This window comes from Phacochoerus africanus, chromosome 10 (assembly GCF_016906955.1).
Source record: "Phacochoerus africanus isolate WHEZ1 chromosome 10, ROS_Pafr_v1, whole genome shotgun sequence".
Lineage (NCBI taxonomy): Eukaryota > Metazoa > Chordata > Mammalia > Artiodactyla > Suidae > Phacochoerus > Phacochoerus africanus.
In genome coordinates, this window is record NC_062553.1 from 108,196,491 (window position 1) to 108,340,669 (window position 144,179).

At 37.6% G+C, this 144,179-nt stretch overlaps 1 protein-coding gene across 2 annotated transcripts; it reads right to left on the reverse strand.

Moving 5' to 3' along the window:
• Positions 1-231: 231 nt before the first annotated feature.
• On the reverse strand, positions 232-79,151 carry UGT8 (UDP glycosyltransferase 8). Of its 2 annotated transcripts, none has more exons than XM_047799276.1 (6): positions 78,601-79,151; positions 50,818-51,641; positions 10,753-10,895; positions 9,229-9,305; positions 7,524-7,743; positions 232-2,864 (listed from the first exon to the last, which is right to left on the reverse strand). In XM_047799276.1, the coding sequence occupies exons 2-6, from the start codon at positions 51,637-51,639 to the stop codon at positions 2,501-2,503; spliced, it is 1,626 nt and encodes a 541-aa protein (XP_047655232.1). In that variant the 5' UTR covers positions 51,640-51,641; positions 78,601-79,151; the 3' UTR covers positions 232-2,500. The 2 variants fall into 2 exon arrangements, with proteins under 2 accessions (XP_047655232.1, XP_047655233.1); XM_047799277.1 differs by lacking the exon at positions 78,601-79,151 and adding an exon at positions 78,305-78,358 and having other exon boundaries at positions 1,923-2,864.
• Positions 79,152-144,179: the final 65,028 nt, after the last annotated feature.

Sequence of the window (144,179 nt, forward strand, 5' to 3'; positions counted from 1 at the left end):
CTTAGCTTCAACTTCAATTACAAACTACTGTTCTTACCCAAACATTAATTCCCTCCAATCCCAGACATGCAAATTCTGTCTCCATGTCTATGTGGAGGGAGATTACAAGTTATGGCTCTAGAGGAAAAATGATTGATGTTTCAATTCTTATTTGCATTTGACATAATGGTGAGCAGCTATATGTATATTTGCAGAGGTTCTTTTTAAAAAATAAAGGAATAAATACCTTCTTGAAAACTTTACTTTATTAGAGAATCTAGCCCAAGTGTGGAAAATTTAAAATCACTCTATTTACCAAAACTGGCTAACAATAAGCTTACTGGAAAACGAAACAAAACAAAAAAACCAACAATGCTCAGTAAATACCTACACTTAACATTCTTAATTGTGGGACAATTTTATGATCCATGTTGATGTGCTTATAAGGTAAACCCCTCTGTTTAATATAATAAAAAAAAAATTCTCACATCACACACTATTTTCACACTCATATACACGTATAAAATTTGGGAGACCTGTCTCAGAAACATGTTTAGAATGGATATACATAATACTGTGAAATAAAATCTGAATAAAAATTTTATTCCAACAACATTTCTCTATTTTTTTAAATCATGTTTATTAAGATTTTATCACAATGGAGATTAACTTAACGCGTAATCATCCAGTGAGCGCCTACTGTCAACGTCATCCAATTCCAAAAGAGCAAAATCGACTCATTCATACACTCTAAGTCCTATGACCATCCCACCATTCATTGCCTGTTCTTTTTTCCCTTTTAACGGCAATATTATAAGATTGTGAAAAGGTATAACTAATAGGCTTATATGTGTAATACCATTTCTTCAAGTATTGAGAGAGCAATATATTTGCCTGCCTTGTACCTTAGAAAACTACTTGTGACGTTATTTCTAAGTACAGGAGAGTGGCTCCTGGTGGGACTGTGATGAAGTTGTATGTCATAGTGTATGACAGGATTTACAGCATTCTAGAATTTTCATAACTCTTCCCACATTAGTGAGTATCATTAGGTAAATGTTGTATTTTTCTACTCTCAGCTGTCTGACATAAGATTTCAAACTACGAATAAATAAAGCATACACTCAATGTGTGTAGTGCAAATGCTCGGTAAACAGAATGACATAGAATAAACTCAGAGTTGCCAACGAGCGAATGGTGCAGGTGGGAGGTCCTGATTTTATGATGCCTGTGACTGGCGCCCCTATTCTCAAATGAATACTGTTGCTGTCCCATGGCAGCCACAACGAAGAGCCTGCTGAGGAGGGAAGTGGGAACTCATTTTCACAAACAAGAGGTCCAATTTATCTGCCACTTCTGTATATCATGTAAAGTCTGACTTGTTAACCAGCTCTCGAACTTCTCAGACAAAGCAGGTACCAATACAGAGACCTTCGAATGTTCCAATCCAAAGAACTAAACTTTGGCACCTATGCAAGAGATGGTGTGATCCAGACAACAAAATGGGATGAAGAAGGTGATTTTGTAAAGTTAAAACTTTGGAAATATCCCACGTGAACATTCAAAAATTACATTTTAGAAAAGCCATCACACACAGTTCCACAGATGTTCTAATAATGGCTCTGTTTAAAGATACCACTTAAGCAGTTCTCTTCGGTATTCTGAACAAATATCAGAGCTTTGTTGCTCTGTCTTAATTATACATTGAACATAATGTTATTCATTAAGAGGAAATAGGGGGGAAAACTCTAAAATTCTCCCAGAGGCAAATTATTGGTAGGGTAAAATGTGACAACCAATCTATATATTTACTTAATGGTATGTCTTCCCCCGCCCCCAGAAGTGTCCACAGTCTGTAAGAAAAGGAAAATAAAAACAAAACAGGCCAAAACCAAAAAAATCCCTAAAATACAAAAACTAGTGCCATTTATCTTTTCATTTTCTTCCTCTGCATTCAGTTTTGAGGGAGAAGTTTTCTTTCATGGTGATGTTCTGAGTTCCCATATATTAAATTCTAGAAGAGAAACATTTGGGTCCTAACTGTCTTTCTATTTCATTCCTGAACGTGCTGTATCTTTGACAAATATAACAAGAATCCAGCTAAAATTCTTTTAATTAGAAAACACACACACACACATAACACACACATACACGCACACGTACACACACAAACAAATCTTTTTAAGAGAAAAGAAACCCTTCTTTATCTGGAACACACATATATCAAGATTTAAAACTAAGGTCTGACATGGTCACTTAATTGATTTAAATAATTAAGGCTTCTACAAGGTTCAGTGCCAAAAATCTCCACATCAGTATTCAAATAAAATACCTTTTTTTTGCATTTTAGGTTTGTGCTTTTTACAGCCATCTTAATTCCACAGAATTTCATTAGTAAGATCAGATAAGGGAGTGTTAGAATTATTTACTGATGTTTTCCTTTTAGTAGTTGTTAGCCTAAATTATAGCAATAAAAATTCAATGACTGAACAGATTGGTGACTATCAGGTGGGCTGTTGGCTCATTTCACCTTCTTTTCATGTTTAATATGGCCATTTCTTTTATACTTGCCATTGAGGATTCCATTAGGGTAATGTCCATTAACTGTGCTATGCTTATTTCTAGACCACAAACTTTTGATTTTTCTGTAGATAAATTTTGTCACCCAGGACAAGAGGAAGTAAAACAAGGCAGCACCAAGCAGAAGCACAAAGGCAATATCCAGTAAAAAATACTGACAGAATGAGATTTGATGGACAGCGGCACGGAGGTGATGGGCTCCATCGTGACGGAGAATATAATCGATCCAATAGACAGTCCGATTGACAGGGTGACCAGGTTGATCCTTGTGGATTTCTGAAAGCTTCTGAGCCCTCTGACGGTAGCTATGGAGTGGAGGCAAGACACAGAATGGTCATGTAGCTACAAGGTTCAGGATCCTGACTCCCTAAATTTAAGAATGCAGGAAGTAATAAAAAGAGCTCTCCTTTATTAAGTACCTAGTATGTGCCAGACACTGTGGTAAATGCCTTCAACATCTTGCCTTATGTTATCACAGTAAACAGAATTTTAAACAGATGAGGAAAATGAAAATCAGAGAGACCAAGGGACCTCGCTATGACTCCAAATTTGAGATTCAGATTCAAGTGTTTCTGACTCCAAATCCCATGCTCTCCCATGCCTCATAGACACATGTAATCCCTCTCTTTACATGCTTATAAATACTATTAATCAGTGAGTCTCAGCCAGGAAGAGGAGCACATTTATTAGCTTCTAAGAGAGAGAGAGATGGAGAAAAAAAATGCAAAATTTTGTCTCAACACGTTTTTCTTTGTGCAGTGACATTTCATTTTGTTCTGATTTAAAATACCACTGGGGGATAGTGTGAGAGTACTGTGATTTATTAGACAGATGAAAAGGAGTTGAGAAACTCTATGAAGCCATATGTGACATGACATGCAGTAGAGATACATATATGTGTATGTATATAGGTATGTATAAAGAAAATGCTCTCCTAGGTGATTGATAAAAATCAGCTAAAGAGGATCATCACAAAAAGTGGTAATATATATATACATTTTAACATATGTAACTGCACATTTGCAGGCACATTTGTTTGACACATGGCCAAAGCCCCTTTGAGCATGAATTCTTGATTAGAGTTTGTATTGCTCAAATATAAGAAATCATTTCCACCTGGAAGGATCACAAAATACACCACGTGGCCCTTGAACTGTGCCTTAGACAGGAACCAAAGATGGGACATGTGAACACTCGACAGGCAAAGAGAAGGGTGTGAATTAAAGAATAAAAGTGGGAGGGCAAGAGTATGCCCAGAACAAATTCATGTGGAAAGAGTACAGTACAGGGGTGTTTGGTTCTAAGTCAGACTGAAGATATGTCTCGCTCATGGGTGTTCAGAGTGACAAGCTGTGTAGCCCGGCTCTTAAATCCAAAGACCACTAGATCAGACAGACTGGAGATTAAACCAGAGCTTTAGGGAGAGGATTAAAAAAGGGAAGAGACGGATGGTGCAAAGATCATTCAAAAGACCACACCAATGGCCATAATTTTCTCACTCCCAGAGGCCAGGATCTTTCTACTAAGCCATACTGTCTACCATGTATTGAAAAGTTTGTGAGAAAACCACAGATCACTGTAAAGATGTTGTTAACTATTATTATCTTTGTTTTCTTTTCTTTCTTTTTTTTTTTGTCTTTTTGCCTTTTTCTGGGGCCGCTCCCAAGGCATATGGAGGTTCCTAGGCCAGGGATCCAATCAGAGCTGCAGCTGCCAGCCTATACCACAGCCACAGCAGCACGTGATCCAAGCTGTGTCTGTGACCTACACCACAGCTCACAGCAACGCTGGAGCCTTAACCCACTGAGCAAGGCCAGGGACCGAACCGGCAACCTCATGGTTCCTAGTCGGATTCATTAACCACTGTGCCACGATGGAACTCCCAATTGTTTTCTTTTAAGTACATTTTTTTTTTTCTTTTTAGGGTTGCACCTGTGGCATGTAGCAGTCCCAGTCTAGGGGTCGAATTGGAGCTGCAGCTGCTGACCTCTGCCACAGCCACTGCAACACTGTATGCGAACCACATCTATGACCTAACACCTCAGCTTGTGGTAACACTGGATCCTTAACCCACTGAGCAAGGCCAGGGATCAAACCCGCATCCTCAAGGATACTAGTCAGGTTCTTAACCCACTAAGCCACAACGGGAACTCTATAAGGGAAAAGCACATTTTCTCAGTCATCCTAGCCTTACAAAAAAATTACTGTTATATAATAAATCCAGATATTTTAAAAGCGTAAAGCCTCACCCAAATATTAAGAGGCCATCCTCACCTTGCTCTGTAATCTATCATTATTTCTAATTGATGGCAAAAGCTAAGTTAGAAAGTTTTGCATACTCTGTTTTGTGAGAAACTTGTTACAGGGTATTTAAGGGCATCTTTAAAATACAGAGATGAAACTTGGTATCTTTGAAAGTAAAATTTAACCTTCCGTTTCAACATAGAAGAAGGAAGATAAAAACAATTTTGGTCCTCGGTTACCTTAATGTGTCATGAGACTGTGCTCCATTCTCTAGAGATGATTAGGCAGACAGGATGTGACAAGGATTCTCCTGTGGGGACACAGGTTTCTGGTGCCATGGGATAACTCATTGCCTCCTATGAAACTCCATCAGGTTCACTGGTCCAGAGCCAGTCCTCACCTGCCTCAGCTTCCATGAGCATGGAGTAAAGACTCATCAGTCAGACCCTTACTCCTACCTGGGAGCAGACTCATAATGCTGGCTGCTTACCAACCAACCCAGTTTTTGAAGACTCTTCCTTCCACAGGTAGCAAGTCTATGGGTCACCTGGGAAGGAATACTGGGGATTTCACTGATAGACTTGTTTAAATGGGGTGGGGCAGTCCCCATGCTAGAAGGGGTCTCAAATTTAATGTTAAGTGACATCGTCCTCCCAGCATTGTTTTCTTCACAATGTAAAATTTCTTCCAGTAGGAACATAAAGGTTGGGGGGTGAGGGAACAATGTGATTAAAATGGTCACTAAGGCCATTTCTAAAATATTCTTTTGAATGTCTTAATTAAGACTCCTTTTAATTAAAAAAAAAATCTTGCAAGGGGCTACTGTGACTTGCACATTTTATTTTACAAAGGGGTATCTTCTATTTATAAGTTAATAACCACAGGCTGGATATGTGCTAAGTCCATAAAGATTAACTATCCATCTTTCTCTACAACTTGCTTTAATAAAATTTCCAGATTCAAAATAATTCTTTCCAAAGAACAAAAACAATAGCTTTCATTAAATAAACCCTAACTAGTCTAGTAAGCGAAGAAGATTGGTTTAAGCTTAAAAAAAAAAAAAAAGTAATACTTTAGCAATATTGGTTACTTAGTTTAAACAGAATATCTTGGATATAATATTAGTGAATCAATCAGTCTTTTTAATAATTATTGTATGCTAAATACAGAACATTGTCATATATTTGAAACAAAGATAAATGACTTTCGTTTACATAAAATTACTTTCAGCAAAGAACACACTACCCAAATCACTGTCATTTGACAATGAATAAGACATCTTCCTACTCTGAATGTACAAAAGCCTTTGCTTAAATATTTAAGCTTTTCAAGGGCTATATGCAAATAACTATTTACCTCATATATGCACACTTTGTGGAAGGATATAAATTTATTTACTGCATAAAATAAAAACTATTTTGAAGTCAAGCACGTATTTTTACTTGAAGATTGTATGGCTGGGATTAAATTACAATGTGACCCAAAACTGTAGCCTGGTCTGACTTGGCCTCTTTCATACCTTACAGAACACAGCCAGTCTGATTTTGTGTGGATAACCCAGCCTTTTGATTTTCTGTGTTAACAGACCCAATTTCAGCAGCTCTGCCACTATCCCTCCACAAACTCCACTTGAGGTCTGCATTTTACAAATTTTCCTTAAAAAGCCTATACAACACACACCATTTTCTATAAGAACATCATATTTTGAAAAATTCCAGACTTGTAAAAGAAAAGCTACAGAACACAGACGAAGGGATTCCAAACTCAGGCACCTCAGATAATAGAACATACCGCTCCAAGTGCCAAGAGTTTGACCAAGGCACTGGGTCCTTTAGGGAGTCAGTGTGTGAAGGCCATCTCTGAGCCCACACAAGGCAGCATGATGAGCATCTGTGTGTTTGGATCCAGCTTTTTACATAAAAGCTCTATCTTTTTATATGAAAGAAATTTTCTTATTGTTGGCTGTTTCTTAGAATATGGCAGTATTTTGCAATCCAGGGTCATGCTATAAACTCTGGGTATAAGCAGAAACAGCTCACACTCTTCCAGACCTTAACGTCACTGAAATGCAAGATCAATTAAATATCACATAGAAATGGAGAAACTGCTGCTTTGTTTTAAAACTACACAGGCAACTCTCTGCCGTTTGAGGACCAGGTGTGAACTGGGTTAACTCAAGACACAGCAAGCATTTAAGAAAAAGTAAAATAAAGGTTCTGATTCGTGGTAGACCGAGTCAATAAATCTTGGCATTTCAGTGACTCCCTGAGCCAGGAAAACCCAGCACCAGGCAGTTCCAGGAGCACCAGCATCGGAATCAGACAATCCTGGCTCAAATTCCTACTCCCTACGGGCAAATTACTTATACTCTCTGAGTTTCAAGTGCCTCATATCCATCATATGAATAAGGAAAGCAGTGATAGATAGTTTTATGAGCATTAAAATGAATTAAGAACACAAAAATTGAGCCACTGAAGGGCCACAATGGTTCCCCTGGTAGTTTCCTCCTCAGCTTGGCAAATCTTGGTAGATGATTATTCAACATAATATGGCTCACCAAATGATGGCTATTTTTATTTTGCCAATGATGGAAACATGGGAAGGCATTATGCACAGGAACCTAAAGGCTGTTTTTCAACAAACTGCTGGCAATAACCAGCTACTGACAATATGCTGTGGCATATGTATTTCATCTGCATTAATAGTCATTGAAACCTTACCTGGGATTATTGATAACTTTCACTAGTGCTTCATATACCTCTCCTTCAGTAACTGTCTTCCACTCTAGCAGGATCCCCATGCCTTTTGCCTGTACCCGGGTCATAGTATCGTAATGGTCTCCAAAGAGTGGGATGCCCACTACAGGGACACCATGATACATAGTCTCGAAAATACTATTCAAACCACCATGGCTCAGGAAGGCTTTAATATTTGAATGCCCTAAAGAAGGATGAAAAAAGAAAACAATTTACAATAATTGTATATTACTCTAGGAAGAGATTTTCCAGACATGTCTTAAAAGTTGGCATTACCATAAACACAAATTTCAGACAGAAGATTTTCAAGGCATCTTTTAACTGAGTCCTGCTCTAATACCAATGACAATGTTGTTATATACATAATTATGATTTGTATCTATCAATTACATTTTTTTTAATTTTTTAAATTTTTTTGCTTTTAGGGTCATACCCGTGGCACATGGAAGTTCTCAGGCTAGAGGAAGAATTGCAGCTGCTGCTGCTGGCCTACACCACAGCCACAGCAATGCCAGATGCGAGCTGTGTCTGTGACCTACACCACGGCTCTTGGCGACACTGGATCCCTGACCCATTGAGTGAGGCCAGGGATTGAACCTGCATCCTCATGGATACTAGTTGGGTTCATTTCCACTGAGCAACAACAGGAACTCCTAAAAACATTTTTAAGTAGCTAGTATTTATAGCTTTTAGCAGTGTTTTCCCACCTTCTCTCAAAACATAAATACCAATAGATATTCAAAATATCAACTGCATTCAAATAATTAATAGGATGTCAATGAAGCAAGACATGACCAAAAATATCAGGGTGCAAGCACATTCTACTAAACACAGACACCCACTTTTTGGCTACCACAAGCATTTATCTATATTAAAGTCAAACACACTTTGTAAAAAAACATATATAAAAAATGTGGGGCTGGACTCCAGATGTCCACGGATGATTTCTGTGCTTATCCAAGGAGGAACACTGTCTAGGGCTCAGTATTTACACATTCAAGTCATGTCAGCATCCGTGCTTTACAACCTTATGGTCCAATTTTACATGCTAGGCATACAAGCAAGTAGGAATAGACAGTTATAAGAACTAGTTATAAGAGATGGGATATCATGTTAACATCTAGTTGTCATAAAAGAGACAAATTAATCACAATTAATGAGGTATTGAAAAATCCAGATCTTGTGAGCAGAAAGTCTTGCATAAAAAGTTTAAGACAAAGAAACACTGAAGTCAGGAAGGATGCTATACTGCCAAGAGGAATTACAGCTGGCAAAACCACAAATGTTTAAAATAAACACATGTCAAGTAAAAAATAAACTGTGTGTGTGAACAGGGGTCTCAATGGGGCTCCAGGACGCTTCCACCCCAACATCAAGTGGGCTGGCCAGTCCTTGTCCCTCGTCCTGACCCACAAGTGGCTTCTCAACTCAGCTCTAGGAAGGGATCAGCTCTCGCAGTAGTAGATTTCAAACTTTCGTCTCAGCAACAGCAGGATCCTTTTTCTTTGAACAAAGCCTCACCACCACCGAGCCCAGCTCAACACACTAGTTAACATAATGACTCTCTCATAAATGATGCATGCATTGGACAAGCCACTCAAGTGTAAAACCCACATTTACACAATTAAAATCTAAAAGCCAAGTAAGCGCTCACATGTCACTGACTTACCGAGCAAGTCATTTTGCGGTAACCATTCTATGAGCTTGGTATTGTTCCCCAGATTCTTTGGTTTGGTTCCAGAAAACCTGAAATATACACCAGACAATGAATCATCCCCCAAATCAAACATTACTCCTGGTATGAACTCACCGGTTCAATTTTTAGATTTAAAATCCACATTATGTGATCTTTTGTTGACAAGAGGGAAGCCATGCTTTAGTACCAACAAAAATTTCAGTTTCTTTGTCACATGTTCATTGTTTGAGGGATAAATCAGAAACCCTTTGGTGTTCCCGATGTGGCACAGTGGAAACGAACGTGACTCATATCCATGAGGATGTGGGTTTGATCCCTGGTTAAAGATCCGGTGTTGCTGTGAGCTGTGGTGTAGGTTGCAGACGGGGCTCAGATCCTGCATTGCTGTGAGTGTGGCATAGGATGGCAGGTACAGCTCCAATTTGACCCCTAGCGTGGGAACTTCCATATGCCACTGGAATAAAACAGGTGTCCGTTTCATAGCTCAGCCAGGAGGAGCACATGGGTGCTAATCTTCGCACAGTTGTTACAAAGGAAAAGCGTATTACTCAGAGCCTACTTGCCCTGCTTTGAGGCTCTGAGGCTGATCTTGTTCATGGCTGTATCTCTGGAGCCCAATGGCGGGGGGAGGAACTAAATAAAAACACATTAAGTAAGTGTTTGGGTCTCAGTTTCAGACACTGGGTTAGAAATTCCAGAGACAGACACATGTTGGCAGGGCCACCCCAAAGGAAGCAGAGTCTTGACCAGCATCAACTGGCAAGTTACTGTATTTTTAAAGGCCTGGTCTCTTGGATAAAGGAAACCGAAAGCATTTATAGACAAAGTGGGAGCCCAAAAGGTTCGAAGAAATATGTTACCTATGTAATCATTCATCTATCATTTTTTAACTCATTCTAACACAGATTTGAAGGAGTATACAGGAATGCATGCAATTACACAATTATTTATTTATTTTTGTTTTTTAGGGCTGCATCTGTGGCATATGGAAGTTCCCAGGCTAGGGGTCGAATCGGAGCTGCACCTGCTGGTCTACGCCACAGCCACAGCAATGCAGGATCCAAGCTGTGTCTGGAACCTATACCACAGGTCACAGCAACATCCACTCAGCAAGGCCAGGGATCAAACCCGCATCCTCATGGATGCTATTTGGCTTCATTTCCACTACACCACAATGGGAACTCCTACACAGTTTTTAAATGATAATAAATAACAGAAAGGTAAATGAGGGTAACATAAATATGCACCCAACACAAGAATATATCATTGTGCATTTTATCTTCTTTCTCTGCTGTATGCTGGATGTCTCCTTCCCCATCACGGAGTACTAGAAATTAATCCCAAGATTTCAATACACTAAGAAACAAAATGAAAGATCAGAGGCATCCTGCTAATCTTGCCAGGGGATCAGTGTGCTGTGCCTTACTCAGACTTGCAGGCTAAGCAGGAGGACGTGGAAAATCAGCAGTGAAGGAGCAACACATATTATTATCTCACCTCCAAATCACTTTTTGGGGCAGTCTCCCCAGAGCTCCGGCCAGTTTGCTAGCAATGTCTTCTGATAGATACTTGACACCAGCTCCAAAAGATACCAGGACAAAGCCATGTTCATTAGCACCATTGACCCACCTTTGCAGATCCTGTAAATCAGAATGCGGCAGTTAAGTCAATGAAAGAGTCACTGAGTTCATAATCAGTGTCATCATAGCCCAGTTTTTAAAAAGTCTTTAGATAATTTTCGTAAACAGTTGCAAAGTAAAGAGGATATAGTATTTTTCTTTAAATAACTGCTTTTCTTTTAAATATATTACCTAACGATGCTAACTAAAAAAAGGAGGACAGAGGGTTAAAAAAAAAAAAAAAAAAAGACCCGAAACTCATGTTTAAAACATGGTCAGAGATAAATCTGTACGAAAATACACAAACATTAACGACCACCCTACACCCACCCAGGGAGGTTTTTATTTTAGGATTGATTTTTATCTTGGTCTAAGCTTGAGAATTTTCATCTCTGAAGAGCATATTGTATAATATGACTGAGAAGGAGAAGGAATTAGCTAATAGTTCCAAAGAGCCACAGACCTAACAAGTTTTATGATTTTTCTAATTATTGCTTCAACTCACAGAGAACAGAAATCATACCTACTGTATGGTAAGTAAGGCATCCAGGGGTTCTGGAAATCTCTGAGCAGTTTGGGAAAACACTAAATTCTCAGACATGTCATCTATAGCTAACAGATGCAGGGCCAGCGGGACCATAGCAGATCTGATGGGACAACTCTCAAATTGCAGGAATTATTCATTTCATAGGGGGACACATTAACACATTTTGCTAGTATTGTCAATTTGTTCTGAAGATGAAAGCAACCTGTTTTAAGGATACCACCCCCTTGCTCTATTTTATTCTGTAGGCACCACCTCTTTGTTATGGTAAGTTATCCCTGTGAATACGTCTTTGTCAAAGACACTTAGCTTCAATTTCCTACATGAAAATTAATAAAGCCACAGTACTCGGAAGAACATATAATCCATTGTAAGGAAAACAAACACACTGTCCACCAGCAACACCTATGCCATAATACAGTCCTAAAAACAGGGACAGACCCACTTTGTATTTATCCTGTGCAGAGTGAGCTGTCACAGTAATATCTCACCAACCCGGTCTCATTCAGGAGGAAGAAGTTACTACGATGACTGTGTCACCCATGCTCTTTGCATTTCATACCACTTTCTGGCATAACCTGATTTGCAGCTGGGAGGTAACACACAGTAAGAAGTGTCATCACCATAGCATCACCATGTAGCTCACTACTAAGTATTGATATGGAACGCTGGGCTGCTGTGTCTTTCTTTGCTTTGCTTTCTTTCCCTTTTCTTTTCTTTTTATCGCTTACTGAGATCTGTGACAACTGGCTCTATCACACTTACTCTTAGCAGGGAAGTGGGGTCCACATTTTATGCCTCAAATGAATTAGTGAATAGTGTCATTATATGACCAAGAGAGATGATGGAAATAAGGTACGCCCTCTAGCTGCTTCGTGAGTAAAAGAGCTATAATTATCTGGGAGGGAAGAAAACCTTATCAAAACACCTCGTTTTTTCAGGAAACCCTGTTTATGAATACAGAGAAGAAATAAAGAATATATCAATTATGGATTAAAGCTTTGAACTTATATTCTACTGCATTCACCACATTTACTATGTTTACATTTAAAGGTGTAATTTGCAGATTCAAAAGTAAGAAACAAAGCACACTGATATAAATTTTTTCATTTTACATATAGTCTCAAGTCAGATATACCTAGAACGAATATAAATGCTGCACAGTAGAATGACCTGAATATATATGGTGTTTTCTCGCTATGGTTTGTCTTCAAGTAAATTATTATCTACTATTCTCTAAATAGAGATAATGCTTTCAGGGTCAACGCCATTTATAGAATGTTTACACTCAGAAATACTAAGCCTTATGGGAATAACATTATTTAAATTTTGTTTCCCAAGGACTTAAAAAGTCTTTGAGTTTCAACTGACTCAACTGACTCTACGTATAAATGTAGAAATATAATACTTCTTTAGTTGTTTGTTCTTTGTTTTGCGTGATACAAAATGAAATCCATAAACCTATACCTCCAGCTTTTTTCCTACCATAGTCAGTAACCACAATATGAATATATTCAATAGAGTTGTTATTGAGCTATAAGGGAGGAGAGGCAATTTACTTTTCATGGTTCCCCTCAGGGAAAGTACCTAGCATTTTTAGAAGGTGATACTCCATTTGGCCCCCAAGTGATATCACAACTGCTCTGTCCTGAGCTGGAGGCAGAAGAGGGGAGTGAGAGGTCCGAGTAGAGACAGTGAGGGATGGGGGGCACCTAGCTCCTGGATGTAACCCCCTCCCATAATCTTCAATCTGCAGCCTAAATTCGGAAAATGTTTCATGTGACCAGTGTTTGTTGGGAACATGGACAGGGTTGGTTTTGAAGTGAGGATGATATAGGGACCTTCAGGTCACCTAAGGAGATGCAGGAGCCAGAAGCCATGGGAGTCTAGAATTTGCTCCACTCTTGGTGAAGACTTTAGAACTCGAACTTCATGGAAAGTGTGCTTAGCTCTCCAAAGGGCTGGGAGTAATTTTATATAGTTTCATTTCTTTAATTTCTAACCTTCATCCAGAATTTTTATTTATTTATTTTTTTTGGGGGGGAAGAAAAGAATAAGACTGGGATCCATATTTACATTTAACCAGCTGGCCAGCCTTCTCAACACTACTGAATATTTCATCCTGTCATTTATCTGAAATGCCACCCTCTCAATTTCTAAATCCCATTCTGTTTCACTGATCTATCCATCCATGCTTGTGTCAAAGAGTTTTATTTATTGGTATTTTAAAATACAATTTTAATATTTGCAGTGTGAGATTTCTCATTACTTTTCATTTAAGGATTGCTCTTTTAATACATCAACTGCCATTTATTAGTGCTACCACTTCTTAGGTATATGATGGCTATTTGTGCATATATGTACAGAATAATATGTCATTTCACCACATGAGTTTAGAAACTGCATTCAGTCCTTCACATTTAACTGCATGCCTGCTGCTCCACTAGGTGGCATGGCAGGCACAGAGTACAGATATCTGTGCCTGGCAGTGTCTCCCCCCGCCCCCCTCCGGCTCTCAGACATCAGCCTGGGCCCAAACCCAAAGCCTGTCTCTACGGTTCTTTCCTGCTCACTGTCTAGGGGAAGAACTCTGTCATTTCTACAATGTAAAATAAATGCAAAATCATCACCATATTGGATCAAACACTGAGCAGAAAAGCAGCGACTGTCACAGGTGCTTCTCTCACTACGTTATCTGAGTAATTCCTTATCTATGCAATTAAAATAATAACCAATTTAGACACTTACCTATACTTTGCTCTAATTTCATATACACAGCTTTTGAAAAGACCACCTCACAATAAAAATAATCATTTTATCTTCTTGAAGCATTAAATAGGGAAAGCGTTTTAAAGCCCTTTGTGGAAAAAGGGACCATAATAAAGAAATGTGGATAATACCTGTGTTATAATCAAATGCTTCATATTATCACATTTGCCTCTTTTTTACAATTGTGACGTGGTACCCATGATATGTTTTCTGGTACTGCCAGATTTCTTTCCCTAGAGTAATCATACATCAAATGCCTTGACTTGGTTGCAGGAAGAATAAGGCAGTGCCAAGTGTACTGTCTTCCCCACCACCAAGAACACCCCATGGAGCACCGTTCAGGACTGGCAGGGTGAAGCAGCCTGGCTCTGCGAGACGGCAGGTACCAATGGAACAGGAATGAAGAGATGCAATGAATGAGTTAGACCGGGGAATGAGATGAGGAATGAAGGAGTTAGACCGGGGAAGGAAATGCCCCAAAGTGTAAAACCTTCCGTAACTTTAGGTAATATGTTAACATGGTTAAAGTTGAAAAATGGAAGCCAGTGCAAAAATATTCAAAGAAGGAGTGGTAAGCAGGATCTTGAGACTTTTAGAGAAGATAATCATTGGGTGACTCCGTTCTTCTACACTTATCGCCCTATTCAAAAACAAACAGAAATGTCTTAATTATAGCCAATGTAAAACACAACCCAATTTTAGAAATGTAAAGGTAGATTTTTAAAAGATAACCACTTCAGAACCAATGAAAGGATACCTAACTAAAGTTGGATGGTACAGGCCCACCTCTGTCCTGTCTAGGCTTCATTCTAAAGACGTGAGAATCTGGATAGACGGCTTGGGAACTCTTTAACAGCTTTGAGCCTGGGGACGGAGTGGGCTGCAGAGTTTGCACCAGATCTGTCCTGACGGCAGCCTATGACCCAAACCTACTCCTTTCTCCCCCTAAAAAAGGGGCCTTGAGAGGGGGCCAGCCCAGTGGAGAAACCAATAACACTGCATCCTTTGTCAGTCCCATCCATTCTGAAGCAAAGAATGCCTGGACTGTGAGAGAATCCTACACAGAAATGATGATGGGAGAAGGGAGGGTGGGTGTTGGGAACTCTTTTCTTGTTCCCAACACCAACATCAATAGGCCTCTTTTCCCATTTTAAAGAGCCTGATACAAAGACTGTTCCGATTGGGTCAGGTGGGCTGCACAGAACTGAAATATTCATTCTGCCAAATCCACTAGGTAAGATAATAATGAACATGCTGTTATAAAATGTTTTAAAAACACTGAGGGACATCAAACATGATCTTTGACTGCTGCTGAGATAGGTAATCAAGACTTAGCAAACAAATAATAGCAAAAAAATACCATTGAAAATACAAAAGTTACTATTCAAAATGAAAACAAAATGTACCAGCCACTATTTTCACTGAGTTAACTGGCAAAGGATTTTGTTTAAACCCCATTTCCACAATTTTCTGCATGATCCCCATCAAGCCACCTACTCTCTCTGAGGTGCAGCTTTCTCTCCTCTCAAAATGCTCAAAATAACTTCACAGGGATGTTGGGAAGATTCGATGAGATCAAATATTTAAAAGCGATGTGTCATATAACAATTAGGCTGTTATTTTCCCTGGGCAGGAAGTCTAATAAGCTATGAACAAATGATGAACTGAAATGACGGCCATGTTGAGAAAAGGAAAGAAAAAAAAAAGAGTCATTTCTGTACCAAGATATTTTCTCTAAATTATACATACTTTGTTTGCCATGTTTTTGAATCTGCAGAATAAAGCTGGATAAAACCAACACATAAATGAGAGGCAATAAAAAAATGTTTACCATGTAGGAGGAAATCTAGTTGTCAGTTTTTTAGAATATTCAAGTGATTTCTAAGATTATCCAAAGGGGTTAACTACAACGAACCTGAAAAAGCAATAGAGTGATCAATGTCAAGATGGTTCTATTAAAAGACAACAGAAAACATTTCTCATCAACACGGTGAACATTCAGGAGACTGAAATAAGTACCAAGAGAAGGTGTATTCATTTCCACTGAGATTCTGTAGTATCTTTTTTCTTTCTCATAAGGCTTTTAATTTTGGCTGTTACAATTACAATTAAAAGAAGTAAGCAAAATTTGAAACCCTGATTTGACTTTGAAGGGAGTTAAATGTTCAAGGTTCTTAAGACCTTCAAGAAACTGCACACAGTCAGGATGTCCCAGGATATAACCATGGCAAGGTATGGAGGCGCTATGGAAAGTAACCACTGGGAGTGAAAAGATGAAAACTCTCACCAGGAAAAAAAAAAAAAAATCAATCCAAAAAATGACATCTAGATCTTTCTTATGTTCCAAAAGGAAATTAAGAATCCAGAGGTCTGGGGAGAATGAGAGAGAGGTGACCATGCCAATTTGTAACAGACAAAGAGAATGGGGGTGTGGAGGGGAGGGTAAAAGATGCAGAAAGAGGAGGCTTATGTATTCTTTGCACATGTGAGTGTAGTGTACAGAACTGCATCCTGGAACATTCTTTCTGAAACAATCTGCTGTCAACTATATGTTCCAAGTTCTTCTGGGGTGGAGGGGGGGGGAAGCCATGGCTATCAAACGCCAGTTTATCAAATAGTGTCCCAGCAAGTCAGGTGGGTTTCAGAGTCCATTCATTTTTTCAGCACACACTCTTAAGCACCTGCCATGGACCATACCTGGTATTGTTTTAGGCACTTGAGACATATCAAAGGCTATAGTTATGAACAAAAATTCCTGTCCTCAGAGTTGACATTCTTAACAATGTGGCTATAACCTAACTTTCCACACTTACTTCCCATCGAGTTTCCACACCTTATCTACTCTTCATTCCTCAAACACAGCCTGCCCCTGGGTGCCTGACATTTCCTCCTCACATCACAACTATTTATCGAATTCTGACTCAGTGCTGCTGAGAACACGAGGAAGGTGTGGGTGTTGTAAGAACCAACGACTTAATGAAGGGTTAGGAGAGGCTAGCATGATTTTCTGGTTTCTGGCTTGGAATAATTCTATAATTACTCAAAAGAAGACACACAGAAGGAAAAGCAGGTCTGAAGGGGGATGAAAAAGAGTTTATAATTGAACATAATAAATTTGAGACTTCTATTTCATATCCAAGTGGAACTACCTAGAAAGCAGTGGGGAAATAGGACACTTGGGAGGGAAAACTGGGCTGCAGATATAGCTCTGTTGAGCTCTCAACTAAATCAAGGGGAAACACATGAGTGTCACGGATCCTAAGGGGCACTTTATTGAATCTTTCTCTCAAAGGGAATACAGTCTTGAAGTTACTGCAATTCTTAAGAAGAAGCGAGAAAAAAAGCGATTCTGGATCTCGAATATCTAACAGGTTGTTACCTTTCTGCTCACAGCACTACTTAGAATGGGTCAGCTAGTCCAGGAAGTTGGAGTGCAGAGAACCCCACTGTACCTGCCTGCACTTCTAGCCTAGAGAACCCCACAAAATCAAATGGGTACTGTACTCAATCAAGGTCTTTCGGGGAGGGTCCAAAGCAAACCAAAGCCACAAAATAACCATTAGTCTGATTCCAGAATGAGTCCTACTTAATCTGATGTTTCTGATTCTGTGGTGTCCCATGCTAGGCTCTCCAGACCCCCTTCAAGCTGAGCAGGAGGAAGAGGCTGAGCTTAACTTTGGCGTTAACTCGCTGAATTCAGCACTGAAAAGACGACGACTTCCTGAAAAGCCAAACTAGCACCTGGTCTAAAAGAAGGTAAAACGAAACAAAATAAGGAAGTTCGAGAAAAGGAGTCCATATCAGTATTTCTTCTTAGAATAATTTTCCATTGAGAAACTCCTGTTTCAGGTATTTCCACAAATCCCTGTTGTAGCACAAAACATAGCTTAATACTACAAAGAAATGGGCACAGTAGTTCACTGACAAGCGTGTTTTTGCTTTATGTCTGAATTAAGATGCCTTTGATTAAAATGAAAGTCAAGAGCAAAAAGTAACTAGAAAAAACCACCCAGAGACTGAGTATTCATTATTTACCTGGGCAAGAGAAGGATGGAATCATTTTATTCCTTTTACAGTCTCATTTTATTATTAATCCTATTTGCTCTTCAAAGTATTAACAAACCTTAACTGTCTCAAAATCAAAAATTCTAGATAATCTACTAATTTTTATTTTTTAAATTTAAATTTCCCTCCATCAATTTCAGTATCTGATCAACATATTTAATAGCAAATTATTTTTTTAAAAAAACTAAATACAGGGAGTGTATTTGGTAAAAATAACATAAGAAAATATAAATTATTAATCCTATGTGAAAATGATAGCAAATGACAAGGAAGTATATTGTGCGGCAGACTGTATTTTCCCAACAAAAATTCAAGCATTAATTCCAGTCTTGCTTATGCTTTCAGAACCTTGATATTCCCTCTCATAATGGGGCTGTGTCCAAACCCCTTGAACCCTGGCGGGACTGTGACTTTCCTGATCGATAGGTACAGTAGCAGTAATGCTATGTGACATTCAAGGCTAGGTCATAAAAATGGAACATGCGCTCTTGTTGCCCAATCACCACATATGAGCAAAACCACACCTCATGGAGAGGCTACTAGCAGGTGTTCTGACTAACAGCCGCACCTATGGCCTCAGCTACCACCCAACATCAACGGCCAAACATGAGTCCAGTTTCTAGTTCCCAAGTTGTCCAGCTGAGGCTACAGACAATGTGAAGCATGGGAAGTCTTTCCTGATGAGCCCTGCCTGAAATCCTGACCTACAGAGTCTGTGGGACAAATCAAAGGTTGTTCAAATGTCATTAAGGTTGTCATTATAGCCCAAGTAACTGGAGTATCTCAATGGATCTTCACTTGGTTAGTTTATCAAGAGTTACATATGGATTTTTAAAAAGGGCTAAGAGATACATGAACTCCCTAGCATAGCATTATTTTTTTTTCTCTCAGAAAAGACTGGGAGAATAGGAAATAGCTAATGGTCACTGAATACCTACTCTGCGACTTTCAGCCCCTCTAAATTGTCTCTTCTAAGAAAATAAGATAATGAATAAGAGCGAGGCCCAATAATACAAAAGAACCTAATTCTGAGCCTTGGACCTATGATCTTCATCAATACTGCAATAGAGAAAAACACAATATTTACCTGGTAGTTTTCCAAAATAATTCTGATAGCTATGTTTCCTTTTGATGTATATTGACTGAACATATTTATAGTTCAATTAAATAAAATGTCAAAAAATTCCTTGGCAACTAAAGAATTCCTTCACAAATCAAAGAAAATCTCCCTTTTTTGATATCATAATACTGGCATTGGTGTTTCTAGATTATACACCTATAAAAAGAAGGACAGTAAATGCAAAAATTGGCTAAAACTAGTCTAATTATAGACTATCTGGAAGTTTATCACTTCCAGGGTAAATCATTCAATTAGAGCCTTCCCGTTCAAAGACAGTATCAGAGCAAACCTGTGTCATTTCTCCCAAATGCCTAAAGAAATACATATTGGAAGCTAGACAAAGACCAAAATATGCAATAAGACCATATCTCCTATGACCTTATGGGTATTTCCATTGACTCTTGTGTCATTCCATGCTGAACATGAATGGTGGACATGGACAGGAAGAAGGCAGGAGAAGAAGGCTTTGGTTTACTTTTGCTGTCAGCATAGGGTAAGTGACTACATAAACTAGAAAACCAGGAACTGATCCACCTGGTCCCCTTCTTCTCATTCTCTTTTTAGATAATCTATTTTTGAAACTATCTAGGAAGTCTGGACGCTTCCTATGCAAAAAAGCCAATGGCCCAGGAGAGTGTGGCAATGGTACACTGATCCCGGGATAAGTAGATGAGTCATCTCAGGGAAAGCATTTTTACCTGGGGTGGAAACATGCAGAGCCAAAGTAATGTGCCTGCTAGACTGTGTAATCTCCCATGCACTGCCCTATACAGACGATTTACAAAACAAATCCTACTCTCTGCTTGGATAGAGAGCAGGAAGATCAGAGTAAGATAAAAATCCTAGCTGGAGCCAGCAAAGGCTACACAAATGAAGGCTAACCATCAGAGAGCCATATAGGGCTGTTCTGCCTCTCACTCTCCCTTCAGGCACTGCTCTGACAGGAGCCCTCCCTCACCATGTTCATACTCTCATTTCAATTCTGTGGAACTAAAAAATTTATCTGTTCTTCTAATTCACCAATATCATGACTTCCTTCCATTAATACAGTGAACCACTGTGCTCCTAGAGAAGCCTGCAGTGGAAGTCTATCTTTGAACATGCAATCTCAAATTTCCTTTTTTACTAATTCTTTTTTTTTTTTTAATCCTAAGGCCTGGGCCCTCGCAAAAGTTTACTGCCCAGTTTGAACCAGTATATTTTAAAAGTCTTATTCAAGTACTCTCTATTCAATGCTTGAGTTTTCAATTTCTCTTAACTATCCATGAGAAAAATCTTATAATTTTCATTGACAAGGCAAAGCCAATCTGTTTCTCACTTCTTACACTGAATCATACTAGGTCATTCCATATTCTTTTAGCTTACCCCATCCCTGCCCACACTGGTGACTGGGTTCACTGTGTGCCTCCTGTATCATGGTACTTCCATCTATCCTCAAGGTCAGAACAAGCGCTACTTTCTACATCAATCTTTGATCTTGCCAAATTTAAGAATTTATTTATTTTTTCTCTTTAATAGTACTTTGTATCGCTCTTGCAGTAGTGTCCACATTTGAACTTGTTATAAAATTATGTACATACATATGTCATCTCCTTTAGTGTACTATAAATTCCTTGAATACCAAAGCGCCCACAATTCATTTACACTCAATAAACAGTCACCGAATATACATCTATCTGATGGATTACATTAAATTTTCATTATTGTTTTGCTAAATCAAACCCATGCAAATATCCATCAACTTATAAATGAGTTCTTTCTAAAGGTTCATTTGTAAACCTTTTGCTATGTGCATTTTCACAAAATATTATTGTTAATATGTGGTAATTTAGGATAACTGAAGTTGACTTCAGTACTTCAGGGATATTATGGATAAATAATTAATTTAAAAGACATCTGGCAGGTGCCTTAAGAACCTAGCTGTGATGCATAACATTGTTCTAATGGGAACTTTGGGACAACAAATTCACATTCTCTGCTCCCATTCTGGGCATTAGTGACTGATGGACTGGTTGTATCTGCTTTAAAAAAAAAAATCACCCCTCTGCATATCTTTAATATCTTTAAAAATAAGCATCTTAAAGAGTTTATGAATCGGAAACATGTTTGTAACAGGAGACAGGAAAGAACCCCACCCATATCAGAGCATTCCAGCAAGAGAAAACCAGCCAGCACTTGTTTTTAATCTTGAAGATGTCTTAAATTTCACATAAAATGAAAGATATGAGACTTGTTTTTAATTATAAAAGAGAAACATGGCTAAAGAGATCAGCTTAAGTAATACTTCTTAGACAAGGGTTCTTTAAGTATTCTCAATTGAGGAAAAATAGAAAGAATAAAAATTTGCCAAAACTTTCTAAATCAAATCATTCACACATTTTCCTGATATATGCAATTTATTTCACTATAAGGCGCCAAAGGAAAATCTGTATGATGATCCTCCACTAGAATGAAACATTGGAAAAACGGATAAACAAATTTCCCCTTAAATTAATAGCTACAAGGAAGTTTGCTGGCAAAGATTTCAAATATCTCGCCTCATTCTGAAAATGTAAGTCTAAGACTGGATAAACCGAGATCAAAAATCTAGAAGAAATACTGAGTAAAGCAGAGATCAGATTTTTTCATGATGGATCAAGTAAATCAAGTAAGGAGCTTTTGAAGAGAAGTTGAGTCAGCACATGTACAGGAGAAAAAATCCTTTCTATAGACAAGCAAGAAATGGACATGGTAAGTTAAAGAGGAGGTGCCAGAGGGGTCAAAGGTTAAAACAAACAAACCAACCAACCTCCCTGATTTTGAGTTTATCCTGGATTCCCTTTACCTGATAGGTGATTCTGACAAACTGAATAACCCTCAAAATAGATTAAAAACCAACAACCCAAAAGTCAAAAACACCAAGAAAGAAATAACTTTTATGGAATTAGAAATTGCAGTCACAATATTAGACTAAGTATTTCATAAAAATATAAGAATGCACATATATTAAAGTAAAAACGGACAAATTAGCTTTAATATATTTGTATGTGATTGCTTATACAGACAGCTTCAAAGCATAAAATCCTATGAAAAGTAGCTCATAGATAAAAGAAATGTGGATGTGGGGAAATTACCCAACAATGTTATTTTTTACTGTAACCTGCTCCAGGAGGAGAACATGACACAGATGAGGTGATCGGAAAAGGGCTTGAGGCTGGCCAACTGCCAGTCATTTTGAAACAATGTAACTGTAAAGGCAACAGATGTGACCACACAGCTGGAATCCCAGCAAAGAATTTAGCACCTGGGAAGAGAGGAATCAGTGATCCCTACACACACATCACATCAGGTCCTCAGGGCAAATGCAGAATATCCAGCTCACCTTGGGAAAAATCTCTGAATACCAATGCAGTGTGGTAACAAAAAACAAAACCCCAAAACCCACTGGTCCAAAACACTGCTTCTTTTAATTAACAGTTCACATACCGTTTTAAGTCAGTGTTTACTGAATTTAAACAATCACGTGAAAATCTATACTTCTCAAAGTGAGCAAACACCCAGGTGTAGGAGGAAAGGCACATTCCATAAAACCATAAAATAAATACAACTTCCTGGAATGTTAACTTTAATCCATGATGTTAAAATTCTTTTTTAATAATAAAGCAAATGAAGGTATAAGATTGTAGGAGAGACTGCTAGTTCCCTAGCAATAGTTATTTTCTTTACTTCCTTAGTAACAATTCCCAGCTTTTAGCTGGCTATATTGCAGCCTTCACTTAAGACATTTTCTAGCCTTAGCTGAAGCTGAGCATGAACAGGGGAGCAGCCAATCCTCTGGACAATGAAATGTAGGCAGAAGTAAGCAAGCCTTCTAATGGCTGGAACACAGCAGACATCTTGAACCCGAGGACCAGAGCTGCACTCCAGGATGGCAGAACTGAGGGCTGGATCCCTGCTGACTTCCCCAAGTTGCCACCCCCTGAACTGCCAATCTTAGAAGCTCCTTTTTGTGACACAAAAACAAATTTCCATTGTGTATGACTATTTATTTGTTTTCTGTTATTTGTGTTAAAACATAATTCCCAAGTGATGCAGTTATGAAGAAGAATGCAAAATGGGAGACTTCAAATCAATGTCCCTGCTTATGGTTGACTATGCATGGCTTTCCCAGTACTACCCACATGAAAAAATTCACTGCTCTGTGGTGTAGGTTTGAGGGGTACCTCAATGCAAATTATTAACACAATGCTAATTTATGGATCATGGGGTTGCTTTAAAACTAGAATACTCGACAGATACTATACTATCAATCTCTAGTACACTGGTGACCAGGACTTGCACCTGAAATTCCAACATCATGCCAGCATCGCAGAGTTCGAAGAAGGGCTAAAACCCATGTCCTCCTAATTTATTTTACAACCAAAGAGATTGAAGAAAGATATAAACCAACAGGAGGAAATCAGAAACAGAGCTAGAACTGAGTTCCAGTCCTAAGTCCAGTGCCCTCGATTATAAAACTGTAGTATGACCACATATTCTATGAGACAACGCAAACACTATTTCAAATTTCTCAGAAGTATAATGTTATGTAAATTGAAGGTACCAATCCACGTAACCCATAAAGAATTTTTTGTTTTTCACTCACTCAATAAAAAGACACTATGTTGTAGTCTATCCTCCAAGACTACATTTTACCTACCCCCCCACCCCCCCGTACCAGGCAGGTAGTGAAAAACAGTGACATTCATAAAAAACAAAACAAAACCGAAACCCCCACTAATTCTGCTACTAGTAAACACTTGGCATTTCTTATTTTCTCTTTTAATTATTTTCTCTCCTTTAATTTTTTTTTTTTTTTTGCTTTAGTGCATATGTATTAATCCACCTGAAGCACAGTCAATGGAGAAATAGGTATTTCATTTTTGACATATCATGGTTTTCAGGAGCTTTCAATAGAATATTAAAAAGAATGCCTAGGAGTTCCCACTGTGGCACAGTGGGTTAAGAATCCAACTGCAATGGCTTGGGTGGCTGTTGAGACAGAGGGCCTGGTGCAGTGGGTTAAAGGATTTGACATTGCTACAGCAGCAGTGTAAATTGCAGCTGCAGCTCAGATTTAATCCCTGGTAGCTCTGAAACTTCCATGGTGAGGCCATTTAAAAAAAAATAGAAGAAAAAAGAAAAAGAATGCCTAAGTTAAGCAGAGTGGTTCCCTTTCTATAACTCTGTATTATGCTTAAAGTCTTTGTTTCCATCTAAGGCACTAACAGAAAAGCTACCAGTGAATTGATGCATCCAAGGGAGAGGAGATTTGCTGAGTACCTACTGTGTATATGCCAAATTGCTCAGCACTACCAGAAGGAAACTAAGTTTGAATGACTTATTCATTTGTGAAACAGTACCGTACTCTCCAATACTGCCACCAAAAAGCTGTTTAAAGGTCAAGTAATATTAATCTCACCTGGGAAAATGTGAACATTTTTTCTAAGCCCCACAAGTACCATTTTAAAAATACCCAAAGAATACCACGAAACACATAACTACTTCTCCCTGGTACCATATGGCTCAGGACACCCTCCTCCTGACCCCCACCCCCACCAAGGATTTTCGTGTCCAACTGTCTCACCTGAAGTTAGATGTCACCGACCTTACTTAGGTGCTTTATCATTCACCAGTAGTGTGTAACTATTAAAATTTACAGTTTTTAGGCATGAGAGAATTCATGCCTTGTCACCTCTCTGTCCTCTTAAGCTGTCTCCTAGAGAACCTAGACATGGAAATCAGATGAAGTTAAGAAGCATGGTAAATGCAGGCAATAGCACTGGAGGAAGGAAAAAGGAAGCTAAGGCCCAAGGAAAGAGCCAAAAGAGTTTAGTAACTCTACACAAAATGAAAGTGTATTACTCTGTTATTTAAATAGTATAAAAGTATCAATAATATAAATCCTGCAAAATACCCACGATTCATGCAAAAACTTCCATAATGTTCTACAAAACTTTGCTTGAGATATTGAATCCAGAAATGATTGACGGACTCCATTCCCCACAAAAAGACTGAATTTTGCTTTATTAAAACTAAGAAACATTAACCCTCAATATATTTCATATATTTGAAACAAGAGAATTCAAAATTTAGAAAAGTCACCATATGATCCAGCAATCCCACTCCTGGGCATATATCAGGACAAAACTATAACGCAAAAAAACCACTGCAGCAATATTCAAAACAGCCAAGACATGGAAACAACGTAAATGTCCATCAACAGATGAATAGATTAAGACATATCCATATAAACAATGGAATACTACTCAGCCATAAAAGAGAACGAAATAATGCCATGCAGCAGCATGGCTGCAACTAAATGAAGTAAGTCAGAAAGAGAAAGATAAATATCATAAGATATCACTTGCACGTGGAATCTAAAACACGGCATAAAACAGAAACAGACTCACAGGCAGAGAGAACAGACTTGAGGTTACCAAGGGGGAGGGAGGAGAGGAGAGGGAATGGGATGGACAGGGAGTTGGGGGTTAGTAGATGCAAACCCTTACATTTAGAATGGATAAGCCATGATGTTCCACTGTATAGCACAGGCAACTATGTCCAGTCTCCTGAGACAGACCATGATGGAAAATAATATTTTAAAAAGGATATATATATATATATCTCACATATTTATTTATGACTGAGTCACTTTGCTGTACAGCAGAATTTGGCACATCATAAATCAATTATACTTTAATGTTTTAAAAAAGTCAATAAATTAAGAGAGGAACAGGTTGACCCAGGATTGTTTAGAAAGTAAAACTTCTTGGCCACACTGACCTTAAATTTTGTTACTCTTACTACCTATAATCTATCTAAAATAAAAAAATAAAATAAAATAAACTTTAAAGTTTCGTTTCCGGTATTTCTTTTCTGTCCTCCTGAACACAAGTGCCTAATGGTTTAAAAGCTGCTTTTGATGCCACTACTGCCATCGCCTTGCATCCAGAATTGTTTTTATAACTTAATGTTTAAACAAAAAAGTCAGAGAGTATGTGACTGTGCATCTTAAGTCCTGGGCCCTGCTTTTTCACAGTTTTTATCTTGGACCTTAAGCCAAAATTATGCAAACTAAAACACCATTAAAATAGCAAGCTAAACAACAAATTTTTTTTTCTGTTTTTCTTTCAAGCACCCTCCCCCCAAATGATTTCTCATGGGGTAGGAGGAATCTTTTAAGGGGCAGCTGTTTCTAATTCTGTTCTGATTAAACAGAGATCACATCTTATCTCTGAGGGACACAGATAAAAATACACAAAAGCACCATTTTTGCATCAAAAAAGAATTTCTCTAAATGCAAGAGGAAAATGGTGTTTTTAGACAATTAATTCCACCCTATTTATTTTTTTCTCTAAGTTATCCTTTCATGGGGCCTTAAAACAACATATTTTTTTGGGGGGAGTAAGCACATTTTTCTCTTACACCAACAGAAAGTCAAACAGCAAGTTTAAATCCTGTTGTTTACAAACTAAAATAACTACGAGAGAGAAAAAGAAATAAATAAAATGATGCTTTATTTACTGAATTGTTAAGTGCTAGTTTATTCAGCTGCCCATAATGGGTGATTCATTATACGGCTGCTCATTCAAGTGAAAATAGAGAAGTGGATTCAGGAAGCAAAATATTCATAGCCCAATAGATTAGTTAAAAGAACAGGTTTATCTAAAGAATCTCCCTGAAAGAACACACCAATAAAATTCTACCTAAAAGGATTATAACAGTATGTTCATCTTGCTATAAGCTAATAGCTATTGATTACTGCACGCCTAATATATGCTCGGCCTGGCATTACATAGGGCATCTTCCTCACTCTACTACCCTAAACAGCAAGGTATCACTATACAGATGAAAAACCCACAGGCTCAAAGCCCCAATATCTTAACAATATAAATGGCTTAAGAAAAACCCACCAAGGTTAATAGAAGTTGAAAAAAAGCTCATGACCTTTCTGTCAGCCATTAGTGAATCTGACCTCAGAATTCTACTAAATACATGAGGGTCATATTAATATTAACAGTGTTTTTTTGTGTGGTTTTTTTTTTTTTTTGGTCTTTTGTCCTTTTAGGGACACACTCGCAGCATATGGAGGTTCCCAGACTAGGGGTCTAATCAGAGCTGTAGCTGCCGGCCACAGCCACAACCACAGCAGCACGGGATCCGAGCCACATTTGTGACCCACACCACAGCCCATGGTAACGCTAGATCCTTAACTCACTGATCGAGGTCAGGGATCGAACCCGCATCCTCAAGGATACTAGTCGGGGTGTTAATCACTGAGCCACGATAGGAACTCCATGTTAACAGCTTTTAGCAAGAGAAGACCATTACTCAGCATAAAGGTAAAACGAACTCCCATATATAACACCTTATAAGACATAATGAGCCCATTTCCTCATCTTACTGATGTGTATTTCTTTTCTTTCAACAAAAATTTCCATACACTCAAAACCCATTATATTTATTTTAACATTTCAAATTCACATTTCAAATTATCAGTCATGTTGTAAAATCTTTCAGTACACAGATGAAAAATCATGACTATAAAATTTCCCTTTTTTGGTCAAACTGCAAATGAAGATGAGAAGACTAATTTAGGCAAATTAAATTAAATTAAGGCAATTTTTCTAAAAATCTAATAAAATCCCAAGCATGTAAGGGTGGCTCAACATTCAAAAATGAAATAGGAGTTCCTGCTGTGGCTCAGTGGGTTAAGAACCCAACATAGTGTCTGTCTATGAGGATGCAGGTTTGATCCCTGGCCTTGCTCAGTGGGTTAAGGATCCAGTGTTGCCATGAGCTGAGGTGCAGGTCACAGATGTGACTCGGAGCTGGCATGCTGTGGATGTGGTGTAGGCTGGCAGCTGCAGTTCAGAATTGACCCCCAGCCCTCCAGTCTGGGAACTTCCATATGCCACAGATGTGCCCATAAAAAGAAAAAAAAATGTAAAAAAAAATGAAATAATCTATCACACATCATAGATTTCACATAAAATAGGAGAAAAATCACATGCTCATATCAATATGTACAGTAAAAGCATTTGACAAAATCTCATACCTATTCATGATAAAAAATCTTAGTAAATTTAAAAATAGAGAAGTATCTTCTCAACTTGAATATCTACAAAAAACATACAGCTAACATCATACTTAATCGTAAGAAACTAGAAGCTTTCCAACCAAAATCAGGAAAACAATGCAAGGGTGTTTCCTCTCACCACTTCTTTTCAACATTGTATGGGAATGCAGAGTTCCCACTGTGGCACAAAGGAAATAAACCTGACTATTACCCATGAGTATGTAGGTTCGATCCCTAGCCTCACTCAGTGGGTTAAGGATCTAGCATTGCCATGAGCTGTGGTGTAGGTCACAGATGTGGCTTGGATCCCTTGTGGATGTGGTGTAGGCTGTCAGCTGTAGCTCTGATTCAATTCCTAGCCTCAGAACTTCCATATGCCTTGGGTGTGGCCTTAAAAAGAAAAAAAAAAAATGTATGGGAATGCAATGCAATAAGGAGGAAATTAAAAAATACGGATTGGGAAAGAAGAAATAAAATTGCCTTTATTCATAGATGACATGATGATTAGAAAATCCCAAAGAATCAACCAAAAAACTCCTGTAACTGAGAAGTGATTATATCAAGGTTTCAGGATACAAGGTTAATATATAAAAGCCAATCAATTTCCCATATGCCAGCCATGAACAAGTGAAATTTGAAATTAAAAATAGATATTATTTAAATTAATATCTCCAAAATTGAAATGTTTAGGTATAAATTTTATAAAAATAGGTACAAGGTCTATATGAGAAAATGGGTACCACTCTGATGAATGAAATCAAAGAACTAAATAGAGAGATACTGCATGTTCATGGAAAGGAAGACTCAATATTGTTAGGATGTTAGTTCTTCCCAACTTGATCTATAGATACAGTGCAATCCTATCAAAACCCCAGCAAGTTATCTTATGAATATCAACAAACTGATTCTCAAGTTTATATAAATAGGTAAAAGACCCAGAATAGCCAACATAATATTAGAAGAGGAACAAAACTGGAGAACTACCTTCTAACTTCAAGACTTACTTACCTCCTAACTTCAAGATAGTAATCAAGACATTATGTGGGAGTTCCCTGGTGGCCTAGCAGTTAAGGACTTGGCCTTGTTACTGCTGTGGCTCAGGTTACTGCTGTGGCTCAGGTTTGATCCCTGGCCTGGCAACTTCTGCATGCCAAGGCCATGGCGAAAGACAGACAGACAGACAGACAGACAGACAGAAAGAAAGAAAGAAAGAAAGGCAGACAGATACATTATCATATTAGTAAAAGAATAGACAAAAAGTCAATGTGACAAAAGAAAAGAGCCAAAAATAAACCCACGAACAGCTCTTTGCCAAAGGAGCAAAGGTAGTCTCTTCAACAAATGGTGAAGCAATTGGAAGCCCACAAACAAAAACATGGATCAAGACACAGACTTTACACCACTCACAAAAATTAATTCAAAATGGATCACAAACCTAAATGCAAAGCACAAAAATGTACAACTCCCAGAAGATAACATAGGAGAAAACCCAGATGACTTTGGGTGTATTGACAACTTTTTAGAAACAACAACAAAGGTCTGATCCATGAAAGAAAGAATAGATAAGCCGGACTTCATTAAAATTGAAATCTTCTGCTCTATGAAAAATAATTTCAAGAGAATAAGAAGACAAGCTGCTACAATTTAAGAGAAGAATACAAGACACATCCCATAAAGGACCATTATCCAAAACAGACAAAGACTGCTTAAAACTCAATTTAAAAATGGGACAGATACCTGAACAGACAACTCATGAAAGACGCTATACACATGGCAAAGAAGCATACAAAAAGGTGCTCCATGTTATATGTCGTCAGGGAAACAGAAATTGAAACAATGAGATACCATGGCGTACCTATCAGAATGGCCAAAATTCAGACACTGACAGTACTGACAAGGACGTGGAACAATAGGAACACTTACTCATTCTTTGCTGGGGAGAATGAAAATTGGTACAGCTAGAAGACAATTTGGCAGTTTCTTATAAAACCAAAAATATTCTGACTATATGATCTAGCAATTGCACTCCTTGGTATCTATCCAAAGGAGCTGAAAACATAACCACATGAAAACCTGAATACAGGTATCTACAGAAGTTTAATCGTAATCCCTAAAGGAAGCAACCAAGCTGTCCTTCAATAGGCAAGTGGATAAACAAAGTGTAGCACATCCAGACAATGGAATCTTATTCAGCACTAAAAAGACGGGAGCTGTCAAGCCACGAAAAGACATATAAGAACCTTAAATGCACATTCTCAGGTGGAAGAAGCCAACCAGAAAAGGCTATATACCACACGATCCAACTATATGCTATTTTGGAAAGGATAAATTTACAGAGAAAAATAAAAACAGATCAGTGGTTATTGCTAGGAATTGGTATGAGGGATAGGAATAGGTGAAGTGCATAGGATTTTAGGGCAGTGAAACTATTCTGTATGATACTACAGTGATAGATATAGGTCATAAACATTTGCCAAGTCACAGAACGTGCAACACCAAAAGAAAGCCCTAAGGTAAATTATGAGCTGTGTGTGATTCTTACTTGTCAATGTAGATTCATCAATTGTTACAAATGTACTACTCTGATAGGGGGTGCTGATAATAGGAGAGCAAGAAATTTATGGGAAATGTCGGTTTTGCTGTGAACCTAAAACTGCTCTTAAAATTTGTCTTTAAAAAATTTAATAATTTTTTTCTCCAGCCTCCTCTCTTATTTTCCCATCAAATTACCTCAATTGTTAATCTGTCATTTTATGAATCACTAATACTGTGAAAACACTTGGGGTCTTAACCTCATTGTAACACCTGTCATATAAATGTATATGAATAAAGCTGTATCTAACATTCTAGCATCCACTGATGTTTGCTGACACCACAGTCTTTCTTTTTTTTTTTCCTTTTTTTCTTTTTAACTGGCATTGTATTATGAAGAATTTCTAGACCAAACATTTTTAAAAAGACATAGCTTTCTCATCACTCATATGAATTGGAATCTATGACTGGATCATTGAAAACACTCACTAGATGAAAATTTAATATAATCCAAATTCAAATACTGCTTTGTTTATGGTAGTAGAAACAAAGTGAGATTGAGCAAAGTGGGACAGATTTCTTACTTAGTTGGAAGAAAGGGAAGGAATGAACTAAAAATGATGCTGTATTTTAAAGTAACCTTATCATCTATGAAGACAGCAATGCCACCAACAGCAGGGCTTTTTGCAGGGTTCCTTTTTCAGCAATGGATTATCAGTTGACAAAGTTTCAATGAAAATTTTTAATTCAAACTTCATCCTTAGCTCTCTTAAAGACTATTAATTTTAGTTTTTAAATTTTGATTGTGCCCACGATGTTTTTGAACAGAGTGACAGTCAAAAATCTAGCAGAGAGTTCCTGTTGTGGCTCAGCAGTAACAAACCCTAATGAACCTGACTAGTATCCTTGAGGACTTGGGTTCGATCCCTGGCCCTACTCAGTGGGTTAAGAATCTGGCGTTGCCTTGACCTGTGGTGTAGGTCAGATGTGTCTTGGATCTGCCATAGATCGGCAGCTGTGGCTGTGGTATAGACCAGGAGCTGTGGCTCCAATTTGACCCCCTGGCCTAGGAATTCCATGTGCCGTGGATGCGGCTCTTAAAAAAAAAAAAAAAAAAAAAAGTCTAGCAGAATTGCTCCACAGAGATTACTGTAAAATTGACAACAGTGATTAAAATACCATAAAACTCAGGACTTCAGTTGTTTTTTTTTTTTGTCTTTTTGCCATTTTCTTGGGCCGCTCTCGCGGCACATGGAGGTTCCCAGGCTAGGGGTTGAATCGGAGCTATAGCCACCAGCCTATGCCAAAGCCACAGCAACGCAGGATCCGAGCCGCGTCTGCAACCTACACCACAGCTCAGGGCAACGCCGGATCGTTAACCCACTGAGCAAGGCCAGGGATAGAACCCGCAACCTCATGGTTCCTAGTCAGGTTCGTTAACCACTGCGCCATGACGGGAACTCCAGGACTTCAGTTTTAAGATGAGAATATCCTGTGTCCTTTTGGTGGTATTTTCCAAGATACATTATTCTTGAAAAATGCCCTGTGGGAAGCTCCCAGGCCAGGGATCAAACCCATATCACAGCAGTGATAATGCTGGATCCCTGACCTGTTGTACCACCAGGGAACTACCTAGGATACATCTTTGAATTAAATAAAGTTCAGCAATATATACCCCTGGGACATAATATTTTTTTTAACTTTAATCCTATTTTTAAAAAACATTTATTTTGCATGGCAGCTAGCAGTTACTGGAGTCAATAGCTATAGATGTATTCATCCTGAAGAATATCACAGATGAAGGAACCTGAGGAGTTTCTCATCCAAGGAAAATTCTTAGAAACTTTTCTAATATCTCTTTCAAGGAAAATTACCAACCTATGAGATCAAAACAGTGAAAATTCAAAGTGCAGTAAATGTCACAGGAAAGTAAAGTCAACAATGTGTTTCATGCAGCCAATAAGGCATTTGTCTTCTCCTTCCAGTTCAGTGCTTACCTGTGATCCCCTTTTCCTCCCACCAGCTCGGTTTCTGGGAGACAACGCTAGGCAACCAAGGGAAAGTACTTGCAATCTGTGCCAGGGACTTACAATTTATTATGTTTATTTTTACAACAGAACTATCGTTTCTATTTCATGGATGAAAAGTTGAGCTTCAGAGACTTGCCCAATAACCTAGGATGAGGAATAGTGAAACCGTGAATAAAACACAGGTCTGGCCTTAAAGCCTGTGTCCATTCCAGGACCAGGTGGCCTCCTCAGGTGAGTTCCAACAACGATGGCTTCCAAAAGCACTGGTACTTGGATCTTATGGGAAGAGTCAAGGGAAAGAAGACAAAGCAAAGAGGCAGAGATTACAGGACACAGATTCTTCATTCCATATTAACTAAGCCCAAAGAGGCTGCCTTTCCTGACACCACTTCCTGAGCACACGATCACAATCCCACTTTTGCCTCAACTGTGCACCTAGGCACAATGGGGGTGTGAAAGTCCTTGCTCAGCAAGAGCGCTGGGACATCAGAATGTCCATAAGGTCAGGCCTGAGGATGACAGCTCTTCCAGTTCCTTTGATGGAAGGCATGGCTAACACACCACTTGGCCATGGCATTTAGAATAACATCTAACCCTCAACAAATATTTGCTGACAGCATTGATGAATGAATTGATAGGAGTAAATGGAGTCAATAAAGAGGGTGGCAGAGAGCCAGAGGCTGCTGTCCTTTACTTCCACTGGAGGTTTTCTTTCACAAGTGGAACTGGCATTGAAATCACTGCCAGTGGGCTATAAAACTGTAAGATTTTATACATGCAAAAAATTACATGTATGAAAGATTACATGTATGATCCTTTGGAAGTTTAGGGACTACGATGTTTTACTCTCTATCCTCAGCATCTAATGGAGTGTCACGCACAAGGCGGGTGGTCACTAAGTCAATGAGTGAATAAACCAAATATAGGTATAAAGGATTGGGCATTTTTTTTATAAGGATGCAGTAATGTTCTCAGCCAAGATCTCCATCAGATTAGGAAAGTCTGTGAGACTGAGAAATCCTCAGTGAGCTTGGGAGGGAAGCTTAGGAGAATCTTCTGCAGTAAGAGATCTCTAAGAATGGCAGGTGGACCTAAGCATGGATGTGCTGGTGACAGCCAACCTGTCACCAAAAACTTACTGAAAACCAAAAAAAATGATAAAGAGAACTCATCACTTAAACAAGCAGCTGGTGAGAGGGAATACTTCCCAATGAGTAGAGAACAGTTAGCATGCAACAAAGATCAGAATGACCAGCTATACTGGAAAAAATAAAAATCATTATTAAAATATATATATATAAGTATGGAGTTCCCGTCGTGGCGCAGTGGTTAACGAATCCGACTAGGAACCATGAGGTTGCGGGTTCGGTCCCTGCCCTTGCTCAGTGGGTTAACGATCCGGGCGTTGCCGTGAGCTGTGGTGTAGGTTGCAGACGCGGCTCGGATCCTGCGTTGCTGTGGCTCTGGTGTAGGCCGGTGGCTACAGCTCCGATTCAACCCCTAGCCTGGGAACTTCCATATGCCGAGGGAGCAGCCCAAGAAATAGCAACAACAACAACAACAAAAAAGACAAAAGACAAAAAAATAAAAATAAAAAATAAAAAAAATAATATATATATATAAGTACCAAGAAAACTTAAAAAAAAAAGACTTTAAATGTCAGCCACAGTGGTGACAGAAGGAGATCCTTGCTCCCCGTCAAAGGTAATGAGTTTTAAAATTTTAAAATGTGCCTCACATATGGTGGGTGACCTTTGATAATTACTAGGGAAAGGACGGCAGAGGAAGGAAAAAAGGAACAGAAGAAAGGAAGGAGGGACAGACAGATGAATGCTCCCAAATTTACCTAGTCTGAGGTTTCCCTTACTCCTCTTTTGAAGGAATTTTATTTATTTTTTAAAAAAATTTTTGGAGTAGAGTTGATTTACAATGTTGTATTAGTTTCAGGTGTATAGCAAAGTGAATTAGTTACACATATACATACATCCACTCTTTTCACCCATATAGGATTTTATAGAACATTGAGTAGACCTCTCTGTGCTATCCAGTAGGTTCTTGCTCGTTATCTATTTTAAATATAATAGTGTGTATATGTTAGTCCTATCCTCCTAATTTATCCTTCCCCTACCATAGTTTCCCCTTTGATAGCCATAAGTTTGGTTTCAAAATCCATGAATTTGTTTCTGTTTTATAAATAAGTTTTTCTGTATAATTTTTAATTAGTTTTCACATATAAGTGGTATCACATGACATTTCTCTTTCTCTGTTTGATTTAGTTCACTTGATATGATCATCTCTAGGTCCATCCATGATGCTGAAGGAGCTTTAGTTCTGAATTGCCCAGAGGGTCTTATCAAAAGGCAGTGGTCTTACCCAGTAACCAATTCCACAGTACAGATCCAGAACCTAGGGACAGAAAAACTATGGTGGGGGCTCCTGCTGCGGTGCACCGTGTTAAGAATCCAACTGAAGTGGCTTGGAGTGGAGGCACAGATTCAATCCCTGGCCCAGTGCAGTGGGTTAAAGGATCTGGTGTTGCTGCAGCTGTGGTGTAGGTCACAGCCGCACTCAGATTCAATCCTTGGCCCCTGGCAACTTCCATATGCCATGGGTGTGGCCACGAAAAAAAAAAAAAAAAAAAGAAAAAAGAAAAGGAAAGAAAAACTACAATGGACTCTGGAGTAAAACACTCTTAATGGACACTACTTGATATTCTGAGGTTCTAATGTCACTCTATAGGTCCTATATTTTCCTTCATAGCTCCTCCAAATATCAGTTAATGTGATTAGAAGCTTAATATCAATCTCTCCCATCACACTCAAGTTCCTTGAGGGCACAAGCCCACTTTGCCAAATCTTCTGTTCCTAGGAGCTAATACAGTTTCTAGATTTAAGAAAGTGCTCCATGTACGTTTGTTAAATAAGCAAATAAACAAAATTTTCTAAGTGTTATTTTATGGTCTGATCTTAAAGATAAAAGGCATTTTTGGTGTCTGTAAGTGAATAAAGAATGTGTTATATACCATTCTATGTCTTTATCATATATATACATATATGTGTATATATGTATATGTGTGTGTGTATATATATATATATATTTTTTTTTTCTATGGAACAGCTGATTTCAAGAAATCAGGCTGAGTTTTAAAACAATATTTTTCTGGTAGAAGAGATACATGAGGTTACACATTTTAGCCTATAATTCTCAAGGTTAGTTTAGCCCAAGTATTTCATTTTGCAAACAAATAAACTGGGCCTACTTTGACAAAGGACTTCTGGACCCCTTCACCTAAGTACAAATACAAGCTATCTGAAGGCTGCTGTGAATCTGCATCTTCCTGGGTACTCCATTTTGCACGATAGCTAAGGCCTCTTGTTGATGGATGTACTTATAAAAGGTGCCGTGCACACTTCATTCTGTGATTATACAGAGAACATGTAACATAGGCACTTAGTTATGTTTTTGTGTCACTATAACAGAATGATGTCCTCAGGGTCTGCAACACTAAATGACCCAAGACGGCTATGTTCTTTGAGTTACTTATATTCCTCTCATAGCTATTCGGGAAGGGTCTCCTTTTTCTGCCAGGTTATTAAATTGTTCCTTTTCGCTGTTTTCAGCATGCCAACATGAAACATTTATTTGCTATTTTAATCTTCCATAGTCTTAGAAATACAATTACCAAGCTGTTTCAAAGGTATATCATTAGAGTGAATGAACTCTGGGGGCAGAAGCTCTAAGGGTATGTACTGTGAGTCAAGTATATGAATTTTAGTTCCTGGATGTTTTGGCATTTATTTTGGCTTCCCAAATGTCTTTCTGACTTAGATTTTCACTCTTGGTTGCCATCCAGATAAGCAAGACTGCCAGAAAAAGCCTGTTTGTTACTGAAGTTAGTGGGAGAAATGGCACCAAAACTCAGATTATTAGTTCTCCACAAAATGTTCCCTTAAAAATGCAGCTCATCTTCATAAATATTTTTTAAAAATTCATAATGTATAATACAGTTCTCACATAAAGGTTCAATAATCCTTTATATAATGCTATATAATTTATAGATACAAGTATTATTTCAAGAGATCTTCAGTGAACATTTTTGATACAGACAAAAATATTATTACCTCTCTCCTTTTACAAATAAGATAACTGCACATGTAATGTTCAGGTGACAAGCCCCATGATGACAAAGCTAGTAAGTGATGGACATGGGACTCAAATCCCAGAACTCCTCTGCTACTACCAGGACATAGCTTGGATAATATGAATTAGCGGAGCAGAACTAGTCTACAGAGGCTAGCAGCAACAACAACAAACAGCAACAGCAAAAACAACAAAAAACTAAGAAGTATGTACTTGAATTTCAGACAATCATTACTTCAGTACTTCCTCAAATGCCTATTTCTAAACTAGGAGGTGTTTTCAACAAAATCTGTGCCATTTTAATGTCTTCAATGCATTTAAATATTTTCTGCACATCTTAGCTTCTCAACATAGCATCTGTCTGGCTTATTGAATCCTCAAACCGAAAAGTGAATCTACAAGACTGTTAAGCACCTATATTATATCAGCACCATGTCAGGCCCGTAACATTCCTATTACCTCTTAACTAACAATGACTGTGAGATCTGGTGCTATAAAAAGCTAAAACTGCTGCATTACCTCCTTCGTCGAATAAGTTTAAACTAAGTCTTTAAGAGTAAAATTCCCCATGTGAGTAGGTGATAAGAACTGACACAAGGGGCTCTCAGAGTGTGCCCCTCATTCTCTGGAACCATCACAGCTCCTTCCCCTAACCAGTCTAATTATGCTGCCGGTATGGATCCTTCTGACTAATGTCTTATTGTCACCAGACCTCCGATTTCAGTATAAAATATTCACTACTAGAAAGGCAATACGTCACATTGCTATCAGCCGTTAACACAGCACAGGACAAATTTCTTCGTCCTTATCTTCACTACAGCTGACTAGCTGCGTCTGAGGTTTGGAAACAAGGTGGTTTTTAACAAAAGAAGGGGATAAGGGGATTTGGGGGCATGGGGCAGCCTGAGCCAGAGTAAGGTGAACTGAGGGTGCAACCCTGGAGTTCAGATTAGAGTTAAAACAAAGCAAAGGGGAGGAGGGTAGTAGGACGTTTGCGTGCCTTTGGTGGGGGGTGTATGTCAGATGGGGGCGTTGCTGAAAGGAAGCAGAATAAGGAAAGTGAATGAAGAATAGAAAGAGAAAGGCCACATGTAAACTTGACAATTCTGACTAAAGCTGGCCATGATTTAGAGAGATTATAGATTTCTGCAAGGAGATGCTATTGATTATTTCCAGTGAGTTGAAACATCATTTTGTTAAAGACTGCCTACTTTTCATACTCGGCACAAATGCTTATTAATGAAACCACTACTGCGTAAAGATTATTTATTTATGTTTCTCAAACAAAAATGGTATTGTCTCAACTCCACTGGGTACGCTTTGTCCAGTTTGATGTTCTAATTAGCAATTCTTAGCATGACTAAATGCTAAATACACAGCTGTGTGAGGCTTCAGCTGGTAGTAACCAGTAGTGCCTAATACTGACTTTTTTACAGAGAAAAAAAAAAGTACTGAAATACTGGATATATAACTTCTGAGGCCCTATTCAGCTGAAAGAAGTAAAGTTATCAGCATAAGCAATGATTATGTATAATATGTGAATAAAGCTCATAGCTATGTAGAAATTTTCATCTCTGTTGAAAAGCTATTTGGACTAGAAGCAAAATAAGCCTAGCCTAAGTAGCTGGTTTAGTTTAGCTCACACAAATAACATATCACATATAATTTCCATTAAATCATAATAGTTTTTAAAAGACTTTACTACTAAGCAAGTCTAGAGAGATAATCTATATTCAAACATTATAATAGGAAGCCCATATGCTTTAGGAAAAAATGAACTTTTTTGCATTCAACTGAAAATAAGTTGTACATAATAAACCAGTAGATAAATAACTTCACTTTGTAACTTCACTTTAGTCCTTATAATATCTAACACTGCTAAACAGTTTAAAACAATGGAGACTTTTTAAACTCCGTAACAAAAAGGTGAACCAAATTATACTTCAGCATAAATTTCTACTCTTTAAATCGATAAATATTCAGTCAATAAGCCTCACTTAATGTTTTATTTATGAAGCAAGTTACTTAAAACTTAATCGAAATAACTATAAGTTACAAAAAGAAAGAAAATACCTTGTATGGTAAGGCAGTGTTGAAAGAAAACAGGTTTGTGTTTAGTACCTTGGAAGACTAACTGTTATCAACCTTATATGTATTTCTATTCATAACTAAGTCAAGTTTTCATGCATCTAATTTTGGTAGCACAGTGGGCAAATTCCCTCCTTTCCTTACTGTTCCAAGTAATACTCAACTAAGTGCAAGCTTTACCAAAATGAAATCGAACTGCAAAGGCTTTAAGCATTTTCCTATCATTTCAATTTTTGCTTTTAGAAGAAAAATATATTACAAAGTCCATTCACACATTATCATAAAAAGCTAAAAGATAAAATCTTTAAAGTGAAAAGAAACCCCGGGGGGGGGAGAATGCATTTTGTGTATTGTGCAAAATAAAACCAATGATTTGAATTTTAATTAGCTTTTTAAAAAGCAAAAATTATTTCTCTATTTGTACTTATTCCTTATGATCTATCAGAAAATCAAATCTTCACCATATGTAAATTGTAAAATCAACCCTATTCCACAACCATCCTCTGTGAACCTCAACTTTTATGAACTAGGACTTGAAATACAGCTACACACAGGTCTGCTGACTTTGAATCTGTCAACATTAATTTCACCAAAAGTAAAAACGTTTTAAGTTAAGAAGTCTGTATTTCAACGTATGTATGGTGCTCAAAATGTTTTATTTCACACCATCACTGAAGTAGAAGCAACTTTAAAAACCAGTTTAACCCCCATCTCTACTCACCCACTCACAGCTTAGTGATAAAGAAATCAGAGCCCACAGAGAAAGAGTGATCTCCTCAGGACCTAGCTGGAGACTTTAAACATGCTGTTGACCCCTGAACAAACCAGGGCTTGGGGGCACCAACCCTCCCCACAGTCAGTAACCCCAGTATCATTTATAGTCGGCCCTTCTCATCTATGGTTCCTCCACCTCTGTGTATAAGTGGACCCACATGTTTCAAACCCCTGCTGTTCAAGGGTCAACTGTGTATATTTTCCTGGTTCCCAGTGGGTGCTCTTTCAGCTCTTCCTGATGGACGGATGCAGCAGATGCAAGGCTGACTGCTGAGGGTGAGCATGGATTTACAGTTTTTTGTTGCCGTTATCTACTCAGCAATAACTAAAGTTGTCCAATAACCTATGACCACGTGTATATGTTCCCAACTAGTACAGGGAAACACCTGATTCGGCAGCAGTGATAACGGGTGAGCCCTATCTTCCTGAAACACTCATTTTCTGACAGTGTTTCACCTCTCAGGTCAGGACTTCTCAGAGTTCTTGGAGGCTCCTCTTCCTTGACCCAGCCTCTATGCGGTAGAGGGTCCAGGGCTTCCAGCTCTCTGTAGGTAATTTCATTTATTCCCACCACCTTAGTACAGTCTTCTGGAAGATCACTCCAGATTGAGTAATGGTCAGATTACGGTCAATAACCCAGCCCTGACCTTCCTACCAACTCCATCCTCACATGTGCAAAGGTCAATTTAACATTTGCCCTCAGATTCCATGGGTTTCTTAAAATTCATTGTTTCCCAAACTGAAGTATCCATTTTCCCTCAAAAATCAGTTCATCCCCCACACCTTCCTATCCAAGAAATGACCTATTGGTTGTTCAAGCAGGAAACCTGGTTGTTTTCTAAGGATCCTCCCCCTCCCCCCTGAACTCTGCCCCAGTTAATTCTACCTCCCAAGTATACTTGGGGTCATCTCTCTGCTCACCACCTCCACAGCCACTAACCAACCTTTCCTGAGCTACAGCAACGGGGGGGGGGGGTGCACCCATTTGGTCCTCCTGTCTTTTCTTCCCCTCCTGCACACTTTCTCTATAAAGCAAGAAGGGAGATTCTTTCCAAAAGCAAATCCAATCAAGTTTAAACTCATTTAGTGAAACCCAAACCCCTTATAGTGACAGGATCTTTGGCCACCTCTCTAAATCCACCTATGCCATCTGCCCCACCCTCAGACCTTTAGTCTGCAGCCTCACTGATCCTTCTAAGGTGCAAGTGCAAAGTGCAAGTGCCTTTCCTCCTGGGATGAGTATGTCCCTTGCCTGGAAAGCTTCCCTTCCCTTGGCTCTACCTTCTCCTGAGACCCAACCCTGTCACCAGAGAAGACGCCTTGTTTTCTATCACTGCGCCCTGCTGGTTTCCTTCCTGGCACTTCAGCACCAAAATTATGCATCTTATTAACTGCCTACATCTTCATTAGTCATTCCTCCCATTAGACTATGAGCAGCATAAACATGGAATCTATGACTGGCATTTAACATTGTTAGCCCAGGGACATAGTGGGCACTCAATAAGCTTGCACGGAACATGTAACTTCATAGCTATCTATCCTTTTCTAAGAGTCACATCCCCTTGTGTTTTGCAAAACCTTTTCCCTGCCACACACAGGGAAATGTTCTCAAAGGACTTAGCAGTGAAAAAGAAAACGTCAAGCTGGTTCAGCTGTTCCTCACACTGGGCTGCCAATGGTAGGCAGGGAATTTAGTTAACCTCGAGGTTTTAATAATATTTATCAAGCCATTTGAGCTGCTTCTGGGAATTTACAGTGTAAAAACAATTTTATCCCATTTTTGCAAAATCAACTGGGCAAATGTATCAGCTTTTACAACCTGAAATTACATTTAATTCAAAATATATGTATGAAGGCCTATACTTTGCAAAGGGCTGCAGTACTAGGAATGAAAGTGGATGGGATATAAAAGATGACTGAGCTGGGTACCCTGCTCTCAAAGACTTTCTTCCATTACTCTTTCTGAAAAGTCTTCAATTTTAAAGAACCTAGAGATTTTCTTAAAGATTCACGCAAATTAAACCTTTTCAGTTGCTGTTAAAAGGACTTGTATCTAGATCTGATTGAGTGTAAAAAAATTCAATGCAACAGACATTTATAACTAGTGGCTAGAGTTAAAGAAGTAAAAAATCAGGTCAGCTTACTTTGACTGGTTTCTTTTTACTGCATCATATATCTAGGGGAAAAAAAGAGAAGCAAATCGAAGGAAAAAAAAATAATATCCTGAACACAGCATCCCCTCTTGCATTTGAAAACTATTTAATTATCCCCCCAAGCCACCCTGGCAAAAGCCACCCCTGTGAAATAATCTAAGTAAATGACAAGTTAAGAGGCACTCTTCTTTGAAATACACTTTTTTAGGAAAAAAAAGACATGACTCTCTCTGTGTGTCATGCCGTTCATAGCACTTTGCAGAGCAAACACTGTTACAGACTAACTGACTATATTTATACTGAAAATCAAAATTCTTTTTTTTTTTTCTTTTTAGGGCTGCAGCATAGGGAAGTTCCCAGTCTAAGGGTTGAATTGGAGTTACAGCTGCCAGCCTACGCCACAGCCACAGACAGGCCAGATCCAAGCCGCATCTGCAAGCTACACCACAGCTTGGAGCAACGCCAGATCATTAACCTACTGAGTGAGGCCAGGGATCAAACCCACATCTTCATAGATACTATGTTGGGTTCTGAAACCACTGAGCCACAATAGGAACTCCAGAAAATCAAAATTCTTGCATCTTCTACTAAAAGTGATTCCTATCAGAGCAATAAATACTGCTTTACCAAAGTATTCCCTGACAAAAATTCAGAAGAAAATGGTGAAGGTACGTATACCCAGCTCTGGTCTATTCATCGCCCATCTAGTAGCACAATTGTTTTTAATTGTACAGAAGGTCTCTTGGGCTGCAACTGTTTCCTGTTCAAGGTTTAAAGAACTGGTCTTCCATCACAAATACTCAGGGCTCTGGTCTGCATAGGTTTATCAAGTTTATTTTTATTTATTTATTAATTATTATTATTATTATGTCTTTTGTCTTTATAGGTCCACACCCACAGCATATGGAGGTTCCCAGGATAGGGGTCTAATCGGAGTTGTAGCCTCTGGCCTGTGCCACAGCCACAGCCACAGCAACTTGGGATCCAAGCTGTGTCTGTGACCTTCACCACAACTCACGGCAACGCTGGATCCTTAATCCACTGAGCGAGGCCAGGGATCGAACCCACAACCTCATGGTTCCTAGTAGGATTCGTTAATCACTGAGCCATGACAGGAACTCCTATCAAGTTTATTTTGGTGTCCAGTTCTTATCACTGAGTACAGGCATCGTGAGCACCCCTGTCACCACCTCCCCTGGCCTCTGTAAAATGATCTTTCATCTAAACTGTGCTAGGAGGAATTTTCTGTACTCTGTGATTTCAGATGGAATAAGAATACATTCTGGATTTAGAAGAACCTGAAAAATTCTGTCCCGCTACTTAAATGTATTTTTCTCTTTGGCTCTCTGTCCTGTCTTCCTGTTACAAAACTACCCATTACAAAGCAACTCTTGGCCCCAGGGTCTATCAAGTGGGGGACTAGTATCTGGCTTATGTGCATGTTCAGGATTTGCTAAATTCCAAGAGATATGCCTGCAAAGTAAAAAGATAAAGTAGTTACCACAGCATAAAAATACAGTTGACTCGAACAATATGGATTTGACCTACATGGATCCACTTATGCATGGATTTCTTTCAACAGTAAATACTACAGTACTACAGGATCCATGGTTGGTTGAATTCACGAATGAGGAACTGCAGAGAAAGAGGAACAGTATATATGGAACCAATGATAAATCACAAGCAGATTTCTGAGGGTGCAAAGGGTTGACATCAATAACTCCCATGTTATTCAAGGGCCAACTGTATTTTCTGAATAAGCAACGTAATATAAAGACTGGACCCAAAAAACAAACCCTTTCTCATAATATTGATAAACACAAAAAAATGTTTAATGACTAGTGAGCATTTACAGAATGCTATACAGAGTAAAGAACATTCTGCTTGCTATTAGATTTTGGATATAAGATTACATATAAGAACAAAAATAGTTTTAGCATATAACTTGTTAGAATTTTAGAAGCAGGCATTTCTATAATATGACTTTAAGATCATAGGCTGCTTTGATACAAGGCTGGATATTAACCTGAGATAAGAATGTTTTTAGAATGTTATAAAAAAAAAAGGTGGTAGAGATGAAGGAAATGGGGAGACGAGTTAAAGGATATTAGTTCTAAATACCTTACCTATTATTAACATGGCTCTACATGGATGTTCTATTTAGATCTGCTTCCTAAAGCAAGGGTTGATAATTCAGCAGCATTATCATATTTTCACAAAGCAGAATTGTAAGGTAATGAGCTCTCCAGAAACACAATGGAAACTAGTGCTCCTCTAGTTCTTGAAATCTAAATACATGTTTATAGCAAAAAAAAAGACAAAAATAAATAAATAATTTAAAAAAAAAAAAAAGGAGTTCCCGTCGTGGCGCAGTGGTTAACGAATCCGACTAGGAACCATGAGGCTGCGGGTTCGGTCCCTGCCCTTGCTCAGTGGGTTAACGATCCAGCGTTGCCGTGAGCTGTGTTGTAGGTTGCAGACGCGGCTCAGATCCTGCGTTGCTGTGGCTCTGGCATAGGCCAGTGGCTACAGCTCCGATTAGACCCCTAGCCTGGGAACCTCCATATGCCGCAGGAGCGGCCCAAAGAAATAGCAAAAAAAAAGACAAAAATAAATAAATAAATAAATAATAAAAAAATAAAATAAAATAAATACATGTTTACATTTATGGTGGTACAACTTACATTGAAAATAATTTTCTAGAGGAGAACCAAAATCTATAATAAATGAGGAAAAAAATGATTCTCATACAATCTATAATGCATAACGTACTTCAAGTGTACAGTGCACACAGACCGTCTGAATCAAAATCAGTGCTTCTCATAGAGGGGTTAGTCCTTGGAGCAGCATCACCTGGGAACCTGTTACAAATTAGTGGGCCCATCTCATACCTCCTAACTGACCCTAGACTCTGGGTTTTAAAAAGAACGTGGGAGGCTCTGATCTAAACAATATTGCAGCGAGTGAAGGGGTTACACCAAAGCTACAATTTGGGCAGACCACAGAGGTGTAGGAAGAGGTCAGGATAAACGCTGAGGCTGACTGCAAAATCTGCAGTCTAGATCTGAGAGGAAAATCTTACCCTTCCTTTTTTGGTTGTTTTTTTTAGGGTTACTTACTCTAATAATCTGGTTCATCAGACCTGAGTGTGGAGGGAGAAATGGGGTAGAGATTCCCAGCTTATTTGTTTGGAGCTTCCCGTAAGGTCCCTCAGGAATGGGAAGCACAAGAGGAGAACGAACAAGGCTGGAGCCAGAGAAACGGGCGAAGGAGTCCCTGCTCCTCCATTTAAGGGAATGAAAAACCAGATAACATCACTGGGCCTAAAGAAGGCAGCACTCCGCAGTACCCAGAGGCCTCCCTTCATTCTCCTGCTTATAAGACGTACCCATCAGCTTCTGGGAAACAAACATCCCCGAGATGGAAGGAGAAGTATTGAGTGCCAGCCTCTAAAATGAGTAGAGGTGAAGCCACATTCTCTGCATCCTCCCTTTGCCCCTGCAGCCTTTCTTCGACTTGCCATGTGGAAGTCAGCTAGTGAGAGCAATGCAGTAACTACAGCTCATCTTAAATAAAGAGAATTATCACAACAATAATAAGAGCAATAACTTCCAGGTATCGCCATGGCTCTCATCTGCCATCTGCTGAAACCCTGAGCAAGCACTGCCACCCTCATTTTAATGAGGCTGACCCCCTCCCTTGTCCCAAAGAGTGCTATTAAGGCTGAGACTAAAAGCCAGGACCTTTTGGCTGAAAAAGGCCTTGTTTTTCCACTCTGCTACTTTGCCACAGTCTCTGGAAAGCTGTACAAAAAATTCCGTAAACAGAACTATGAAATAGGTAGTTTGTCTCCGGTGCCACTGGTTCTTCTGAAACTCATGCTCACTTCATCCACTCTGTCAAAATACGCACTTAGGAAAGGATCTGACAAACTCATTGACAGTAGTGATTTTGGTTTCAAAACTGAACTGTCTGGCTTGGAAGGAGAGTATTTGTGAAGAATATTCTAAAAATGGATGCCAAAAGCAACTTAATTAGGAAAACTATTATATGTAAAAATGATCAGTTAAAAAATATTTCCCTTGATGAGGCCAATGTTTAATTTATTATCGATATAAGCAATTCTGCAGGGCCTCTTAAACCTTAAATACTTAATAGCCGAGGGAGGATGTGTTTAAAATTCAGATCAGATTCTGTGATTTCAATTATATTCAGGAAACTTGTGTAAGTCTATAATGCTTATGAGCAACTGATAAACTATTTAAAACTATGGTGCTGCTTAGAAAATTACCCTATCAGTGAACTAAACAGTAAGTTATTGATGGTTGCAACAGTGCCTGACTTACTTCCTGGATAGATTCACTTAACCAGGTAATCTGGTTTCTTTCTACAAAATAAAGACAAATTTCATGGTCAACCTAGAAAACGTCTGCAAGAAATACCTGCCACAACATTTCACACTAATGGGTTCCCATATGGAATCTGTCATTGATGCCACATGTCTACCATGTTGTGGTGAACATTTAAGCTAAGAATCAGTAATTAGAATGAAATCACTCATCTCTTCCAAACGTCCTAGTTCTTGATTTTCTGATGTCCTCTATAGCTACCAATACAGGAGAGAAGCCTCATATAGATGAAGATGGCCTAAAAAATCATTTGTGAGTGCTGATATCCAAAATAAGGAACCAATTATAAAAAAAAGATATATTTTGAGTAAATGATACTTATTTTAAAGGGGACATTTTATTTATTGTTTTATTTAATTCTTTTTACAGCCACACCTGTGCCATACAGAAGTTCCCAAGGCTAGGGGTCAAATCCAGGCTGCAGCTGCCAGCCTAACGCCATAGCCGCATCAACACCAGATCCTTCACCCACTAAGCAAGGCCAGAGATTCAATCTGCTCTATAGATAAATGGTCACTATGTCGGGTCCTTAAACCAGTGAGCCACCACAGAAATTCTTAAAAGGGACATTTTAATCAAAATGATACAATGGTTATAATCCTATCTCTAGCTTTATATTGCGGGACAGAACTTATATGCAACATACAATTAAAATGGCCTTAATCTCCACATCTGCTGTCATCCTGGATCAGTCTGTTAGTCCTAAGGACTTTGGTCTCATAATTCAGCCCAGACATGCATTCACTACTGGGGAAGCCAGTTCTCCATTACCATGTGTAATAATAAATAATGGCTTCTGGGTGACTCAGTGAAAACCAAATATCAAAAGCCGCTGTTCTGCTTCCTGGTTTTATTCTTCTTCTCATAATGTGATCTGCTCACAAGTGGGCTAATCTAATGAATGAATCTGTTGCACAATGTCTCTTTTCTCCCCCACAACTTTCTCTGTGTGGAGTTGGGGCAAATAACCAAATGACAAACAGTGAGTATCTCATGACCCTGTCCTTGGTCTTGTGCTCTTTCTTATCTCTGCTTATCTCTTATCTCTACCTTTCCCCAGGACAGTGTTACCCTAAATTAAAAATGTCTTTACAATTGGTGGAATGAAGATGCCCTTCACACACTCGGCCTGGCAAAGAAGTATCTCTGGGGTTCACCAAGTGAGTGCCGTGCCTCCCCAAATCATCTTTAACACAGCAAGGGCTGGCCTGACGTGCACTACGATTCTTGTTCACACGTGTATTTGGAACACAGGAGAGACCACTTAGCTTACCAATTGGGTAAATGTATGATGATCTCCTTTTTTCAATCTCAGTGTCATTAAGTAGCTCTTCTAATTCATGAAAATAACTTAGCCTGGAATGTTTGGTTACTTAACGGCTGAGATGGAATCTGGACATAAATTAGGAATCAATAAATAATGGTTATAATATTAACTTCATTGTTGTACTAGCTGAATCATCTTGTTTTTTTTTGGCAACTATCTCTATTTGCTGCAATTCATTTAATTTTAAACATCTACTGAGTAGCTACCATTTTCCAGGTACTCAGGGTACAAAGATGAGTCAGTAGGTTATCTGCTTTAAGGCATCTACTCCACAGTTCGGGAGAGAGCTGTGTGAAAAAACAATAACCAAGGTACTGTCCGTTGGGGGCAATTGCAGTTCAGGGATATAGAAGCTGAAAAGTGGCAGAGATCAACTGCCTGGCATGGTCAGACCACTTCCAGCCAATGGGAAATCATCTAAAAAGTATCACCTGAAATGTGAATTTTATTAATCAAAAGATTCCCTAAGTAAAGGACTACTTTTAGGTAGTACTATTGTTATTACCCCCTAATAAAACTACTAATAGAACTACTAAAAGCTGCAGTCACCCCCATTAGATATTATTTCATTCACATTTGATACTCGAAGGGCATGATCAAAGAGGGATCTGTTACAGACCTTCCTGGTTGAAATAAACCCTATTTTCTTTCTTTTTTAATTTGTAGCCATGTTCTCCACCACCCTGTAATGACAGGGATAAGCCACTATAAGATGCTGATCCAACATAAACTTCTTCTCCTTAAGCTTCACATCTCTCTCTCTCTCTGTCTTTTTTTTTTTCTTTCCTTTTTTGTCCAGGGATCAGGTCAGAGCTGCTGTTACGACCTACACTGCAGCTGCAGCAAGGCCAGATCAGATCCCGAACCCACTGTGCGGGACTCGGGATCAAACTTGCATCCCTGGGCTCCAGAGACACCAACGATCCATTGTGCCAGAGCAGAAGCTCCAAGCCTCACATCTTAAGGGCCTACTGTAGGCAGCCAGGTAGCAAAGAGTATGATAAGTTAGGCTCATGCATTTTAAAATGAATCTGTTATCAAGACAGACAATTTCTTCATTCTACACCAATACAACACTTCGTAAGCAAAAGCATTTGGATCCTGGCTGATTTCTATCATTAAATCTCAAGAGCGTAAGAAAGGGTTGGAAAGGTGTAATCTGACTCTCATAGTAAGTTCCCACAATCTTTGCAAGATCAAAGATTAGAGAAGTTGTCTCTGCATAGTTTTATATACACTACAAATGTGTGAGTAAAATGAGTGATAAGAGCTGTAGGAATCTTGACAAAATATCTAATTAATAACAAAACAACCCACATTACTCTTGCCTGTGCCTCAAATTCTGTGTGGTCTTGGATAAGATATGCAAATTCTTTTAATGTCCTATGTGTTAAATGAGTGGGTGACTCTGTATTTTGAAGGGGGAAGTGGAGCTGAACTAGTTGCTCTCTAGAGATTTCTTAGGCTCAAACACTATGGAAGCTTCTAAAACATGTCTAAAGACACTTACTCTACCCTTCTGTTCCAGACTGTGAAATGAAATCCCAATACCAAATCATTTCCAGACATCTGGATAACTTAATCCATTCCCAGTGTAAGATATCAAGGCAGTTAACAATTAAGCTGTTATTAGTGAATCATGAGTTCTAAGTGGACACTTGCTGGGCTCTATTATTTTAGTGTCACAACCATGACCTGTAAATAAAACAGGCATTTGAGAAACTCATTAACTTTTAGAACCTGAGTTACAGCTTATTGTATCAGGCAAATCTACTAGAGAAATCCCAATAGGAATGCTTGTGTTCCTAAGCATATAAAACCTCACCAGTGTAAGGAATACACAAAAAATTAAGATACATCCTTCTTCAAAATACTCCCTAATGAAGAGCTTTGTAAATAACACACTGAAATGAAAATGGCCCTTGACTCATAAACTAAAAGACTTTCAGTGGTAATGCACTTACCTAGGTCCAGCTATATAACACAGGGACATGTCACATGGGTATGTATCTGAGTGTGACACCTGTCACAGGAAACGCAATGATTGTAAATAAAAGGTACATTTTCAAAAGAATCATTACAAAAAGCCCAAAGTGTAAAAAAGAACAGGGAAACCTACAAAGCAGGTCAAGACAGAATCGAAATAGAAGTCATGGCAAATCGGAAAATATTTTGAGTCATAACCTTATATGAGGCTCCAAAAACCAACCAAAAGATGCTTTTGAAGTAAAACAAAGTACAGTAGCCCCGCCTTTATAACTAACAATCCAAGACTCCCCAGTAGACAGGTTTTGTGGAAATGTAATTAATTCCATCTTTGAAATGAAATCTCAATGGGGCAAGATTTCTTTAAACAGTCACATTGGCTTCCTAGCTTGATGGGGGGCACTACCTCCTTTTCATCGCTGGACATAAACTTTCTAGTGGTTAGGACTGCTGATAGAAGAACCACTATTCATGCCATTCTCCTTATTTGCATTCACAGGACCTGACCTAGACACAGAGACCTGCGTTTGTACTTTCTGGGAGAGATCAGAAGGAACTCTGCATTTAAAGGAAAGCAAAATCACACTCATTAACACGAACTACCTAACTACATTCTCTTCATGCTACAGTTATAACTGAATCAAAAATCTTCCTCCCAGCCAGTCTACTGACCCCATGGCAGAGTGGCCACTTAGCATTACGAAAACACTCATTCAAAGCAGGAATGCCTTCCAGGGGGTAGGGTACCCATAAATAAAGGGACTTTGGTAGGCTCTGTGTCTTAACAGCTTTTTTTAGAAGAGTGGTTATCCAACAATCTCCAAATCCTATCTCTTCCAAAAATCAAAACTGACAAATCGACATTTATATTTTAAAAAGAGTACCAAGGAGTTCAGCAAACCTTACTTCAGGTAGTGGGCTGGCCGGTTTGGTTAGGATTCCTCCTACATAAACAACATTAGGCAGCGTGGGTCTCGGAAACTCCAGTGCTACATCCGTACACAGCATCCACAGGCTGGACTCGTGGACCAAGTCATACATGGACTTCTCTGGCAGCAGGTTGTACTTCTGCATTATTCTTTCATATCTGGGAAGAACCAGAAAGCTGACCGCTAATCTGGAAATGAGGTAAACGCCGGTATTTTTCATCCTCTGCAGCAGGTTCATGCGGTCTGTGAGCAGTGAGTTAAACTCTGGGACGTAAGCTAACGGGGCAGGAGCACCCACTTCAGCAGGATACCAAAGGCCAGTTGAAAATACAGCATATTTAACCCCTAAAAGATGAGCTATCACAAATCCACACATGTCGTTCGGGTCCACCAGCAGCAGGTCAAACTTCTCCTTTTTCAGGCCCTGAATCAGGGCGCGGTTGCCAACCATCATATCGCAGTTCTTAGTATAGTGATCCAGTATGTCAAACAGTTCGACTGCTGTCAATCTCCCAGAGAAAATATTCCGCATTTTGGACTGCAGGAAAGCATCCGAGGTGGTACTGTTAAAGATCCCTGGGTAGCGCTGGAGGCTGTAATGATGAGATGGCGCGATGTCTCTGCCTTCAGAGAGCAGGAACACTGTGTGGTGGCCCCTCTCGTGCAAGGCTGAGGCTAGTGTCTTGAAAATGTACATATGGCTTTCAAACATAATTGGCGGCACGATGATGATTTTGGCAGCCTTTGCTATCCCAACAGCACTCCACAGGAGCATGAAATACGGAGTGTAAGACTTCATAGCTGAAATGACAACCAGAAAACTACTTACAACGGAGGCAAGCCTTACTGTGCAAAACAATCAGAAGGCCTATTTTCAAAGTTTCCGATGATCCAGCACCTTGTCTAAGGATCACTTTTAAAAATCACCCCGATATTTGTTCTAATTACCTCTTTATTTTTGAGAGAGATTTTTAAAGTATAGAATTGACAGCAAGGAGTTCCCGTCGTGGCGCAGTGGTTAACGAATCCGACTAGGAACCATGAGGTTGCGGGTTCGGTCCCTGCCCCTGCTCAGTGGGTAAACGATCCGGCGTTGCCGTGAGCTGTGGTGTAGGTTGCAGACGCGGCTCGGATCCCGCGTTGCTGTGGCTCTGGCGTAGGCTGGTGGCTGCAGCTCCGATTCGCCCCCTAGCCTGGGAACTTCCATATGCCGTGGGAGCGGCCCAAGAAATAGCAACAACAACAACAACAACAACAACAACAAAAAAGACAAAAGACAAAAAAAAAAAAAAGAATTGACAGCAAAACTGACATAAACAAATACATTTTCAATGCATCAGTTTTGAAACACAAAATTGCATCAATAATGGAATACTCTTTTTCTCTTTTTGGCCACACCCATGGCATGTGGAAATTCCTGGGCTAGGAATAGAACCCGCGCCACAGGAGTGACCCAAGTCACAGCAATGACAATGCTAGATCCTTAACCCGCTGAGTCACAGGGAACTCCCAAATTTTTCTTTAATCTGAAATGAAACTTCTATAAGATTGAATGACAAAAGCCCTCTGTTCTTTGACTGACAGCTACGAGGTATCTATGAAACATTTATCTTTTAATTGAACATCAATGTCAACCCCAGGAAGAAAAGCCAAGACTTTATTTCTAGGTATATCAGTATGTGTCTCTTTTTAAATCATTTTATTATAGCAGTTAAACCCCCAATTATGCCCAAAGCACACCAAAGAAAGGTTATGTTTTAGAAAATAATTATTTCAAGTAGTAGTTCTACAGAAAATACATTTTCCACAGGGGGAGAAATGATCTTTGATGTGACTTTCTCCTTTATGTAAATACCCTTAAGCATCCTGGCATCTCTGTTTATGTAATGTATAGCAATTTGCTGATTCATTTCAGGGTGTTATCTAAAAGAGAAACTTTTAATAGAAAAGCTCAAGAGCATTAAGGGGATCTTAGTAAATGCTTACAAGAGAAGTGACTGATGAGTGACTATGTCCCTGACTATGCTTCCTGTGCAGTCCCTGTAACTCAGGTGCAAACAGCAAGTCAGGTGATGGCTGTATCCTTGATGGCTAACGCTTCTTCTAGCTCTTTTGTGTTAATAAAGTACATTCAGTGGTTAGAGTCATGCTCTATCACTTTTTAGACATAATACTTATGGGAGTCATAGAGTGTGCAAATTCTCCCCACTTACGCAATTTAATTTTTCCTTAGACTCTAAATTACCTCCAAACAGGGAAAGATCTAAACAATAATGACCTGTGAGAATTAGACACTGTTGACTTCAAAGAACAACTCAAAATAGATTTTGCAATCACCAGATCACTATTTTTACTCATTATCATATTAACTATCCTACTTGTACAAATTCCCACTATCTAAATGCAATTCAAACAACTATACCTTCTCAACATTCAAACACTGCAAGCAACCTAAAAAAAGAAAAGAAATCAATAGCAGGCAAATGATGGATTCCTCCAATACCAAGATTAAACTATAAAATACAGTATATTTCTAAGTGCTTCTTTCCCTCTCACTGCAACGATATTTTCAAGCCATTTCTAGATGAGTTGATACTATATCATTAAGAGTAAACAGAAGTTATATGTGTTAAAAAAGCCTACGTTAAATGTTCATTAAATTAATGTGAGAGCTTTAAAAAAGTAATCTGGAGAAAACTGTTTCTATAGCAACAAAGTAAGTTTATTCTATAATTGCAAGGTCAATGAAGGAAAAAAATTAAGTAGCCAATCTTGGAGGAAACTTTCCAGGCCTTTATTCTCCCATTTTGTCTCTTCCATGTGTCTCTGGTACACCTTCCAAGGTCAAGGAGGAAAAAATTAAGAATTTTAAGTAGACATGTTATTAATTGTAAGAATGAGATTTACACAGAAACAGTTATTTCAGCAGAACTGTCCACCGCTGTGATTAATAGAGCCTGTTAGTATTTGCAAGAAGACATACAAACAGGATGATAGCCCGATAGCAGGCAATTGCTCTGCAGACTGTGTTTTGCATTTAGCTGAGCAGGCAGTGAGCACACTCAGTTTGTTCGGCTGCAGTTAAAACTATTCCTTTATCATAAGTCACTAAGAAACAAAACAAAAAATAATAGTAAGGAACAAAATCCTTTCACTTTGTGTCTAATTTTTATTTTTCCTTTTTTTATGTTAACATTTCATTTTGGTAGTTATTGCAAAGTAAAAAGAAATCACACAGAATGACTGTTTAAATATCATTGATTCATACAATATAGCCCCTAATATAACCTTGTAAAAGAATATTTAATGGCATGAAAATATAGTCAGGATTTACTACTGACTAAAAATTAGGTTACTAAATGTAATCATAGCATGTGCCACTTTGGAAAAGATGTCCAGGGATGTATATACATAGGAATGATAAATATCACAGGCAGTTCATTTTTTCTGGATGGTATGAATCATAAGGGATTTTTTTTTTTTTTTTTGGCCACAGCTGCAGCATATGAAAGTTCCCAGGCTAGGAATTAAACCCATGCCACAGTAGCAACCCAAGCCACTGCAGTGACAACAGATCCTTAACCTGCTGTGCCATAAGAGAACTCCATAAGGGATTTTAATTTAACTTTTTCTACATTGACCACATGTTACTCTGCTTTTCATAACAATGATAAGTATTATTTTAAAAAATGCATGATGAAAAAGGATCTCATGCACAGTAATAATGAAGTACATAAAATATTTTAACAATTAAATTTAAAGGATATGTGTTGGCTATACTAAGCATGGTAAGCCTTTCCCTGATGATATACATGGAATTAATACTAAGTGTAGAGAAATACTATATTATTTTAATGGGATACTATATTTTTTAAAAAGTTAATTTTTCCCATATTATAAAAGAGTGAATAATTTCTCTCAAAATCCCACTAAATGGATTTGTTCTGCTTGGAATTTAATCAAATTATACTCATGTTGGTTTGTTAGAATAGGCAAGAAGAGGGAATATACTTTTGAAACAGAAAAGTAATGACTTGGGACAGAAAGGTAAATATTAAAACATATTTTGTAATTAAAGCAATGAGATCCTGTTGTATATAGCACTGGGTACTCTATCTAGTCACTTGTGATGGAGCATGACGGAGGATAATGTGAGAAAAAGAATATATATATAGATATGTGATTAGGTCACTTTGCTGTACAGTAGAAAATTGACAGAACACTGTAAACCAACTATAATGGAAAAAATAAAAATCGTTAAAAAAAAAAAACTTATAGAACTAGCCCAAGAATCTTAATTCAAATCAATGGATCAGAGTAGGTAACCTGTAAGAATTTCTTAAGTAAGTATGAACATATACGAGATGAAGGAAGTATCACAAGTAAATAAGGAAAAGAACAACTTACTCAAAATGAAGTCTTAAACATTGGCTTTATACTTGAGAAACAAAAATCACTAAACTTTTTACCTTAGACACTTTCCCCAAAGTAAATCAGACAGAATAGTGTCAAAAGAATTTTTTTCTAATAAAGCCACTAAAAGTGTTGAGCTTTCAATGATCTCTTCAAAGAGGGAAAAAAAAAATTCTGAGCATGAAGCAAAGGGGGGAAAAATCACTATTACAAATATCATCAGATTTTACTACATAATCATTCAATATTTCTTGACTGTTTAAACATCTGGAGCAGAGGTTTCTAGCATAGGATGCCTCGCTGAACATAAATGTATCTTCTCCTTTCCTCCCAAAGCTCCTTTGGAACTTACAGTGAAGAATATAAAAGGGAATAAATACCTAATATCTCTGAAAACTGACATGAGGAAGTGAGGTATGGTCAAGGCTACAGTCAATGGAGTGGATTTTTGAAAAATAGGAATGGGAATACAACAATAGGAGGAGACTTTCACCCTCCACTCACATCAATGGACAGATCCTCTAAACAGAACATCAATAAGGTGACAGAGATCCTAAATGACCCAATAGAACACTTAGACTTAAATTGACATTTTCAGGACATTACATCCAAAAAAAAAAATTGGCATATACATTCTTCTCAAGTGCACATGGAATATTCTCAAGGATTGATCACATATGGGGCACAAAACTAACCTCAACAAATTCAAGAGTATAGAAATTATTTCAAGTATCTTCTCTGACCACAATAGCATGAAACTAGAAATCAATCATAGGAAAAGAAATGAGAAAAAAACTGATTACATGGAGACTAAACAACATGCCACTAAAAAACCAATGGGTCAATGAGGAAATCGAGAAGGAAATTAAAAAATACCTCAGGACAAATGATAATGAAGACACAACCATTTAAAATATATGGGATTTAAAATATATGGGATGCCACAAAAGCAGTGCTTGGAAGGAAATTCATAGCGATCCATGCCTTCCTCAAAAAAGAAGAAAAATCTCAAAACTGACAACTTAACTCACCACCTAAATGAATAAGAAAAAGAACAAGTAAAACCTGAAGTCAGCAGTGGGAAGGAAATCATAAAGATCAGAGAGGAAATCAATAAAATAGAGATTCAAAAAACAATAGAGAAAAAAATCAATCAAACCAAGAGCTGGTTCTTTGAAAAGGTTAACAAAATTGACAAACCTCTGGCCAGACTCACCAAGAAGAGGAGAGAAAAAACCCAAATAAACACAATAAGAAATGAAAAAGGAGAAATCACAAAAAACCATAAGAGAATACTTTGAACAATTATATGTCAACAAATTTGACAACTTAGAAGAAATGGACAACTTTCTAGAGACTTACAGCCCACCAAAACCGAACCAAGAAGAAATAGATCAACTGAACAGACCGATCACTAGAAATGAAATTGACTACATGCTAAAAACACTCCCTACAAATACAAGTCCAGGACCAGATGACTTCATAGGCGAATTCTACCAAATATACAAATAAGAACTTATACCCATCCTCCTCCTTAAACTTTTCCAAAAGGTTGAAGAAGGAACACTCCCAAAGACATTCTATGACACCACCATTACCTTAATTCCAAAACCAGACAAAGATACCTCCAAAAAAGAAAACAATAGGTCAGTATCTTTGATGAATATAGACACAAAAATTCTCAACAAAATTTTAGCCCAACTGAATCCAACAACAGTAAAAAAGATCATACGCCATTACCAGGTGGGATTCATCCCAGGTTCACAAGGATGGTTCAACATACACAAACCAATCAATGTCATATATCACATTAACAAAAGAAAATTTAAAAAACCCCACATGATCATCTCAATAGATGCAGAAAAAGCATCTGACAAAGTCCAACATCCATTCATGATAAAAACTCTTACCAAAGTGGGTATAGAGGGAACATACCTTAACATAATAAAAACCACCTACAACAAACCCATAGCAAATATAATACTCAATGGAGAAAAGCTGAATGCCTTCCCACTAAAATCTGGAACAAGACAAGGATGCCCACTCTCACCACTGTTATTCAATAGAGTACTGGAAGTCCTAGCCACAGCAATCAGACAAACAAAAGAAATAAAAGGTATCCAAACTGGAAGAGAAGAGGTAAAATTGTCACTGTATGCAGAAAACCCTAAGGACTCAACTCAGAAACTACTCAAACTGACTTACCAATGAATTCAACAAAGTAGCAGGATATAAGATTAACATTCAGAAATCAGTCACATTTCTGTATACTAACAATGAAATATTAGAAAAGGAATACAAAAATACAATACCTTTTAAAATTGTACCCCAAAAATTAAATACTTGGGAATAAAGCTGACAAAGGAGGTGAAAGACTTATATGCTGAGAACTATATAACATTCATCAAGGAAATTAAAGAGGATTCAAAGAAATGGAAAGACATTCCATGCTCCTGGGCTAGAAAAATTAATATTGTAAAAATGGCCTACTACCCAAAGCAATCTACAGATTCAAAGCAATCCCTATCAAATTACCTATGACATTTTCCACAGAACTAGAACAAACATCCAAAATTTTATATGGAACCACAAAAGACCCAGGATTGCCAAAGCAATTCTGAGGAACAAAAACCAAGCAGGAGGTAAAACTCTCCCAGACTTCAGGCAATATTACAAGGCCACAGTCATCAAGACAGTGTGGCAGTGGTACCAAAATAGAGATACAATCCAACGGAACAGAACAGAGAACACAGAAATAAACCTAGACACCTATGGTCAATTAATCTTTGACAAAGGAGGCAAGAATATAAAATGGGAAAAAGACAGTCTTTTCAGCAAGTATTGCTGGGAACCCTGGACAGCCGTATGTAAATGAATGAAACTAGAACACAACCTCACACCATGCACAAAAATAAACTCAAAATGGCTTCAAGACTTAAACATAAAAGACAAGACACCATCAAACTCCTAGAAGAGAACATAGGCAAAACATTCTCTGATATCAACCTTACAAATGTTTTCTCAGGTCAGTCTCCAAAGGCAACAGAAATAAAAGCAAAAATAAATCAATTGGACCTAATCAAACTGACAAGCTTTTGTACAGAAAAGGAAACCATAAAAAAAAGCCAAAAAGACAACTTACAGGATGGGAGAAAATAGTTTCAAATGATGCAACTGACAGGATGGGAGAAAATAATTTCAAATGATGCAACTGACAAGGGCTTAATCTCTAAAACACACAAACAACTTCTACAACTCAACAGCAAAAAAACCAACCACCCAATTGAAAAATAGGCAAAACACCTGAATAGACATTTTTGCAAGGAAGATATACAGATGGCCAACAAGCACATAAAAAAAGTTAAATATCACTGATTATTAGAGAAATGCAAATCAAAACTACTATGAGGTATCACTTTACGCCAGTCAGAATGGCCATCATTAATAAGTCCACAAATAACAAATACTGGAGAGGATGTGGAGAAAAGGGAACCCTCCTGCACTGTTGGTGGGAATGTAAATTCGTACAACCACTATGCAAAACAGTATGGAAGTACCTTTGAACACTAAATAACTACCACATGACCCAACAATCCCACTCTTGGGTGTATTTTCAGACAAAACTTTCCTTGAAAAGGACACATGCACCCACATGATCATTGCAGCACTATTCACAATAGCCAAGACATGGAAACAACCTAAATGTCCATCGACAGATGAATGGATTAAGAAGATGTGGTATATATACATATTGGAATACTACTCAGCCATAAAAACAAACAAAATAATGCCATTTGCCGCAATATGTAGGGAACTAGAGACTCTCATACTAAGTGAAGTAAGTCAGAAAGACAAATAACATATGATATCACTTATATCTGAAATCTAATATAAGGCACAAAGGAACCTTTCCACAGAAAAGAAAATCATGGACTTGGGGAACAGAATCTGGTTGCCACAGAGGAGGGGGAGGGAGTGGGATGGACTGTGAATTTGGGGTCAATAGATGCAAACTATTGCCTTTGCAATGGATAAGCAATGAGATCCTGCTGTATAGCACAGGAACTATGTCTAGTCACTTATGATGGAGCGTGATAATGTGAGAAAATAGAATGTATATATGTATGTGTGACCTTGCTGTATGGGTCACCTTGCTGTACAGGAGAAAATTGACAATACACTGTAAACCAACTATAATGTAAAAAGTAAAAATCATTAAAAAAGTGGGGGCAGCACCTTTGGCCACCATTTGAAAAAATCGTTTTTGGTTTTTTTTTTTTGCTTTTTAGGGCCACACTGGCAGCATATGGAAGTTCCCAGGCTAGGGGTCAAACTTGGAGCTACAGCTGCCAGCCTACACCACTGCCACAGCAGTGCAGGATCTAAGCCACATCCTCAACCTACACCACAGCTCGTGGCAATGCCGGATCCCCAACCCACTAAGCAAGGCTAAGGATCAAACCCTTGTCCTCATGGATACTAGTTGGATTCGTTTCCACTGAGCCATGACGGGAACTCCCTGTTTCTTTTCTATTAGAAGTGAAATTGTTAAGGACTCTGAATTGGAAAGCATACAGGAGAATGAATTATATAGGGGGAAAAAAGGACAAATACATAAACCACAGGAAGGAGCTTAGGTTTTGGAAAACCAACCATCCCAGCATCTCAGCAATTCACAGTCTCTCATTTAATTTAATTTTTTTGTCTTTTTAGGGCCACACCCACAGCATATGGGCTGCATCAGAGCTACAGCTGCTGGCCTATGCCATAGTCACAGCAATGCCAGATCTGAGCCACGTCTGCAACCTACACCACAGCTCACAGCAACACCAGATCCTTAACCCACTGAGTGAGGCCAGGGATCAAACCCGCAACCCCATGGTTCCTAGTCTGATTCGTTTCCTCTGCACCATGACAGGAACTCCCATAGTCTGTCATTTTAAATAAGAATTAATCAAAAGTGTTTTCACATTAAAGGAAAAACGAAACAAGGACTAATGGGAAATTTAAGATTGTGTCTGTATGTGGTGAGTCAGGCTCTTTAGAAAAATGGAGTGAATCATTTAATTCTCAAAGCAGATTATCTAGTTTGGCAAGTGGAATGGGCAAACTTCTCTGTGGTTTTAAGTTTCCTTGTCATTCAGCATTATATGGAGTGCAATAAGAAGAGAGAAATATATTAGTCATAACTGCGTCCACAGGGTGACCTTGGCACTCTATGAAATTCTTTGAGTAAATTCATCTCTCTTCAGGCATCTTCTATAAGTAAAGCCTTAGAATATGCCATCTGGTAAAAGAAAAATAAGTAAAAATAAATCCAGCAAAGTAAAAACTAATTAGGCATCATTACTACTACTTTGAAATAAATGTAAAATTTATTTATTTATAATCTCCAAAAGGGTAGAAACTATAGTAAAAGTTGATAACTTTTATTCCTGTTGTCTAACCATGCAGTGAGTGCTCAATAAAGATTTACTGAATGAATGACTATGATTGTGATTTTGAACCCGAATATGTATGTAGCTGGACCACAGGAACCTCCACTATGGCCTCATTTCTGTCTTTTAATTTTAAGTGAAGAAACTTGTAATTATATCTATTGCCTTACTTCTGAACAAAATCCTAAATCCAAAGTTTTGGCCTGAGGCACTGGAGCTATTTACACATTTGGATTATGGAGATTTCTGGGGTAATGAGTACTGGAGTTGGGAAGCGAAAGTATCAAGTCAAAGTATAGATTTCATTACAGATTTTCCTCAAGTCTAAGGGTCTTTTCTCATCTTATTTATTAACTTCCTACACATCCACAGCACTGTTGTAAATGGCCAAAAAAAAAAAAAAAACTTATTAAACAACAACTAGAAAATGAAAGGACTGGAATTTGTTGGATGCTCTACACAGACATATAAGAGATAACTGTAGGATACATTTTTCTTCTCTTTTCCAGTAACGGAATCATCTACTTTAGCTTGGCTCGTAGCCAAAAAGTCTAAAGATAATTCCCAGCCTCTCTAGGGGCCAGTTTTAACCACGTAAGTTAGGTTCAAGTACATGGACATGGGATGGAGATAGAGTGACATGTGCAATTTCTAATTTATGCCTTTAGAGATTTCATTTTTCATCTTCCTGCTGGTTGGAATGAAGATTTGGTAATGATTAACACCCTGAGCCACGGGACAGAAGTATAAACCAGGAAAGGTCTAACAACAATTACACCTGACGCCGTGGCACCAGAGTATCAGTCCTGCCTGCTTCTGCCTATTATAACCATGATCTATGAGGCAACTCAACTACCTTTCCTAGGTCATTGTTATTTGGAGACTCTGTTCCCATCACTAGAGTGACGAACCATCCCAGAACTGAGGGTATTTCCAGGATGTGGGAAAACTGGAATGTTTCAGTGCTAAAACTGGAAAAGTCCTGGACAAACCAGAAGGGGCTGGTCACCCCGCAGCTTGAAACTGATATTCTAACATAAAACTATCAATAAACAGCAGCTCTTGAAAATAGCTCTACTATGTACTATGTACCTTCCTTGCATTCCAGGCTTTATGAGCACCATTTCATTTATACTGAGACACCATACGAAGGTAAAAATAGTTGTTCCCATTTACAGATAAGGAGAATAAGATTGAGAATAAGATTGTGATAAGTTATCTAGTATATTACAGAGCTTCATGCCCATTTTGAATCCACTTTCATCACAACATGGGATGAAAGGAAGAAAAAGCTGAAAAAAAACATACTGTGACTGTGGACAAATTGGAAAACTCAACTTTGTTGCTAGACAGTTGTTAAACCGCCCAGGTTTGAACATTTATTTTTTATATACATAAGCAGCATCTTGTGTTCTGAAGTTCATTATGACTATATATTTGCAAGGAGATACCTAAATTCACACTGGAATGCAAACACCTTAACAACAGGGTCTACTGTACAGCACAGGGACCTACATTCAGTATCCTGAGATGAATCATAATGAAAATGAATATTAAAAAGAATGTATTTATATGTACAACTGAATCATTTTGTTCTACAGCAGAAATTAACACACACTGTAAATCAACTATGTCAATAAAAAAATGGGATATCATTTCATAGCTATTAGAATGGACATTATATAACAAAAAATTGTTAAAAGAGAAGAAGAAATGGGAACACTTTGACTTGGGGAGAGAAATTCAGAAAATTAAGGCCACCTGCTGTTGGTTAATGATTCCCTCCCACCCTCCAAAAAGTGGTGATCTGGCAATAGTCTGGTGTCTTTAATTAATTAAGAGTGCAATCTGGGTGAAAACCCTTTCAGTTGGCTGTTCTCAGTTAATAAAAAGAGGTGACTCAGATTTTCAAAGTCTGCCATTTTGTCAAATTAATAGTTTTGATTTGTTCAGAAAAAATAAAGATTTTTTTTCTCTATTTATTAAAAATGTATTTATTTATAGAAATTTTCCTTTATTTATTTATAAAAATGTCTTTGGAACTGCACAGCTTAACTAGAGAAATACAAAATACTGAAGGCAATAAACCATTTGCAATATCATTCAGAAAATCCAATTCTGCACTTGGGACTCGGATGAGGGCCAAGGGGAACACAAAGAAATATTTCTGCTGTCATTTGTTGTTGTTGCTGTTGTTCCAAGCTAGATGCACTCACCACTTTTCTATGCTGCCAGTATCTGTGGTTATCTCCTCCCAGCCATCTACACTACAGGTGGTGAAGCTGTAATGAGAAACTTGATGCTATTTGCTTATCAGTGATAGTGCGCCCAGGTCCACCTGGGATACTTCTCTGAAATCATCATGTAGGAAGGTAAGATAAAAAGAAGAGAGGAAAGCAAGCTACAATAATATGGGTACCAACAGACACTGCACTCAGTACCTAGTATGTAATACATATCCAGTTAATGATCGATGATGGAGATTAAATTTAAGCATATTAAACACAAATTTAATCATCTAATGAAATCATTTTCAAAAGTTCGTGTCCAAAAGAAACACCCGTGGTGCTAACATGCAGATTCCAGAGTCTTTTCAACACACCAGCTATTATAAATCTGCAAATCGGCAATGATAAGAAGCAGGTGGAGAATTTGGTGCACTTCAGCCACCAGATTGAGAGATAAGGATCTCATACTTAAGACTTCTGTGCAATAGAAGAAACACAAGTGATGCCTGCGTGTGTGGACCTGATAAGGCTCAGTTGTCCTGGGGATTCAGAAAAGGACAGTGCCCAGCCCTAGGTCCTGAGGAATTCCAAATGAACAAATAAATAATCCCCAAATATTTGTAAATGTCCTGTGACAAGGTACCTGCAATCTCTCAGGAGCACATGGATACAGTAATTTATAAGGACATGGCAATGCCTTTTAATTCTCATTCAGTTTAATATCATATATTCTACTTTCCAATTATGTCTAGATTACATAAATTGTAAGATACTCTGAAATATTAGTGTATTAGTAAAGTATTATCAATGTTGCTTTGGACAGATAATTTAAATAAATGTCAATATATATTTAAAATGTTGGTGTTTTGGATATGAGTCATTTTTGGGTAACCTAAAACTGTCTTTTCAGGTGGCTCACATTTCAAGTTGTTCATATTATGATAATAATATTTTCAGTGATCCTATCATGAAGTCCCTATAACTAAAGAAAAAAATACATATATATATTTATGGGGTGCATCTCTAGATGCCCAAATCCAGAGCTTTTGTAATTTAAGCCAAGTCATTCAATTTCTCTGCACCTAATTTCCTTCATCTACCAGGTAAGGATATTAAATTAGATGGTCCCGAAGATCACTTACAATTCTAAAGCTTATTGAAAAATGGGATTAAGAATAGCTTTAATGAGACTGATATGACTGGGTTCATAAAAGCAATTAAGACCAGATCAATGGATGCTAAGAAGAAAAAAAAATGAAGAAAAATTCACCCAGATTTTAAACATTCTGTTCTAGAGAGTCTTTACTGTAAGACCAATTTCATATACTGTTAAAATGCAATTCTGATTCAGTATGTCTGGTATGGGCCTCAAATTATTTCTAACAAGCTCTCCTTGCCGCAGGACACTGCAGGTGCACGCACTACACTTTGGAGATCAAAGATTTAGGGTAAAGCCTGGAGGCAGAATGAAGAGTAATGAAACATAGACACTAATGTGGTCAAACAGCCAACAATACCAATAACCTATTGGAAAACAAATGATTTTTTAACCATACATACACAAAAAACAATCTGCTTAATGGAAGGACCTAACAGACCTAATATACAATTGTTTTTTTAAGGAACTGATATGTGGTAGGTGAGCCAGTCTCAAACAGATGGCTACACTCCAGTGGCTCTCAACCCTACGTGTTCTTTATAATCACCTGGGTAGCCTGTGACAAGTGGAGATGCACCTGCTGGCCCCAATCTGGATCAATTAACTCAAAATTCCTGAAGATGAAGCCTATGTCTTAGTATTTTTTTCTTATTAATGTTCCCCAGGTGATTATGATATTGAGAACCATTAGGCTACACTTACACAAAGTCATCGCAAAACACACAAAAGTAAACTAATCCCACTCACTTTTTATTGTTGACTTCTAATAAACTGAGGAGTGTGTGTGTGTGTGTGTGTGTGTGTGTGTGTGTGTGTTGGCAGAACTAAGACTACTTGAATACCCCTAAACAAACAACCAATTAGTAAATAAAATACAATATCATGAATTTAGGCTATAAAAACTCACCAGGAAAGTATTAACCAGGGAAATATTTGGAAATTTATAGTGAATTTTCCTTTCAATCCTAAAACGATTAGAAATTATTTCATCACCTGAGAAAACTGGAACCAATTATATTTAGTATCATAGGTCAGTGGTTCTCAAACTGGAGCATGCATCAGAGTCAGCTGAAGAGCTTGTTATAACAAAAAACTGTTAGGCCTGTTCTCAGTTTCTGACTCTATAGATCTGGGACTGGCCCAAGAATCTGCACACCTGACAAATTTCTAGGTGATGCTGCTGCTGGTCCAGGGGCCATTTTGAGAATCACTGATAGAGAAAAAACAAGTACAATTTCTAAAGATGCAATTTTACAGATATAGATATACAGAGATGTGTGGGCTTCTTTTTCTGCACCTCCTCAAGACCAGCTTGGTACCAGTTATCTCCATGCTACTGCATCATGTGAACAACATTCAGCAAACAATAGGAAACTGTTTTGATTCTGATCTCATCCTTAAACAAATGAGAAAAGTTTCAGAAATCATACAGCTTAGTTTGTATGATGCTTGAAGTGTGACAGATTTCTTTCTTTAAAAAAAAAAAAAAAGCTCCCCTAAAAAACTGATGTTGATGTTTTCAAATCTTTCATTAGGCCTCTTAAAACTCTCTTTCACTGGGATTTTAATTAGCAGAATACCACAGTGAATGCGGAAAAAATCCAGATCAAATGAATGTTCATCTTCTCCCACAATGGGACAAAATCCCATGTAGGGGAAAAAGCTTTTCAACACATCATTACTAGAGAATCTTCAGGCTTCAGAAACTTACTAGGATCACAAAAGATCATAGGATTGATTCTCATACTTATTAGGTGATAACCTTTCTTTAGTATCACTAGTTTAAGCGGATTTTTAACATCTATATTAACATTAGCGAAAGTCACAAAATAAATCCCCATGTGATGTCTTAAACCTGTTTGGGGATCCAAAATGTCTGCCTAAATATAAGCAAAATCAAATTTAAAAAAAACTGTGGATATTTCTCTACTCAATTCTTTGCACGTCTCAGAGAATAAATAAATAACAAACTTCACTGCTGTCTCATAAAATGCTAGTAAAATCACAAACAGAAAGTTGTTATGGAATGTGAGACAAAACAGCAAAGTTATATTCCTTAGAGGAAGATTTTGGTAGGTTCTGCAGAAAGACAGAATGCATTTCCCTATGCACACAACCTTATTAACAAGTAAAAGCATAGTTTTGTGGCTTCTAATCATCTAGGATTATACCTGATACTCAGCACAATGAAGCAAGTCCAGAGAAGTCTTTTGTGTTATCACTGCCATTGTTAAGAGTCTTGCAAACATAATATAAATATACTTAAACATTGGTACTGAACATATTTGTTATGAAATGGTACCAAATATTTTTTAAAATATGTATTTTCATATTTTGTGAAGTAAATCAGAGAATGAGTCTAAATCTCAATTTAAAATTTAAGAGAACTGAGTCTAAACCCTCTCATTCGTGTTGAAAAGGACAAGGTCTCCAGAGGTCATTCCCAAGCATCCCTGGGCTAGTTCATAGTTACTCACTGGCAGAGTTAGAACTACCACTCAGGTTTCCTGGGTCCTAATCCAGTATCTCTTACCTGTACCACATAAAGACTTTAAAATTGCCACAGCCACATGTCAGATAATAGACTCTTTCTCACATTCTGGGATATACACATCAAATCAGTGGTCTTTGAAAAGCCTTAGTAATAACATTCCTATGCTTTTATACATAACATCTTTAAATTTTATACTTGATTTAAAAACATCACCATGTATTTTGGGTCTAAGGCAGAAAAGTTGTATCATATAATAGGCTGCTTGTGAATGAATGGCTGAATTAATTCTTACATGTTACAGATGCTTACTATACAAATCTCCAGGAATTCAACATGCCTAGTTCCAAATTCCTCTTCAAGGCCCTTGTGAGCAAAGTAGGAATAGGAGTAGGAATGCATTGACATGGTATCCAAAATGAGAAGGTGATTTATTTTTAGTGGTAAAAATAATGATGAGAAAGCATAAAGCATTTAGGGTCCATATACAGGATGATTTGAATAAAATGACCAGATCCTACTCTAGTGATGGGCAGACTCTACACTCCCACACACTCACCTCCACCCATATTCTTACCTCGACAATGTGTAAGCCAATCCCTGGGATCTCTCCTCTGAACTTCCCACCAAAGGCAGGGACATTATCTCCGGGAAGGCAGACAAATATAAGAGGAGAAAAAGAATGGGACAGCAAAGAGGTGAAGCAGGATAGACAGAGGACCTTGTTTCTGTGTATTTTTCATCGTTCAGAAATTTGATCAAAAAGTATATTCTAAAGCATATGCTCAAATAACGTCTAACTAACCAAAATAGGTTACCTCTCAATGCTCTTAAGAATTATTTAAAATTGGCAAATAATATACAAGTGCCACACACTAAATGACTGGACCTTAGCAATCCCACTCCTGTCCCACATGTGGACAAAACTACAATTCAAAATGATACATGTACCTGCATGTTCATTGCAGCACTATTCACAACAGCCAAGACATAGAAACAACCTAAATATCCATCAATGGATGAATGGACTAAGAAGATGTAGTACATATACACGACAGACTATTACACAGCCATGAAAAAGAACAAAACAATACCACTTGCAGCAACATGGATGCAACTAGAGGTCCTCATACTAAGTCAGAAAGAGAAAGACAAATACCATATGATATCACTTATATGTGACATCTAAAATGTGGCACAAATGAACATATCTACAAGACAGAAACAGACTCACATAGAGAACAGACTTGTGGTTGCCGAGGGGGAGGGGGAGAGAGCAGAAAAAAACTGGGAGTTGGGGTTAGTAGATGCCAACTATCATATTTAGAATGGGTAAACAATGAGTTCCTACTCTATAGTACAGGGAACTATACCCTATATCCTGGGATAGAACATGACGGAAGACAATATGAGGAAAAAAATGTATATATTTGCATGACTGGGTCATTTTGCAATAGAGCAGAAATTGGCACAACACTGTAAATCACCTACACTTTAAATTTAAATAAATGAAAGAAAGAAACAAACAAACTGGCAAATAACAGTCAGGTATCACTTCTCATTAATGGTCTTACCCAACCTGCTAATTTCCTTTTTTTTTTTTTCTGCTGAAGATATTTTGTAAAATCTATTCTTATTCCTAGTCTTGCCCAGAAGGATATGGAAGAGGAGACATTCTGAACCAGAGACCTTTGGCAACTACGAAAGGAGGAAATAAGCACAGAAGAGGGAAAGGAACTCAGCCTGGGCCTGTGCTTTCAGTTAATTAACATAAAAGGTCTTATCTGGGGGGTGAGGCAGGAGAAGGGAGCAATCTGAATGCTTCCTAATATGTGTAATCATCCCTTTCTCCAACTACTGTTTCTTGACATTAGACATAACAAATATAAATACAAAATAAAGACTAAATACACTTAATCATTTGTCATTACTTTCTCTTAATGCTTTTCCTAGAATTAGCTGTGAATGTACTTCTACCCACCAGAAGCTCTAGGGAAATTTTAAAAGAAAAATCTACTAAACCATTATAAATTTTGTAACGAAGAATTCAAAAACCCTTCTACAGACCAACATTTTTTTGTTGCTGTTGTAACTAAATGATACAGCAGTCTATATAGAGCATTTCATTTAAAAACAAAGTAAGGGAACATTTCAAGTTTGAATGATACAGTTTGGGGAAGAAAAAGGAAAAAAGCATCAATATACATACAGGATTTTAGGGACTTTACTGCTTTATGAGTCACTGAAGGTTATCATTCAATAACGTTTAAGTATCTTATCTCTGATTAGCATGTTTGTCCATGGCCTTATGCGGAAACTAAGAGCAAAAGTCCACTCTCCAATAGCACATACTCTTCTTAAAGGGAGAAGTCACATAACTAAGTGTTCAAATATCATGAATGCTTGCAGAAATGAAAGTCAGAGAAAAGTAAAAGAGACTGGGAAGCAACATTCTGAGGTGGGATTTGAGTGTGGAAACAGTGAAGGATGAGAATTTGAAAGCACAGAGGGAAAAAAGCAGGAGAGTTCAGGTCAGGGGATATCCTGCAGCAAATGCCTAGAGATAAATGGAACCCCTTAAATGGAATTCTGCTTGGGAGTAGGAAGAAGAAAATAAGAGTGATCAGAAGGCAGCCAGGTTAACAGAGAGCCCTGTGGGCCAGGATTTCCATGTGAAAATGAATGGCCAGGAGCCCAAGTTCAAATAAATCCCCTGCAGACTGTTGTGGTGACTTCCTGATCTCTGTCTCCCTAGGTCATGGTTTTTAAGATGTGACTACTTACTGGACAATGTTCAGAGGATAAAATGATAGAATGTATGAGTAAGCGATTTGCAAACTACAGAAAAGCTGTATGAAGGTAACATTTTGCTATTGTTCAAAGAAACTGGATATTTCCAACCTAAAGGTAGTGCAGAGACTGGTGACTACAACATTTCCCCACCACCATTCTTAGTAAACCTCAGCCCTGAGCCAGTATTCTTTCTTTTGGATACTGAGGATCACAGGTATTTGTTTTAATTAAACTCATTCTCAGATCATTACTAGGGTTTCCTGCTATGATGCACCAGGTTCACACAAAGCCCACCTAGGCCACTGAAATACTTGTCCTTTTCCTCTGGTTCTTTTCCCTCTTCTACCACTGTTTTTCCTTTCCCACTCTCCATCTTATTCTAATTCCGTTTCTTATTTACTTCTCCTTCCGGTTTCCTTTACTCTCACTTTAGCTCTATTAAGACAATTGTCACAATTGCCCCTGAAGTATTTTAAAAGCCAAAACCAAAACAAACAAACAAAATAAGTCAGTGATCAGCATTAATATTCCTTAAAATAGTTTCACCCTTGACCTTTCCCACAAATTTCACTGCACCCCCTCCCCTTCTAAAGAGATAGGCAAACCTGTTTGACTAGTTTTCCTCTAAATGGTGCTCTCCCGATTGGCTGGTGAGTACAAATGAACCAAAGGTACAGCAGCACAAATGCAAAGGCTATGTAAAGCACGTGGCCTTCTTCAGAAGAAGCCAAAGAGAAAGGCCTGTCCCCCCAGTCTCAGAGCAGCTCTCAAAGTGGGAAGGCCACACCGCTGGATGGCTCACTCCATTACTAGTTAATTAAAAGAAAATCAAATTCTTCCTGTCAATGCCTTTCTCTTGTGAATAAGGGATGTTACAATGCAGATGAAGTCTAACATCAGAGTAAGCCTTTATGTCCCAAGTTTAAGATGTTTAAGACGGTAGATACCACTATATTTACCATGTGGTACAGAGGTGTGCCCAAGATTTCTTGTTGTTGCGTGTGTTTGTCTAACTCCATTAGTAAAATTTGAATTTGCAGAAGAGAGAAACGAAAATGGGATTCCTTTTATAGAAAGATGTATTCTGAGATGGCTTTAAAATAGCAAAGTCTCTGGGTACCTTTACAATATGATATGCTTTAAAATCACTGTTCGTATTTTTTTGGACTGTCAACTATTGTAAACATGTGGAAAAGTATAAAGATTAATACAGAAAACATCTATATACCCTTCACCTACATTTTAAAAGAGTTGAAATTTTGCTTTATTTTCAGGAGTTTTGAAATTTTAAAATTCTATAAATATGATTCAATTTATAAAAACTAAATTTTATACACCTTTTCAAGACCATATTATAAAAAATATCTGTATTCTCAATTCTACTTTTCACAAATTTTTTTTAAATCCGTAGGAAAATACTGTTTAAACTAAAACATCTCACTTGGAGGAAAATCAGTCCCATGGTTACTATTAAAGCAAGTTACAGCCAATATAATAGCAAAAAGATAACTCGGTGTCTTAAAAAATTTCAAGTATTAAATGTCTTCAAAACAGAATTGAAAAGCGCAAAAAAATTTACACAAATGTTTATATTCATAATATTCCCAAATTAGGCAAATATTTATTAAATCAGGAATAATGTTAACTTAGTGAACTGGAATACCTGTGGATGCATTTCTATTATCTAAATCAAGTCAAGGGAAATTATACCTCCAATATAGTGATTGTTTCCATTATTCATAATTCAGACAAATAGCACAAAGCTATTAGCAAAATACACAGTATCTCTGAAATGTTCCTAAATATGCATTCTTTCTATCAAATTCAAACGGCTTAATACTTAACAAAAATTTCCAGCCAGAGAGTAGGAATTGACTCCGGTATATACCCTACCATTCACAAATCCAAAGGTTCTGTTTTGTTTGAGCTCTGCACTCCTAACGCTGACCTTACAGCTAAGTCAATTTCATTGTGGTATCTGTCTTCTCTGTAAGAGAGTCCTGAGCAGGACAGCATAGTCTAAAACTGAGTTGGTGCATATCCAACATGGAACTGTCAGAAGTTCTAAACTGAAAGTCACCTACACAAAACACTGTGCTTTCCAAGAGTGGGACCACACACTCAGGGAGTTAGCTCAACAGACTGAAACTCAACTCCAAAACTGAATGGTCCTAGTAACAAGTATAGGTAGAGAACTTTGGGGAAAGAACATCATCAAAGGTTTAAAACTACATACACAATGGACTTCAGTACACCTTAAAAATACTACACATCTAATTTCATTTTCCTCAAGACAGTTATTGGATGCCCTTAAAACTAAGTACTACTTTACATGCTATATAAGCAAGTAAGTGGTGAATACTGAAACAGAGTTACTAATTTAAAGGGAATAATAAATACTTACAACCAACTAATCATTAAGATGCCTAACAACTAATTAGTAAGCATTATGCACTGTGTTTGACTGCTGATTGTTCTGCAAACCAGTTCATATATGCAAATATTTTGTTCAAACACCTACTAATTACAGGGTAAAAAATCCATATACATATATTAAAATAGAAATCTCTGAGTTCCCTGGGCCTCAGTGGGTTAAGGATCCTGCTTGTCACTTCTGTGGCTTGGACTCGATCCTTGGCAGCACACTTCTGTGTGCTATGAGTATGGACAAAAAAAAAAAAAGAATCTAATTTTAAATGTTTATCTCTAACATAAAGCACTACTTTATCCAAACAGAGAAAATACTAAGGATAAAAGTAGGGATTTTAAAATACTACTATTGTCGGCTCAATTTAAGAAATCCTTATTACACAGGTTAATACTTGGTTTCCACAGTTGATTTTTAAGACCCCTTAAGATACGGAAGTACTTCTGAATCCCAAACATGAAATTACATTTTATTCAGCTATAATATCTAGCTTGTTTTGGTTGTTTTTGTTTATAGTTATTTTATTTTATTTTATATTTTATTTTTTCCATTATAGCCGGTTTACAACGTTCTGTCAATTTTCTACTGCACAGCCCGGTGACCCAGTCACACATACATGTATACGTTCTTTTTTCTCACATTATCATGCTCCATCACAAGTGACCAGACATTGTTCTCAGTTTATACAGCAGGATCCCACTGCTTATCCATTCCAAAGGCAATAGTTTGCACCTATTAACCCCAAATTCCCAGTCCTTCCCAATCCCTCCCCTTCCTCTTGGCAACCACAAGTTTGTTCTACAATAATAGTAGACTGTTTATAGTTCTTCTAAAATGAATAATCCTTGCCCTTTATTATCAAAGAAACTAGAACTCACTTAAACATTAAGAAACTTTAAATAAGACGTTAAGAATGTCTATGATTTTAACAGATGCTTTTAAAAAGCAACAAGGATGCTATGGACCCTCCAAGGCTGGTGGAAGCATGGCTTGTTCTGAGGAAGCTAACATCTCCCCAGGTGCAATCCCCTCTTGCTTCAAGGAATATGTTCTAGGAGTTCCCATCATGGCACAGTGGAAACAAATCCAACTAGGAACCATGAGATTGCGGGTTCAACCCCTGGCCTTGCTCAGTGGGTTAAGGATCCGGCACTGCTGTGAGCTGTGGTGTAGGTCGCAGATGTGGCTCGGATCCCGCGTTGCTGTGGCTCTGGCGTAGACCTGCAACTGCACCTCCAATTAGACCCCTAGCCTGGGACCCTCCATTTGCTGCGGGTGCAGCCCTAAAAAGACAAAAAAAAAAAAAAGGAATATGTTCCTGTGGCTCTCTGGTCCCTTCAAAATTCTGAGTTGCCTCTATCGTACTGGGTTCCTGCTCAAAAGCTCTAAATGTGATCAAGTTTCCATCTTAAGCATAAATTTTAACCACCTTCCCTAAACCCTGAGAGCAAGTACACTGAAAACATTAGTGTCTACATACCTCCTAATCTCCAAATCCAAGTTCTGCTTTCCATAAAACAGTGAGCACTTATTGAACACAAACCAGTAAACTTTCAGCCACTGAACCTGACAGACTATCTCCTGTGATCTTTACAGTGGCCCTAGGAAGTCGCACTTTGATCCTCATTACGTTACATGAGGAATGGGAACTAAATTCTGAGTTCAAGCTCACGGAGCTATCAGGAGCAGAACCAGAACTGTTCGACACTCCTCATTTTAGTACTTAGCCTCTCACTTCTTGAAATTTTTTCCTCCTTCAGCTACTAAAAGCTATTCTGCTCTAATTTTCCTCCAACTTACACTTGCTACATTCTCATTTTTTACTGCTCCTTATTTCTCCACCCAACTCTTTGATTTTAGATCTCCCCAGGCCACTATTTCCCTCTTCACTGTCTAACCTACCCTAGAAAATCCACTGACTTGCTTTTATTTTATTTTTGCAACCACCTATATACTGAAAATAGCTAAAGCAGTCCATTCATCCACCCATCCATTCATCTATCCATTTATCTACCTACCTACCTAGTAGCCCAGACCTTCTCCTCATAACTTCTGCACAATGATCCCCTGGACACTCACCTCTAGCTGAATATTCTACAAGCATTTAATATTCCACACATCCAAAACTGAACTCTTTCATCCCTGGTCCTTGAATCTGCTTCTTCGTTAAAGTCCCTACTCCACCCTCCCGTAACACCCACCATCTAACCAGTCACCTATCCTTGACATTCCACCACCTCCACATCTGTGTGACGAAACCCTTTTCTTCATCTCACTGCCACCACTTTGGTGTAAGATCCTGAATTGCTCTTAATAAGTCACTTCAATAGCTTCTAACCTGTTATTCCTGTCTCACACCTCAGATCCACCCTTCTAGTCTATAGAGAAATCTGTCTTTTCATCATACCACTCTTTACCTTTTTTTTATTTTTAGTATTTTTTTTATATTTAGTATTATTATTTTTTTTAATTTTTAGGGCAGCTCTGCCAGCATATGGAAGTTCCCAGGCTAAGGTTCGAATATGAGCTACAGTGCTGGCCTACGCCATAGCCACAGCAATGCCAGATCCTTAACCCACTGAGCGAGGCCAAGGATCGAACCTGCAACCCCATGGTTCCTAGTCAGATTCATTTCCACTGAGCCATGATGGGAATTCCTCATCCTATCACTCTTGTTTAAAACAAACTTGAAGAGAAAATGGTCTTGGGATGGCAAATAGGCCACTATGATTTTGCCTGTTTCTACACTGATTCCTCTGTTGTCACTTTCTCTATGGAACCTCTCTAGTTTTCTGTCCCCAGGTAGAACTGGCCACTTCCAAATGTCTGTTCAGGGCACTCTGGATATCTCAATCACACCTTTACATAAGGTACAACACTATATTTCACTTACAGAAGGAAACTTGTTTTCTTTCTTTCTTTCTTTCTTTCTTTCTTTCTTTCTTTCTTTCTTTCTTTTTTTTTAGGGCCACACCTGTGGCATATGGAAGTGCCCAGGCTAGAGGTCAAAACTGAGCTATAGCTGCTGGCCTACACCATACCCATAGCAATATCAGATCCGAGAGGCATCTGTGACCTACAACACAGCTCATGGCAACACTGGATCCTCAACCCACTGAGCAAGACTGGATTGAAAGCACACCCGCATGGATACTAGTCAGGTTCCTTACCACTGAATCACAACAGAAACACTGAAGCAAACTTGTTTTCTAAATCCTCTTAAACCTTGAGCCCTCCCGCAGTCTTGAGTGTCTGAACATCCTCAACATAGTGCCCAATGCGTAGTATGCCTTTGATAAATATTTATGGAATAAAAGATGTTTGTGAAATGCCTTAGATTAGGAAGACATGATCAGCACTGTTTTCAAGACGAAATTAAACAACTTTATTCAAACTCATTTGATTATGCAGCTCCTCCATAGGTAGGTATGCAAAATAATATTGAAATGATTCAGCTAGCTTCAAGCATGGGCATCAGGATTTCAAATCACACTTCTTATTCCTGGCTTCCAGAGTAGAGAAATACTGCCAACATTACATACAACTAGTCAATTTCAATGGCAGAAAGCAGGAGGTAAAACATTATCATATACATAGTTCTAAACAGACAATCTGGGGCTATCATAAGAAAAGTAAACTTCTTAAAAACCTGCTTCAATTCTCAGAAAAGCAAAAATTTTCCAGAAGATTGAATGCCTGAAATTAAAAGAATAAATTCCAAAAATCTTATAATCAAACTTTTCTATTTAAAAACACATTAAAACCGTTTATATAGAAGTTACCCTTCTAGGAACTTCAGCCATTTAGCTCACTCTCTAGCCCAGAAACAAAGGAGGAGAACAGTGAGTATCTGTCACAAAGTACACAGGCTTTATACTCAAGCAATAGCCCACATCATTTTAGGAAAAAAAAAAAAAAGACAACAGATAATACAGCAGCAGGGTCGCTCACAGTCTGACAGCAACAGAAAGTGATAGCCGATAACAGAAAGAGGACCCAGAAAAACCATAAAAAGAAGAATAGTACTTCTGTCTCCATTCTAGTATTGCAACTGGGCAGACTGAGACAATTTTATTATAAACAAAAACAGCTCTATGTACCTCAAGGAATAGCACTATTTAATTCTTTATGAATTCATGTTCATAAAGACAACCTAACAAAAAAATTAACTTACACCCTGGGGAGAAAGTTAGCATGCAACAGTTAGAAATTGCTCGTTTTAATAGCTAAATTTTTTAAATTTCAGTAATTAATGCTGGAATGGGTCAGCTATTTCGAAAAAGTGCTTATGTAAATACATAACAACCCAGATGGTGTCAAATAAGTGAGATATTATTATATACTGCAAAAAGAATCATAAGCTCTTACTCTCCTGGTATGCTTTACAAATCTACTGTCAATGAAACAGCATTAAGTCAATATTATCTGATAAACAAGCACATAAATAACTTTCAAAAGGAGTTTGAGAATTGAGTGTGTGGTTATTTTCTTCCTCTGCCGTCAATATTTACACAGTAATTAATTTACTATTAATTATTCATAACAAACTATGAAATGTTTTAAGTAATTTAAATCAAGTTGGAACTGTCAAACTCTTTACACATAGAAAAAGATTTTACAAAAAACAAAGTCTGTTACAAATATTGTTTACTCTGTTGGTTTAGTTATTCTAATGTGTGTACCAGGCATTAATTCAACAAACATAAAGCTCTGGAAATTTTAGATTTAAAAAGAGTTTGGAGCTTTACAGTAGTATTACCTAGGGAAAGTCACAAATACAGTTTTTACTCAGTTTTATATCCAAGCTACTAATACACTATTATTAAATGCCAGGGCACTATGCTTCAGTATAGTTTTTACTTTTTTTTGTTTGTTTTTGCTTTTGAGGGCTGCACTGGGGGCATGTGGAAGTTCCTGGGCTAAGAATCAAATCAGCTGTCAGCCTGTAGATCTTCACCACAGCCAAAGCTGGATCCTCAACCCACTGATCTGGGCCAGGGATAGAACTAACATCCTCATGGACACTAGTGGGGTTCATTTCTGCTGAGCCACAACAGGAACTCCCTGTAGTTTTAAAACATTTCTATAGTACTAAATCATACAACACAAGATGTCAAGTTTACCTTGTGGGTGGCAAGCAAATCAAATATACCCGAGTATTTCCCTCTGGAATTATCTAAAATAGTGGTTGAACAGAGACATTGCAAAAGCAAAACCTCAAACTGCCAGCAGATAGTTTCTATAGGACAAAACTAAATTCACTGTTCCTCATTGAGACAGAAAAAACACAGGCTGATTTGTGATTTAATTCAATCAACACAAAGTTCTGGACTCCCTTACTATTTAATACTCCTAAAACTACTAAAATACCAGTTAAAGAGCACTTTCCATCCTCTTTCAAGTAGCATACCCGCCCCCCCCACCCCGGGACAAGTGGAAATAAAGCACACCAACTAACTACACCAATTCTAGGTGTTCTTTTTTTTTAACATGAAATTATCAGAAATAGAAACAGCCGACTTGCCATCTAGCCAAATTGACACACCTTCGTGTCATTAATTTTGAAACACTCATTATACAAGGTGACAGCCTGTGGGACCTGAAGGCTTGTACAGTGGTGGTTTATTTACTACCTTTTCTGAGTGGAACCCACCTGAAATAAAAAGGCTGTCTATTCCTAACACTGGTACATAATGGAGATGACTCAGGGTCATTCCTGGTTAAGAATGCCACTCCTTCCCCCTGTGATCCGCCCTCTCTCTCTCTGGAGAGCGAGTTAACACAATCTAGTCTTAGGAGTTTGTTTGTGGAACACTCAGAAGTTCTCTCAATCTCCCCTCCCCCGACCTATGCCCCATGCTTTAAGATGATGGGAAACAGGGGTGGAGGTACAGAGGTGGTCCTTTCCCCAAGGAATTGCTGCAGAGCAGCACGTTCCCCTACTCAACTTCATCTACCTTCAATTAAACCAACGATTTTATACATACAGACTGGGTAACCCCCTTGCCACACGTCACTGTCCTTTTGTCCAGTCGCACTGCATATACCTGCGCCCTTCGATGCAGTTTGTCTCATCCAACTCCAAACCATGAATCCCAAGGCCCTGTGCCGCTCCTCCAGCCCGTGGAAGGCGCCCTACTTCCTACAGAGCGTCCTTCTCTCATCTCCCCTTTAACTCCCAACATGCTTCTCTAAAACAAGGGCACGCCATATGGTTCCCCCATCAGCGCGGGGACTCTGCCACTACTGTCCATTCCCAAGGGTCTCACGGGCATGTGGCCTTGAAAGATCCCTGTGAATGTGCAGCCCCAAGACGCCCCCCCACCAGGTCTAGTTCCCCCTCAGGGAGAGGAGCCAGTAGAGAGTTGGAGAGTTCCCGAACCACCTCCGGGTTCTCCATCCCTGGCGAGCGACGGACTCCCGCCTTGGAGTTCCGCGGTGCCAACCCCTCCAGGGTCAAGTGCAAGGTCCTCGGATCCCTCAAGGGCTATCTCCTCTCTTCACCTGCACGCACCAAGGCAAGAGGACCCTCAACCGGGTGCCATATGGGAGGGAAATGAGTGCGGGCGCGACCCCGGCAGCCTGGAAAAGATCTTTACAACCCCGACCCCACACCTAAGTCTTTCTCCCCACCCACCTCATTCCATAACTGCCTCAACCCAACCCCGTTTGCACTTTCTGATCCCTACCCTCCGCCCCCGGATCGCAGTCATTCGCCCAGCACTCACCTCAGAGAGCAAACAACGCCCCTCTCCTTTTGCCAGCCCGCCCCCCTTCCGCCCTCTGGAACGGCGTGGTTTCTCTGTTTACCTCGGCTCTTGGCTGCTGCGCGTGAGTTTAAGTGTGTCTCCGCCGCGTAATTGTATCCGGGGACAGAAGGGACCCGTGTTTGTGCGCTGGATCAGGTGTCGCCGCCTTCGGGGGCTTGGGGGTCTTAAGGGAGGCTGCAGAGTTAGTGTGTTACCTTAGGACGGACTCTCTGGGCTCACAATTGATGGCAAAGCTTTAACCGTGACCTCTTTCGGGTCCGCAGCGCGCCCGCTCCTCCGCTGCTCCCCGCGGGCGGCCGGGCCTCCCCAGCTGCGCCCCGCCCCGCCCCGCGCGCGGCTTGCGGAGCAAGAGCTCGCCCCTCTCCTCCCGCTCTTGCTTCAGCGGGGCACTACGCGGGCCGCCCAGCGCTCAGCCTCGCATCACACGCCTGGGGCTGTGAGCGCCTCCTGCCCCATCGGCTGGGGCATGGATGCGGACGCGCCTTCGTGCCACGCGCTCGCCGGCTGAGCAAGGCGTAGAGTTCTGGGACTGGGATGCTCGCGGGTCGAGCGGTGGTAGCGGGGAGGCTGGGACGCTGAGCCCTCTGGTGCTGCAGCTGGGAACCCTGGGACCGGCACGTGGCCCCGCCCCCTGTTCCCCCTAAGAGGCTTGCCCTGTGCCCTCTCCGCCACCTTCCGTCTGGTCCCGGTGCCCGCCTTTTTTTGTGTGTGTGCGCAAATATGCGTGGTGTGGTGGTTGTGCGCCTTCTCTACCTCCCTAACCCATTAAAAAGTTGCACTTGGGCAAGGAGATGGAGGAGATACAAGAAGGAGAGGTGGGGGTGGCGCTTAGGGTATATGCCACCTGCCTTGTGAATTGGAAAGCGATAGAAAACACGAGTTTAGGGATCCTGGAAAAAAAGGAAATTGGGCTCCTCGGCTCAGTACATCGCTCCTCATAGGCTCGTGCTGAAAGGGCCATTTATGCTTTACTTGGTTGAGTCTGTGGCGACTTTATCCTGACTAATCTGTGTTTGCCAGTAGCAGATCCTTGCCAAGTTGGCGTCTGGGTCAGGAAGCAACTTTGCGTACCCAGGCCTGCAGGAGCAGCCTTCCTGTGGCGCCTGAGACCTGAGAGGCCAAGAGTCTGACCACCTTGGTGCTAGCTTCCTGGGAACCAGGAAAACCTAATAGTGTTCGCTTTTCCTTTGGGCATCACTGGCAATGTATTAAATGAATACACACACACGCGCGCGCGCGCGCGATATGAGCAGAATCATGTTTCAGCTTTCAGAAAAGCAAAAATTATGTCCGGTGTAAGCTCCAGAAGCTAGATGCCGCCACTGCACATAAACGTTATATGTTGAAACACTGGAAATCAAAAAATGATAATTCAGTCCTTTCCTTGCGCCAAGCCGAATTTCAGAAATAGAGTGGGACTCTGTGCCCTTAGAAAATGGAAATTATGTTTTGGTTGTAAATAGTATTACTTAATGATAAATGGAAGAAAGCTAATACACAGTGTTTTTCATTTGTTTCTGTGTTTAATAAATGCAGTGTCCAAAGTCCTACACTAAGAAATGTTCACTGATAGACTTACAAATGTGGATTTCAAGAATGAACGTGCTTAACTGCTTTGCAAATTAGAAATTTGAAATATTGTGAAAAATAGAGGGCATATTTTTTTCAGCTTTTGTACCTGACCTAAGGAGATTACTGTCCTTTATATTTTTTATTTAATTTCATTAGAAAAACTTAAAACATAAACACATAATAACTTTACATAAGAGAATGTAAGCATTTACTTCAAAAACTGTTCTCTCAAGTGTCAAGCTTCAAGCAATTGTTCGAGCAACTGCAAGCTATTTTTTAGATAATGCATTTGTAAACTGGTTACAAAAATGATTATTAGGAATTAAGCAAAAAACTTTAAATTTTATTTTCTGAAAATCTTTTTAAAATTTGTGTCACATTCTTTTGCTTAATAAAGTCATGTAAACTGACCATCATATAAGATTTTTGTCAGCCTTTTGGAAAGAAAATGCATTGCTCTATTATGTGTGGATATGTCCATGTTTATTGTTTCTCTGGTTTCTCTGTTGCCTCCTACAGTCTTTATAATTATGGAATTTCTTACAGATCTGCATTACAAAGGACATTCTATAACTTAAAACAAGTTAATTCAAAATTTTATAACTGAATTGCATTTTTGGAGCTTCACATTATAAAAGAAATTGAATTTCTTTTTAAAAATCCACCAGGACTTAGCCCTTAATATTATTAACTGAATGGCTGGATAAATAATGAAAGCATTCATTAATTCATTAGCGAATGCATATTTTCATATTAAATCTAACTTTCAAGCTCTCATCCAGATTCACATAAAATCCTCCCTATCATCCTTAGTTTATAGAATGTTGAATTGGACGTTCTAGCCAATGCGAAGTATGATATAAAAATCCCCTCACTATTTCATTAGACCAAGTAGATCAGTATACTCAATAGTTAATTTTTTTAAAATGTTTATGGTTCTTCAGCCAGTTGGGTCCACATGACATTATTGGAAAAGAAACAATAACCTAAGAGAGGTACTAACAGCCTGGTGTTCCATGAACTCTGGAACCTCAATCCATTATAAATGGTACAGTTTCATGTCATCTGACTTTGTACTGTAGACTATATAATGCAGAATACAGCTGAATGGGTTTAAGTTTAATCATGGGGAGAAATATGAACGGCTATACATTCCAACACCCCTTTGCTAACAGCCCCAAATATCTGAATATATTGGAGTGGGGCACCATATGACTGAAAACATCACTGGCTTCACAAACTTGGCCTTTGAGTTCTGCTAAGTTTCCAAAAATATGATTATCTACTTTGGAGCTCTGAGGAACGCAGAAAGTCTGAATGTACACAAAAACTCTTTAGGTCTAATTTGATGCTGCTCTCTATAACAATAATGATTATTATGGCTTCTATTTGAGTTTTCAAAGTGTATTCCAGGCACAGTGTTAACAAGTGTTATCTCATTTAATTCTCATAAAGATCTTGGAGGAAGGAGCTGTATTTCCTGTTGAAGGTAGAGTAGCAGAAGGCTGAAAAGTCAAACATTCAAGGTCACAGCTAGAAAGTGGCAAAACTGGGAAGGGAATTGAATTCTGAGTCAAAGATCATGCCCTGAACTACTAGGCGTATTCAGACTAAATATCACAGTGCAGTTGAAGTCTTGGTCAGAGAAAATGTTGAAGTACATCAATCCAGCCTGACCGTTTGGGGAATCCTTGAAATTCAAGAAGCACATGAACCAGTTGGCCTGCCTTGCTGTATCACCTCTTTTACCTCAGAACAATTGCTAATTAAGCAATTCACAGGACAAAGATACCTCGTGACAAAAGGGGCTTAATTTTCGTATATTCAGCTTAATTTCTTTGCTATTATTTTGTTTAATTCCTGTTTCCTGTGGACTCTGACTTCCTTTAAGAACACTAAACCTGAGAGAAAACAGGATGAAGCTTGTACACAAAGTCCACAAGACAAAAATAAACACACCATTACATCTTCACTTTCTCCTTTTTGCTCTTTACTTTTTCCTTTTCCATCATCTCTTTTCTTCCCAACGCCAGCTTCTTTCTCAGTTTCAACGATATGAATATGCCATATCTCACAGTTTTTTAATATGTACAAATTGTTTCATTTTCATAAGTTTTAAGATGTGCAAAATCGATTTCATTTTTATTCTTAATTCTATTTTATTATGCATTATAGGCTTCCTTAGAAAATGTTAATCTAAGGAGTTCCCACTGTGGCATAGCAGAAACGAATCTGACTAGTATCCATGAGGATGCAGGTTGGATCCCTGGCCTCGTTCAGTGGGTCAGGCATCTGACATCGCTGTGAGGTGTGGTGTAGGTTGCAGATGTGGCTCGGATCCCACGTTGCTGTGGCTGTGGTGTAGGCCAGCAACTGTGGCTCCAATTTGACCCCTAGCCTGGGAACTTCCATATGCTACAGGTGCAGCCCTAAAAAAAGCAAAAAAAAAATAATAAAAAGAAAATGTTGGTCTACAGATCAAATTGTAGCAGAGGATTGGAGGAACAAAGAGGGGGTTTAGAATTGTGAAAGTGATGGAGAATTTCTAGATTGTCATCAAAAGATATATTTTTTAAATTATCTAAAGGAATGTCTTATATAAAGGGTGAGTCAAAAAAAAAAACCTACTTTTAATAATGTTGGTTACATGCTAGTAGACATAATTAGCTTATTCTCTATGTCCTTCTAAAGCAATATTTCTTTTGGTTACAAAATGTCATCAATAAAACTTTGCTCTCTAACCTAGTATCCAATAAGTTATATCTTTTAAAATAATTTCCAAAATTTCCTGAAGAACTCTTTTCAGTGTTAGTTGTGGAAAACTTATGGAGATAACAAATCTGTCTTAAAGCCTTTGGCCTTTCAGAACTGGAAAGTTTGCTATACTGGATTTTTACATAGCTCCATGCTGAGTCTCGTCAGTGATACCAGCCAAGATTTTAAAAGAGAATAAGGTGGTGCTACATGACATCAAAGCCAAGGCCAGCTCCAGACAGCTGCTTTTCCTACCCATTTTGCCAGTGTTCATCATTACAGCCTTTCTAGGTTTAGCCTGTAGTGCCTCCTGGGAATAAAGAGCTTCATAATATATTACAATCGCAGCACCCTAACTTATTTAACCTAAATACCCACAACTTCTAGGCAATACCAACTAGCTCTGATATTCTATCTTAGGTGAGTAAGCTCATGTTTACTTTTATAGACAGCAATCTTCTTTATACTTTTATAGATACCAATCTTCATCCATATCATTTTACTAATCACTCTGTACAGTTGCTCTCAGATCCACTGAACATAATTCTAAAATATCAAAACTTTCTGACCTAGGTTACATCCCCCTGGTACCATGGCCTGTGTGATTCCCAAAGTAAACATTAATTTATCTGCCTAGTCAACTTGCTTTTATTGGGAAAATTAAAGAGCCTAAGAATCTACAATTCTTTTTTAGGATTATACCTCGGCCTTCTAACATAAAGAACTAGTTGTATTATTTTCAGAAAAGAAATAAGGGACTAGCCCTGGCACATTTATGTAATCAATATTTTATGACTCTTATTTTATATAATTATCTTAAAGTCATGGTGCTTAAATAGTCACTTTTTCAGGTCCGTCTTAACTCCTAGATAAAACTATTAAGTATATTTTTGTTCACAAGTGTCAGCCCTAAGTATGACCCTCCCAAGGTCTGCAAAGAAAGTAGTTTTCTGTATCAATGAAAAACAGTAAACACTAAGGACTCTGCCCATAGTGTTCAGACCTATCATTACCTATGTACATTTTATTTTATGGTTGGAATCCTGTTTTGAGTATCTCTTTTCTTGCCTTTTCATTCATTGCCTCTTACTTTTGTGTAATAAAGAACTGTGGTGTAATAAATCAACAGTCTGAAGAAGTATCTCATTAAAAAGGGCAAGCCAGATAGAAAAAAACCTATTCAGTGACAGCATTATTTCTATAATGTGAGGATGTCAAGATTGTGTGGATCTTTCCAAGGTATATTAGAAGTTGAGGTTCTTACTGTAAAGCAGATACAGATTACTTTTAATTGCTTTTTTTAAATTGATTCTCATCTCCTGACATCATGCTCTCTATAATTCCCTCCCTTTGTGTGTGGAGAGACCCTGACTTGCTTCTAGCCACTACAATATGGCAAAAGTGAAGAGATTTTTTCACAGGTAGTTAAGGCCTCAAATCTGGTGATGTTAAATTAATCAAGAGAGAGATTATTTTGTGTGGGTGTCTTAAAGTATATCAAGTGAAAGCCCTAAATAGTGGCGCTGAACCCCCCCCCTGAGAGGAGAGACTCTTGTTGAAGGCTTGCTGAAACAAGCAGCCATGCTGGGGAAGTCCAAATGGCAAAGAGCTGAGGGCAGCTTCTAGGACCAAAGAGTGGCTTCCCACCAACAGCCAGCAAGAAGTTGGGGTTCTCAGTCATACAGCTGCCTGGAAATGAACTCCATAAACAACTGAGTGAACTTTAAAGTACATTCTTCCCTGATGGAAAGGTGGCCTGGCCAACACCTAGTGTGTAGTCTTGAGAATACTTGGTCACAAGACCCAGGTAACTCCTGCTCACATTCCTGGCTCAGAACTGTGAGGTGATAAATGTGTGTTGTTTTAATCTGTTGGGTGCGTGGTAATGTGTTATACAGCAATACATAACTAATTGAGTACTCTATACAGGAAGAGGAGATAGAGGCTGGGCCAGGACTTTCACACATGTGAATGGAGTCTCAATAAAAAGGCTAGAAACTTGGCTACATAAAAAACAGTGGCCCGAGGGGTGTGAGGACTCAAAGCTGGGAATCAAATCAAGATGCTAGCCTACTCTAGTGGCATGGACCTCTGTGATCCCCAACATCTCCCCAGAGCAGGAACCTTAAAATGCTGTTATAAAACTTGGTTCTTCTGGATTGGTGTCTCAGGAGTGCCAGGTGAAGGCAATCACAGGAGGCACCTGAAATTTTAGACAAGCAAGGCAAGACCCGGAGAAAAAAGCTATCCCTCTGCAGTCAAGATAAAACGTACTAAAATACAAAGTCACACGAAGAACTCTGTTAAAAAGGCAAACAAATACACAGTGCTGCAAGCATGAATTCTTTCATGATATTAATTTTATGCAACCACTTGACAAAGAGTTTAAAATATGCTTAATAAAGAAATCTATTAAAAATCAGAATAAAAATTCATTTTGAATTTTTAAGGCAAAAATATCTCAAGAAAAGTTTGAATATGAGAAAGGAACTAGAACTCTTAAGAATTCATTGTACACATTTGTGAAGAGAAATTAGTAAATCTGAAAATCATTCTGAGAAATTCACTAAGGATGGAGGAAAGGAAAAACATACACACACACACATGCACACCATCATTACGAGACATGCAGAATATATTAACTCCTATCCATATAACTGGAGTTTCACAAGAAAGGAGGGAATTTTAAAAGAAATACATAATATAGCTAAGAATTTTTCAGAATTGAAGAAAGATTAGATTCTTAGAGCTTAATCCTTAACTGACATATGGGTGTTATTAGAGCAGATAGCACCTACCAGAAGAGACAATGTAAGTAATGATTAAACCCCGAGGATATTTTGAAAAATCTTCAGTTCTCACCCCACATCCTAGATCCACAAAATTATAAACAAATACAGAAATGGATATTTTAGAAAATCTCCAATCTTCTTCAAAGCTTATAACCCCAGTATAATTATGAAAAAAAGCATCAGATAGCCTCCAGTAGAGGGACCTCCTACAAAATACTTGGCTAGTATTTCTCAGAATTGTAAAGGTCTTAGAAAAATAAAGTCTAAGAAACTATCACAGCAGAGAAAACTTAAGGAGACAGAATGACTAAATGTAATGTATGCTGGATAGGGTCCTGAAACGAACAAAAAGGACATATTAGATAAAAAATAAAATCTGAATAAAGTAGGGACTTTAGTTAATAATCATGTATTACTATTGGTTCATTAATTGTAACAAATGTACTATATTAATGTGAGATGTTAGTAATATGAGAAAATGGATATGGGGTGTATGGAACTTCTGTGCAATATTTTAGCAAGTTTTTATAAATCCAAAATTACTCAAAACATTTACAAATCATTAAAAATAAAACCTCACAAGTTTATTTTGATCATTGGCCAGATTTCAGAATTAATCAATTATTTTACTCTATATTTCAGATGAGAAAACTGAAGCAATTTGATTGTAAGCATTTGCATAGTTCCAATAATTTTGAGAAATGGAAGTTTTCAAACTATGATTATTATAAAATGTGATAACAATTTTCTTTGAAATATCTCAGAATTAACCCTGATTTAGATTCTGTAGTTATAGCTGAAGAATAGCAATATAATAATTGTAGCTAATTACAAGTGCTTATTTTTAAAACCCTTAAAATGGTAATGAAAAATGGAGTGATTTACAAAGTCTGCTCCCATTCATAGTATTAAAGTTTGTTGCTGGAATATTTTTCTGTGTCATGACAGCACTCACGCAGTATGTACAAAGTTAATAAGAAATATGCATTCTTAAAAATAAAAAATTATTTCTTGCTTCCTCTTTTCTCTTTCAGTCCCCTCCCTTAAGTATTTCTTTAAAGCATTCAACCTTTCTTCACGCTCATATTCTGGTCATTTCATAGAAGAGAATCACTTCCATGCAAAAGAATTAAAGTCCCACCCAGCACACTTAGCAGCATAGTGTGTTATCACATGTTTTTTTTGTTTGCTTTTTGCTGTATCTTCTAAAATGTCTCCCACTATATTTAACCACCTAACTGGGCAGCTATCTCCAATGAAATGAGCCTTGGAATTTCATTCTGGTACTTCCACCTAATTGGTGTGTGAGAACTTAAGTATCTATCTCACACAACTTATCAATGCTTCACTTTCCAACTTGCAGTTGGCAATAGGATACCTACTTTACAGAGTTGTTGTAGAGATTAAATGAGGTGATATGTAAGATAATTTTCTAAGTCTCTGGTATTCTGTGGATATAAATCACCCAGTGCCCTTTCTGGAAATACTTTCCACTTTCTAAGGAATCCTATACATGAGAAAAAAAAATGTATTCAGTTCTCATTTATCCTCAGTAGTCAAATCAGTTTCTCCTAGGGACTAAGCCACGCCTGGATAAAGCCAACTCTAGATTAAGTGAAGCCAGCATTTGTCTTGTAGGTTCTTGCTACTAAAGTTCTAAATGTTATTCTTCCCCAATATAGACATGGTGAAAATGAAGTATAGTCTGTTCAGCTACCACTTTCCTTGTACCTCAGTTTTAATTTAATTCTTGAGAAACAACTTCCTTGTATGTACTTCCCACAGACTCTAATGCCAGAGTAAAATAAAAGAATAATATGTTACTGCACAACCACAATCAGCTAATACAAAGCATCGTTATTCAACTGTGTTGACACTAAGTTTTGGAAATTCCCAGTTTAGTGAGCTGGCCTGAAAAATTTGGTGCCATTCCCTACCTTTCCCACCAATGCTTTTGCATGCGTTTTATAGCCCAGGGGTTAGAGCCTTTTTTATTTTATTTTTTTTTAACTGCTGACTGCTAATTGAACATCTACTATCATACTACCATACATGCTGGATTTCCATGACACATAGAGAGAGAGAGAGATCCTGTGGGTCTCCTTAGAGAAGGCACCTGAAGTTTTCAGAAACATAGCAGATACCAAATACCAACTACATTCATACATTCATTCTGCTGAATGTATATAAAGATGATGAGATATTGGTCTTTGCCTTCAAATAGCCCATAGTTTATTGAATGGGAGGAAGGGAAAGAAAGAGGAATGGAAAGAAGAGAATAAGGGGAGAAAGAAAAAAAGCAGACAGAGGAAAGAGCAAATTATTGTTATAGAGGGAGGAAAAGCCAGTAGTTAATCACAGAGCAATATAGGACTAGAACCTAAAAAATATCTGAGAAGTCTTTCTTGAGAAAATGACATTTGAGCAGAATTTTATAGCTAATTTATTTTCAAGCTAACCAAAGCTACCGTTAGAACTTAATCTCCATGAGAAAAGGGACTTTGGTTTTTATATTTACTGCATCTCTTCAGTGCCTAGAAAACTAGCTGGTTCATAGTATGCCAAAAATTTTGTGTTAAATGGATGAATAAATGAGTGTCTGCTTAGCACCAGAAGCCCTTGAATGAAAATACTTACTCCCTACAAAGCTGAATCATATCTAAATATATGTGACAGCTCCTGACTCTACTGTTTTTCACACTTCAAATATAGCTAGAACCAGGCTGATTAGGTAGGTGACTCCAGTTACATATAACAAATTGCCATGGGGTATTGAAGAATTTTAGGAAACAGAAGAAATCTGATAATAAGAAAGAAAACTTCTACAAAATAGTCTGAAGTTGAGGAAAAGGAGAGTAGACAACTAAAATTGCCCTCAAACACATACATCTACAGGACCTGTTGGGCTGGGCCAAAAGTCAGCAGAATCTATATGATAAAAACTCATACTTCTTGGATCAGATGAACAGAAATGGAATGAAATAAAAACAGAAACAGGCTGCATATGCTTAATGGCCTTTTTGAGATACAGTCTGAACTGACCACATTCCATTGGACCACATTCCACATAAAATCTTCACTCCAGCAAAACCATTCTTCAAACTACGGACATGTGCTGTGTAGGAGATATTATATTATAAATACAGATGATTGTGGAATATACTATTCCCCATTTTCTTTTTTTTTTTTCCCAACCATCATTGAAGTGTTCACCCCACTGGAAAGCATTTCTTCCCTCCTGCATCTGTGTTTCTTTGGTCAGGTTTTTCACTTAACAATATAGTCTGTACTTATTTTTGTACATCTTAGATTCCTAGTAGAATGTGAGTTCCTTGTGCACATAAACTGTCTTTCCAATCTTGTATCTGACCCTGTATCTTCTAACTTCCCCTATATACTTAAAGCAACGTATACATAAACATTTGTTGAGTGAACTCAGAAAATTATAACCTGATATTTTCAGGGGAAAGACATACTTGAGATTTTCTAAAATAAAGAGGTCCATAAAGCAGTACTGATACAGAATTCAGGGATGACAATACAAGATATGAAAAATAACTCTGGAAAATAAACCAGAGTTCCATCATGGCTCAGCAGGTTAAGGACCCAGGGTTATCAATGCTTTAAAGACCCTGGTTGCAGCTGTAGCTGTGGGTTCCATCCCTGGCCCAGTAACTTCTGCATGCCACAAGTGCAACCAGAAAGGAAAAAGAAAGAAAGAAAAAGATAATAAACAGAAGGGTAATCTAAATTTTGTGACATAAAAAGCATGATATAATGTTAAGAATACTCACTAAGGACTTCCCGTTGTGGTTCAGCAGTAACAAACCCGACTAGTATCCATGAGGACGTGGGTTGGATCCCTGGCCTTGCTCAATGGGTTAAGGATACAGTGTTGCTGTGAGCTGTGGTGTAGGTCTCAGACGCTGTTGGGATCTGGCATTGCTGTGGATGTGGTATAGGATGGCAGCCACAGCTCAGATTTAACCCCTATCCTGGGAACTTCCATATGCCATGGGGGCAGCCCTAAAAAGACAAAAAAAAAAAAAAAGAATACTTACTGATGCTGGTGGACATATTTTATCAAAATTAGGGAATTTATGTTAGATATTTTCATAGGGAAGACTATACCTCTAGAATAGTGTTTACACATCATCAAAATGACTTTTCAGTGATCACCCAGGAGTGGCTGCTTATCCTTGATATCAGTTAGGATGCTTTTATCTAGAATTATTTCATTACCTACCTACAGTGGCCTAATCAATAGGGTCCTTATCTCATATAAGTCGACTGGAGTTTGGTGGCACCAAATTTGGTGCAGTGACTCAGCAGTGTCATCGAGATTTGGGCTCTTTCAATCTTTCTGCTTTCATGGTTGCAACATAGATGAGAGAGCTTCATTTCTAGTATCCCAAGCAAGAAGACAAAGATTAGACAGAAATAAAGGCTTTCTCCCTGAATACTTCATTTATAAGGAATATGTTTCTTCAAAGACATTTCTCAGCACATTTATACTCACTTCTTATTGGCCAAGCTGGGTTATAAGACAAATCACTAACAAAGAGAAAAGGTATAATTATGATGTGTTTGGACCAGCTAAAATTCACCCAGAAGACTTAGCACATCACAGACTTAATGAAATCAGGATTCAAAGGCAGAAGACAATTAACTCTTGCAAAAAAAAGCAAACCACTAGTGTCTGTGACATCACACAAAATAGTCTCTTATCATCATTATGACACAGACAAGAGATATTTGTTGGCCTTGGTTTTCATTAATTAATAAAAATACCTGAAAATCCTTCATTGTTTTATTATTGAGTTACAAATGATCCCTTCAGAAGGTTTGTTGAAGCAGCAGTAAGGTGTTATTAATTTAAAGGATCTGAAATAACTATAAAAAGCGGAAGAATAATTACATTTTAACCACAATGCCTAATCAAGTAACATAAATTAATGAAACAGAGTGTTTTAACAAAAATACCAGAATTTAGACATCTAAATGAATCATTTCCTATAAAATACTTACCCTGAGAAAATGTTTACATGTCTACAGTAACTACTGGTCAAAGAAAGCTAGAACTAATCTTGAGAAGTTGCCACCAGGGCCTGTGGCACAATTCTTAGTAATATTTTCAATAATGAGAAATGTTTCTTTTTTTGAATGGATTAACTTGTTAGAAATAAATGCCATTCTGAGGCAAGCCTGCTGAATTGGATCAAGTCAAGATGGTACAATTATATTTTGGTCAAAAAATAACATGACTACTAAGAAAAATCTTATGTGAAATGAAAATCTAAATGAAGTTGGTTTTGCTCTCTTAAAATGGAGCCAGGAGGCTCCGCAGGAAAAAAATTATAACTATCTCAGAATCTGACTTTCTGACCACCTGTTTTCCTAATGAAGGTATCCAGAACATCTGCCAGAAATTTGAGATACTTGTCAGACTCTTTCCCTAAAATCACTCATGGTTCCTTAAGGACAAATATTTCCTGGCTCGTGTCAAGAGAGTCAATCACAGTTCTTGCAAGACAACTTCAACAACCTTGTGGTTTGTGCCTTTATAAGACTTTGATTTTTTTCTCTTCTCCTGAGCACTTTTCAATTTTACCCAAATCTGTGTCTCTCAAATTACAGTTCTCAAGACCTCAAGTAAAGTCCTTTTGTTCTTTGCAGGCTCAATATTGATTACCACATGACACTTATATGTTTAATGTGGCTGGTTAACCTCCTCTAAAAACAATTCCAAATGGGAAATTCCAAACCTACTTTGAAAAATGGAAACAGAATTGAAGGGCATCCCAAAACATAGTTGAAGGATAATTTTTAGGTAGTTACATTTGAAGGTATTTTTTAAAGCAATTGTACATGTATAGTCACTTTCAAATTAAATAAATTTTTAATAATATTAGCCTCGAACATATAATTCAACTTTTTTTTTTCTTGCTTTTTAGGACCACACCTGTGGCATATGGAGGTTCCCAGACTATGGGTCAAATTGGAGCTACAACTGCTGGCCTACACCATAGCAACTCAGGATCCAAGCTGCATCTGTGACCTACACCACAGCTCACAGCAACACCAGATCCTTAACCCACTGAGCGAGGCCTGGGATCAAACCCACATCCTCATAGTTCCTAGTCGGATTCATTTCCGCTGCCCCACCATGGGAATTCCCAATGTAATTTTTTGGAAAATGTATGATTGAAGTGGGATTCTCAATTATTAACGACATTTGTTCTAAGTGTTTAGGCATAATAGGTGGTTGATAAATGCTGCTGGATACTTGAATGAATCTCTCAATCTCAAAGAAGTAATAGGTTGAAGAACACTTACGTGGAAATAGTAATTTTTTAAAATTATGATTTTATGATTCTTATCTGGTAGTAAATGTAGTATTACCACTGATAGAGTATTTGGAAACTGAGCTTATAGAGAAGTAGTCCACTTAAAATGTATTATAATAGAATCTATATTGTCCATTCTGTCTACTACTTGCATATTTAAAGATACACTCCTGTTAGAGAAGGTTCATAATACAGAATGATTGACTATGTTTTTAAAAGCAATACAGATTACATAGATCCAAGATGGCAAATCCAACCATGTATCTGACCTTCACTAGAGGCTGCAACCACTGAAAGATTACAAATAAGTAATCAGGGTATTTGGCACAGCCCTAAAAACTTAAGTGCTTTGCCCTCCTCTGTAGATGTTTTAATTACTAAGTTAAGCAATTAGAAGACCACTAAGTCATTTAGAACTTTAGATATATAGATAGATTTATAAACAAATCACTCTGGATGTCTCAAAATGTCTTTTTACCACAAGGACCCTCAGTTCATGTTTTTTTCAAATTGCTTCCCTTAATATAATCTTACTGAATGAAGAGCTGGAAACCATACTAGATTTTATATTCCTGAGAAACTATGCCTTACTCCTACATTTCCTGAAAACGATGCTTATTATTTGCTGATTTTGTCTGGAAGAGGAGATAACATACTCTCTTGGCTGTCTCTCTACTTATTTGACTTTGGAAAAATAACTTTCTAAGTCCTTTTCCTCATTTGATTACTGAAAAATTTATAGTTATTCCATGACTACAGTTATTCTATAATTAGTCCCCTTTTGCATGTGTATACTATCTCTACTGGAATTAAGGCATCATGAATCTCAGTGTTTTCCAATTTTTCTCCCCCAAGCTAGTTTATGCTCAAAACATACAGACACATTTACATTTCATCATCCTCTCCCTCTTGATTGGGGATATTTTAAAAATATTCTGTTGATTTCTTAATAAAGTTCAAGTACACAAAATGTCAAAGACTATCATAATTTGTATACGAATGTGGTCTTCTATTTAATGCTAATTTTTATGGAATGTACTTTTCTCCCAGAGAATACCAGATAGCTTTGAAAACAGTCTCTAATCATTTTTAGAATCCTTGAAGATAGTCTGATGATAAATATCACATGTATTTTACAAAGAAAAATAGTTTAGCACAAGGTCTGACAGCTCAAAGAATAAGAGATGATTAACAGTGAGTCTGCAATTGAACTGAGATCTCGGTGTTCTGGCCAATGATATTGTGCAACAAATTATTATATGTGAAAACTAATTACACAAATTTATTTGTCACAATTTTTCATTTCAACTATAAAAAGAAGTCAGGATTGTCATTTCACAGTGAAACATTAACTCCATCAAGATGTTCATAGCAATAGTTCCTTGATCTCTCTTAACACAATGGATATGCAATCAAAACCACTGACCAAGAGGGAAAAAAAAATGTGATGCAACAGCCTTGGAAGTATTACCCTATTACTCTATACTGTTGTGTATAGTATTACACAGCTATTCATATAATTACTGAATACTGAAAGTATATAATAGTATACTATATATAAAATATATACATTATACATATATACAGACATACAGATATATTTTCTTTGGTGAAAATAAGAAAATACCTCAATGTAGAACTGGATAATAATAATCAAAATTTTAAAGTTTATTTTTCTAGAAAACGAATTTATTATACATATAATAGATAAACTAGATTATTATTTACTGGATTAACAGAGCACAATTCACTTCCTTCCCCACTTTGTAACCTCTGTTCTAATATGTCAAGGTGCTCAGTTGATAATTCAAAGCCTCAATATATAATGGATACCCAGCCAAACCCTGAGGCATAACAGTACAAAACTATAGAACTGTACTTTCCAACAAATATATATTAAGCTTTATCTACTCAGCACTCCATTGTTCAAAGTTACAAGATCGTCATTGCTGCTGCTATTATTTTCCATACCATTCTTAAGTTTAGAAATTTTTTTTTGTCTTTTTGTCTTTTTTGTTGTTGTTGTTGTTGCTATTTCTTGGGCCGCTCCCGCGGCATATGGAGGTTCCCAGGCTAGGGGTCCAATCGGAGCTATAGCCACCGGCCTACGCCAGAGCCACAGCAACGCGGGATCCGAGCCGCGTCTGCAACCTACACCACAGCTCACGGCAACGCCGGATTGTTAACCCACTGAGCAAGGGCAGGGACCGAACCCGCAACCTCACGGTTCCTAGTCGGATTCGTTAACCACTGCGCCACGACGGGAACTCCAAGAAAATTTTTTTAAGTTTCCATATTTGGAGAATTTTAAACAAGTTATATATATGGCCTTCATTTGATCTTCAAATAATCAAATATTTTAATAATTTATATGCTACATAGAGAGCCAAAGGCTAGTTACACAATGGCAAACAAGACAATATGAAGTTCCTACACGACCCCAAACTCTACCAGGGTAGACAGATGTTACACAAGTATTTTATAAGGAGTATTTAACTTTAGGTGATTTATTAGCATAGGTCATTTATTTTTTGGGGGGGATCTTTGGTGAAAATAAGAAAATACCTCAATATAGAACTGGATAATAATAATCAAAATTTTAAAGTTTATTTTTCCAGAAAACGAATTTATTATCTCCATCAAGTTCCCATTACATGGAAACCTCAGCAAGATCAAAGGACTACAAAGTGAATATGTGTTGATAACCCTACCTTCCCTAGTTTTAGGCCATGTCCCAAAATTTAAGTATCTGTACATAGGTATATTTATGCAATTTTATTGACTCATGAGTCATATTTACCTTTGATATGTACAATTCTCACAATCCACACACTAAACACTTTCAAAAGCTTTCTTTAGTATTAAAAGAGAGTGGCTGAATTTGACTCTCTGAAAAGTGCTATGACTGGAGGAAATGAGCAGGATATTAATATCTGTCTCATGGGCTCCTACCATTCACCATTCATTGTCTTCTCTTGCTCTCCATGCCAGGCAAGTTTTAATGCTCTTGAGTGTAGCTTTTGCTGTACACAGGTATCACCGAGGCTTGTTAGAAATGCAAATTTCTGAACTCCCACCCCCTTTCAGAGATTCCTACTCAAAAGGTCTTGGGTGGGGCTCACTGCAGTTTCCAGAGCAATTGCTGGTTGAGAAGCTCCAATGCAACAAAATCATTGCTTAGAATATTAGCCAGGTGCACCAGAGTGAGAGTGAACCAGAAGAGAGGTGTGACATGGTGTTAGGATCCAGAACATAATGAAATTACACCAAAGGGTTCTGAAATGGGAAGATGATCATTGTCATTCAAGATGATCATTTGATGTTCCATATACTTGCCTGAAATTTAGGGAACTTTATAAAGCACATCTTTACTGGCTTTGTCTCCTAGGGTAGTGGGTCCCAACTTTTCCTGCTCTGTTTAATCACCTGGGGAACATTAAAAAATTTAGGTATCTAGGTCACACCACAAAAATCTCTAGAGCTCAGCCTGGGAAATGAGTTTTGTTAATATTTATTTTTGAAATATAATGGATATATAACATAATAGTTGCAGGTATGCAACATAATGCTTTCATATTTGTATAAACTGAAATGATCATCACAGTAACTCTAGTTGACTGCCATCCACACATAGTTAACAAATAATGTTTTTACTGTGAAAACTTTAAGAGGTACTTTCTCAGTAACTTAAATATACAATACAATACTACTAACTATAGTCACCATGTTGCACGTTACATCCTCATGCTTTTTGATTTCATAACTGGAAGTTTGTACATTTTGACTAGCTTTACTTGTTTTGCCCCACTCCTAACCCTTGCCTCTGGCAGCCACCAATCTGATTTTTTTTAAATTAGAGTATAGTTGATTTACAATTTTATGTTGATTTCTGCTATACAGTAAAGTGACCCAGTCATACATACATATTTATTCATTTTTTTCTCATATTACCTTCCATCAATGTTCTATCACAAGAGATTAGATATAGTTTCCTGTGCTATACAGTAGGACCTCATCATTTATCCATTCTAAATATAATAATTTGCAGCTACTGACCCTAAACTCCCAGTCCCTCCCCATCCCCCTTCGCAACCATAAGTCTATTTTCCATGTCTGTGAGTCTGTTTCTGTTCTGTCCATAGGTTCATTGGTGCCACATTTTAGATTTCACATTTAAGTGATATCATATGGTATTTTTCTCTCTGACTTACTGAGAATCTCTAGTTGCATGCATGTTGCTACAAATGGCATTATTTTGTTCTTTCTTATGGTATTATTTCATTATGTATATGTACCTCATTTTCTTGATCCATTCATCTGTCGATGGACATTTAGGTTGTTTCCGTATCTTGGCTGTTGTGAATAGTGCTGCTATGAACGTAAGGGTGCATGTATCTTTTGAACTGTAGTTTTATCCAGATATATGCCCAGGAGTGGGATTGTTGGATCATATGGTAGTTTCATATTGTTTTCCATAGTGATTGTACCAATTCACATTCCCACCAACAGAGAAGGAGGGTGGCTTTTTCTCCACACCCTCTTCGGCATTTGTTAATTGTAGACTTTTTAATGATGGCCATTCTGACTGGTATGAAGTGGTACCTCATTGTAGTTTTGATTTGCATTTCTCTAATAATTAGTGATGTTGAGATTTTTTTCATGTGCCTGCTGGCCATCTGTATGTCCTCTTTGGAGAAATGTCTATTTAGGTCTTCTGCCCATTTTTTGATTGGGCTATTTAACTTTGTTGAGTTGTATGAATATCTTGTATATTTTCAAGATTAAGTCCTTGTCAGGTGCATCCTTAGCAGCTCTTTTCTCCCATTCCCTAGGTTGTCTTTTTGTTTTTTTATGGTTTCCTTTGCTGCGCAAAAGCTTTGAAGTTTGATTAGGTTCCATTTGTTTATTTTTACTGACTTGGGAGACTGACCTAAGAAAACGTTTGAACAATTGATGTCATAGAATGTTTTGCCTATGTTCTCTTCTAGGAGTTTTATGGTGTTTGGTTTTATGTTAAGCTTTAAGCCACTTTAAGTTTATATCTGTGCATGATGTGAGGGTGTGTTCTAGTTTCATTGATTTACATGCAGCTGTCCAGTTTTCCCAGCATCACTTGCTGAAGAGATTGTCTTTTTTCCCATTTGATATTCCTGCCTCCTTTGTCAAAGATTAATTGACCGTAGGTGTCTGGGTTCATTTCTGGGTTCTCTATTCTGTTTCATTGATCTTTATGTCTGTTTTGGTGCCAGTGGTACACTTGTCTAGATGACTGTGTCTTTGTAATACTGTCTGAAGTCTGGGAGATTTATACCTTCTGCTTTTTACTTTTTTTTTTTTTTTCTCTCAGGATTACTCTGGCAATTCTGGGGATATAATGGTTCCATATAAATTTTTGTATTATTTGTTCTTGTTCTGTGAAAAATGTCATGGGTAACTTGATAGGGATCTCATTGAATCCATAGATTGCTTTGAATAGTATGGTCATTTTAATGATATTAATTCTTCCAATCCAGGAGTATGAGATATCTTTCCATTTCTTTGAATCCTCTTTAGTTTCTTTGATCAATGTTTTATAGTTCTCAGCATATAAGTCTTTCACCTGCTTAGTCAGGTTTATTCCTAGGTATTTAAATTTTGTGGGTGCAATTTTAAAAGGTATTGTATATTTTTTCTTTTGCTTTTTAAGGCTGCACTCGTGACATATGGAAGTTCCCAGGCTGGGGGTAGAATCAAAGTTACAGTTGATGGCCTAGGCCAAAGCCATAGCAACATGGGATCGGAGACCTACACCACAGCTCACAGCAATGCAAATCCTTAACCCACTGAGTGCGGCCAGGGATTGAACCTGAATCCCATGGATACTAGTTGGATTTGTTTCTGCTGAGTCACGATGGGAACTCCCAAAAGGTATTGTGTTTTTATACTCCTTTTCTAATATTTCATTTTTAGTATACAGAAATGCAGCTGATTTCTGAATGTTAATCTTGTATCCTGCTACTTTGCTGAATTCATTGATTAGCTCGAGTAGTGTGTGTGTGGAGTCCTTAGTTTTCTATATCTAGTATCATGTCATCTGCATATAGTGACAATTTGACCTCTTCTCTTCCAACTTAGATACCTTTTATTTCTTTTGTTTTCTGATTGCTGTGGCTAAGAACTCAAATACTATGTTGAATAAAAGTGGTGAGAGTGACATCCTTATCTTATTCCAAATTCGGTGGGAAAGTTTTCAGATTTTCTTGGTTGAGTATTAAATTGGCTGTGGATTTGTCATAAATGGCTTGTATTATGTTAAGATATGGTCCTTTATAACCACGTTGGTAAGAGGTTTTTTTTTTTATCATGAATGGATATTGTATTTTGTCAAATGCTTTTACTGCATCTATTGAGATAATCATGTAGTTTTTTTTACTTTTCTTTTGTTAATGTGTATGTAGTTGATTATTTGCGTATGTTGAACCATTGTTGTGAACTTGGGAATGACTCCCACTGGGTTGTAGTGTATGGTCTTTTTCATGTGTTGTTGGATTTGGTTGGATAAAATTTTGTTGAGAATTTTTGCATCTATATTCATCAAAGATATTGGTCTATAAGTTTCTTTTTTGGTAGTATCTCTGGTTTTGGTATTAGGATGATGGTGGCTTCACAGAATGTCTATGGCAGCGTTCCTTCTTCAAGCTTTTGGACAAGTTTAAGAAGGATGGATGTAAGTTCTTTGTATGTCTTGTGAATTTATCTGTGAAGCCATCTGGTCCTGCACTTTTGTTTGTAAGAAGTGTTTTAATTACATACTCAATTTCATTTCTAGTGATCAGTTTTTTCCAAATAATCTATTTCTTCTTGACCCAGTTTTGGTGGGCTGTATGTCTCTAGAAAGTTGTCCATTTTTTCTATGTCGTCAGATTTGTTGGCATGTAACTGTTCATAGTATTCCCTTATGGTTTTTTGTATTTATGTAGTATCTGTTGAAATTTCTCCTCTTTTCATTTCTTATTTTGTTTTTTAGGTTCTCTCTCTCTTCTTTTTGGTGAGTCTGGTGAGAGGTTTGTCAATTTTGTTTACCCTTTCAAAGAGCCAGCACTTGGTTTTATTGATTTTTTTCTGTTGTTTTTTTAAATCTCTATTTTACTGATTTCCTCTCTTATCATTATGATTTCTTTCCTTCTGCTGACTTTAGGTTTTGTTTGGTTTTCTTTAATTCTTTTAGGTGGTATTTTAGGTTGTTGATTTGAGGTTTTTTTTTCTTTTTTGAGGAATGCCTGTGTTGCTGTGAACTTCCTTTTAAGAACTGCTTTTGCAGTATCCCATAGATTTTGAATTGTGTTTTTATTGCCATTTGTCTCCAGATATTTTTTTAAATTTCCTTTCGGATTTCCTGTTGACCCATTGGTGTTATAGTGGCATGTTATTTAGTCTCCATGTAGTCAATTTTTGCACATTTCTTTTCCCCATGTTTGAATTTTAGTTTCATGCCATTGTTGTCAGAGAAGATGCTTGAAATAATTTCTATACTCTTACATTTCTTGAGATTAGTTTTGTGCTCCAGTATGTGATCAATCAATGTTCCATGTACACTTGAAAAGAATGCATATTCTAGGTTTTTTAGTTTTTGTTTTCTTGGATGTAATGTTTTGAAAATATCAATTAAGTCTAAATGATCTATTGTGTCATTAGGATCTCTGTTGCCTTATTTTTTTGTCTAGAAGATCTGTCCATTGAGTGAGTGAAGTATTAAAGTCTTCCACTATTATTGTATTCACAACAATTAATTTCCCCTTTTATGTCTATGTATTTTTGTATGTATTTGGGTGCTCCTATATTAGGGGCATATATATTGATGAGTGTAATATTCTGTTCTTGAATTGATACTTTTATTATTAAATAGCATCATTCTTTAGCTTTCTATATGGCCCTGTTTTAAAGTCAATTTTTTCTGATATGAGTATTGTGACTCCCACTTTCCTGTCATTTCCATTTGCTTGAAATATCTTTTTCAATCCCCTCACTTTCAATTTATGTGTCCTTTGACCTAAGGTGAGTCTCTTGTAGGCAGCATATTGTATGTAGGCTCTTGCTTTTTTATCCAGTCTGCTACTCTATGTCTATTGATTGGAGCATTCAGTCCATTGACAATTAAGGAACTTATTGATAAATATGTATTCGTTGACATTTTAAACTTTGTTTTATAGTTGATTCTGTTTCTCATTTGTTCTATTCTTTTTTTAGTTAGAAGATTTCCTTTTATTTTATGTGTGTGTCCTCCTTTTAGTTTTTGTGAATGAATCATTTGGTCTTGATTTGTGGTTTTCCTGTTTTTCAGTAGTTGTGTTAGCACTTTCCTGCATCTGCTTGCTTTAGCTTGATAGTCATATAGGCTCAAATGCATTTCAAAAAGAGTCTAGATTTTATTACTCTCCTTCCCCACATTTTATGATTTTGATGTCCTTTTCACATCTTTAAATTTGTTCTTTTGCTGATCTTTGTGTTTATTTCTGCTTTTACAAATAGGTTTTTTTTTTTCTTTTTAATCTCTATAATGTCTTATTTAAGTGATTACTATCCACTTGTGATTTCCTCCATCCTATATATTCATACTTTTTTTATTTAGAGATCTTTCAGTATTTCTTTTTAGAATAGGTTTAGTATTGTGCTCTTTTAGTTTTTGTTTGAGAAATTCTTTATTTCTCCTTCTATTTTAAATGATAATCTTGCTGGAGTATTCTAGTCTGTAAAATTTTTCCCTTTTAGAACTTTGAGTATATATCTTGCCACTCTTTCCTGGCTTGTAGTGTCTCTGTAGAGAAATCAGCTGATAGCCTTATGGGGTTCCATTATAATTAATTCTTTTTCTCTTGCTGTGTTTAGCATCCTCTCCTTAGCTTTAAATTTTGCCCTCTTTATTGTAATATGTCCCAGTGTGGGCCTGTTTGGGTTCAATTTGTTTGGGGCCTTCTGTGCTTCCTGTATCTTGATATCTGTTTTCTTTCGATTCGGAAAGTTTTCAGCCATAATTTCTTCAAATATATTTTCAATTCCCTTTTTTTCTTCTTCTCCTTCCAGAATCCCTATTATGTGTAGTTTGGCCTTCTTTATATTATCCCACAGATCTTTCACTTTGCTTTCATGTTTTCTTCGGTTTGTTTTCTGTCTGCTGTTTTTGATGGGTGATTCCCATTATTCTACCTTCTGAGTCATTTATTTGTTCCTCTGCATTATTCATTCTGCTCTCCAATGCCTTTTACTCAGCTTTCATGTCTGAAAATGAATTTTCTACTTTTTCTTGGCTCCTCCTTATATTTTCTAGTTCCTTTCTAAAGTAATCTGCATTACTACTGATACCCACTCTTAATTCCTTCAGTATTTTCATTGCCTCCTTTTTGAACTCAGTGTCTGTTAGACTGCAGAGGATTGTATCACTGTTTCCTTCTTCAGGGGAATTCTCCTGTTTTTTTAATTGGGAATGATTCCTGTGCTTCTTTATTTTGTTTATATTTTTCTTACTCTGTGAGTTTAGGGAAAATAATTATCTACTATAGTGTTGGAGGGCTATTTAAATGTGGGAGCTCTCTGGATAGTGCATAAAGACTTACTTTTTGGGGGGGTGTGAGGGCTGCTTTTAGTTTGATTGCTTGCTGCCCTTTTCCTCAGTGTGTGCAGGCTGCTACCCCCTTAATGGGGGTGTGCCAGAGCATGGCCTGTGCATGCTTCCAGGGAGGTTATTGCAATGAGAAGGACCTGTGGCCTGTGCCTGGTTGTCAGGCCCTTGACAGTGGCAAGTACCCATGGGGGAGATGTGGGCGCAGGCTGCTCCTGGATACAGGACCCTGGGCAGTAGCAGTGACCCTCAGGAAAGTGAAGATGGCACCCAGAGCTTTTGGCAGCAGCAACGGTGGGGCATGTGTGTTCTGGGAGAGTGAAGGCAATGGGTGGCTTTTGGTTGCAGGGCCCTCCTTGGAAGCAACCCCTGAGGTGACCAGGGGCACAGACAGTGCCTGTTTAAGGGGCTTCTAGTGGTGAGGAGCTGTGCCCACCTTAGGAGCCCAAGATAGCTGCAGTGGTTTACACCTGCTCCTGGAGCCCACACAAGAGGTGCCCTGCAACCTGAGAACCCATGTGTGTGCAGAGAAAGATGTTTTTATGGTGGCCCTGCCCTCCTCGTCTTGTTCTCCCCAACAATGGCAGCTTGCTTCTCCTGTGGGCCCAGGCCTCTTCCTGCACTCTCTTGGCTGTGGTCCTTTGCTCCCCAGTGCCCTCAGGCTGTCTCCATACAGGCAATCTTAGTATTTTCCTGACAACTGACCTCTGAAGCCTGAGTCTTAATGCCCAGACCCAGAATGTCTCAGGCTGTGGTCTGATGGTCTGTGCAGCTGCTCTCTCTCTGCTTTGCCCTCTTCAGTCTGGCTGCTGTGCTCTTCTCTGAGGCTTTAAGGCTCCCCCTCTGTTCCAGGTGATCTCCTGGTCAGATAGCTGGCCTCCCGGGGTGCAGAATGCTTTCCTCTTTCACAGTTCTCTCTCAGGAGTGCTGGTCCTGTCCTGAGTCCTTTTTCATCTCTTCTATTTCTCTCTCTCTCTTCTTTCTTCCCAGTTATGTGGAGGGTTTTTTGCCCTTTTTGGAGGTCTGATGTCTTCTGCCAGGGTTCAGTAGATGTTCTATGTGAATTGTTCAATATATAGATGGGTTTTTTTATATGTTTGTGGGTGAAGGTGAGCATCATGTCTCACTCCTCTGCCATCTTGATCGAGAGTCCTCCAATTTGTTCTTTATGAGTTATTTTTTGTTTGTTTTTTAGATTACATATGTAAGATCATATGATATTTGTCTTTCTCTGTGTCACTTATTTCAGAGCTCCTCAGTGATTTCAATATGCAGCCAAGGTATGAGTTACTAGAGAATGACTCCAGAAGTCCAGAAGTCAGGGGTGGTGACCAAGAATCAGTATTTTTAGCAAAAGCTACAGGTGATCCTTATAAACACAAATTTGGGAAGTTATTAACTTTGATATGCAAGAATCTATTTAAAGTTATTTAAAGAAATAACCATCCACATTTCACTAACTTCATAATATACAGTTTGTAATGTTCACAATATAAGGTTTCTTTTATTTGGGATTGATGATTCTGACATTTTCTTAGCTCAAACTGCTTACATTTAGTTGTCACTGACAACCACATTAAATATACACACATACACACACTATAGCATTACCCTTACTTATATCGTGAAATAAGAACTAAACACACAGATGTCAAGTTATCTTTAAGTATTACTGCTTCTTGACTAATGCAATGCAATATTACTCTCCTGAAAGGTGATTTTTAGGGTGTGGGTTTAAAATTGGTTTTCTTGATTTAAACTTAGCATTCATTTCCATCAAGCCTTGTAAAAGAGCGGAACAACTTGTTCCCAAGAAAAAAAAGGTTCCATTCCACCCTCAAAAAACACAAACTGGAAACAATGTATATTCCACTGAGTACAGCAAAACAAAGATTATGTCTCAAACTGTACCCAGGAAGGCAGAAGGTTACTTATTAAAACATGTGAAAGATATCTACAACAGACACCACCAGGGTAGCACTGTGGCTTGAGTCCAGGAAATCTTGACTATATTTCCCCCATCATGTTCTGCAGTCATCTCACAGAATCATAAGAGCACAAGTCTGAACTGGACAACAGAGAGCTCTAGTCTAGCCCAACTGCCATTTTTGAAAGAAAATAAAAATGATGAACAAAGAAATGAACTGATTTGCCGCAAGTCAACAACATGAGTTAAATGCCTGGTTTCCATGCCTCCTGACTCAAGGCCCAGGATTCTTCAACTACCCCAACTCTGTCTTCTCTTCTATCCATCTCACTTACCTTTAGTCTAGCTGTTATTAAACACTCTAAACTCTAGTAATTTAGGGGGATCTAACACTCCTTTTCATTTGCCTCTGAAGGTTAAAAAACAAATAATATTCTGAGAGGAAGATGAAGTTTGGCTGTGATCCAGAAGGATTTAAAAGCCTTTGTGTTGTGCCCTTTCAATAGTTTTCTATCTTTCCATTCCCAGAGTCTTTTAGGTGTAAAAGCAGGGTCTGAGTCAGGAAAATAAATACACATGCAATTTATTAAGCTGTGTTCCAGACTATAAAGAGATTTCACTTTCTTTTGACCCTTGTTTCCTTACTTCTGTTCATCTTACTTCTATAGTCTCTGCGATGTATAGTCTCATGAACAGAGCATGTGTTCCTGGAAATGTCCTATATTGTCCTATTTGGAAATTTTCCATGTAGGCCCAGAATTTTTCCAACTAGTGTGTATTCTTTGGCATTTTAGAATTCTCTATGAGAAATTAAAATTAATTTGAGTGACTTCTATAGCCTTTGAAAGACAACCTTTTACCCTAGTACCCACATTTGCATTTTTGTTTATAAGCGTGTTCAAAAGAAACACAAACAACAGCCCAAGATGCTGAAGGAAGAAAAGATTTGCAGTAAGTAAAGATAAATGGGATGATAAATGAGTCATTGTAGAACACATGATAGGATAGGTTCTATGCCAATCAGATGGGTTTTTTCCTTGTAATTGGATAATTTGTTGGTTTGAATCCACTTCTTTGTGCAGAACAACTTAAAATAGTGACTCATTCTGTAACCAAGAGGGACCCTTTGGGGCCCTCTCGGGGCAGCCCCTTCTCCCACATCCTCTGCCTTAGCTCCTCTCCGAAGTATAACATGTATTTTGTTGGAAGGTTACAGGAACATCATGACCTCACCTCTGCAGACAGCTACAACAAAGGATTTCTGCACCAAGAAGTCTGCAACAATCAACCAAGCCCCTCCCTCACCTTGCCTTTAAATATGCTTTGTAATTTTTGTTTGGGGAGTTTGGGATATTTTGGGGGCACGAGGCACCAGTCTCCTTTCATGGACATGCAATAAACATTTCTCTGCTCCAAACTCAGACATTTCATTTTGTTTGGTCTCACTGTGAATTGGGCACACGGACTTGCACTAGCAATTCCAGGAAAACTTACCTACAATTTTTCTCCATCATGTTCTTTAAATATCTTACAGAAATACTTTACCTATAAGTAAAGTAATAAATGTGCCAAAAAATATTTTTTATATTCTCTATTCTAGCAATCACCAGATAACATATTCCAATATATTTCATATTTGCAATTGTTCTTACCTTTAAGTGAATAAGACAGTCCTGAACAGTTATCAAATGACATCTTATTAAACTTTGTATTGCTTAAGGGCAGTTTGCTTATGTATGAAGTCTGATTATCCAGACCTAGCACACAGTGATGAAATCAATTTTCACGGTCAAAAGCTCAGGTTCTAGAATTATGATGCCTGGATCCAAATCTTAATTTTCTAGAGCCTAGATCATTTTACTAAACAAGTTATTAACCATTTGTCTCTTAATTTCCTGATCTGTAAAATGATAATAATTTCTTATTCATAGGGGTTTTTGGAAGATTAAATTAGTGGCACATGAAAAACAGTTATAACAGTGTTGGTGTTATACCAATTATTCAAGAAAAGTGGTAGTAATAAAAATAGTATTGAAGTTGAAATATAGAAATATTTTGCTTTTATGTCTTTCTACCATTTCTACCTTTAAACCCAGCTCTGGTGGTTTAGGTTCAGTGAAATAGTATTATCTGTATAGCAAAAACATTCATTTTAAATTTCATTTAATGGGTAAAGAAGGTGCTGCATTTGGAGTTAGGCAAGCAGTTTTCAGGCAGTGGGGGCAGTCAGTATCTTCCAGGTTGAGTAATGAGCATTATGAAAAGTATTAAGAAACAAATGTTAATGCTCATTTGGTAAATGGGTCACAGGATTATATGGTACAAAACAGAATTGAAAAGGTAGCTTTTTTTCCATTTATTCATTCATTAGATATTTAGTGACTATTAAGTAAGTACCTAGAACTAGGTGGTGCAGAAGAAATAAATCCAACTAGGAACCATGAGGTTGCAGGTTTGATCCCTGGCCTTGCTAAGGATCCAGCGTTGCCGTGAGCTGTGGTGTAGGTCACAGACTTGGCTTGGATCTGGTATTGCTGTGGCTTTGGCATAGGCTGGCAGCTATAGTTCTGATTAGACCCCTAGCCTGGAAACCTCCATATGCCCTGGGTGCGGCCCTAAAAGGACAAAAGACAAAACAAACAAGCAACAAACAACAAAACAACAAAAACAAAACCAGGGGTACTCCTAGTCTACCAAACCCATAAACATCATTACAATTATCCCCAGTGTTTGGAGAATTCCAGAGGACATAAGCCATGGCAGGACCAAGTGAGACTTCTTAAAAACAGTGATTTGTCAGCTTGATCTTGAAGGTCAGAAAGAGTTTCTTTTTCAGGTGGAAACAGAGGCAGGGTAAGCATGTCAGGTCCAAGGAAAGCAGATAGTATGAAAAAATAGACACTGAATTCCCAGGTTTGAGATAGAAATGGTGGAAGGTGCTATTTGGAGTCCAACTTTAGCCTTTACCCAGTAGGGTATGTGGAGTAGTGATCAGAACTTAGGGAAATGAACCAAAGTGGTGAGAGGTCAACATTTCAATAGGTTATGAAACAAAACAAAAACAGTATAGATGTTTCTTTAAAACAGAGCCAGTGAGGAAGGTGAATGTATTTTGAGGACTATTCTTTTGAGTGTCTTGGATATCATGGGGGAAGGGAACTGGCATGTAACTTGAGAGGTTAAAAAGAGAGAAATATTTATTTTTTGAGAATGAATTCAAAGGGATAGAGAGAGAAAACCCAGAGCTCAAGGAGAAATGAGTATTAACTAATTTAAAAAAAGGAGGTGTATGGGGTGGTGGGGGGAGAAGGGAGGAGAAAGAGAGAGAGAGAAAGAGGAGATGGGTGACAGAGATGGAGAGAGATAAATTAAATATAGGAAATAGAGAGAGAAAGAGAAGCAAAAGAAAGAGTTAACAATCTAATATCTGATCCTCTCCACCCAGGCTCAGCTTCTTGGGGGCAGGAACCAAATTCATCTTGTTATGCATTCAGTTAAGAATATAATAAATGCTTGTGTCAGATTCCTGTAAGAGGGGCCTGGGTCAAAAATAAGAGAAGAATGGTCTATTAGTTTGCTCAGGCTGCCATAACAAAGTACCACAAACTGGGGGACTTAAACAACAGATATTTACTTTTTTCACAGTTCTGGAGGTTAGGAGTCTGAGATTAGGGTCCCAGCATGGTCAGTTTGTGGTAAGTGCTCTTTTCAAGATTTGGCAGCTGCCATATTGCTGTGTGCCCCCTTGATCTTTCTGTAGGAAGGGACAGAGGCAGAGAGACTGGGGTATGGAAAGAGCTCTCTCAGAGATCCCTCTCTGTTGTCTTTTCTTATAAAAACATTAAATAATTTTACCAGATCAGGGCCTCAGCCTTATGACCGCATTTAACCTTAACTACTTCCATAAAGCCCTATCTCATTGGTGTTAAGGCTTCAACCGAACCTATGGAAGTTCCCAGGGCAAGGGTCGAATCAGAGCTACAGCTGCCAGCCTATGCCACAGCCAGTAACTTGGGATCCGAGCTGCATCTGCAACCTATACCATAGCTCACGGCAATACTGGATCCCCAACCCACTGAGCGAGGCCAGGGATAGAACCCCCATCCTCATGGATGCTAGTCAGACTCGTTTTTACAGCACCACAAAGGGAACTCCTGAGCTGGAACGTTAAGGCTGTGAAATTAAATTCTGCACAGTTGCTACTGGGGAATTATGGACTTACCTATGCATTGCTTTATAAATTTACCAGATTAAAAGGATCAACCAGAATATTTTAAAAGCCAGTTTTTGTTGGAGATTCTGTTTCTTTGGGTCTGGTTGGGGTATGAAAATTTTTAACAAGGCTATGGAGAGATTTTTATAACTTCCAGGTGTGGGAAACTAGAAAGTACAGAGAAAGGGAGTAAACTAAGAGAGTAAGAGGACTGGAAGTTAAGGGTGAGGCTCAGGTGGAAGGGTGAAAGGAATCTGAGGTGTTGATTTGTCAATCCCTGCATTACAGGCTGAAGAAGGATAGGAACAAAGCCAAGAAGGAAGAACAGGCTTGGACAAGGAAGAAAGATTAAAGGGCTCTTGGTCCTAAAAAACAATAAGGGTTATGTTTACTGAGAGACTTAAAGAGCAGGTGGTTATAGTAAAAGATTTCAGAGATCAAGATTTTAGTAGTAGAGTAGATTCTGAATGTGTGTGGACATGAATGCCATGGAAAATGACAATAGTTCTTCTGGCTTTACTTCCTTCAAATCCACGATCTATAATTCAGCTAAGAGGCTGTCTTTAAAATGAAGGATCTTCCCCACCCCCACCCCCAGCATCAAATACATTCCTACTCCCTACTGTCTAAAGTAATCCCAAAACCTTTACCATGGCATTCGGGGTCCTTCTTTACTGGCTACAACAATTTATACCATTAACACCTTACTTGCTTATGTATCTTTTTTGGTTGTTGTTGTCTTTTTGGGGGCCACACCTGTGGCATATGGAAATTCTCAGGCTAGAGGTCGAATTAGAACTGTAGCTACCAGCCTGTACCACAGCAATGCAGGATCCAAGCCACATCTGTGACCTACTGCCACAGCTTGTGGCAATGCTGGATCCTTAACCCACTGGGAGCATGGGCAGGGATCAAACCCACATCCTCATGGATACTAGTTGGGTTCTTAACCCACTGAGCCATAACAGGAGCTCCCTGCTTATTTGTCCTTGAAAACACTTCATTCATTCTTGTTATGTCTTTAATTATGTAGTTTCCTCTGACAGTTCTACCTGGAAAAATGGAAAATTCATTTTTGTTTTCTAAAGTCTCTTTAAGGAGGTTTAGATAAAATATTCCTCCTTCCCATGCCCAACACATGTTTGCTCACCTTTTCCTTTGCTAGCCTACTTTTGTGTCATGTATGTGCTTCTGTTATTGATCTTAACACTTTAGGGTAAAGGGCACAAACCAAGTACATGAAGAAGGTGTGCATTTAACATAAATGCCAAAAATATGTAGGATGAATGACACTTCATGCTAAGGTGCTTGTACTGTAACTAAGTGCAACACCTACAAGTTAATCTTCTCTTTTAAACATTGTTGGTATAACAAAACAGACTGAACATAACACATCCATGGCATGGAGAGTCTTTTGCTACCCAGGTCACAGCAGTTATGAAATGAAAAGTCCATATTGAGAAGTAGCAAATAAGAAATGCAATTTAAATTTCAGGTGAAAGGGAATTGTATGTGTAAATAGAATGACATGATTAATTCACTATGGCATTTTAGGACAACAACGCCCTGAAAGATTTCTTAATGTGTGTGTATCTTACTCAAAGAGGCTTAAAGAAAACTAGTACCACAGAATCACTAGCAGTAAGGAGGTGAAAGAGTGAACTTTGAACTTGGGTGTAGAGACCTCCAGAGTCCAGCTGTCACTTAGTTGGCTCTCCCATCATACTAGCCTTTACAATATCTTAAAAGAAGACCATATGATTTGTACCAAAGTTATAAATCTTCTGTGATTTATTTCTCAGTGTATGGATTGGTTGGAATTAGCCTAGAAGAGAGACCTTTAAGATAGTGTCTATGGAGACAGGTTTTGCAAAAGTCCTTTCATCTACATTGGCAAAAGACAACTTTAGTTATTTATCTTCTGATGGCTCACAAATCTCTATCTCCAACCAAAATTTCTCTTGTGAGCTTTAGAAATAGATGTCCAACCTCCTCCTAAGCATCTCCTAGAAGACATCACAGGTATTTTAAACTTAATATGCTCAAAATTGAATCTCATTTCTCCCTTCATCACCAAAAAAGACAAAACATTGCTTTACTTCAGGATTCATAAGCTGCCCAAAGCAGAAACCTATGCATCATTTTGGAAAACTCCACTATTCTCCCCCTCCTTATCTAACCAGTCACCAAGTCTTATTGATGTCTTTTCCTAACTCTCTTTCAAGTCCACACCCAGTGATATAATTTCAGTTGGCTCAGGTAACTAACAGACTCTTACTCTTTTCCAATCTGTTGTTTACACTGCAGTCAAAATGATCTTTGTAAAATGCAAACAGTAGCCTAAAGCTCTTTATCTCCTACTACTCTTAGAATGAAGGTTAAGAACTCCTTAATATGGTCAAGAAAGCCCTGCTCAATTTGTCTCCTAGCTACCTCTCTAGCATCTTTTCTGCTATTCCCACCCTCACCTCTTAACCATTTGTTGATTCAGCAAATACTGAGTGCCAACTCTGTGCTAAAAAGTAGGGCAGCAGAATGATAGATATTTTTTAAACTTGTATAAATACAGAATTACACATGGTGTTAAGTATCATGGTAGAAAGTAGAAGGAATGTCGAAAGAGTATTAGAGAGTTTACCATTAATAGTAAAGAGTATTAGAGAGCATTATATTGGTTCTCCGGGGACCTCAATCCTGACATTCCAGCCATAGCTTTCCTGAAAGAGCTATATTTTCACCCCTATGGGGTCCTCTTGGTCCTATTAAACCACTGACATCTTCTCATCTATGTCTCAGTCTATATGGTATTTCTTCCAAGAAGCCAGCCCTGAGACCCAAAGCCTAGGTTTGCCACTTCTCTGTCCTTTGTTTTCCTTATTATTTTTATTGTCCTTATTGTTTCTTGTCCTATAATTCAGTGATGTAGGGGCTCTGTTTTTGTCACATTGGGTCTTTAACTTCTAACACAGTGGCTGTTACAGAGTAAGTCCTCAATAAACATTCCCTGAATCAGTGAATGGAAGAGTAGTGTTGCCATTGACAGAATCAAGGAAATTCTAGGGAACTAATGATCATGAAAACTCTGCCCTTTGCTGCTGCCCTCTAGGATTATGTCTTAAATCCTTCTCTTGTCCAATGTGCCCAAACATCAACTGTTTTTGTATTAATTATTTGATAGATGACAAGTACCTGACAATTGCAAGAGGACAGAAGATTGGAAATTGTATAAATGGATAGATCTTTTATAAACACAATGTTGTTTTGTTTCAACTTTTTATCTACTGGCAGCCATCCTCATCCCCACCTGTTCATGAGGGATCTGCAGTTTAAGTCATACTCATTTATTTGTTCTCATATTAATCAACCTGAAATGTTGCAATAAAACTCTTGCAAAATTGACATATTAGAGAAGAAGCATAGGTAGCATATCATTATTTGTGAACAGCTGAGGAGGCACTAAGGAGACAGGTGGTAAAATTTAGGAAGACTTCATACATGGGCTCATGGATGAGCCCAATCTTTCTGAAAAGGAAACAATGAAGTACATAAACTAATGAATTCTTTTCTGGATCCAGGTGTTTATAAATAGATCTGATATAAATCATGTTACCTACTGAGAACAGATTAAACAAATTCATACAAATCAGCCAGTTTTCACTTTCTTGACATCACTGTTTGGTTTACCAGGTCTGGTGGGCACTAGGCTTCCCAGGGACACATACATAGCTTTGGCAATCTCCTGGACCCCATGGAACTCTGTAGTTGATGACTCTCACTTTTGGCCTTTCCTCTTGCACTTTACCATGTATAGTGAATGGCCCATCATCTCATCTCATCCTCCTATTCAACTCATGCAGCTCACAGAATTCTGATTGATGCACAAACAAAATTTCTTGCAAAGGAAGGTGGGTGACAAAAATGTGACATGGTCAAGCTTGGGTTTGCCAACAATATGTTGAATTTTATTATTTATTCATTTATTTATTTTTGCTTTTTAGGGCTCACCTGTGTCATATGGAGGTTCCCAGGCTAGGGGTCAAATCAGAGCTGGAGCTACCGGCCTATGCCAAGCCATATCTGTGACCTACACCACAGCTCACGGCAATGCTGGATTCCCGACCTACTGAGTGAGGCCAGGTATCGAACCCACATCTTCATGGATACTAGTCAGATGTGTTTCTGCTGCACCACAACAAGAATTCAAATACGCTGAATTTTAAAACTCAAAAGTGTTTTATAAGAATTTCAAAGAGCATGATATTATCACCTAAACAATTTATCTCCATGTATTTGTTCCTTTTGTTTCCTAGAATGCCTTTTTGTTCTGCTTGACATTTTCATATTTTATAGGTCTAAATCCTATTCATCCACCCTAGCTCAAATTGACCATGAACTCTCAGATTTGCCCAGGTAGAAGTGATCTCTCCCTGTCTGCATGAGACTTCAATTTCTGACACGAAGTGTATAAACCTGAACTTTCGCATAGGTTAAATTTCTAGAAGGCTTTTATTTAAATTTATTTTTTAAAATTTTATTTTTATTAAAGTATAGTTATTTTCAGTGTTGTGTCAATTTCTGCTATACAGCATAGTGACATAATCATACATATATATAGTTATTTTTCTTATACTATCTTTCATCATGTTCTATCCCACAAAAGTGGATATAGTTCCTTGTACTGTACAGCAGGACCTCATTGCTTATCCATTCTAAATATAATAATTTGCATCTACCAACCCCAGTCAATCCACTCCTTCCCTCCTTCCCCTTGGCAACCACAAGTTTGTTCTCTATGTCTGTGAGTCTGTTTCTGTTCTGCAGATAGATTCACTTGTGCCATATTTCAGATTCCACATATAAGTGCTATAATATGGTATTTTGTATTTCTCTTTCTGACTTACTTCACTTAGTATGAGAATTGCTAGTTGCATCCAAGTTGCTGCAAATGGCATTATTTTGTTCTTTTTATAGCTGAGTAGTATTCCATTGTACATATGTACTAAATCTTAATGTAGCACATCATTCATTCATCTGTTGAAGGATACTTAGGTTGTTTCCATGTCTTGGATATCGTGAATAGTGCTGCAGTGAATATAGGGGTGCGGGTATATTTTTGAATTAGTTTGTCCAGATATCTGCCCAGGAGTATGATTGCTGACAAAAGACTCTGAATAGCCAAAGCACTACTGAAAAGGAAAAACCTAACTGGAAGAATCAGGATACCTGACTTTAGACTATACTACAAAGCTATAGTAATCAAAACAGTATGGTACTAGAACAAAAACAGGACTACAGATCAATGAATCAGGATAGAAAGTCCAAAAATATACCCAAGCACCTATTTTCAACTAATCTACAACAAAGGAGTATACCACAGTATACACAAGAATATACAGAGGAAACAGGTCTCTTCAATAGTGGTGCTGGGAAAACTGGATAGTTAAATGTAAAAGAATGAAAATAGAACATTCTCTAACACCAAACACAAAAAATAAACTCAAAATGGATTAAAGACCTAAACATAAGGCCAGATACTGTAAAACTCCTAGTGGAAAACATAGGCAGAATGCTTTCTGACATAAATCACAGCAACATTTTGTTTGATCTACCTGCTAAAATAATGACAATAAAAATAAACCAATGGGACCTAATTAAACTCAAAAGCTTCTGCACAGCAAAGGAAACCATCAAAAAAAAAAAAAAAACCAGAAAGATAATCCACAGAATGGGAGGAAATATTTGCAAATGCAGCAACCAACAAGGGCTTTCTCTCCAAAATGTATAAACGAGGAGTTCCCATCGTGGCTTAGGGGTTAACAAACCCAGCTAGCATCCATGAGGACGTGGGTTCAATCCCTGGCCTTGCTCAGTGGGTTGGGGATCTGACAATGCTGTGAGTTGTGGTGTCGGTGGCAGATGCAGCTCAGATTCTGTGTTGCTGTGGCTGTGGTATAGACCAGTGGCTGCAGCTCTAGAAACACGAACAAACAAAGCAAAAAAAAAAAAGACAAAAAATATATATATACAAACAAATCATACAACTCAACAACAACAAAAAACCCCAAACAACCCAATTGAAAAATGGGCAGAAGACCTAAAAAGACATTTCTCCAAAGAGGACATATGGATTACCAGCAGGCACATGAAGAAATGCTCAATCACTAATTATTAGAGAAATGCAAATCAAAACTACAATGAGATATCACTTCACACACATTAGAAAGGCCATCATTAACAAGTTTAACAAATAACAAATACTGGAGAGGGTATGGAGAAAAGGGACCCTCCTCCACTGTTGGTGGGAATGTAAATTGGTACAACCACTATGGAAAATAGTATGGTGGTTCCTCAGAAAACTAAATATAGAACTACCATATGATCTAGAAAGCTTTGTACTAGGTAGGTGTTTACAAAGATTTGTTGACTAAATAAATGAATTACATAATCAGGTAGAGTATATGACTTCAAGTATTCTAGAATATTCAGTGAAATCCTTGCATTATGAAACTTTAGCATTTTGCTTAATTTAACTGGTTAAGTTTGTTCTTGCCTTAGGTGATTTGTACCAGTTATTCTCTGAGCCTGGAATTTCCTTTGCCTAAATTTTCTCTTTCCACTTTGTGAGCTTGGTTATTTAGGTCTCCTTGCTCAAAGAAACATTACTCAAAGTCTACATCCATTAGCCTAATCAATCATACCACTGTGCTTGGTTTTCTCTGTAGTGTTTATTATCTGATTTTATATTGTTTACTTCCTTTTTTCCTGATTTATTTTTCTGCCTTTATTATACTGAAACCTCTATGGGAGAAGAAAACTTGTTTGTCTTTATTGCTATAGGGCCAGCTCCAAGAAGAATATTTAAAAAGGGAAGCTGCTCAATATATAATTGTTGAATGAATGGATGAAGAGAACATCGTCCAAGTAGAAGTACTTTTGTGTGTGTGTGTGTGTGTGTGTGTGTGTGTGTATGTTTTAGTGAAAAGCATCAGGGAACACAAAAACACATGGTTTTATATGCTGAACTTTCCCTGGGGAGGTGGCCTGGTTTGAATTCTCTGCCCTATAGAAACTTGAGTTATAGCCTCTGTAATACCTTATTAAGCATATTAATAATGCTTTGCAGACAGGGAAGGACCTTGATAATACATGTATTCCCTAGTATTTAGTATAGCTTATGGCATTAAGTGGAACAAATTGAGTAAAGTATTAAATACATGTAGCTTGATCCTCAAACTCTGGTTTTTTATTTTACCTTCGTACTTATCCAATTCTTAATAATAGCTATCATTTTTGGAACAGCTACTCACTAGATACATGCTTTATATTCTTTATCATATTAATTCTTTTAAACATCCCTTTGATAAAAGGTTGCCATTATCCATTTTAAAGGTGAATCAAGCAGCAAGTGATTCTTTGGCACTGGACCCAGTTCTAAATTCCAAAATTCATAATCTTAATCGATTACCATTTCTTACTAGGCTAAAAAAAATCAAATGTACTTGACAGCTTATTTAAACACTAATTATCTTAAATTTTGCTAAATATTTCATAATTCTTTTCACAGCAGATAACTAGTTTGTAGTGTGAACCTGTTCTTAATACCTAAACAGATAGATCTATGGAGATTTTTGCTATATATCTAACTTGTCACTTTTTAAAAGTTTAATATAAAAATAGCTCTTTTGCAAAACAAGCCAAATAATACAGAAAATATGGAGGAGAGACTATAGACTAAAATCCCATCTTAAATATATATACAATTTTACATAAATTGAATCAATTGGTATATATTTTTCTTTTCTTTTAGAATTATGTCATGCTACTACTGTTATAAAAATATTAGGCACTCTCATGTACATTTGGATTTATTATCTCTGTTCAACACATATGGCACAGATGATTTTTAAAATAGAGCAGAGTAAAACCTATTCTGACTTCATTCTGAAGTAATTCAACTAATCTAACTACTAAAATCTAATTGGTTTAGTTTATTTTGCCTGGTTCTCATGGCATGAAATCCACAGAACTCTTACACTGGGAACTATATGTATATATTTTTTTAAGAAACTACAAAAAACTGAAGCAGAGTTTGGGTTTTTTTTTTTTAAGGCTTTCTGTTTTCTGCTACCTTTTGACAAAGAGATTTTTTTCACCAAGGTCGAAGTACTACAGATGGGGGTAGGGAATGTTATGGAAGCATGTAATAATTTCTAATGTATATTTTCAGTATATAGTAATTTTTTCAATTAAACATTTTTCTGGTCCAAAAAAAAAAATCCCCAAAAACAAAAAAACTTCATCCTTTCTCTTTGATTTTATCCACCATAGTCCAATCTTAGAAAACCTGGGCTATCATAATTCCCATATATATTTAACCCACTTCAACCCATACTGTATGTATCCTATCATTATCAGACAGATCTTTCTGAAATATCCACTTTTTTTGGTAAGATTACACTCATGCATCTCAATCAGATGGTCCAAGTCTTCCACTGCCTGAGCTCCAGCTACTCTCCACCTCCTCTCTACCTCATGGGCTCTGCATTATACTTAGACTACTCTAGACACATTTTCTTTCATTGAGTACCCTCTCTAGGAAAAACCTTCTCTAAGTCTTTAATATCTATTAACACTAAACTGTCATCTTCCCCTAAGTCTTCTGTGACTACGCCATTTATTTCTACTTAACAATTATCGTCCATATAATTCATTCATTCCAAAAATGTATTTATTGAATATTTACTATTTACCCAGACACTGTTAAGAGCACTGGGAATTTATCAGGAAATGAAATGGACAAAATTCTCTGACTTTATGGAATTTTTGCTCTTTTGGAGAAACAATAAAAATACATAACATGCAAAGACAGTATATGGTACAACGTGATAAATAGTATTTTAAAAATTGAGAGAAAAAGAGGGAATCAAGATTGCCAGCTAAGTGCTTCCAGAGTTAGAAAAATGTTAAGTCTAACCAAGAGTGGGCAAACCTGTTCTATTAAGTGACAAGATAGTAAATATTTTAGATTGAAGACCATGTGGTCTCTGCTATAATCATTCAACTGGACCATTTTAGCATAAAAGCAGCCTGTGCTTCAACCAAACTTTATTTTCGAACACTTGAATTTGAATTTCATGCAATTTTTATCTGTTACAGAACAGAATTCTTCTGATTTATGTATTGTTCATCTAAAAATGTAAATGCCATTCTTACCTTTTGGGCTATGTAAACACAGGCAGGGGGCCAAATCAGCCCATGGGTTGTAGTTTGCCAACTCCTCCTGTGTACACCATTGAAAGGTTGAAATTAGTGATGACATGAAGAGGATAAGAGAGTGAGCATATGGACACAAGAGTAGAGTGTTCTAAGCAGAGCGTGTGATCATTGCTAAGTGTATAAGACAAAGACATGACGCTTGGTGTGTTTGAGGGAAAAATAGTAAACCAGCATGAATGGAGCAGGTTGAGTGAGAGGGAGGTAGGAGATGAGATAGGAGGAGCAACAAAGGTCAGAATGGATAACCACACTAATCTATAATCACAGGTGACAAATATAGCTTCTTAGACGTGGAGAAGGCAATTAAAGGACTATCTAGTCTGTGTCCAATTGGCTTAAATTCAGGGAGCCAACTTTGATTGTTTCACTATGTTGACAAAGATGCTGAGATGACATTCTGCTTTAGCCAGAACTACTTCTGTGATCTATTAGCAATGCCTGCTCAGGTCTGAGAGCTACTGGTTGCTATGCATTTGAGTTCTTCGTCTAGTCTAATCACCACATTTTCACCACTTGGGCACACTTGAGCTCTCAGTTGACATGACATACTCAACACTATCATTTATTTAATGACAGGAACTCTGATGGTCAGATTAGTGATCTTCTTTGTGTCTTGGTCTTTGCCTGTTTCAGTTTTTACATTTACAGCACTGATAACTACAAATCTTTCCTGGAGAAGCTGAAAAGATACTAAAATTAAAATTTAAATCTATAAAACTTTTGCAATTTTTAAAGCACTTTTATCTTGACCTTATTTGAACTGTAGGATGGCCCTGTGAATCCTTAATAATCTCATAAAGTCATCTTGGGCCCTAAAGTGAAAAAGCAGGCCCTCCAGACAGCTCTTTATTAAACTGCATTTGCCTGTCACTACTGAGATTTTTGTCAACAATTCTATGTGTAAAATGTAACTTAAAATTATTACCAAATTTATTAAATATTCTTAGTGTACTTACAGCAAAAGGAAGGAAGAACCAAAGCTTCCAAAGTGTTCAAGATAAGCTTACAACTGCCATTCTTTCTGCATTGTGGGGAAAAAGAGGAGGAGTTCATGCTGAGCTACTGTGATGACTAATGAAATTTTTATTCTTTTCAATAAGAAGAGCTTTAACAATTAAGCTGTGTTATAATGAAATGTTCATTTGTCCAAACTCTGATTCCTGGCCCATCAATACCTCTTTGTGAGAGGTACATCCCTAAAATATGCCTTTGTCTTGAATGGAATGCAACCAGAGGCGTTTAGTGCAAGGACTTTCAGTAAAGCAGCCTGAAAGGAACAATGGACTTCAGAAAAGCTAAAATTAAAATGTATATATACATATATTTTCTTTTCTGTACCATGTGCTATTCATTACCTGACTAAATACCTAAAACAATGAGAAGCAAAAATTCACATTTTAATATGAGCACAAATAAATGTTTAAAAATCCAAATTGTTGGATTTTTGTGTAGAAGCACATTCTACATTCTCTGGATCAGCAGAAAGGATATCTGAAAAATACTTTTTTTTTGTCTTTTTGCCTTTTCTGGGGCCGCTCCCACAGTGTATGTAGTTCCCAGGCTAGGGGTCTAACAGGAGGTGTAGCTGCCGGCCTACACCACAGCCACAGCAACGTGGAATCAGAGCCACATCTGTGACTTACACCACAGCTCATGGCAACACCAGATCCCCAACCCACTGGGCAAAGCCTGGGAACGAACCTGCAACCTCATGGTTCCTAGTCAGATTCGTTAACTATTGAGCCACAACGGGAACTCCTGGAAAATACTTTTTTGTTGTGTATTTTGCAAGGATTTCAGTCAGAACTGTCTAATTTTAAATAGCCCACACTTTCTTAGGAATATTTTTAGTTTTATATTTTAATAAGTAGAGTTACCCCCCCCCCCCGTTTCTAATGCAGCTGGAACCAGTTGGGATCTATTTTAATTACTTTCTTGTTCTCCTACTACTCCATCCCTCTCATTACTATTTAACAATTAGGGAGTGCCAATGAAATGTTGAGTCTGTATTAAATATATCCATCACAGTTGGCTCCCATTTCCAACATGACAGGAAAGAACCTTGTGTTTATAAAGAATGTATACAGCAGAGAATATAAGTGACATGGTAATAATTTGGGAGATTTACATCACCTACAGGTTGATTCTGATTCTTTTCATAGCTTGAGATAATTCCAAAATGCCACTGAGAGTGCTAATGGGAAACATTTTATCAGGGATGACTTTAAGTGAGTAGTGGAGAATATCAGGCTCCTGGAGATGGAGGGAAGTGAGGAACAGGCAGAAGTGGGATCAGTGAATAGTAGTAACAGTAAAAAGGGCTAGTGACACTGCTCATTTCATCTTACAAGGTTGTGTGGTCAACCCATGGCTCTGTGGACATCTAATGAGTCTTTGGTCTGTGTTCTGCCATCTTCATCTTCCAACCCATGTGAGAGTGTTTAGTGGGATACGGGAACAATTGGGCCTAATTTTTCCTCACGGACAATGTTCATATTCTGTTTTCCTGCTCCTGAAATGAGAGTCCAATTTTTGAGCCTTGGTAACTTCTAATACAGAGCCCCCCAACACACACAGTCAGTGAAAAACACTCGCTTTGAAAAACCTGTTATCTACAGTCTGAATGAAACATCCCTCATTTGAACTCTTGTAGTATCTTGGGCACACTTCTATTCTTACAAGATTATATGTACTTTTAACATACATGTGTTCTTTTTTGTTTTTCTAAGTTTCTCTTAAAAGATTATACACTACTTGACAACAAGGAGAATATCTCATTTAAATGTATAGACATATACATTGAGAGAGAGAAAAAAAAAGAAAAGGAAGAAAAAAGGAATAAAGGAAGGAAGGGAGGGAGGGTGGGCCAGACCCAGCTCCTGGAGAGTGAGAAGTACTCTAGAAAGGCTTATTGTTCTTACTAAAGAATAAGAGAAGTGATCATATTTCTCATTCTGCTTGTTTTGCCCATTTCAGGTAAATTTTTTTAATGTTAGATATTCTGAGAGAAAGAGAAATAAAAATCCATACACCATGGTTTCACAGAAGCTTCTGAAAAGTGGAAGTGATTCCAAAATGATAAAAAGTGATCTGCTGCCTTTATCAGCACAGGATATGTTAGCAACATCATTCATAAGAGCTAGTTGCAGTGAAAACTGTAGTGGGTGAAACTAGCAGGGTCTTTTGTAAAGCTTGTGTAAAATGTCATTTCAAGCAGAATTGACCTCAGCAAGGAGCATGAATTATCTTCAGAGGTAATCTGCTTAGAGACATTGATGGCGCCTGCATGTAATAATGGACATGGTCCTGAGATGCTCCCAGCACGCAAGCTTATCATTTCTTCTGCCTTCCATCATATTGAAATCATTGTACGTTCTTTTAGGCTTAAGTTGTATTCATTAGGAGTGATAACACTAGAATGTTGTCATTTCTCACTTGTTAATACCAGTGAGAGCCCTTCTATTCACTGCTTTCTAAGAATTCTTTGCAAAAAAGGAGCAGAAGACAGGTGGTGCATAAAGAAATGTACAAAACCACATAATCTGAAGTTTATTGTATAATAGCACTTGCTAGAAAATACTTGTGGGACTTTGAGAGACAATTCTTGGGGGCTTTAATCAGTCACCTATAAAATAAAAGAGTGGAAAAATTTCTCAGTTCTAAATTTCTAAGAGATACACCATTATATATATATATATATACACACACACACACACACACACACATATACACAAACATATATTGGCTGTGCCTGCAGCATGCATTAGTTTCCAGGCCAGGGATCAAACCCGCACCACAGCAGTGAACCAAGCCCTAGCAGTAACAATGACAGATCCTTAACCCACTAGGCCACTGGGGAACTCTCCAACTTTTTATAATAATTGAGATAATAAAATGAAGGCCCATACCATATCATTAGAAGGCTCTTGAATAAAGAACCAAGATGGGCAAAGAAAAACACTTAAACCTAATTCAGAGTATGAGATAATGGGGTTAAGGTGACGGTCTAATGATATCATTCATTTTGCAACTTTGTTTAAAGCTAGTAAGAGAGAAAATGGGAAACTACAAAAAAAAAAAAAAAGAATGGCAGGCACAAAGTGTATGACCTTCAGAGCAATTAGAATCTTGAAATATTTCTGGAATAGTAATCTGAACCTTAAATAACAGAAATAAAATAAAATGAAATGCCAGTGGGATTCATATTTAATAAACACATTTATCAGCTGCTTGAGGTTTTACTTATAGAAATCTATACAAAAGAATTGGCTTTACATTAAAGTAACAATAATAACAAGTAATAAATATTAGTTGCTCTGTTGATAAGCACTTGCTAAGTACTCCTTCTATTCTCTCCACCATCCTATGAGGTACGGATTCTTTTTATTGGCATTTTACCAATAAGGAAACTGACACACAGGAAGTTTAAATAATTTGTTTAAAGTAAATAGTAAAGAGTGTTTTGAGGCCAGGCAGTCTGATTTCAAATCAGAGTTAAACTCTTATCCATTTAGCTGTAATACATTGATGAAAATTATCCTGAAGTAGATCATAAAGAGTTTAAAAACTCAACACAGACATAGAGAACAGACTTGTAGGTGCCAAGGCAGAATAGGTAAAGAGTGGGATGAACTGGGAGCTTAGGGTTGGTAGACGCAAACCACATTTAGAATAGATAAGCAGTGAAGTCCTGCTGTACAGCACAGGGAACTATATCTAGTCTCTTGGGATAGAACATGATGGAAGATAATATAAGAAAGGGAATGTGTATATGTGTATGTGGGTAGGTGTGTGTATGTATATATGTATATCTGGGTCACTTGGCTGTACAACAGAAATTGGCACAATATTGTAAATCAACTATAGTAAAAATATAAATTAAAAATAAACTCAGCAGTTTTTAAATGTGATATTCTGGGATGATGTAAAGCATGTAGACAGTCCTTCATCCCCAAGGTATCTGCCACTTCCTCCCTATTGCTGCTAATAAGCACCTGTGGTCATAACCTGCTACAGAGGAGGCAGACTTTGTCTGGCCACTGCAACCTTCTCTTCCACCCACTTCCATCCTGCAGGGCCACAGAGGTCCTCTTGAGATCTTTAACTCTCCAGCCCCGAAGTTCTCCCTATCCTAGTAAAGGGAGCCAGACTTGGCCCAACTAGATAAGCATCTCTACATAGAAAAATGAAATGGACAGTGCCTCTTTGTTTGCCCATGTTTCCCAAGACTCCTGACACAGGACTTACTGTGCTTACACAGATGAGGATGTTACTCCCTCATGTCAGAGATTTAGGTCCCTGGCAGACAACTCAAGTCCCAGAATGAGGTTAAGATTTAAATTCCCCCAAATATCCATTCACCACATTTTTAGCTTTGTAGCAACATATGTTCAGTTTCCTTTTGACAATGGACAGAAAGTTAAACTCTCAGGAGAAAATACCTAATTATGACTAGAAGCCCATTGAGAATAAAATTCACAAAACATTTTAAAATTTGCCCATTTACCATACCACAATAAAACACTCTTAAAATTCTATGATTTTATGCCAGTATATTTTGGGGTGCTTTCATGTATAACAAATTCACAAAATCAAAGAATATACAACTGAGATTCTTACACACTCTAGTTCTGTGCCTAAGATTCAGAGACACTGAATTGCTATTATCTTAGAATGTAAAGGTCTCCCAGTTCCTATTTCCACTTCCTTTCTGTTATACAGAATTGTCTTAGAATTCTGACAACACAAAAAGTTAAATCGTGACAGGATTTATCACAGTCTCAAGTGACTTGAATTTTCAGACGGCAGTGTGGCATTTTTTGAAATAGTACTCTCTCCTATCAGTAACCTGCCATCCAACACATAGCTTCTTGCAGTGAGATCCCCAATCCATGTAACTTCAATGAATACCCTTTTAGAAGACATTCCTGAGAACTTTTTAGTTTAGATTTGGCTATAGTCAGTTTTACATATGCCTTTGTAGCCTATCTCACCAAGCTTCCATCTTACAGATAATGACCATAACTATTATTCTACATAAAGCTCCCCTTCATGCTCTGGAGTCCAGTTTTATGAAATCACTCTTTTAATAAATCACTTTTCCTTGGACAACCATGTCTCCCCAAGTTTTGTGTTGTTGTGGTTGGTTATTCATTTCAGGATTTAATCTGTGAAATTTTCTTCCCAAGCAAGCATCTATCACATCCTCTAGGCCGAGTAGCGCCTAAATGTGCACCTTAGACCCAGACTTGCCTAAATACACATCTTAATGAGAAATCCATACATAGGTCATTGCTTTGGCTACTTTGGCAACTGCCTATTTCAACAGGACCCCAAATTAATATTTCCACAGACTAACCAAAAGAACTCTTGTGGGCAGTATAATCTTTTCTCTGACTAGAGCTCCAGGAAGATGTTTCAGAGATTGACAGAGTTTCTGCATCCCCAAAGCTTGCTTAACATGGGATACCAGCCACACTTTAAATAAGTTATGTAGCTTTCCCAGCAGAACCAAACACATGCTGAGATGAAGCCAGAGCCCAGATGGCTTGGCTTAAAAGGTAAGGAAAAGGACTCCTGCTCTAGGATGTTTATTCACCTGCTTGTATTTCTAACAATCCTTTCTCAGTTTGATTATTTTGAGTGAAGCTACAGCTCTGTGTTCATCATGTTTGCTTTTAGAATATGAGATATCAAAGGATGCAATCATTAAAATTAGCTATGTTTTGTCACTCCTTTTTCAATATAATAATTCAAAATAGACTCTAACAGGTGAGATAGTACAAATGGTGATAAATGAGATCTAAGATGAGAGCAGAGGTTTCTGGGGTATAAAACATGGTGGAACAGAGAATAAAATAAATAGGAAATGAAAAACTGCCATAGACAATTCTTAGCTTGAAACATTGCCTAGGACGAGCTGAGTTTCTAGAACATCTTGGAGTTCAACCAAGATGTAGAAGTTCCCTGAAGAACCTGGCACTGGGCTGTCTGCATGTCCCTGGGCATACAATATGAGTCTCCACTCGGGAAGACCCTGAATTTTCAGAAGCCATGCCAGCTCTATTTTTCTTCTAAAAAGATTATTAAAAGAAATACATGCTCCTTGAAACTCTAAGATACTGTGGGTTCTTACAGACATCACACAACTTACACACATGGCCACAAATGTATTCATATGAGTTGGACAAAAAGAGCATCACTCAGTGAGAAGAGGTTGTCCAGCCTGAGAAAAGCTGAGTAGTTTAATAACAGTGACATGGTACATAGATGGTTTGCTATAAAGGTGAGAACTGTCAGCTGATTACAATCTGTGCTGTGGTTATAGCAGAAGGAGATAATTTCAAAGCATAGGAAGTATAATGAAATGTAAAGGAGAACATTTCACTAGTGGTAGGGCCTGATGCAGCATCTTTTTCTTGTTCTGATTTGACAATGTTATGTTGAAGGATGACACTGAATAACTTTCCTCTAGAAAAGCGGTTTACTAATTTTTATTTTAATCACCACCAACCTTCTAAACTGCAAAGATAAGAATTGTTTCCTAGTATTTTGTAATCAGGTAACCTATTTTGTCAATGAAGTGATATCAGCAAAGTACAGTGAGCTAAAGGATTATGAAAAAAAAATATAGTGTGTTTAGTTTTTGCACAACTTCAAGGTCAATATAAAAGCAGAGAGTTGCTGAAAGAGGTCCAATATACCCTTAGATATTTTCTAGATCTATAGAACTCTAGAATTCTATGCCAGGAGAGTTCCTATCACCTTCCTCCTTTTACACATAGTTTTGTTCTAAGTTTAAAAGGGTTCCAGTTAACCATAATGGTATTGAAAACTCAATTTACTATTGCTTAGAAAGATATATTCTTATTTACCTGAGTGTGTGTGTGGGGGGGGTCATCCTCCCTGATTCTACCAACATCCTCTTCTACAAATTTCTCTCCTCTCAATCAAATGTAAGCCAAATGAAATTTTTATTCAGAATTTTCCATTCAATGACCTTTGCTTATTTTTTAAATCCTATTTCTTGATTTCATCTACTTTATGACAGAAAAGCATCTGCTCTAGTTTACTTTCAAACTAAAATTTTAATGAAATGTCTTTCACTAATGTAATGATTTAAATTTCTAAACTAAATTATATCTGAGGAATAGGGAATTACAAAACAATGGAGTTGGGAGAAACAGGGAAATCCAAACAGTTTGTGCATCCAAAGTATTTGCCTTGAAGCTATCACCATACCTGACTAGTTCCACACTCATGACAGGAGTAGTGGTGGGTATTTTTTGAGACGACTTAATTACTCAACTCACTAACAAGCTAAGGGCGCTTCTATTTTTAAACTTAAAGGAAATTTTGAATGATTTATTGATAAATACTAGTAGTTTTCTTCCTTTTCTAGAGCTGCACCAGTGGCATAGTAAGTTCCCAGGCTAGGGGTTCAATCGGAGCTACAGCTGCCAGCCTATGCCACAGCCACAGCAACGCAGGATCTGAGACGTGTCTGAGACCTACACCAAAGCTCACAGTAACATCAGATCCTTAACCCACTGAACAATGCCAGGGAATGAAACTGCATCCTCATGGTTACTAGTCAGATTCACTTGTTTCCACTGTGCCACAATAGGAACTCCCTACAATTACATTCTAAGAGCAATATAACCCCTTTATAATGGAAATCATCTATAGGGTAAATAAATTGATTATATTTGTTCTTAAATTCCCTATACCTTAACATCTTTCCTGCCCATTAAAACAAAATTAATTTTTTTTTTACAATATGGGGGTTCTTAAGTTAACTTTTGCATTATAGTAGAATAGACCGATGGGAAAAAATCCATAAAAATTACTGAATGATCTGAAAACCAAAATCCATTTAATTATGGCCAGAATTTATAGGAAGCTGGAGAAGGGTCTTATCTAAGGAGAGCGAAATCGGTACCAAAAAGTTGAAGAGCACACTGCTACTACGTAAGGCTAAGGGAGCATTCTTTATTGGGCAGTGGGGGAGCAATCCTTGAGCTCAGCTGATAGGAACATCATGCTTTCTGGTTCAAATGATTTAGTCACTTAAAAGTTTGAAGTGTTTGGCCCATGTGATTAGAGAGAAAACTCTGCTTAGGGAAAATGAATAGGCTCTCAGAGAACAAGAAAGCAAAGGTGGCATAACTTGAAGGACATCTAATGAGCTTCTGATTGTTCCACTGAGATGTGCCAGGCAGGAAATCCCCATTTCAAGCACATCTCTGAACTTCCTGAATCCTTCCTACCCCTTAGCAACAACTTCTGACCATGTCACTGGAAAGTATCTTTGACAAATTGTTTTTCCTCATGTGTGCCCTAACATTAAAAATTTGTAAACATTTTCTCTGGGAGGATGTTATAGTGGACATGTTCTTCATTAGTCAGAATTACTTGCCTCCTTCACCTCCCATAGTGAATCCTAATACTATTTAGTTAAGCTACATGTCTGAGACATAGGTAAGTGCCTCTTAGAAAGTGGGCCTGGTAGTTCTAATGCCAGTCCCACTCCCAATTTTAGTTTTTGACTCGGAGACAGGCATGGGCAACATTTATAATACTGAGATTCTTACTGAGATTTGTAGGGAGCTTATGGAAAAGATCCTCTTTGCTCTTGTGGAAGAATTTCTGGAAACTACTCTTAGATTTGCTATGAACAAATACACATGTATCTTCAGTTGCAACTATCAGTCATTCTATAATCAGGTAGGGGATTAATAGTAAAAGAAAGATTACAGGAGTTCCCACTATAGTGCAGTGTGTTAAGAAACTGACTGCAGCAGCTCAGGTCACTGTGGAGGCACAGGTCTGGTGCAGTGGGTTAAAGTATCCAGGATTGTCACAGCTGTGGCATAGGTCACAGGTTGCAGCTGTGGCTCAGATTCAATCCCTGGCCTAGGAATTTCCATATGCCATAGGTGCAGCCATAAATTTAAAAATTAAAAAAAAAAAAAAAGATGACAATGGGGGTCACAGCAGAGAAACAGACCCTGGGACTTGAGGACCTTCTTTGAGTGCTAGATTAGCCAAACTCAAACCTGTGTCTCTTCGGATTTTCAGTTGCATTCACTAACACCTTCTCCCTGCTTTTTGTTTGTTTGTTTGCTTGGCTTGATTTGTTTATTTAATTACTCCCAAATCATCCTAGATAACAGTGCATTTGGTCATAGGATATATTGTGTAAACCTGGCTTTAGTGTGCAAAAAGTGACCAGCAAACTTTTCCAAAATGAGATACACAACAAATGCTTTTGCAATTGAGTCAATAATGGTTGGTTGGTTTCCATCAACATTTTTGACCCTACTTTTTATTGAAGTTCAGTTGATTTATAATATTAGTTTCAGGTATATAACACAGTGATTCAATAGTTTTATAGATTATACTCCACTTAAAGTTGTAAAATACTGCCTATATTCCTGTGCTATACAATATATCCATGTTGCTTAATTTATACGTGTCTTAATTCTCTACCTCGATCTTCTTCCTTCCCACTACCCTCTCGATCTTCTTCCTTCCCACTACTCTCTCTCCACTGGTAACCACTAGTTTCTCTCTGTATCAGTTAAGTCTGCTTCTGTTTTGTTATATTCACTCATTTGTTTCATTTTTTTATATTCCACATGTAAGTAATAATATACAGTATTTGTCTTCCTCTGTATGACTTATTTCACTAAGCATACCATCCAGGTCCTTTCACATTACACATGGCAAAATTTCACCTTTTTGTAAGGCTGAGTAATATATCTATATATATGCATATACATATATATACATATATCTATCAATATAATATCACACCTTTATCCATTTATCTGCTGATTGACACTTAGGTTGCTTCATATCTTAGTTATTATAAATAATGCTGTTATGAACATTACAGTGCATGATCTTTTTAATTATTTTCATTCTCTTCTGATATATACCAAGGAATGGAATTGCTATATCATTATGGTGGCTCTCTTTTTAGTTTTTTGAGAAACCTCCACACTGTTTTCCATTGTGTCTATATCAATTTACATTCCCACCAACAATACACTAGGATTCCCTTTTCTCCACATCCTCACCAGCATTTATTATTTTGTGATCCTTCTGATGAAAGCCATTCTGACAAGTGTGAGGTGATCACTCATTGTGTTTTTGATTTGCATTTCTGATGATCAGCAATATTGAATACCTTCTCATGTGCCTTTTGGCCATTTGTATGTCTTCTTTGGAAAAATTTCTATTCAGGCACTCTGTTCATTTTTTGATTGAGTTGCCTTTTATATTGAGTTGTATGAGCTGTTCATATATTTTGGATACTAACCCCTTGATGGTCATTTCAACTGCAAGTATTTTCTTCCATTCAGTAGTTGTTTTATTATTTTTTTTTCAATCTGCTGATGGTTACCTTTGCTGTGCAAAAGTTTTTAAGTTTAATTAGATCTCATTTGTTTACATTTGCTTTTGTTTCTTTTTTGTATTAAAGTATGGTTGATTTACAATGTTTCTTTAATTTCTGTTATGCAGAATAGTAACCCAGTCACACACAGTTCCCTGTGCTGTACAGTAGGAGTCCATTGCCCATTCATCCCAAATGTTACAGTTTATATCCACCAACCCCAAACTCTCCATCCATCCCACTCTCTACCCCAACCCCCTGGCAATCACAAGTCTGCTCTCCATTTCCCTGATCTGTTTCTGTTTTGTAGATAGGATCATCTGTGCCATATTTTAGATTCCACATAAAAGTAATAGCATATGGTATTTGTATTTCTCTTCCTGACTTCACTGAGTATGAGAATCTCTAGTTCCATTGGTATTGTCACAAATGATGTTATTTTGTTCTTTTTATGGCTGAGTAGTATTCCATTGTACATATATAGCACATCTTCTTAATCCATTCATCTGTCAATGGTTAGTTAGGTTGTTTCTAGGTCTTGGCTATTGTGAATAGCACTGTGACGAACATAGGGCTGCATGTATCTTTTTGAATGAATGTTTTGTCTGGATATATGCCCAGGAGTGAGATTGCTGGGTCATATGGTAGTTCTATATCTAGTTTTCTGAGGTACCTCCATACTGTTTTTCTTTAGTGGTTGTACGAATTTACATTCCAACCAACAGTGAAGGAGGGTACCTTTTCTCCACAACCTCTCCAGCATTTGTTAACTTGTTAATGATGGCCATTCTGATGGGTGTGAGGTGGTACCTCACTGCAGTTTTGATTTGCATTTCTCTAATAATTAGCGATGTTCAGCATTTCTTCATCTGCCTGTTGGCTATCCATATGTCTTCTTTGGAGAAATTTCTATTTGGGTCTCTGCCTATTTTTCAATTGGATTGTTTGGTTTTTTTGGTTGTTGAGTTGTATGAGTTGTTTATATAAGGATTAGGCTTTTGCTGTTGCATTGTTTACAAAGATTCTTCTCCCATTCTGTGGGTTGCCTTTTTGCTTTTTTGAATGGTTTCCTTGGTTGTGCAAAAGCTTTTGAATTTAATTAAGTCCCATGGGTTTATTTTTGGTTTTATTGTCATTATTCTAGGAGGTGGATCAAACAAGGTGCTGCTGTGATTTAGGTCAGAATGTATTCTGCCCATGTTTTTGTCTAGGAGTTTTAGGGTATCTGGACTTTTATTTAGGTCTTTAATCCATTTTGAGTTTATTTTTGTGTATGGTATTAGAGAATGTTCTAAATTCATTCATTTACATGTAGCTTTCAAGTTTTTTCAGTACTCTTATTGAAGAGACTATCTTTCTTCCACTGTATGCTCTTAACTCCTTTTTCATAGATGAGTTGACCATAGGTGCTTGGGTTTATTTCTAGGCTTTCTACCTTGTTCCATTGATCAATATTTCTGTTTTTGTGCCAGTACCATATTGTTTCAATAACTGTAGCTTTGTAATACTGTCTGAAGTCTGAGAGCCTGGTTCCTCCATTTCCATTTTTCTTTTTCAATATTACTTTTGCTATTGGGGGTCCTTTGTGTTTCCATACAAATTTTTAAAATATTCTGTTCTAGTTCTGTGAAGAATGTCCTGGGTAATTTGATAGGGATTGCACTGAATCTGTAGATTGCCTTGGGTAGTATAGCCATTTTGACAATATTGATTCTTCTAATCCAAGAGCATAGTATATCTTTCCACCTGTTTGTGTCATCTTTAATTTCTTTCATCAGCATCTTATAGTTTCCAGAGTATAAGTTTTTTGTCTCTTTAGGTACATTTATTCCTAAGTATTTTATTTTGGTCTTTTTAGGGCTGCACCCATGGCATATGGAGGTTCCCAGGCTAGGGGTCCAATCAGAGCTATAGCTACTGGCCTACACCAAAGCCACAGCATGTGAGATCTGAGCCACATCTGTGACCTACACCACAGCTCATAGCAATGCTGGATCCTTAACCCACTGAGTGAGGCCAGGGATTGAAACTGCCTCCTCATGGATGCTAGTCAGATTCATTTCTGTTGAGCCATGATGGGAACTCCTATTTTATTCTTTTTGATGTGATGGTGAATGGGATGTTTTCGTTGCCTTAGGATATAGATGTATAAAAAATATTGCTGTGATTTATGTCAAAGAGTGTTCTGCTTACGTTGTCTTCTAAGGAGTTTCATGGTTTCCAGTTGTACATTTAGGTCGTTAGTCCATTTTATTTTTCTATGTAGAAAGAGAAAGTATTCTAATTTCAATATCTTACATGCATCTGTACAGTTTTCCCAGCACCACTTATTGATGAGACTGTCCTCTTTCCATTGTATTTTTTTAATTACTCAAAGAATTTAAAACATTTGTAGTTGTACAATGATCATCCCAATCCAATTCTATAGGATTTCCATACCACACCCCCAGCACATCCCCTCACACCCCAAACTGTCTCCTTTTGAGATCATTAGTTTTTCAAAGTCTGTGAGTCAGTAGCTGTTCTGCAAAGAAATTCATTCTGTCCTTTTTCAGATTCTACATATCAGTGAAAGCCTTTGATGTTGATGTCTCATTGTCTGACTGACTTCACTTAGCATGATAATTTCTAGGTCCATCCATGTTGCTAAAAATGCTGGTATTTCATTCCTCTTAATGGCTGAGTAATATTCCATTATGTATATGTACCACCTCTTCTTGATCCACTCCTCTGTCAATGGACATTTAGGTTGTTTCCATGTCTTGGCTATTGCAAATAGTGCTGCAATGAACATCAGAGTACATGTATCTTTTCGAGTCATGATTTTCTCTGGATAGATGCCCACGAGTGGGATTGCTGGGTCAAAGGGTAGTTCTATTTTTAATTTTCTGAGGACTCTCCATACTGTTTTCCACAGTGGGTGCACCAATTTACAATCCCACCAATGGTGTAATAGGGTTCCTTTTTCTCCACATCCTCTCCAGCACTTACTGTTTGTAGACTTTTTGATGATGGCCATTCTGGCTGGTGTAAGGTGGTACCTCATAGTGGTTTTGATTTGCATTTCTCTAATAATGAGTGATGTTGAACATCTTTTCATGTGTTTTTGGCCGTCTGTATGTTTTCTTTGGAGAATTGTCTGTTTAGATCTTCTGCCCATTTTTTGATGAGGTTGTTTGTTTTTTTGGTATGGAGCTGCAGAAGGTGTTTATAAATTTTGGAGATTAATCTCTTGTCAGTTGATTCATTTGCAAAAATTTTCTCCCATTCTGTGGGTTGTCATTTCATTGTGTTTAGGGTTTCCTTTGCTGTGCAGAAACTTTTAAGTTTAATTAGATCCCATTTGTTTATTTTTGTTTTTACTGTCATTACTCTTAAGAGGTGGATCTGAGAAGATGTTGCTGTCGTTTATGTCAGAGAGTGTTTGGCCTATGTTTTCCTCTAAGAGTTTTATAGTGTCTTGTCTTTTATCTATGTCTTTTATTACCTGTTTTGTCTAGATTAATTTACCATAAGTGCATGGGTTTATTTCAGGGCTCTCTATTCTGTTCCATTGATCTATGTGACTGGTTTTGTCTCAATATCATACTGTTTTGATGACTGTAGCTTTGTAGTATAGTCTGAAGTCAGGGAGCCTGATATCTCCAACTTTGCTCTCCCCCCCCCCTCAAGATTTCTTTGACTATTTGATTGAGCTGAACTTTTTAATTTTATAAATTGTGAGATATATATGATTAGTCTGAATAAACCACCTAAAATTAGTATCATGGTCTGTCCCTCTGTTTTTGTCATCCAGTATTACACAGCTAGACTTCATCTCTTTGGGGAAATATTTCTTCCTATTTACACTGACTCAAACTTATTTAAATAGGTGTTCCCACAGTGTTGCAGCAGTTTAAGGATCTAGTGTTGTTTCTTTGGTGGTGCCAGTTCTATCCTTGGCCTGGGAACTTAAATAAGCCATTAGTGCGGCCAAAAGCATAAACAACAAATTATTCAAATAATAATAACATTCAGATGCCATGCAAGCTTAGAACATTATTAAATCCTAATACCTTGATAGTATTGTAGTGTTAGTGTGTGCCTGCCTTAACATTCACATTGAGAATGACTTAGCAGTCACTAATAACTGATAGTGCTCAGAATGTCTTGTATAGTTTGAATGCAAACACTTGCCTGAATAACATAAATTTGCTCTAGAGATTAAGGCCATATTGGTACCATTCTTCATCAATTAGTTCCTTAAAAATGTTCTGATCTTCCTTTTCCTTTCTGTATTCTATAACAACACTCCCCTATTCTAATTAGTTGAATAATACTGCTTTACTTCTATGTCAATCTTTGCCTATATCTACTGGAGGCAATTGTTTCATTGTACAGTATTCTGTTGGATAGAGTCATTATAGTTACATTGAAGAAAGTTTCAAAATAAATATAATTCCAGTATTCATTGCAGACAATTTTACTCATATGCCTAAACCTATACATAAAAAGTTTTATCCATAGTCTTCTAGTTGGAAAATACACAACTCTGCATTCTGATGATTTCAACCAACACATATCATGTAATCTGTAACTTCAAGAGTAACACCACAAACTGTTTTTGTTTGTCCGATTGTTTGTTTTGCTTTTTAGGGCCACACCTATGGCATATGGAAGTTCCCAGGCTAGGGGTCGAATTGGAGCTACAGTCACTGGCCTACTCCACAGCCACAGCAACTCAGGATCCGAGCTGCATCTGCGGCCTACAACGTGGCTCAGGGCAACACCAGATCCTTAACCCACTGAGCAAGGCCAGGGATTGAACCAGCATCTTCATGGGTCCTAGTCGGGTTTGGTACACTGAGCTACTAAGGGAACTCCCACAAACTGTCAGTGGTGATTACCTCTGCAGAGATATCACTAGATATTTGCTAGTGGAAAAGTCATTCACTTTATATAATTTTATAGATTAGTGGATTATGGTTATGTTTACTTCCTTATTTTACATTTTCTGTATTTTTCTAATAAAAAAATATAAAGCACATAAGCTGTAAAAAGCACTACCAAGAGAAACAAAACCAGAACTAAACAAAATATATCCTCTACTTTGGCCTAAGACCTTCATGAAAATCTTTTAAATGGTCTATAAAATATTTAAGTGATTGAATATACTAGATTTTCATCAATAAGTTCTTAGTTGATGAACACATGGGTTGCCTAATTTTTTCACTATTCCATTTAGTACTATATTCAAGATGTTTTTAAACAAAGCATTTGTGTTATTTTGATAAATTTGGAGTGTAAATTCCCAGAGGAATGACTGTTTCATTTGAAAACTGGTGTGCCACTTATAAGAAGTTTTCAAATTAATATCCAAAAGGGTTGAATCAGTTTACATTGCCTTCGGCAATATAAATTTTTATTGTAACATTTTCTAAAAAGTATAGCAATAAACATTTATGGGACAACTTTGTCTATTGCTCTTAATTTTTGTTTTTCTTTGCTTGTTTAGCCATTTATTCATTTAACAAATATTGAATGAGTATCAACTATATATGCCAGTTACTGATAGTCACTGGTGAGAAAAACCCAGCAATGATCCTTATCTTCTTAACTTATCAAAATCTCAGGAAGAAAATATTTTTATCCTCATGTTTGCAGAAAAGGAAAAAAAAAGGCTCAGGCAAAAAATTTATTAAAGGTCATATAGCAATTGAGGGATCTAGGGCTCTAGGATTCAAATCTAAACTATTAGATACTAAAGCCTATCCACTTTTTAGTCTATCTAGCTATGACTAGGTATCACTAGTCTAGAAATTTCTATTTTTTTATTTTTATTTTTTTAGGGCTGCACCCATGGCCTATGAAAGTTCCCAGGCTAGGAGTCCAGTCGGAGTTGTAGCTGCCACCCTATACCACAGCCACAGCCAACATGGAATCTGAGCCTTGTCTACAATCTATACTGCAGCTCATGGCAATGCTGGATCCTTAATCCACTGAGCAAGGCCAGGGATTGAACCCATGCCCTCGTGGATACTCTTCAGGTTTGTTACCACTGAGCCATGAAGGAATCTTCAAGAAATTTCCATTATTTTTGTTTAATGAGTAAATTTAATATCTTATTATGTTTGTTTCTTATGTTTATTTTGATATTTTTTGATATCAAACAAGGTTGAAATATTTTTGTTTACTAATTGTATTTCTTCATGTGACAGTTGTTCGTTGTGCTTTAATCATATGTAACTACTGTGGTTTTGATGATTTTCTTACTCATTTGTAGAATCTATAGATTAAAATATAGAAAATATTAGTTTTTGGTAATGTTTGCTTAATGCAAATTTACATTTTTATTGTTTGCTTTTAAACTTTGGTTACATGAGTTAAAAATACAGATTAACTTAACACATTGCATTTTACCTTTATATTTATTGATGTGAAAAAAAATCAAGGGAATTTAGGAAATAAATTGCCATTTTACAAGTTTTGAGGAGGTTTCTTTTGAACTCAGTACTCTTGGTTTGACCGTATGACTGTATTTATGATTCACAGAATAAGTCACAGAGCCTGCTAATGGAGAAGTCTTGATTCATCAGTAAATGTTTGAAATGCAAACTGGCTTTTTATTAAAGAGCATTTTAATTTGAAGTGAAGGTTTTGATGGGATGCTTTAGAGCTTTCCTAATCCCAACCTTCAGAAATTATAATCTTTGCCCATATTTTCTGTTAATAGTTTGCTTTTATCACCAGTGGCTGTATGGTATAGTTACCCTAATAAATGTTATTATATGACTCCATGTAATTTTTTTTTGTCTTTTGTCCTTTTAGGGCTGCACCAGCAGCATATGGAGTTTCCCAGGATAGGGGTCTAATCGGAGCTGTAGTCACTGGCTTACGCCACAGCCACAGCCACAGCAATGCCAGATCCGAGCCGCGTCTGCGACCTACACCACGGCTCATGGCAACACCAGATCCTTAACCCACTGAGCAAGGCCAGGGATCAAACCTGCAACCTCATGGTTCCTAGTTGGATTTGTTTCTGCTGCTCCATGATGGGAACTCCTACTCCATGTAATGTTTTATTATCCAGTTTTATCACCATAATTCAGTTAATGGAACTGTGTACTCTTCTCAATGAGTCATGTTTCCTTCATATATTTATTAATACTCTTTAAAAGTTAACAATCACTACCATTCATGCCTCTGATTAATTGTCTGAAGGTCTTTCGATGGTGAATTGAAATCTGTCTGAAGAATTATCTAAAAATAAGTTGAATATTATTTTTCAGCTTACATAAGGCACTGCAATTACAAATGAATAAAATATTACACAAAAGTGTATTAGTGATATATTGACATATATGACTTATAACAACATTAAGTAGGGAAACATAAGGGGCTACTGCTGCTATGGCTACTAGCTACCATTTACTGAGCACTTACTAAGTGCTACAACTAGCTAAATACTTTTTTTAAAGTATTATTTAGTTTTCACAAGATTTTACATATATAATGATTAAAATGAGGATTTTTTTTCTCAGATTATGCAAGGCTTAAGTATTTCATGCAGGTCATATAGCTAGTGAGTGGGTAGAGAGTATGAATTAAAATAAAATTCTAAATTTATTTCAGCAGGGAATATAAATTTTGGAAGAGCTCTTTATAATTTTAGGGACAGTGGTGTTCCCCAGAACAATCTAAAAATATTGCCTTATGTGTTCCAGACTTAACAATACTTTAGAAGTATGAATACTTACTCATGAGACAAATACAGAGAAATCAGCATGCAGATTTCATCAATATACAATGATGAGTATAAATACCAAAAAGAAATAACCACTTAAAGTTCTTCAATCACTAGATTCCATTGACTTTGGGAAATTCTATCTAGAATTCCTCCTATTTGATTTATGCACTCAGAAAGTCTGGCTGCACTTCCTCATTTGTGTTTTGCATGCTAATACTCAATTCTATTTCACTAGAAAACAATAAATAATAAAGAGAAAGGCAGAAGTTGAAAATTGAAAACTGGAAAGCTGAAACCAAAAAGCTGTAGACTAAGCTGTACTTAAGACTGTGATCATAATAGTGGATGTAGGACTGTGGCAGGGAAGGAAGCATAATGATAGATTTTAAATGAACAATAGGAAGCCAGAAGTGGGATTAAAGTATGGATGAGTTCAAAATGATAGTTTTAAAATGAGGAATAAGGGAACCTATTTAGAGTATGACTGCAAGAAAACACAGGGAAAGAGAAATTGTTTTGGAATTTGAAAGAAGAGATTATAGGAGTGGGAAAGGGGTTAGATACACTTCCAGAAGTTTGGGAGTACGGATAAGATTTACTAGGCTCTACAGGCAAAGAAGAAGAGCTGTTTTGGTGGTATGATGTTGTACCTCGTTACTCAAAGTATGGTCTGTGGACCTGAAACATCAGCCCTACCTGGAAACTGATTAGTAATACAGAAGCTCAAGCCATACTCCAGACCACATGAATTAGACTCTGCATTTAACAGTATCCCCATGTGAAGTGTCCGCACATTAATAAATGAAAAGCACTGGAGTTCCTGTCGTGGCTTAGCAGAAACAAATCTGACTAGTATCCATGAGGACGCAGGTTCAATCCCTGGGCTTGCTCAGTGGGTTAAGGATCTGGTGTTGCCATAGCTGTGGTGGATGTCACAGATGCGGCTCGGATCCTGCATTGCTGTGGCTGTGGTGTAGGCTGGCAGCTACAAATCTGATTCCATCCCTTGCCTGGGAGGCTCCATATGCTGCAGGTGCAGCCCTAAGAAGACAAAAAGAAAAAAAAAAAAAGGAAGCACTTATGGGGTAAAATCTTCTACCCCCTATTCTGAGATGTTTGTTTTGCTTGGCTTTGAATCTTTAAAATAGATTAAAAGTAATGATTTCACAGAATTTGAAGATTATTAATGAAAATACATATTAATGGTTAGGCATGTGATAGGTGCTCAGTACATATTAATATATATATTCCCTTTTATTGAAAGTTTCTCTCCTGGTAATTTCTTGCCTTTTTTCTTTCTTTTTTTTTTTTTTTTTTTTTTTTTTTTTGGCGGGGCGTGGGGGTAGGGAAAGCACATACCTATGGCATGCAGAAGTTCCCAGGCCAGGGACTAAATCTGAGCCACAGCAGTGACAACACCAAATCCTTACCTGCTAGGCCACCAGGGAACTCCTCTCCTGATAAGTTTCTTTCACAGAACAGAAATGAGAAATAAAAGGAAGACATTTTAAATTTCAGCAGAGGAAGTTTAGGTCATTAAGCTCTGTTCTTGAGCTGAAAATAACTAGAAAAAGTAGACTAACACAAGAAACATATGTGAGAAAGCATTGGAAGAGCTAAAAAACAAAAACAACCCCAAACTGAAGGCAATGAGGAACTATGGAAATAAAAATCTGTGAGAAGAAAGCGTAAAGGTAAGTTTGGCGGGGTAGTCAATTTTTCCCTAAGGGTATATGCAGATTCTAGAAGAGGAAACGGCGAGTATGAAAAACTAAACAAAGAAATCAACAAATTCAATAGACTAAAAGGCCAAAAAATTGATATTCAGAGTTTGCCAATTGGAGCAGAGTACTGATAAATTTACAGATTTTGGTAGGTATCCCCAAAAGTTCAGTCCTACGAGTAAGGGCAAAGCAAAGCAAAAATATATACTTTCACTAAAGTCTAGCTTATAATCGTCTCAATTCCAGAACAAGATTAAGGTGGTCACTTTATAATAAATTATTGAGTTATCCATGTAGTTCCATGCATTTTTATATGTGTATCACATTTCATTAAAAATACCAAAAATGAAAAAAAGACGTGAAGGAACAAAACTGATGCCAAAGACTCTCTGCCAATTTTTGTAAAGAAATTACGATAAAAATGAGACAATTAATAGGAGTAAAATAAATAAGGATTGGAAAGAAAGACATGAAGTTTTTATTTAAATATTGTATGATTTTTCTACATATAAACCACCCCAAAAATATGGAAAAATTACCAGAGATACATTTAATAAATTTGCTGAAAAACAAAATAAAATCATAGTTTAGATCCTTCATATTTAATTGTCTGTCATAGTGTACCTAGGTAACAACTTTATAATGCATTAATAGGCATTGAAATATGTATTAAATGAATACACAGACCATATTATAGACAAAAGCAAAGGACTTTTCCTAATTTCTAAAATAAGAGAGCACACATTTAGTTCCTAAATGGTCATATAATTTTTTTTTTTTTTTGCCTTTTAGGGTTGCGCCTGAGGCACATGGATGTCCCCAGGCTAGGGGTTAAACTGGAGCTGTGGCCACAGGCCTACACCACAGCCACAGCAAACTGGGATCCGAGCCACTTCTATAACCTACACCGTAGTTCAGGGCAATGCAGGATCCTCAACCCACTGAGCGAGGTCACGGATAGAACTCACATCCTCATGGATACTAGTCAGGTTCTTAATGCACTGAGCCACAATAGGAACTCCTAAAAATTTTTTAATAACTTGTTATGACCCAGCACTGAATTTTATTATTTGAGATTAAAATACAGTTCATCAAGGACTATTGTCATTCTAATTCCCATTCACTGGAATCTTGATAGCTTTGGATTTTTAAATTTTTAATTGGATTATAATTAACATATTATATTAGTTTCAGGTTTTTCAACAATGATTTGATATTTTTATATATTATGAAATGATCACCAAGTCTAGTTATCAGCTATCACCATACAAAATTATTACAATGTCATTGACCATATTCTCTATGCTGTATATTACATTGCCATGACTTACTTTATAGCTGAAAGTTTATACCTCTTACCCCCTCCTTTACTTATTTCATTTGTCCCCCATCTCTTTCTCTCTGGCAACTACCAGTTTGCTCTCTATATCTATGAGTTTGTTTTGTTAATTTTTTTTGTTTGTTTTTTAGATTCCAGATATAACAGAAATCATATGGTATTATAGCATTAGTAAACTCAAAATGCATTAAAGACTTAAATGGAAGACCTGCAACCATAAAACTCCTGAAAGGAAGAATACATAGGCAGTAATCTTTTTTACATTGGTCTTAGCAATATTTTTTTCCTCAGGCAAGGGCAACAAAAGCAAAAATAAACAAATGAGACTATATCAAATTAAAAAGCCTTTGCACAGATTGAATAGGAGAAGATATTTGCAAACCATATATCTGAGAATAGATTAATATCCAAGGAACTTATATAACTCCATAACAAGAAACAAACAACTGGATTAAAAAATGGACAGAGCGCATTTCCCATCATGGTGCAGTGGAAATGAATCTGACTAGGAACCACAAGGTTGTGGGTTCCATCCCTGGCCTTGCTCAGTGGGTTAAGGATCTGGCGTTGCCATGAGCTATAGTGTAGGTTGCAGATGCGGCTCAGATCTGGCATTGCTGTGGCTGTGGTGTAGGCTGGCAGCAACAGCTCCGATTAGACCCCTAATCTGGGAACCTCCATATGTCACGGGTGTGGCCTTAAAAGAATAAAAGACAAAAAAAAAAAAGGCAGAGGACCCTAAAAGACATATTTTCCCAAAAGACCTATAGATGGCCAACAGGCACATGAAAAGATGCTCAACATCATTAATCATCAGGGAAATGCAAATCAAAACCTAATGAGATACGTCAGAATGGCTAATATCAAAGTGACAAGGAACAACTGACGGCAAGGATGTGAAGAAAAGAGAACACTGATGCACTTTTAGAGGGGATATAAATTGGTATAAGCCACTATGAAAAGCAGTATGAGCTTTCTCAAAAAAACTAAAAATAGAATTGCCATATGACCCAGCAATTCCACTTCATCCTAAGAAAACAAAACACTAATTTAAAAAGATGTATGTACCCCTACGTTCACTGCAGCACTGTTTACAATAGCAAAGATATGGAAACAACCTCCATGTCTATCAAAAGATGAATGTATAAAGAAGATGTGGTACATATACACACAAGGGAAAATGAACGAAATGCTGCCATTTGGAGCAACATGGATGGACCTCGAGGGTATTTTGCTATATGAAATAAGGCAGAGGAATCTTGCTAATTTTGATATGGCTGTCATAACCTGGCATCCTAGTTGAGGTCTTACATGCTCGTAACTATTTGTCTGTCAAGGGGAACAGGTTTCGTGAGAAGCAGTAATGGAGTACAGTGGATTCACAGTATACTCTCCTTTGTGCAATATTTTCATTTAGGGTGATGAACCACTTATGAAATTACTTTTTCTTCTATCCAAATTATTTTTATCTTGCAATATTATTCCCATAATAGCTGGCCATCTTTATGGGTATTGGTTGTATTCTTTTAGCTTTTCTGTACCAGATCAAATTTGCAGATAACTCAATTACCTGAATGCAAACTCAAGTTGACTAGTTATTTCTGCTGAGTAAAGAATCATCATTTATCTCCTAAAATAACCACTCAGTTCTGAAGCTAACTGGAGTCCTCTCTGTCCTTATACCGTTACACAGAGCTACAACTCATTATAGAAGCAGAGGCAAAGAAAATCCCAAATAGTAAATCAGGAGACTCTACAATCCTGTACAGAAAAATATTTGTCTCATTTTGTAGTTCTTGCCAAATTTGAAGAGTTGTGTTCACAAAAGAAAGAGGTTCCTGCTACTGTCTTGTATCCAGGGATCTCAGGTCACTAATTTTCATTATAATAACATATCTGAAGGTGACCTCTTTTAGTCCATCCTCACTGACTTCAACACATTCCGAGCACAGAGAGCTGATAGTATAACAAATGATACAGTCTCTCCTGTTGTGAATTAATAATTGGACTCCTTACTTTTGCCAGTTATCTGCAAAAAAAGCAAACTGACTTTGAAACCTGGGGAAGAACAAGCCCAATGATTTAATTCTTCTTATTAATGATATAATAACACGTGCTTGTATTAGACAGTTCCATCTATATCTCCACGCTTCATTTGTTCACTTTAGGCACATCTGCTGAATCAAGCCAAGTGCTCTGTTTTGTGAAAGGCAGTGATGGAATTTTCAGGTGTGGCATGAAAAAAAAGCATAGAACCAGGAGCTTATGTCGAAGAATAAGCTCTAATTTGGGTTGTTTATTTGGTCTAAAGGGATATAGTGAAGAGCTGGAATTTTCAGGTGTGGCATGAAAAAAAAAGGCATAGAACCAGGAGCTTATGTCGAAGAATAAATTCTAATTTGGGTTGTTTATTTGGTCTAAAGGGATATAGTGAAGAGTTTAAGAGCCTACTTAAAGGAAAACTGCTCAGAGCTTATATGCCTAACAAGCTCTCAAAACTAACATAACATGTATAAGAGAAAAAGTTTTGTCTCCTCAGTATTTTACTACACTCTTTAAGTGGAATTCTCACTAATGTAAAAACCTGAATTCTCATTTTTATTTATACATCCCACTGATGTTTAGCCACTAGGGGCCAACATCCAGAAATTACCACTATAATGATTTTGCATTTATTATTTTAAAAACAAAAAATTATTCCATATATATTAGAAAGCAAAGAAAAGAAAATATAAAGAATTCACCCCAAATCTTTTAGATTCAAGAAGACTGCATTTTGATATGTTCCCATTCTCTGTGTGTTACAGATAAGGAATGAGTCACTGCTCTAGAAAAGCAGAACTGACAGAAGTTAGGGTCAATTTAAAAGGAATTGTTGTATTATGTGGCAATACAGCTTAGGCTTATAATGAGTGAAAAACTCATGATAACATTATTTCCTTTTGAGATTTTATTCAGAAGCATCTTTGGGAAACAACTTATGCATCAACAACTAGTCTCCTGCCCTTTTGGCACTAGTTGTACTGTTGCTCCACTTGATAATATGACTTTTCAATTCTCAAAATGCTAATCACAATGCATATCTTCATTAGCTTAAATACAATGTTAAGAGGTTTATTTTGTTGTCCAAGAAGGATGTATGGTTGTGGATTAAGTTTTTAACCATGTTTTTTTGCCATCCTAAGTGATGAGTAAATAGCTTACCTTTATTCATTTGTTTACTCATTAAAATACTGAGTGTCTAATATGTGCTAGACTCTGTTACACTTGAAGGCTACAGAAGTAAACATAACATAGCAGATTTCTCAAGATTTTTAACTCCTCAAAAATGTATAAAAAATATTCTGGTTTTTAATGTTCAAGTAAAAGTGAGACTGGCCTGGGTTTATTCCCTTGTATCCAAATACATCTTAAATGTTTTTAACTCCTTATCATTCAAAAAGGAAATGGGTCTCTTTACATTAATGTGTGAACTCTCAAACAATGTACTCAGGTATGCTTTTAGGAAAAATTTTTTTGGAAGTTATGTACTTGGTTATCATTTCTGTTTCAAGTTTTCTGACTTGATTCTTCTTCAGAAATAGCTATAAACGAGTCACATCTTTTTGTTATTTCACAGGTACCATCTTCTGTTTGATAGCTTTCACATGTTATGTACTTTTTTTTGGCCATATCCACCGCATGTGGAAATTCTCAGGCAGGGATTCAACCTGTGCCACAGCAACGACCCAAGCAGCTGCAGTGAGCATGTCAGATCCTTAACCCACTGCACCACAAAATAATTCCCTCGTGTACTTTTTAACTTTTTCTATCTTCTCTTTGATAGCTTTCATATATTATGTACTTTTAAACTTTTTTTCCTACATTCTTGGATACTTTATCAGCTTTTTGCTTCTGTTTTATGAATTATTAATTCTGCTCTTTTCTATATCCACATGGATTTTAACTTTTCTCATTACAATTATACATTTTCTCTATGAAACAGATTGTTTTAATCTCATTCTTTTTTTACTTCCTGACATTTCTTCATAGAAAACATTTTTTAAAATTTGCTAGTTTCCAAAAATTTAGTTTGTACCAAAGCAATCCTGAGGAAAAAAACAAAGCAGGAGGCATAAATGTCCCAGGCTCCAGATATATTACAAAGTGACAGCAATCAAGACAGTGTGGCACTGGTATAAAAACAGACATATGGATCATTGGAACAGAATAGAGAACTTGGAAATAAACCCAGACACCTACAGCAATTAATCTTCGACAAAGGAGGCAAGAATATAAAATGGGAAAAAGACAGTCTTTTCAGAAAGTGATACTGGCAAAACTGGACAGCAGCATGTAAATCAATGAAATTAGAGCACACTCTCACACCATGCACAAAGATACACTCAAATGGTTTAAAGGCTTAAACATAAGAGAAGACACCATGAAACTCCTAGGAGAGAACATAGGCAAAACATTCTCTGACATCAACCTCACAAATGTCTTTTTTAGGTCAGTCTCCCAAGGCAATAGAAATAAAAATAAATCCATGGGACCTAATCAAACTTACACAGCAAAGGAAACCATAAAAAAATGAAAAGACAACCCATAGAATGGCAGAAAATATTTGCAAATGATGCAACCAGTAAGGGAATAATCTCCAAAACCTACAAACAATTCATATAACTCAACAACAAAAAAATAAATAACCCAATTGAAAAATAGGCAGAAGACCTAAAAAATATTTCTCCAAAGAAGAGACACAGTTGGCCAGCAGGCACATGAAAAACTCCCAACATCACTTGTTATTAGAGAAATGAGAATCAAAATTAGAATGAGCTACCATGTCACTGGTCACAATGGCTATCATAAATAGTCTACAAATAAATGCTGGAGGGTGTGTGGAGAAAAGGGAACCCTCCTACACTGTTGGTAGGAATGTAAATTGGTACAGTCACTATGGAAAATAGTATG

Bases quoted from the DNA above. Each gene is read 5' to 3' on its own strand.
- UGT8 (XM_047799276.1), bottom strand. From the start codon at position 51,639: ATGAAGTCTTACACTCCGTATTTCATGCTCCTGTGGAGTGCTGTTGGG. The intron at 7,744-9,228 runs GTAAGTCAGTGA...ATCCTTCTTTAG, and splicing joins ACCGCAAAATGACTTGCTCG to GGCATTCAAATATTAAAGCC. The intron at 2,865-7,523 runs GTAAGGTTTCAA...TCCACTCCATAG, and splicing joins AAAGTTATCAATAATCCCAG to CTACCGTCAGAGGGCTCAGA.